Here is a 121,896-nt window from a genome sequence, read left to right as displayed (position 1 = left end):
TAGGGTAAGGGTTAGGAGTTAGATATGAATGGGAGTCATGGTAAGTCCCACCGGGGACTGTGTGTGTGTGTGTGTGTGTGTGTGTGGTGTGTGTGTGTGTGTGTGTGTGTGTGTGTGTGTGTGTGTTTAAGGTCTAATACTTGAGCTGAGCCAGGAGTCAGCTGTGAAGGGACGGCTTCGGCATCTCAGATGCAGTTTTACAGCAGCAGTTACAACAGTGGTGCAGATCAGCCTGTAAATTGTGTGTTAGGCCATAAATATTAATGAGTCTAAAGCAGTCAGAGAATGCTTGTCCTGAAGAGGAGTTCACTATGAACTAAGGATCGACACTGAAGCTGAAAACCTGTCAGGGATGTATGGAAAATGAACAAGAAGTGAGGTAGTTAAGAGGCAAGAAGAGTATCACTTAAATCACACTAGTCAGTGTTTTTTATTAACAATGGATCAAAGCACTATGTGCAGCATGAAAGATATGACTGGGGATTCAACAAGCCCACAGAAAACCATCGGTTAACTGTTAGTTCTGTGGACCTTTTAAGAATCTACCAGAATTTCCTCAATGCAACTTCTGGTCTTAACATTTACAACCACAAAAGGTTTGTGTTGTTGTAAAGAGCGGAGTGTGAAAATAGAATGACCGAATCAATAATATTGCAAATTTTTGTTCTAGGTTCTTTACCGATCGGGTTGGAGCACCTTATCAGCGACGATTATAACAGAGGGCAGGAAAACAAGATGCCGGTGCAAAACAATCATTTAATTACAGGAATAATTTCTTCATATGCCAATACACTAGTACACACTTCTAGATAGCGTCACCCAAACCAACAGCCAGCAAGGGGAATGTCCATTAAAACCAATAGTCTCTATGTTAAAATCCGTAGTTAAAATCCCGGGGGACCGGCGGCAACGTGCACAAGGTGAAGGAACTTCAGGGGGGACCGGGTGTAAGGTGCACGAGGTGCAGAAGCTTCAGCGTCCAGCAGTCTTCCTCTGGGCCTGGACTCTTCTTCTTGAAGGCCACCTGTGAAACACAAACCTACTGCCAGTACGGACGTCTCCTATCATCAACCCTCTCCTGGGGATATACACACCCCAGAACATTACGGTAAAACCCAAAGGGATACTCACACCCCAGGCAGAGCAAACCACCCTGCCGCTGCGAGTGTGCCGCGTTTTAACATTCTGGGTCTCTATCTGCTTCGCCTCGGCGTTCCCTCCCACCCTCCCACGCCGGTGGGAGGGACCGGCGTTCCCTCCCACCCCGGTCCCCAGCCTCGGGCCGTCTCTTCTTGTCCCCTCTTTTCCAACTGTCCTCCCGATCACTCTCCTCTCCCCACTGTCGTCCTCCACAGACTCTTTTAATAACTCTCTCCTTCCAGCCCGGAGCCTCTTTCTCCACCGTCCATTGGCTCCTGTAAGGAGGAAGGGCAGATGCAGCCTATTGCCCCATAAGAGGCGTTCACTAGCAGTGGGACATCAAAAAAGCAGAGATAAAACTCAAAACACCAATAATTAAAAACATGCAATACAACTTAAAACACCAATAATTGAAACCACACAAAAACATGCAGCACATGCAAAATTAATCTCCAAAACAACAATACAAACAGTCCCAACTGCCATGTGACATTGTCAGCAAAAAATGTCAGATAAATCTGTTGTACTCTTCCTGAACCAAACAGAAGCAGACAGAAAACATTAGCTGGTGGACATCAAAAAGAACTTAGTGGTTTAAGAGGCAGAAGTTGAAGAAGACCAAAAGAAGAATCAAAGGAAGAATAAACACTGGACTTAAAACAAAATGAACACCATGAATGTATACTGCTATCCCTGAGAATATTTTAATCTTGTGTTTTGAGCCTTTAAACTCTGTGACGTCACCCAAAGGTTTGCTGAACAGCGATTTTGAAGGTGTCCCATGATGGCACCCAACTGTTACTCAAAGCATCAACACCCTGAATCATGCAGAGCTTTAACCGTAATCCAATTTAACTGGGTTAAGTTATACATAAAGTCCCCCTCTGTACATTGTCATAAATAGGTAAATTAACTATAGAAACCAAAAACATTCTTTCTAGCAGGCTGTAAACATGCTTGCTTTGGCTGTGAAGTTGGACATTTTAACATGAAGGTCTATGGGGATTTACTCGCTTTAGAAGTCCACCTGAAGTGGTCATTTGATGAACTGCAGTTTATTGCATTTTTTTAAATTTCTAACTCAGCTACCCTGAACTGGCAGACAATGAAATCAGTGCAGCTTGAAGAGAGATTTAGGCATCGTAGATGAAGTAACATGAATGTTCTTCTACATTTATTCCTCTAAGTTATGAGCACCATTACCCTAAAGGTTGTACTAAGGTTGTTTCATAGTGAGGAGAATAGCACTGTACAAATACAACATTTTAGTAACTGTGATTTTCACAGAGGTAGGACAAGTATTCTAAACTGTTACTCAATTTTAATTACCATAATTTTAAAATATTTCTTTTTAAGCAAAAGTACAACAGCTTAAATTTTATTTAAGTAAAGTGTGTTAGTATATCAGTAGATTGGATGAAAAGTTTAAACTTAAAGCACTCATTAAACATCAAAAAGGGCTCTGCCAGTGTTCTAATTTTATATGTAAAACTATTGGACCGATGCATTAACATGTAAATTTAAAAGCTGAATGAGGTGATTTTTCATATTTTATATACTGTAAGGCAGCTTAAAAAATTATTGCGTTTTGTTTCATTCATTTTGTCATGATTGAGGTTTAAAGTCTGATATGCTGTAAAGTAACAGCTATCAAACAAATGTCTTCTTCTTTTCCTTTTGGCTTTTCCCTTCAGGGGTTGCCTCCATCTAACCCTGTCTGCTGCATCCTCTTCTCTCACACCAACTACCTTCATGTCCTCTTTAACCACATCCATAAACCTCCTCTTTGGTCTTCCTCTAGGCCTCCTGCCTGGCAGTGGGAAACTCAGCATCCTTCTACCAATATATTCACTCTCTCTCCTCTGGACATGTCCGAACCATCTCAGTCTGGCCTCTCTGACTTTATCTCCAAAGCCTCTAACATGTGCTGTCCCTCTGATGTACTCATTCTTGATCCTATCCATCCTGGTCACCAGGGCCGGCTCTCCCTGTACGCGAATTAAGCGGCTGCTTAGGGCCCCGCCGCCACGAGGGGGCCCCCGAATTGACTGTGTCACATGGTCTGACCCACAGACTGCCATCTAACATTACTTGCTTCGGACTAACCTGGCAACCACCCAACACGCGTTGTAAGTTCAGTGTCGCTGATTGGGCGGCAGCCGCAGCCCCAGACATATGTCTTGTAATTTACAACAGCTAAACCCGTTATTAGCATCCAGTAACGTGTTTTCCCGAGCCGTCTTTGAATGCACCATGAGCGCATGCTAACAGGTGTTCCACAGGAGACGTGCTGCTGAGCTGAGCAGTGCTGAACGTGCGTCTGGAGTAATGTTTAGCAAACCAACCAGAGCTAGCAAGAAGCAAAAAACTTTACACAGTTTTTTCCAAACAAACCGTGTAAGTTGTGACCTTGTTGGATGCAAACAATGTTAGACTTGTTAGCTAAATGATGACAAGGTAAAACGTGGCAATATATCAATATGTTAAGCTAGTTAACAATAATTAAAATGTGGTTGCCTCTGTTACATTACTAGCTAATTAGTTTATTCTTGGAATAAACCCAGTCCTCTTTCATTTCTGGGCAGAAGATGTGCTCACAATTGCTCTCCATGTATTTAAGTCTTTTGGTCCCAAAAGAGGAGAGTCAGGGAGGAGAAAAAAGAATAGGCTATCTATGGTATAAATTTACAACTGTTTTTTACTCCTTCTCTTTCTAATTCTATCTCAGAATTTTGATTTTCAGATTTTTTAATGATTATTTCCATTACAAAGAGCAGAGTCAGGCAGGAGATGGACCAGAGGCAGCGGCCAGCAGTAATGTGACCATGCAGGGTCTGCAGAGGTGAAAAAAACATATATAAGTGGCTGAGAAAAAAAAAATGTATCTATGGGTTAAAGTGATTTTGAGGTTAAATTCTACTGCAATTTTTACTCTTCCTAATGCTATTTCAGAATTTTACTTACCACATTTTTTATGTTTATTGCCATAACAGAAAGAGCAGAGTCAGGGAGGAGATGGATCAGAGACCAGCAGCAGGGACAAGGATGTAGGGTCTTTACAGGTAAGGAGAGATTATAACTTCCTGAAAATAAGATATCTATTGCAGGGAGAAACCAGGCAGTACCTTTGGCACCAGTTTGGCACCTTTGGCTACTCGTCCAGTAGATGTTCAAGGGACATTGTTGTCAACTCAACTAGAGTTTGGCCACTAAAACTTTAGATTTTATAGTTTAAAGTTTTATACTTTATAGTTTAAAGAACTAGCCTAGTTGGTCCCCTGGTATTGTACTGTGGCTGTTAGGGATTATGTGGTTCTTTAGCCACTAAGGACGGTGCAATTAAATGTAAGAGAATGATAAATCGCTCTGAAAAATCTGTCCCCCTCACTTCTGAGATGGTGGTTACGCCCATGCCTGTCTTTATTCCAATAAAACATAAATCATCATGGTAACATATCAATTTAAACTGGCTTATTAGAAAACTATACGGGAAAAATACAGGAAAGAAAAAATAAACCAGCAGTCAGTTGGTGACTCCATGCTTCGTGCGTACGTTAGGCTACTGTGACACCACGGCACTGTTTCAAACTTGATCGATTACACTGGTCTGGAGAAGCCACAGATGGAAAAGCAGTAGCACTAGAGATAGCATCATGGCTCCAAAAAGGAAGTTCAGGAGTGGGCTGAATATTTTCTGTCAATCATGTGCATGTGTGTTTTAACCCAATTACAAGCTGTGCACGTGATTTGGTAGTTGCCCTGTGCATGTTTTGGGGCCACAAAAAAAATCTTGCTTAGGGCCACCAAAGTCCTAGGGCCGGCCCTGCTGGTCACTCCCAAAGAGAACCTCAGTATCTTCATGTAACCCAATAATGTCTCGGCTAAGGAATAAATGACAACGCCACTCTGGAAAGGCCCAGAGACTGTAAAGAGTTACTAAAACTAAACCTACACAGGTAAGTTCCACAAAGAAAACAGAGACGTGGTTTATAATTCTATAGAGCAAAAAGGGCCATCCTTTTTGCTAAGTTAATTCAAACGATGTGGGTAGGAAAAAATAAACTTAAGGTCACTAGGCCTCCGTGATTCCACAATAATAAGAGGAATGGGAAGATGAACAGATCTAAAACATAAAATATGCAGAGGTGTCGCCAGTATTTAAAACAAGGGCAGCGTACAAAAACAAACCATGCAAAAGAACTACAGGTAAACCCACTAAAACAACGACAACCAAGAAATAAAAACCACACGGCCACCGATCAAATATTAGCGCTGATACCTCTGCATAAGAATATGTATATGAAACAAAGCTGAAATATACAGTAAACTAAGTTATATATAAAAAAGAACGCCTCCACTAAACTCACTGAGTAAAACCTAGCACCAATAAAACCACACCAAGAATAATTAAAACACCAGTGACCTGATAACATAAAAATGAAGCAGCAGCGGCAACCACAAAGACAGAAATATGTTAGTTCCATATTTTTATACACACTGGCTGCTGAGTATTTACAAATAATAAAAACAGCACCCACTAACAACACACCAACCCCTGGAGACGATCGGCTTCTGTGATCTGGCAAGCAATAGTCCAGTGCAACAAGAGATGGTTCTGGCGTCTATATCTGATGCCCATACTTAAGCAGAGCGTTTGTCTTTTCCCTGATTAGGAAACACACTGCAGGTGTGAGGCTGCTGGTAAGGCACCGGGAGGTGCCAACATGTGGAGATGGGCACAGCGACCCCCAGTGGTGGCGGACCCAACCCACTGGTTACATCCTACCCCCCCCCCCCCCCCATTTTCTATCGGTGGCCCACCGATACATTACACCCATGGCCTAATAAACACCAAATTGCTGCTAGAGGCCACTACCTGGGAGAGCACAGCCCCACCTGCCCCTCTCCGTAGTGAGGCTGGGAGATGGTTGATATTAGGGTGCCAGCCAGCTGTTGTCCTGGTGGTTGTCCTGAGGGGAGCGACTGTCATGTTGGGGCCCAAGGGCACAGGCCCAGCCGTCTTTGTCAGGGGAAGCGTCACTGGTACTGCACCTGTGGCGCTTGTCTGGGGGGGGGGGGGGGGGCTGATGGTGTGAAGGTGCTGTCATGACAACCAAAATGTCAGTGTCGTTTTCCTCTTCTATGTCACTTTCACCGCTGTCGACAGGAGGAAGGTCAGGGAGTACATGCTGCTGGGACAGAGGGGAAGGCACTGGTTTCAGCATAGTACGGTGCACATATTTCACATGGGTTGGCTCATGTAAAGGTGTTACCGCATAGACTACTCCACCAGATTTGGGTGCTTCTATTACTTTGTACACGTTAGGCCCATGGCTGGTCACACCACAGTTTTGTAAACCTTTCCTTTCATTTTAGCTGAAACTCTTCTATCACACATCACACCTGACACTTTTCTCCAGCCGTTCCAGCCTGCCTGTACACACTTCTTCACCTCTTTTCCACACTCTCCATTGCTCTGTACTGTTGACCCTAAGTACTTAAAATCCTCCACCTTCTTGATCTCTTCTCCCTGTAACCTCACTCTTCCACTTGGGTCCCTCTCATTCACACACAGATACTCCGTCTTACTGCGGCTAACCTTCATTCCTCTCCTTTCCAGGGCAAACCTCCACACCTCTAGCTTCTCCTCCAGCTGTTCCCTGCTCTCACTACAGATTACAATGTCATCTGCAAACATCATAGTCCATGGAGACTCCTGTCTAACCTCTTCTGTCATCCTGTCCATCACCATAGCAAACAAGAAGGGGCTCAGAACTGATCCCTGATGTAGTCCCACCTCCACCTGGAACTCCTCTGTCACACCTACAGCACACCTCACCACTGTCTTACAGTCCTCATACATGTCCTGCACCACTCTAACATACTTCTCTGCCACTCCAGACTTCCTCATACAAAACCACAGTTCCTCTCTGGGCACCCTGTCATAAGCTTTCTCCAGATCTACAAAGACACAGTGCAGCTCCTTCTGACTTTCTCTGTACTTCTCTATCAACATCCTCAAAGCAAATATTGCATCTGTTGTACTCTTTCTTGGCATGAAACCATACTGCTGCTCACAGATGTTCACCTCTGCCCTTAGTCTAGCTTCAACTACTCTTTCCCATAGCTTCATCGTGTGGCTCATCAGCTTTATTCCTCTGTAGTTGCCACAACTCTGCACATCTCCCTTGTTCTTAAAGATGGGCACCAGCACACTTCTCCTCCATTCCTCGGGCATCTTCTCACTATCTAAGATCCTGTTGAACAACCCAGTCAGAAACTCTACTGCTACCTCTCTGAGACACTTCCATGCCTCCACAGGTATATCATCAGGACCAAGTGCCTTTCCACTCTTCATCCTTACTAATCTTTGCTACTTCCTGGTCCACAGCACTCACCTCTTCTACTCTTCGTTCTCTCTCATTTTCCTCATTCATCAACTCTTCAAAGTACTCTTTCCATCTTCCCATCACACTATTGGCACCTGTCAACACACTTCCATCCTTATCCTTTATCACCCTAACCTGCTGCATGTCCTTCACATCTCTATCTCTCTGCCTTGCCACCCTATACAGGTCAGTCTCTCCCTCCTTACTGTCCAACCTAGAATACAAGTCATCGTAAGCCCCTTCTTTGGCCTTTGCTACCTCTACTTTCACCTTACGCTGCATCTCCCTGTACTCCTCTCTACTCTCTTGAGTCCTCTCAGTGTCCCACTTCTTCTTAGCTAAGCTCTTTCTCTGGATCCACTCCTGCACCTCCTCATTCCACCGCCAAGTCTCCTTATCTCCTTTCCTTCCAAATGGCACACCAAGTACTCTCCGACCTGTCTCCCTGATCACATTTGCTGTAGTTGTCCAGTCATCTGGAAGCACCTCCTGACCATCCAAAGCCTGTCTCAACTCTTTCCTGAAAGTCATACAACACTCTTCCTTTTTCAGCTTCCACCATTTGGTCCTCTGCTCTGCCTTTGCCCTCTTCATCTTCTTCACCACCAGGGTCATTCTACACACCACCATCCTATGCTGTCTGGCTACACTCTCACCTCCCACTACTCTGCAGTCACTGATCTCCTTCAGATTACACCGTCTACACAAGATGTAGTCTACCTGTGTGCTCCTATCTCCACTCTTATAGGTCACCCTATGTTCCTGCCTCTTCTGGAAGAAAGTATTCACTACAGTTATTTCCATCCTTTTTGCAAAGTCAACCACCATCTGTCCTTCTGCGTTCCTCTCCTGGATACCAAACCTGCCCATGACCTCCTCATCATCTTTGTTTCCTGCACCAACATGTCCATTGAAGTCTGCACCAATGACAACTCTCTCACTTCTAGGGATGCTCTGCATCACTTCATCAAGGTCCAACCAGAATTTCTGCTTCTCCTCCAGCTCACGTCCTACCTGTGGAGCATACCCACTAACAACATTGAACATCACACCTTCGATTTCTAGCTTCAGGCTCATCACTCGATCTGACAATCTTTTTACCTCCAGGACATTCCTAACAAACTCCTCCTTCAAGATAACAAGTTCTCCATTTCTCTTCCTATCTACACCATGATAGAACAACTTGAACCCTGCTCCTAAACTTCTACCTTTCCACCTGGTCTCCTGGACACACAGTATGTCCACCTTCCTCCTCTGCATTATGTCAACCAGCTCTCTACCTTTTCCTGTCATAGTTCTAACATTCAAAGTCCCTACTCTCAGTCCTAGACTCTTCGTGTTCCTCTTCTCTCTCTTCCTATGAACACACCTTCCTCCCCTCCTTCTTCGACCAACAGTAGTCCATTTTCCACCGGCACCCTGTAGGTCGACAGCACAGATGGCGGTCATTGTTAACCCGGGCCTCGACCGATCCGGTATGGAAGTCATACATTTGATTCGCATGTTTGATTTGGCCAAAGTTTTACGTCGGATGCCCTTCCTGCCACAACCCTCTGTATTTTTCCAGGCTTGGGACCGGCACAATAAGACACTGGCTTGTGTCCCCTTGCGGCTATATTAGCTACAAATGTAATGCAGTAAGAGTTGATTTGTAATTAAATACTTTCGTAAACTGGCTTTGTAAACCAACAAAGCCAGTTTACTGAAGTATTTAATTACAAATCAACTCGGCTACATTTCAGAGTGTTACATTGTACTTTTTACTGCAGCTATCAAACAAATGTAATGCAGTAAAAAGTACAATGTAACACTCTGAAATGTAGCCGAGTTGATTTGTAATTAAATACTTCAGTAAACTGGCTTTGTTGGTTTACACCACTGCTTTTTTTTAAACAACAAATCTACACCGAAACATTAAAAAAAATCACATTATCAACCCTCAGAATGCATAAATTAACCTCTTTTATCATCTCCACTGTTACTATCAGTGCTATTATAATCCAATTTTACTAATATAATCCAAATCAGAAGCCAGTTTGCACTACTTGGTGGAATAATAGACTTCATTGCTCAGCTGCGTGTGTTTTACTTGGTTTCCATGCAGTGACCTTTAATCAAAGAACCTTGTGGAAAACTTTATTTTTATATGAAAGTAAAGGGCATAACGTTCTGGTGATGCACATTTGGAGCCAAAAAATAGGTTTAAACCATAAATACTAATGACAGTTCATGCTGGATCCACGTCTCTTCATTCAATATCCCACTCACTTTATTTTGTTAGGCTTAAAAAAACGTAGTCAATTATAAATCATCCTTCAGGCTGACTGGAGACGGCAGATGCAGAAACTTGATTAATACTTTAAGTACTTTTCTTGCACATTCTCTGTGATTGTTCTGCTGCACCTTAAAGAAGATTAATAGTGGTACTTTTTAATGGTTATCCGTGTAGTTTTTTTTCTTCTCCATTCCAGAGCGGCTCTGGGATGATGGTAATGATGATGATCCAACCATTACAGCGGTTCATTAGTGAGGAGGAAGAGGTGAAGATGGAATGATGACGGTCACGTGTGGTGAAAACCCAGTCTGCAGGGGACGTTTGTTCTTCACAATCTTCTTTTAGGAGTTTTAAAGATACTAATAAACTCATGAGCAGCTTTACTTGACCACCTTAAGTTTTGGTTTTGGGCAGCTCTAATCCTGGTTCTGCATATTCAACATTCTTACACATTATTTTATCCAAATGAAAGTTTAAAACACAGCTGAAGAAGAAATAAACTAAAATCAACCAACAGCTAAACATCCCTACATAAAAGAAACGTAATTTACGGAATTATCAGATAAATTAAACTGATAGGGGATATTTTATCACAGTGCTGATGATCATTTGTGATTTTAAATATTCACAAGATGTACGTTTTCTTTGGAGATGGAAAAAAAAGTGTGTTCACCAGTAGAAAAGCATCCATAAACAGAGGATTACTTTGAAATGTAGTCAAGGAATGAATAGAAATGAAAATAATTAGCAATATAATCTATATGTAATGCATATTGATTTTGTAATACTACAAAAAATTTAATATTTTTAGATAACTTCAACATCAAATGGTGAACATATTGCACCGTATTCTGCTCAAACTAGGATGCAACCTTTACACATTTATATAATAAAATGCACTTTGCACACTTAGATCATATACAGATGGCTAAATCAAGTAACCTTTAAAAAACAGTTCTGGCACAAAGTACAGGTATGTTTTCTACAACAGCAAAATTTAAAGTCCCTCCCTGGTCTGTATATCAAAGTTTTACAATACCAGTCAAAAGTTTGGACACACCTTCTTATTTATTTATTTATTTATTTTATTAATATATTTAATCAGGGACCATGCAATTATCATGGGACACACAGAACCGATGCATTACATATAGAGTGTGTAGCATAGAGCTAATTTACAACTCCCGTCCCTGGTTGGGCTTTTAAGTAAAAGTGGCCATCTCATTCAGTGGTTGTTGTTTAGTTATTTTATACATTGTAGATTAATACTGAAGACAACAAAACTATAAAAAAAAAACACATATGGAGTTATGTTGTAATCCAAAAAGTGTTAATCTTCTGCATTAATCTACAATGTAGAAAATAATATAAACAAGAAAAGCATTCAGAGGCTGATCAGTAGTCGTATGATTTCTGATGGATAAGTCCTGATACAGTAAATCTGCAGTGGTGGATTTGTAGTGAGATCACAATCATGTGATCGTCAGCAGGCAGCTGACGTCGTGTTCACTTGTTGTCATGGTTACAGTGACGCTGTGCTGCTATCTCACAATGACACAGAAATCTTTAACAAATCCATGGATCCAGACTAAAAACTGCATCACTGCCAAAATCTAATCAGTTGATCCTTGTGTCATTTCTGACTTTCTCTGAAAGTGAATGGTCACATAACTCTGCTGTGTAATCAGTAAAAAGCACTGGATGAGAAGATGTGTCCAAACTTACAGTCCTTTCCTGCCTTAAAATGGCTTAGAAACTGATTCTAAAGAAAAATACTAATACAGAAAGCTCTGTTCTACAAGTTTGTTTCTTTTGTCTGTTACATATCACACCCTGAAAGTCTGAATCTGTGTTTTTGAGACGCTCAGCTGTGGTCCTGATGGATTATTTCACTCATAATGTATCTTCTAGTGGATAAAAAACACAATATGGACAATTTATCAAGGTCAAAACTTGATTTTCATCATAAGAAGTCTCTGAATATGAATACAATTATTTCCTTAACAGTGTAACCCTTAATCAGGTTGCACATTTTGCAACTCTAATCTGTGCTGAACATCTTTAAATTAGTAATCTGATTACATAATACGAATTAAATGCAACCCGTTACTGCTCAAACGTGTCTATAAGTACTGTATGTTTTTCATTAACAGCTATTTTAAGTCCAGAAGTATCTCACTGTGTGCCTTCTGTCCCTCCTATACAAAGATGCTGCTTCAGTTCCTTAAAGAGAGTTAAAATGTCATCAGTCAGCCAGTTAATCTGGTTTGCAGAGACAGAAGTAAGGAAATGGGAACATTACGGCATGAATACAATGCAGACAAGAAGCAGAATCTGTACAAAAGAAGGGACTAAAAGCTCACTTCAGCCTTTGTTCCTGCACTGCGAAACCTCTGAGAGACGACACTCGAGGACAGACTTTGTTTGCTGTGACTTTGAAATCCTTAGAATGTGATTAAATTCTCCCTCTAATCAAAAATGTGTTTCACTCAACTTGAGGATGACTGAGCTGCTTTTACATTTACCTGACGAGATCAATTTTAAAACAATTCTGTCACCAGAACTGCTACATGAAATCCTCCTCCACTATTGATAAATCCCACAACTCTGGTGACAAAACTGAAATGTCCTTATTTTTTAAAGAAAAGCAATTCTTTCTATGAAGATACCATTAAATTGATCAGAAATCCAGTCTAGACATTGTTAATGTGGTAAATGACTATTCTAGCTGGAAACGGCTGATTTTTAATGGAATATCTCCATAGGGGTACAGAGGAACATTTCCAGCAACCATCACTCCTGTGTTCTAATGCTACATTGTGTTAGCTAATGATGTTGAAAGACTCATTGATGATTAGAAAACCCTTGTGCTGTTATGTTAGCACATGGATAAAAGTGGGAGTTTTCATGGAAAACATGAACTTGTCTGGATGACCCAAACTGTTGAACAGTAGTGTGTGTGAATGTATGTAAATGTCTGCATGTATGGAAAAGACCTCTGAGCTTGCACTGTTATAAAGGAGATTGTTTAGACTAAAAACGTTGGGAAAAAGAGAAAACATTCTCTGCACTGAGAGCAAAAGAGTAGAGTTTTATTGGACTAACCCAAATAAAAGGCACATAAAACATTGCACATATGCTTACATAATTATTCTCAATGAATCTGAATGTCTAAAAAAATGTAGGAATGTTTTACCTTTTTACTAATCAGAAAGCCTAACCTTTGTTTATACAAAATTATAATTGCTAATGTTCTAATACAAAAAGATTTTTAAAAAAAGGCTATGTTTTTTTCTTGCATTTGTCTGTCATAACTGACATGTCCTCTGAACTAAATGTTTGTTAACATACACATTCATTTGCCTTCACATCTGACAAATATGTTGTAAATTGCAAACATCCATCCATCCATCCATTCTCTATACTACACTTTATCCTCACTAGGGTCACGGGGGTTGCTGGAGCCTATCCCAACTGATTCAGGCGAAGGCAGGAGACACCCTGGACAGGTCGCCAGTCTGTTGTAGGGCTACATATACAGACAAACAATCACACTTACAGACAATTTAGAATAATCAATTAACCTCAGCATGTTTTTGGAATGTGGGAAGAAGCCAAAGTGCCCGGAGAAAACCCACGCATGCACAGGGAGAACATGGAAACTCCATGCAGAAAGATCCCAGGCTCACCCCGGCATTTGAACTGGGAATCTTCTTGCTGCAAGGCGAAAGTGCTAACCACTGTGCAGTCCAAATTGCAAACAGAAGTAGTTAAAATATGTCAGTTTCCAGCTCCAGTTACTGTGTTCTGTGTATTTTAGTGCTGCTTGGTCACATGTATGTTCACATGTTCAAACTGCTGCAGAAGATCGTCACGTAACTGACTTGTGTCCTCAAACTGTGTTGAAGTGTGAGACAGGTGACAGAAAAGCTTCATGCAGTCATGAGTCGAGCTGCTGCTGCTGCTTCTGTCACCTGTCTATTTTCTGTTTTATAATTACTCAATGTGAAACATCCAGTATGCACACACACATGCACCCCCTCATAAACCCTACAAATCACTGCTCTTCTGTCTACACACCGACACGTGGTCGGCTTCTTGAGGTTGCAGAATCCCACACAGGATTAGCCGCCTTTTCCACCATTTGTAAGAAGCAGATGTCTCAGAACCGGAGCTGGATCTGGTCCAGTACTCACCACCGATACACTGGTCTCCTGTTAATCCACTGTGTATGTGCATGCATCTTAAAAAGTACCTCCACCATGACTGCAGCCACGAGCATCACAAGCAGAAGACTACATACTTGGCTGCTGTTTGTGTCCTCCGCCTTTATTTTACTGTAGAGGAACCTGGACGGTTTGTCTAGACTTGTGCTGAGTTTAATTAGTATTTTAATTACCCACTGTCTGGAAGGCTTTTTGTTTTTTGTTTTGTTCTGGGTTTAGCCACTAGGGAGCACTGTCCTCCAAACAAAGCTGAAAGTGAGGCAGCAGCTACCTGACCTGTTTAGTTTAATAAGTTGAAACAGTGCAGCCGGTTTGTGGAATCACTGAGCAGAATGTGGGCTGAAGGCAGAAATCGGTTACTAAAGTAGCATCTGAAACACACTGAAACATAAAGTTAATAATAGCAATATTAAAAACAAAACAAAACTGGAGCTACACTGTGCTTTACAGACATTAAAATTATATGAAAAGTTTTAGAAAGCAACAATAACACACAAAAAAAAGACCATAGAACTTAACATAAATGTTAAAAAAAAGCGCTAAAATAGCATCAGAAATAGGATAAAATGATACATAAATGCATGTCTGTGCAGGTGAGTTTACAAAATCTTTTTGAAAAGAGGCTTCTCTGACTGTAAGGGTTCAAACATACACATTTTTATTAAAGAATTAGGAAACAAAGTGTCAATAGTACATGTATTACTACACAGAAGGGTGACGAATTAAAGGAAAAAGCAATATAAAGTTGGGTCTCCATGTGCCACCAGAACAGCTTTAATGCTCCTTGGAATTAATTCTCCAAAAACTCTACTGGAGAGATGAACATCATCCTTTCAAATGATATCCCCTTATTAAAGGAACCAAACGTTCCACATGGTGCTTTTATCTGACCAGGATTCTTTCTTAAAACCTCTAAATGCACTGAAGATATATTATTGAGAAGCTGAAGTCTCTCTGTTTTTAAAAGAAGTTTCGTTCAACACTAATAATGTACAGAAATGTGAGATAACTGTCAGCATGTGTTTGTACAGTTTGGTTTCGTGTGTAAAGTCAGGTGACAAATTAAAGGAAAAATCAACATAAAGTGTCACCATGTGCAGCCAGAACAGCTTCAGTGCTTCTTGGGTCTGATTCTACAAGTTTCTGGAAGTCTACTGGAAGAATGAAAATCATTTTTTCTAAAAGAATGTCTAGCATGTCAGTAAAAATATCCTGTGTGTGATCAACTGGGCTGAGATCGGTGAAAGCCATAAGATATGATTCACAACATTTTTATCAAAGCATTCAGGGACCCTGTGGACGGTGTTCTATCTTATCTACAGCTGGTGCAAGACTTTTAGATGTTACCAAAGAAATAGAAAGAAAAATACCTGTACTGTACCTGGCTGAAGTTAGACATAGTAGTTTCATGTCTAATGTCGGCCATTTTGTGGCTCTTTTTTGTTTGCTTTGTCTCTCATTGTTGACATTTTGAAACTAAATTTCATTTTGTGTTCCACTTTGGTCATTTTGTGCTCTCTCTGGGTTTGTTTTTGTCTTACTGAGGCTGTTTTGTGTCTAAATTTGGTTATGTTGTGGCTCATTTTGTTGTTTTACATCTAATTTTGGTGTTTTTGTGCCTTTAAATTTGGTCATTTTGCAATTTATTTTGGAACTTTGAATCCCTTTCTGGTCAATTTACATGTTAATGTTGTCATTCTGAACCTCCTTGTGGGAGTTTCCCTCCTTTTTTGGTCTTTCTGCATCTAATTTTGGTGATTTTGTGCTCTTTTGGTTTGTTTTTTACGTTGTTGTCTCTGTTTTTTGCCCAAATTTGGTCATTTTGGTTGTCTTTTGCATCTAACTTTGGTCATTTTGCGTCTTGTTTCTTTTCGTTTTGAACTTCTACGTGGTCTTTTCCTTCCTCTTTTGGTCATTTCACCTCTAAATTTGGTCGTTTTGTAGCTCATCCCTACACTGATAATCAGTTTGATACAGAACTGACTTTAAAGTAATTTTATCTATGTCTGTGTAGATTCTCAGACATCAAACTCATTGTGATTGTAGGAGCTTCAGTTGAAAACTTCTTTCTCAGGCTTTTAAAGACGTTCATCCAGGAAACGTCTTTCAATTGAACTCCTGGGTTTTTTATTTGGGTATAAATGTATGCACGAGGCACCCGTATAGCTCATTGGGTTAAGCAGGCGACCGATGGACAAGGGCTGGTCTCTGACGCAGTGGGCTGGGTTCGATTCCTGCCTGCGGCCCCTTGCTGCATGTCTTCCCCCTACTCTTCTCCCCATTTCCTGTTACTCTTCACTATGACTATCACAATAAAAAGGCAAAAAAAATAAATGTATGCATGAGTTTTCACCTCGTTCCATTTCAGAACTTTTCTGCCTCTACTTGATCTAAAGCTGTCTTAGAGTTAGAGGTGGTCTAATGGAGGCTGAGTCTTTGCAGTAGCAGCTTTCCTCTTCCAGTCAAATGTCCCTCCATTGATATTTTCAAGAAAAAAACTTGCTTTCAGTGTCAGCTCAAAATTGTCCTAATATTTCAGAATTATTGTCATTTTAAAAATCGATCTTGGAAGTTGCTAACCTCTTTTTCCTCTTTTAGTTTTTTATAGTGTTTCTTTGTTTTACTAATTGATTTTACAAGTTTACTTGGTCTAGTATAATTTAATATTGTCCGTCTGCACAGATTTCTTTGCTGCCTGTCTGATAACTTACACAACACTTTGGTCAGCTCGGGTTGTTTTGAATATAATATGTAGATAAATTAGGGCTGCACAGTGTCGTAGTGGTTAGCACTTTCGCCTTGCAGCAAGAAGATCCCCGGTTCAAATCCCGGCCTGGGCCTGGGATCTTTCTGCATGGAGTTTGCATGTTCTCCCTGTGCATGCGTGGGTTTTCTCCGGGTACTCCGGCTTCCTCCCACAGTCCAAAAACATGCTGAGGTTAATTGGTTACTTTAAATTGCCCGTAGGTGTGAATGTGAGTGTGATTGTTTGTCTGTATATGTAGCCCTGCGACAGATTGACCTGTCCAGGGTGTCCCCTGCCTTCACCCAAGTCAGCTGGGATAGACTCCAGCCCCACCGCGACCCTAGTGAGGATAAAGCGGTGTATAGAGAATGGATTGATGATTTAAGGTACCATGATCCTAGAAGAGATTGTCACAGTGGACATGCTGCATCACAGGATAAATGTAAGCTTTGTGCTGATTCAAAATAATTCTTCTCTCTAAGGCAGACGTATCAAACATGTGGGCCGCGAGCCAAAATCAGCCAGCCAGAGGGTCCAATACAGCCCTTGGGACGACTTTGTAAAGAGTAAAAATTAAAATCAACTGCAAATTGTACACTCAACAAAAATCTAAACGCAATACTTTTGTTTTTGCTCCCATTTTTTATGAGATGAACTCAAAGATGTAAAACTTTTTCTACATACACAATATCACCATTTCTCTCAAATATTGTTCACAAATCTGTCTAAATCTTGATCTTGAGCATCTTGATATGGCACACCTGTGAGGTGGGATGGACATATCTCAGCAAAGGAGAAGTGCTCACTATCACAGATTTAGACAGATTTGTTGCTGCTAATTTCCCACCATGGTGGCCAGCTTTGGTGGAAATGGGTTGGAACACAAAATAATTAATTTCGGAATAAATATTGTCAATTACAGTGTTGAAACATGTTCTACAAGCTGGAAAAAAATGCAGCTTTTTAGCAGTTGTCACTGTCTCCCGCAATTTCATCACAATAAATAAGCTTAAAACATCGCAACTTTTATCACAATTTTTTAGAAAAGCTGCCGCGAATTCAGGCATTTTCGGCCACAACAATCACGAAAAACGCCCGCAAAATCCTGGAAGGACTGCATTTTGGTTCTCGCTTTTCTTGTTTTGTGTCTCATTTTTGTAATATTTTGTCATGTTTTTGTTGTTTTTGTCTGACTTTTGTTGTTTTGATCATAAAGTAAAATACTTTGTTCAGCTCCAGATATCTGTGACTAAATGTTTTGTTCCTTTGTAGAAACTCTGTGATCTGGAAGTTTTAGTGTGTAAACGATAAACTGAGGTTGTTCATGATGTTTTGTAAAAAAGATAATTCCTTAAATGGTAATATTTGTTTTACTTTTTGCACACACAAAAAAGGAAAAGGTTGGAGTTCTGGTTTTTTTTCATCACTTTTTATGCTCTGATTTTTCTGGTCCACTTGAGATCAAATTGAACTGTATGTGACCCCTGAACTGAAATGAGTTTGCTCTAAGGAGATGAGTGGACTCAAAATGCCGGCAAAATGGCTCCAACAACAGAACAGAGCCACCAGATCTCTTCACTGTAGAGGTCAAGAGTTCAGCTTTTTCTTTTAGTTTGTCCTTAGTATTGCAGCATGCAGACGCCTGAGATGATTCATGCTGCAAATTGGTGCAATATAACTAAAAATGAATCATAGTTGACCAGTACATTTGAGTGAATTTGCATTTCTGCAGTGTCACATCAGTGTCATAGCTGCTGATGACGTGATTCTGCCCGTCAGCGTCGTCCACGCTGAGAGGAAAAAGGGAAGAAAAGCATCAGTCCCACTCTAGTATCAGCGATCTACAGAAGCTGTAATTACACACTGCTGGAACACTGGCTGCTCGGTTAAAAACTGCTAGGGGAAGGATTGTGTTGTAGTGTCAGCAGAAGTAGAAACAGCTGCATCTAGTGGAGTAAATCCATTTCCTAGCTCCGAGGGAGTCCAGGACATGAGGTTTGGAGTGTCAGTACATGTGCTGTGAGCTTCTCTTGGCAGAACCAAACAGAACAAACTCCCCCTGACGACAAGAAAGTGGCTCATTTAAAGCGAGGAGTATAGATTTTTGGAAAGAAGGGGGAGGTGGTGCTGCTGTGTGAGTCCTTGATCAGAACACAGCAGCATTTCATCTCAACTCATTTATTATCACTGAAATGAGAAGTCCACATAACTGTTCAGTCTGTTAAAACAAATTCTCTGACCAACATGAACAAGATGATGAAGATAATGACCTGGATTCAGGAGAAAAGTGGGTTTGCACGCAACCAACAGTCCAATTAAAGTCTTATAAGGAGGTTTAGAGAGTAAAGGTAGAAATCTGGAAAAAATAAATAAATTAAAAGAATTTGAAAATATAGAACTTCAATTCCGAAGCTCCTCCAACCAGACAAGAATGTGCTTCAAATGCACAAATACAGTCAATTGTTGGCATCACCAGAGATTCAAACATCCTCTTTATAATCCATTACATATCTCACTGTTTTTGCTACTTATTCTATTTAAACAGCTCTGGATGAAAAAACCCTTGGATTGGTCGATATCTCGCTTCATGTGTTAGATTTTCTTTTAGTTGGAGGAGCAGAAGTCTAGTTTTCTCTCAGACCACTTTAACTATAACATGCAAATATAGACATTTATGCACAGTGATCCAAAAAATAAATAAAATCTATTGCTTACTCCAGCTTTAACATGAAATACAGAATAAAAACAATGATTATTCAAGACTTTTTTTTTTTTTTACTTTAACATGATATTAACAACCTGCCAACACTCAGGACTAAAAATTGGATATTGGTTTGCTTGCAAACACACTCAGGGGTGTAGTAGTACAGATTTTAATGTATGTATTCAGATTCAAAGAATTAGAACAGCCAGAGAGTAAAAATGTGACAAATATTTCACTTATTTTTGCAACAAACTTTGCTTTTGTGGTACAAAACATAAATGTCCACGTTTCAGAGCCTCAGAAAACCACATGCTTGTTATTTCTTAAAACTTCTTCAGTAATAAACATTGCAGCAATTTACAGCAATATCAAACTCCATGGGTGGATCCTATCGATAAAGCAGGACAGGGAGTGGAAATGGTTTCAGTCTCCTGGAGGTTTAGTTGCTCTCCTGTTGCACCGACGACTCGGCGACGTCTGGCTCATCAGAGGAACCGCCGCTCCCGAATCTGTTCTTTAAAGAACGTCCCAAAAACCGCCAGTACTCCTTCCGAATGGTGTCCTTCTCCTGTGCCAGAAGTTCACAAATCTTCACAAAAAAAACCCACACACAAGAAGGGTCAGAAAACAACCTCAAGGACACATTTTAATGACAAAATTTCCAATTTCTAATTCAAAGTTTGCACGAGCTCTTACTTCTAGAGCCTTTTTCAAAGTTTCCTTCCATTCATCTTCCTCCGCATTTTCCTTCTGGACACTGTTCTCCAAGGCGTCCTCGTAGCAATCGAACAGAAATGCTAGAAGGTAAGGCGAGCAGTGGGTCTCCTTTAGCTCCAGGACTCTCTCCAGCAGACCTGGTTGAGAAGACATGCCTCTGTCTTGCAGCATTCTTCAGGGAAAAAAAAAAGAAAGGAAAACAGAGAATGCTGTCAGAGAGCTTTTCTATTTTTAATAACTTCATCTTCACTTGCTCTCGCTCCTGTAACTCGCCGTGAAGTGTGGAAATCTGAATGGGGATGGCACACTGAAGAAACCTCTTTCACTCAGACTGGGAACAGAAAACTCAAACATTTCTTGCTCCTTATGGATTTCCTGGGGTTTAGATGTTCGCTTCTGTTATGTTTTACAGCTTACCCTTTCAAATAATTCCATGCGCTTTCATTGTGAGGAGCCTTCTTGATCTGGTTCAGACAATACCTTAGATAAAGAGAGGAAAATGCGTCAAATATATGCAGCTGGAACTTTACACAAAATAATGAAGTAGGAACAACATTTGGGGGCATCTATAGCAAAAAAAAAAAACAGAGAATTTCTCAGAGAGTTTCTGAAAGGTGAATTGCTTCTTTCAAAATGTAAAATAAAAATAATGTATATATTTGCAAGACAAAGCTGCTCTCAATATGCTTTTAATTTTGCCTCCAAATCACCCGGCTTTCCAGAAAAAGCACTTACTGAATCTCTCTCTCCATTATGGCTGCATCAGAGAATCCTGTCGTGTGAGAAATGACAAAGTGCCTCTGGTTCCACGCAGAGTTATTCCTCACATCTTCTTCCAAAAGATTCTCCACAAACTCCAGCTCGTCGTCCCACAGTTTGTACTCCTGGAGATGGATTGAGACGAATGTTGGCAACGGATTTGTTTACGTAACCACACGGTGCGTTTTGTCGTGGCCCTGCGATGCTCGAGACAAAAACTAACCACGGAAGGACTCGAACAACCAGATTAATAGGAGAAGCCTGGCAGAGCGGCTCGCTGTGGGCAGAAAACTGGATCTTATCCCTCAGTTTTGAAGCCAAACTCTGCTAACACCTACCTGGATGACCCACTGTCTGTGCTGCCAGGCGTGGTAGTTCTTCGCATCTTGGCTGAGGATGTCGGCGATGAACTCCAGCTCCTCCGAGGGGTCATTCAGCCACTCTACCACCATACGTCTGTGATGCCTGGAAGACCAGTTTGGAAACCCATCCTTATTTTTCAGTGTTTTCATTAAACTGAATGATGTTAGAGGCGTCGTGCTCCCCCCCCCCCCTCTTCTATATCTCTAGATGTGATGTGAAATGAATCGGCCAGCACTCACCAGACTTGATAGTTTTTGGGCTGCTCCTCAATGATGGCAGTAATGTACCTCATCTCCTCCCTCAGGTCCTTCGACAGACCTTGAAGAAGCACTCGCCTGTAGTGCCTGGACATTCCCAAAGCCAATGTCAGAGTACATTTACACAGAGGATACTCATTTCTAAACATAACCAACATAATGTGCTTTCTAAATTGTTATTCATCAACACATAATATCTAAATAACATGATATATTTACTATATGTAAAGTGAATACATTTAGTCTTTTTTAGTTTTAATTTGGATGATTATGTCTGACAGCTCATCATTATCAGAAAACTAGTACCCTAAAATATTAGAATATTTCCAAAAATCAGCCAGAAAAGAAGATTTAGAAAACAGAAAACTTCTGTTAAAAGGGTGTTTTCCTTGTTTTCCTTCCTGGTATATGGATTGTGTAAAGCGCCTTTAGACAATTTCACTGTAATTGGCGCTATACAAATAAAATTGAATTTAATTGAATTCTGAAAATAAGTTCATTAAAACACTCAGTTCTTGGGGTTGGGGTTCCTTTAGCAAAAATTACTGCATCATTGCAGTGTTGGACTGAATCAGGCTGTGGCACTGCTGAGGTGTTACTGAAGCCCAGGTCGCCTTGATAGTAACTTTCAGCTCGTCTGTATTTTTTCTCATCTTCCTCTTGACAAACCTCATATGGGGTGAAGGGTTTTTCCACAATATTCTTATATTTTAGCACCACTCTGCTGTGCAACAAATGCTTTAAGTGCAGATTATAAACTATGACTTTCTGCCAAGATCTTGAGTCATGACAGGGATAATTAACAAATAATTAAATAAGTTATGTTTGTTTTGTCACATGCATAAATGTGTGCAACAACCTCACTTTTGAGATGCTCATTAGAAGCCTCTGCCATCCGATGCTGCAGGTCTTTAATAAACTCAGAGGAAGGACAAACAGCTGGAAGCAACACGTTAAACTTCACCTCCTGTTAGTTTTTTATCCAGAATCACAGTACATTTATTATTGCCAAACCTCATTAATCTGACCTGTTCTGTCTTAATCTCTTATGGACGCTTCAGTTTGTAATATATGTGAAATAGTAGGCCAAAATTAATTAGAAATATGTTGAAATGTGGAGAAAGCCATCCACAAATCACTTTACACAACTGAGAGTACTGTCATTTGTTCTCACTGGTTATTATGACTGCACACAGTTCAGACTTGTGCCGAGCTGAAAGTGATAAAGAAATGTTATAGAACTGTCCTGATCTGATCCCTCTTGTGACTTTCATGGAAAACTGAGCACAGTGTTCATTCAGACATGAAGCCCACACATTCAGTTTCCATCAGATTAACAGAAAGGCGTGCACGTCTGAAAAGGGCTACAGAAAACATATCATATAATTTAACTGAAGAGGAGCAGTGTTTATGAGGCACAGCATGTTTCCTTAAAGTCATTCTCCAAAGCTCAAATTTGGAAATCACTCCTAAAACCTTTGATATCAAACAGAAAACCGTGTCTCATGTTGTGATGATGGTACAGCATCAAACACTAAATATTGATTTTTTATACAAAAAAGCCTCATGCTCACCAGACTGTGTAATTTGCTGCGTTTAGGTCGATGGCATCTGCTGTCAGAGCAAAAGCCCGTTCACTTTTTTCATCGTTCTTTAGGAGTGCACGGAAATAGTCATAAACATCTGAGACTGCAGGGAGAAAAACATGCAGGTTGGTTATAAACATTTAATGTCTCACAGATTTGTAAAAGAAACAAGTCTATCATTTCAAGCGCTGTTTATTGGATCTGCATGTGTTTGCTAGTCACTTTTAGCCTACTGCAATTCTCCATGTAACTCCCTTTTCTCACTAACAAACTTACACTTCTCAGAGTAGGCGATCTTGACTACAGGATTTGGTCCATCGTCCTGCGGGACTGCCTCCAGGTCAGCCCACTCCTTTCTGTCCCTGAAACACAAACACACGGGGGTGGGTTTCCTCACTGCAAACCCACAATACTGACTCAAAGTATCTAACCCCAGCTACTTTATCAAACACGATGTGAATTCACATGGAGATGATTTAACATTTGACTTTTAATGATGATTGTTTACTTGTCGGAGGTTGGAATAAACTTACAAAACTGAGCCGTTCAACTAGCACAACGCTACATAAACAAATACCGTTCATTTTCTCGGTTCAAAGAACACATACAGCGATTATATTATGAGTCATATTAAAGAAACTGCCTCTAAATAATAGTACTAGTAAAGAAATGAAGTAGTTGGTCTAGTGAGCTAGTGATGCTAAGCTAGCCACCCAAACATCCGGAGAAAGTGACAAATAAGCGCTACCTGTAAAACATATATCGAGTCGGATCAACGACATAATCATCCCCGAGGTGGTCTTCAGCCTCCACATCAAACTCCTGGTCTTCTTTAACTTGTAGAGGCTCATTCGAAGTCTCCTCCACGCCTGACATGGCTAACCTGCTAGCTTAATCGCGGCTGAGGAAAGAAGAAAACGTCGCTTCCGGGGAAGAGGAAAGATGCCTTCAGGTACCGTCGGAAATACCCACAACTGGTCCCTTTGTAAAAAGTTGTTAACCGATGCTGTGGCAAAGTAGGAGACTCGAAAAGAATCAGATTAGTGTTCCTCTGTTAAAATATCCAGGAATGTTCTCAGAGCTGTGGACAGCGTCTCTGATACACGAGTGGTCGGTCGTGCGGCGTTTATGGACCAGAATCCATTCAAACTGCTACCGTTAAAAGCACCGATGTGACTTTTACGTATTCGTAAACGTCACATCGGTGCCGTATGTGACATTTACGAATACGAAATTGGACGGCTATCATTTTACATTGTAAGGAGATTTGTGTGTAGACAGTAGTTATTAATGCACATGAGAGATTTAGACTGTCATATTTTGTTACATTTATTATTTAATCACCAACACATTATTTCTTATACACTATAAACTTGTCAGAATCTGCTTTGGTTTTTGCTATTGTTTTTTTATCAAGTCGCTCTGATGATACAAAGACTGGACCAGTCACATTGAAATAAAGTGTCTCAAAGTTCAGTCTCATTCATTGACATTTGTTTTCGATCTGTCAACACAACAGACCTTTAACTTTCTGTCTGCAGAGGTGCAACGGTGGAGCAAAGATATTTCTTCAAAACATGCAAAGTCCTTCTTCATTCATTGATTAAATCCTTATAGATAGATAACACATGCATCACGTGTAATATTTCATTTTCACTTACAAGATGTCAGAATAATGTGCAATTTATTACCCATGTGTAATATTTCCATTTCATCTGCCATTAGTTATATTACTTTACTATCTGAGCATCATTGCCAGTGCTGCTTTTTTCTATTTTAAGTAATGTCTTATTGTTTTTCTAATAGGAAACATATTTCTCGCATTGTGTAATTTAGTTTTCTTTCAGCAGTATCTGGCAAAAGCATTTCCTTTGGGACTAATAAAGCTTCATAATATCTGTTATGTTAAAAGCCTAGATTTTCCCTTGAGGAGGTCTTTAATATCCTCTTATTCACAGCGTAGACTTCATTTAGTCTAAATGACACACGGGGGCGTCTGGCGACTGGACATGGGTCATTTCTGATGTCAAATATTTCAATTCCTGCAATCTGGTGAATTTTTATGCACCAGTTCAGGCCTTTCTGCTCACATTTTTGGTGGCAATGTTCCTATTTAGGCTACGTAAAGGAAAAACCTAAATTCTAAATGGAATATCAGAATACTCATCTTTTGTTTGGGGCTGTAGCCTTATTAAATGTGAATTATACCCAAGAAAACCTGTACTTTAATGTTCTTATATTTTGTAGTGAATAAGTACAGCATAGGCTTTGGACTAGGTTTCTTACGAGTTGTTGGGGATCACTGAGCTTCAGCTGTACAAGCACAGACTTGCTTTCTGGCTTCCTCCTATGATAATATTAAGTTGTTTGGAGATATGCTAGCAGGCTCTATCAACTAAAAATAATAACTTCAACCACTAAAATACCAGCTGGATTCCAAATTTAGGTCTGCTTGCCCCTGCCTGCCTTTGAGTCTACTAGACTGTTAAACTCAGAACATCGGAGTCACTCACAATCTGCAAACACCAGTTCACATCCAACTGAAATAATTTCTTCGAAGCGAGGTCAAGCTGAACTTTATTTTCATCGACAACTCTGGACATTATAAAAATAAATACATGATTCACAGTCAGTGGATCGTAATACAAACTGTTATCAAAATTATGTATCAGCCAGAATGAAGAATTAAACACATGCATAATCACCATTCCATGAACTTATACATGTTCTGAATACTTGTCGCAATTATTTGCAAATAACAAAATCTGTTTTTCCAACAGAACCGGTTGAGAGAATATAAAATCACTGTTCGAATTAGACAGCTATGCAAGTTGAAGATGCTTCTTTCTGACAAGTTCTCAATAATGGCTTGACACAAAGAGTGTTCAGTGACCGTCCTCTTGATCCAATCCGTGCTTTTCAATGTAGCGCCTGGAAGGAAAAGAACCGATTAAATTTCACTTTAGCGTGTCGAGATATTGACACAAATACACACTTGCATACAATGAATGTGACAAACACTTGATTACAGACAGGACAAATCAGTACTTATCTGCTTCTGCATTTGTTGTAAATGCAGAACTATAATCTTCTCAGTATCTTGGACAGTATTTCAGCGCTCGATTTCAACGGTCGCCAGGTCGCCATTTGCGACTAAAAACGTCGCGAATGGCAACCTGGCGACCGTCGAAATCGAGCGCTCGATCGAGCTGAACCGCCTATCACGTTTTCTTCATGGAGGCAGCCACTCTGTATGATGTCATCAACCTGCCATGATTCCCGGCGCTCGTGGCGACCATCTAAATCGAGCGCTGGTATTTAAGTGAATGAAGTGTCTTATTGTCAAACTCTGTCCCTGTTCAACTAATCTGCTACATTTTAAAGGTATCTCCATTTGGAATATAAAAAAATAATTTAAAATTAAAACGTCCTAAAGCTGTAGTTTAACCAGTAGGGATTTAAGGTGTCATGTTCTGTTTCTGGTCTATTTACTAAACACCCTGAACACTGCATTGTAAAATGCCAAATGAAAGTAATGCTCACTGGGGGGATTTTTTTCCATTTAATATTTTTCTGACATTTAGCTAAAACTACAATGATACATTTTGGGCCACTTCAGGGCAACACAACAACTTATGAACACAACATTGATCTGGTATCACATCATAAAGTTGATATGACTAATGTGTTTGGAATCAGCTCCTTAATAAACACATCCAGCATTTGTCACGTCTGCCCTTTCGTTTTCCAAAGATCTGACATAAAAAAAGACTCTTCAGCTGCTAAATGCTACACTATGTTTATTAGTTATTTGCTAACGGTGTCTTTCTGCTTTTTGGTGCTCAGCAGGGAGCACAGAGTGAGTCCAGTCTTGATTATACTCTCTTGCGGATGCACACACGGACAGCCGAGAACACATTAGGATGCATAATTGTTGCTATTAAACTACTTTTGATACTACTGCTGCATTAATCACTCTGCAACACTCACTCTGTTTCTCCCTGTGTCCTTTCTCCGAGTGTCCCTGGTCCCTGAGCTGGATGCTTCAGATCTGTGCTTGCTATCCCACCAACTGGTCTAGCCTCCATCATGTCCACTGTGGGATGCTGCTGCTGACCTTCCTCCAGCCCACTGCTTCCAGCTGCCCATTTCCACCAGTCTACTCTGCATCACCCTCACTATACTTGATATGCTCATCTACACACTGTTTGAATTTTACTGCCAGCTATACATGTAGTGCATTTAATGCCAGAGCCTTACACCATAACAGTAAACTATGAATCAGTTTCAATGTTAGCTTGTACATTGTATGTGTCATCTAGCTTATCATTCAATGTTGTGTGTTGTTGTGTATTATATGTTCCTTGTTCCCCACCCCACCTTCTCCCATCCCTCCCCCTTTCCACCCCTCTACCTCTTCTGTCCCTCTCAAACCCACCCAGCCAGCAGGCATATGGGTCCCCCCACATAAAGAGTCGGGTTCTGCTCAAGGTTTATTTTTCCTGTTAAAAGGGTGTTTTCTTACCACTGTCGCCTTGGGGCTGCTCTGGGGGTCAGGCATATGCGTTCTGTAAAGCGTCTTGAGACAATTTGACTGTATTTGGCGCTATATAAATAAAACTGAATTGAACTGAACTGTATGTGCAGTAGGCTTTATCTACGTATCACACACATGGAAACTACTGCTGAGAACACACACTAATTGGCCTTGTAGCTGAGTCACTGCACAGACACTCATTTTGGGCTGCATGCGGACTCTTACAGACTCGCTGACACAAAATTCGTAGCATTGGCCTTAGTCTGAGCTTTTGTACCGACAACAGCTGCTACCTTTCACTGAACACTATGCTGGATGAGGCAGGTGAAAGTGGATCAAAACAGAAAAATGCAGGCCATAAACCAAAATATTAAACCTATAGAACATAAAACACTAGTTTGCCACTAAAATAAACACCTTTCACATTACACATAAGCAGAATATAAAAGAGAAACAACCACTGGATCTGAAAGGTGAAGTCGAAGCAAAGTATTTAAAACTTGCATCTTTAACAGCCAGCAGGGGGCGACTGCTCTGGTCGCAAAAAAAATGTGTGTAGAAAATGAACCTAACTCTCACTTGACCTCTTACTTCATTAAACACTTTCCTAGTAGTTTAAGGTCTCCGTTACTAGCTTCAAATCTCCTTTATTACAGCTGTATGTTCATTTTGTGAATTATGGTTTCATTTATAGTAAAACAGATTATAAAGCGGTGTATGTTTTAGAGCAGGGCTACATTGTATTTGACACAGGAGAGCACTGCGGCCTTGAACTCTCAGTCAGATGTAATCTTTCTGCTTCACGTCTGGTTTAAAAAAAAACAAGCTGTAGTCCACGATCCAATGGATGACACTCAATGACTTGACTGTGGCTATGTTTGTCTTTTATATACAGACTGTAATTAAACATAGTAATCTGATCCATTGTTGATACAAAGTCATGGATTAATGTAGCTTCAAAGTCACTCCCGATATCAGGGTGACCTACAATGTAGACAGATATCTGATAAACTTGGATGGTCGCTACCCAGAATATTTGCAGATACTACTGGTTGACAAAGAGATGTCTGTTTTTCAAATTTTCGCTCAATCATTTCTTCTCTGACTGCTGTTTGAGAGACAGTCTGGATTTCAGAACATTTCTGTCGGGTATACATTTGAAAAGACATTTTCTTTAAGGTTAAGACTTTCACAGGGTGCAGCTTTAACACCATGCTGAATCAGAACTGAGCAACAGACACAATCACAGAAATGTACACTGCTCAAAAAATTAAAGTAACACTTTTTAATCTAAGTACTGCATCAAATCAGTGAAACATGTGGGATACTGATCTGGTCAAGTAAGTAACTGAGGGGCTTTTGAGTCAGTTCCAGCTGCTTTGGTGTTCATGAAATTAACAACAGATGCACTAGAGGGGTAACAATGAGACAACCTGCAAGACAGGAATGAGTTTACAGGTGAAGGCCACTGACATTTTTTTCCTTCCTAATATTGTCTGACTGTTTTTCACTAGTTTTGCATTTGGCTAGGGTCAGAGTCACTTTTGGTAGCATGAGGCGATACCTGGACCCTACAGAGGTTCCACAGACAGTTCAACTCCTCCAGGATGGCACATCAATGCGTGCCATTGCCAGAAGTTTTGCTGTGTCTCCCAGCACATTCTCAACAGCATGGAGGAGATTCCAGGAGACAGGCAGTTAGTCTGGGAGAGCTTGACAGGGCTGCAGAAGGTCCTCAACCCATCAGCAGGACGGCTATCTGCTCCTTTGTGAAAGGAGGAACAGGATGAGCACTGCAAAAGCTCTACAAAATGAGCTCCAGCAGACCACTGGCATGAATGTCTCTGATCAAACAATCAGAAAGAGATGGAATGAGAGTGGTCTGAGGGCCCAGCATCCTCTAGTGCCCGCTGTGCTCGCTGAATGGCACCATGGAGCTCGGCTGGCAACACAGGAATTTGCAAGTCCACCACTGGTGCCCTGTGCTTTTCACAGATGAGAGCAGGTTCACCCTGAGCACATGTGACAGACATGAAAGGGTCTGGAGAAGCCGTGGAGAACGTTATGCTGCCTGTAACATTGTTCAGCATGACCGGTTTGGTGGTGGGCCAGTGATGGTGTGGGGAGGCATATCCATGGAGGGACGCACAGACCTCTACAGGCTGGACAATGGCACTCTGACTGCCATTAGGTATCAGGATGAAATCCTTTGACCCATTGTCAGACCCTACATTGGTGCAGTGGTCCTGGATTCCTTCTGGTGCACGACAATGCCCGGCCTTATGTGGTAAGAGAACTCATGCAGTTCCTGGAGGATGAAGGAACTGATACCATTAGCTGGCCCCCATGCTCACCTGACCTGAATCCAACAGAACACCTTTGGAACATTATGCTTTGTTCCATCTGACACCATCAGGTTGCTCCTCAGACTGTCCAGGAGCTCAGCGATGCCCTGGTCCAGTTCTGGGAGGAGATACCCCAGGACACCATCTGTCGTCTCATTCAGAGCTTGTTCCGACATTGTCAGGCTGCATACAAGCACATGGAGGCCATACAAACTACTGAATACCATTTTGAGTTGTTGCCAAGGAATTTCAGCAAGATGGACTAGCCTGCCACATCAGTTTTTCACTTTGATTTTGGGGTGTCTTGAATTTAGCCCTCCTGGGGGGTTGATAATTTTCATTCTCATCAAACAATGTGGCACTTTTCATTCCTAACACATTATCCAGTCCATATCAATGCTAATATCCAGTTTGTTTTTATCCCGTATTGAAATATGATGTGTTTTCAAAGTGTTCCTTTAATTTTTTTGAGCAGTGTATTTAAACGAAGTCTCAAGTGAACTGTAGGACGTTGTCTTATTGATATGAACAGAACAGACGTACAGTATTATACATTTATCCATAAGGACTTGATTAAAACAGTTAGTGAACAAATGAAGAATGTAATTCCACCATATGTGGCAGATCGGTCTGTGTTGCATCAGTAAAAATAGTCTTGCTCCCCTTACAAAGAAAACAATAATCACCATCAGGTGACAGTTCTAATAGCGAGAGGATCTCACCTTCGTGCAAAATTATACAGCGCTTCCTTTCTTTCTTGGAGAGACAAATGTCTGTCAGCTGGTGATTTCCCAAAAGTTTTGGCAGCAGGCTGTGAATTAAAAAGAAAAATGAATAATCAATTTCGCAAATAACAAAAAAGATGGATTGCATTCAAACAGGCAATGATGGGCTAAAAGAGAAAGAACCCTCAGAGATAAAGTGAATCAAGCTGATTATCTTGTGACTGTCAATCTGTCTTTCTAAGCAACTTCAACTTCTCTAGAAAAACTTTTGGAAACCTGAACTTCATAATGGATCTTAAGATACAAGTTCCCTCATTAGATAGACCCTCCAGAAAAATGCGGGCAAAAATCCTTGATTATGCGAATAAATATGCGGGGGTTTTATGCCATTTTATGCGGGGAAATTGCGGAAAGTTGCAAAGTATGCAAATAGTTGTGAAATATGCAAAAATATGCACGATTCACCTGCCGTCTGGCCGCGGAGGGATGCGTCCTCTAATCAGACACTGGGACTGCTGCGGGGTTACTGGACTGACAGCCTGTGCTTTGGGAGGGGGAGAAGCTCACAGCAGCACCTGCTGCTCGTTGAAAACAGTACCTGCAGAATGATCCGAGTTTTCCTGTCAGTCTCCAAAACGGCAGAAAAAGTCGCTAGATTTGTGGCTAGTCGCTTTTGACAAAAAAGTCGCTAGGACGCTTTGGAAAGTCGCTAGATTTAGCGAGAAAGTCACTAAGTTGGCAACACTGGCGCCGCGCTCCGCATCAGCTCATGCTTCTAGTGTGTGTGTGTGTGTGTGTGTGTGTGTGTGTGTGTGTGTGTGTGTGTGTGTGTGAATGCGCGAACTGATGACGTCAGGCCGGGCATCACATAAAAACTCACAACTCCATTTATACGGGTTATAGTTCTCTCATTTCATGCGGAAATGGTGAAATCAAGCGGGACCGCATATTTCTCTTTTTTTTGTGGAAATGTGAGATTCTTGCGGCAATTACGCGCTGTTTTGCGGGGATTATGCGGCCTTTTGGGAAATAATTGATCCCTGCATAATCAGCGGCATTTTGGTGATTAATGCGGGAATTCATGCGATCGCATAATCGCATTTTTCTGGAGGGTCTAATTAGAGGGCTCAGACACAGCTACATTTAAAACCATCAAACCTTTATGGTAGGAGCAGATCCAGAAGAATAGGAGCTGATCTTAGAAGCCCCAAATGTCGACATCCCAGATGCTTCCATTGGAGCTTCCTCCTTGTTCTCCAGCAGATTGGTTATGGTGGTGTCAACACAATTGGTTTTTGCTGTACACAATCAAGAAAAGGATGTTACAAACTGACAAAAATGATAGAACAGACTAGATACTAATGTATGACATGGTTCAAACTGTGTCCTACCTAAATCCTTTGCAATGACATTCAGAGGGACATGAGGCAGCACGTCCTTCACCTGTTGGGCCATCTTCGCAATCCTGTGATCATCTGTGCCCAAACTCTGGACCATGAATCCCAGCCCAATAGAGCCAGGTGTGACATCTATTACAAAAAAGACAGCTGACATCCTCCAAAAATACAAGAAGCTGAATCTTTCACATGTACAGAACCAGACTTGTTGTTTAATTAGGTGATTTACTTACTTGTAGATGTCTGTGGAACAGTATGCCTTTTCCTTTTGATGTGCTCGGTTTTATCAGCTTTAGTGATCTTGGTGGAGACCAAGCCAAGCTCACCAGCCAGTAGCTGAAAGAGAACAGAAAAGATACACTTTATAAGGAGAAAGTGGAGGCAGTATTTATCTAGAAAATCCGCAGTGTAATAATGTTGTGTGCTTAGGGAACAGGAGTCCTTGGAGTATATTAAAGAGAAATCTGGATATACTGTGGGTCATCTGGTCAGGGGGTTGCAGAAACTGCATTACTCTGTAACTTTTCCACACATTTATTTTTACAGGCAGACATTAGTTTTACCTCCTGGACTTTGTTGGCAAACTCCTGTGTGGACTCGCCATCTTGTCTGGACACTGGTGGCAGCCAACTGGGATGAAAACGAAAAAAAAAAGCAATAAGTAAGAAGTAATTATGGCAACAGAAATTCTGAAATCAACAGGAGACCATTTCAAAAGCTGAATTTAGAACTCGGAGCATGACAAAAATTACTCACAAAAGTGATTTAATTTTAACCATTCGAAGCACAGGCTGATTAATCAGCATGACTGGCTTCAGTAGATGAGCCTGGGGTTGTTACTTGTACCGAGGCCAAGTGTTTTCATCAGCTTTTGTTTTTCTTTTTGTACTCAGTAGATCTAATTTGCATAATTCATATCCCCACAGAACCAGTTCAGTTTACAAAAAAAAGAAAAAATGTGGCAGCAGAATTCAACTTTGAAAATCAACAGTGATAGAGATAATGACACAAATTACTTAGTACCTTACATGATACACTGTACATGGAGCAAAAAATGTCCATAAGAGCTCCATCAGCCAGCTGGACTCTGGCGTGCTCTGCGGACAGATAAAACACAACAAAGTCAATGATATTGTTACATGAAAGCTGTGTTTATCTCAATTATACAACTGAACTGAAGCCAATACAGTAGATCCAGTGGTGTCCTGGTGACCCAAACTCCATACAAATATACTCATTTATTAGAAACATGCAGCATTAGCCACTGCAGCCCACAAGACAGAATTATTCTTAGTACTGAGATGGGTGGATTAGATTAAAGCAACCCACACTAATCGGCTTCCTGCTACTTGCAGGAATTTTTTCTCATTTTGTAATGATTTGTCACTGCTGGACATGGAATATAAAATGCATAACACGCTGTTATAGAAGTACAGTGCCATTGTTACAATACCGCCAAACACAAAAATCTCTCACAACTTACTTGTTACATAACAATAAAACACACAAAAACAAATAAGCAGTAGATTCTTTCAGCATAATATATTATTAATACTATGAGAATGGTATCTATTAGGCTTGGGCGGTACCCAAATTTTGATACCATCAAACTTCCTTCACATTTTACCGGGGTATACCGTATTACCGTGACTATTACTGTTACTGGCTTGTGCCTTCACGTTCGGAAATTGAATACTCGCAGCAGTGAGTGGGTGATTGATTCGGAGATGCGTCCTTAGGTTAGAGGCGTTTCCATCTCTCGCGATCACCTTTTGATTGCAGAATTTACAAATTGCTTCATCAGTATTTACCGACTCTCCTTTCTCGTTTGTCTGGAACCCGAAATACTCCCAAACTGCAGAAGTTGTGTTCTTTTTTGTCACCAAGTCACTCCGTGCAGGATCTGCCATCTTCCCCCCTCTCTCTCTCTTCCGCGCTGTCACGTGACGACGTCACGTTCATAAACTTTATGGAAAGTCTCCAAAAGTAGGCTAAATCATAACTGTTTAAGTGCTACTGGACAGAGAATCAATTTTAGGCATGAAATGACTTATTTAATATTTAATCCTTATGTTAACCTTTCCTGCTAAGCTCCCGACCGGTCAGGAGCGGGGGGAGGACAGTTCTCCATGGCCGAAGTTACTGCTGTTACTTCAGGGTTAACCCCCTTCACTTCCTCAGCAGTCGTAGAAGGCAAAGACACAGGAGCCCGGTCTTATTGAAGAATACTGCAGCCTTTATTGTAAATTAACAGCGGCTGAAACATACAGTCGCGCTAACCCAGCAGCTACACACCTCTTCTCTCTTACTCCCCGAATCGACTGCCGTCTTCCTCGCTCGCGCTGCATTCAGGGTCGCTCGGACATCTCACTCTCCCCCTCTCAAACACACGCTGCTCTCTCTCCCTTTTTTCATGATGGTATTGGAACTGATACCGCTGCTATTTTTAAACACCGGCGGTATACGGTATTACCGTAATACCGCCCAAGCCTAGTATCTATCGCATCTCAAAATGCAAGTTGAAGAAACATTACCAGAGAAATCAATGGTCTGGTCACCCGTAAAGCCACAGGTTGAATGGATTCAGTCAGTGAGAAAGGCCAGGAACTGAAAGCGGAAAAATATATATATTTAGTACGTTATTGGTTAGTTTGTGTTATTTTATTTCCATTATTATATCTTGAAGATAATACAGAGACACATGGGGAAAACAGCCAGTGAGCTGGTGAAGTGTTTTGCAGATGGCACAAAGGAGGTGCAGCCGAATCCAGTATCTGTTGGTGTCCAGTGAAAAACGAATGTGAACTGAATTTCAGATCTCTCCAAACAAAAGCTTGGCGATATTCTCAGTCCTATTACAAGCTGCACATACCAGTATTTTTTAAAATTGTCCACGTATCTTTAAATGAAGAAAACATAAATTTGGTTCTGAGTTACTCAAATTAACGATAGAAATGAATCAATTTTGCAGCTGTTTTCACTTCCCTACACTAATTTCCCTCCAGCTCTAGAGGGAAATTAGCAGGGAGAATCAACCGCCAAAGTAATTCATCTCTATCTCCGAGTTCCATGAAAGACGGATGATAATTTGTGGCTGGCTTCTTTAAATCACTCTTTATTTTTTCACGCAAAGACTTGGGTGAGAGGCCAAAAGTGTGCCATTGTGTAAATACTGATAAATCCCAGACAGTTGCTGCTCTGCTGCATGACTATTATTCTTTACTTGATTACTGTGAGTGAATGTGTACAAAACATCAGAGATAACAGAACCAGAGAAGGATTTCTGGCAGAGTGACTGTTAGTAGTCAACTCTTATTTGCCGTGTGGATTTCAATTCAAAGTTTCTGACAGACAATGCCCTCTCACAATAAATAACTGAGCTGTCTTCAGTGAGATGACGTAAACATTCATTCTAACACTGAGCTGTTATATCATCCAACATAACTGTTTGCACGAACCTGAACTTGAGCAGACCGGCACGGCCATTTGTGGTGTCCTCTTCAGGAAATAGGAGCAAAGGTGGGGTGCCTTCAGTGGAGCAGTACCTCTGAAGAGACTCTCCTATCGCTCCCTGGCCAGCCGCTGAATGGATTTCCATGAAGCCTCTGGCCCAACACACAAAGCCCGTCGAGCCTTCTAACTGGGGCTAGGTGGTACAAAGAGGCAGAGGAACTTCACCAAACACTACATTCATTGTAGTTAACAGTAAAATACAAAAATAGTACGGGTAACAGGTAGGGCTGGACCCGAATATCCGAATAGTCGTTCGCTACGGTACTACTCCCCACCCCCACCCCCCCGCCACTAGCGCACCTCCGCCGCCGCGCAGCGCCACAATGCCCCCCGGCCCCGGCCCCACCCCCCCCCCCAGAACATACGGAACATAATGTACTTTCATCTCTGCCGTTTCACTCGGGCAGAATTCACAAGAAATAGTGAGATGAAGGTGATCTACAAAAAGAAAGAGTGTTTCACTTATGATCACAAAAACAAAACTAAAAATCTCAGCTTAGGGACAACCTAAAATCAATACTGGAATTTACACAGGTTAAATGTAAACACTGTGCAGTTTTCTGAGTTCAACATCCACAGTTATGTCAGTCCAGACTCGTAGGGTGCAAAGAGCATGCTGCAATTTATGGTGAAGCAATGCCCAAGCGTTTACAGAGGCTGGTTTAAAGAGGAGAGCTGTAAAAAATTAAGCACTTACAGTACTGCAGGGGGCCAGGAGGTTGACTATGTTGTGGTCAAATTCTGTCACATGATTGCATATGTACAGCTTGGTGTTTCTGTCTCTGGAGCGAGGGTTGTTCTGTCTCACGTGCATTCCCAGCACTGAGCACATAACCCTAACAATAAATCTAAAAGCAAACAAAGAAAAGCATCTGTAAACAGGATATAATCATTAACTACAAGGAAGTCACTGAAAAGCACAACATTGTGAGTATGTATGACTTATGCTAATGTGCAATACGTCATTCTCAGAAACAGTTTGCAGGTGTGAGGTCCACAGGGGTTAATTCCTGCTGTTCTTATCATCAACATCCAGGTCATTCACATGCATTACTCAGTTATATGTTAAAGTTCTTCAATCATGCAGTCATCAATTTTATTCAACATGGAAATTACTACGAGCAGTGTTTTATTACATTGTACTGACCACCCATTTAACTTAATGGCATTTAATGGGGAGGCTGAATTGAATGCAGTGATTTAAACTGTGACATCTATGCTGCAGTCATTTTAATGGAATACGCACCATGCATTATATAGTGTTTCTTACCATTAACTGCCACTGTTTCCTTATATTTTTATCCTTATATAATTGGTGTTGCTCTCTCTGATTATTAGTAATGAGACATATGATTACTATTGCTGTTACTGCTGCCACAACTACAAATGTTACTGTTAGGTAAAATGTATTAGTAGAATAGTGACACTTTAAAGTACCTACCTTCTAACAAAACTTTCTGGAAGTGCACAGCTGACCAGAAACACATGGACGCCAATAAAAATCCGTATCAACATCAAACAAATGCCTACTGGAAAGTAAATCAGCAACAGCAGGAGAACAGCTGCATCTTTGGGAAACCTGCACAAAGAACAAATGGCACCTGTAAACAGCAGAGTAAATTGTGAATCTACAGAATAACTAAACTGAAAAATTACCCACGACAAGCAGTTTACTACTGATGTATCAGTAGGGTATAAATAAAAAAGAAATTATAGTATATGCAAAACCAGGTTTGAAATTAACTACAAATAGTGTCACCAGTACACTGTCTCCACTGAGAGCATGAGAGCCTGCTTTCCCTAGTATGTATCACTACTTATTATTAAACCAATACAAAGGAATCTGCAGCGCTCTATTTTGTGTGCTGATATAAAAAGACACTTAAATTAGCAAACAAATCATTACCAGTGTATTTTGTACTTTTTAAAACTTGTACCATATGTCGATTGCATTTATTTTATTTTTTACTTGATAAATTTCTAAGGTATCACTAAATTAAACTACATCAGACTGTGGTCAATCTTTCGTTCTGCATCCATATCATACTACCCGAAATTAACAGTTAAACCATTAACTGCTTTGAGAATGAATAAAATTTATAGGATATTTAATTGGTTGGGGAAAAATTTAAAATATACAGCCGGTTAGTGTTTCTTGGGACATTTTTATTAAATAATGTGAAATAGTGTTCCCTCTAAATATGAGCTGCAAAGCAATTTGTCAGGCCATGTGATGTTCTCAAAGTACACTATCTAATCGCTTTCAAAGCATTTTTGATATCAATAGCAGGGTTGTCGAGCTGTTTTATTTGTCTTTGTCTTAAAAAAATATAGTCAAATAAATAAGACTAGCTTTTGATGACTAGGAAGACACAGCATTGATTATTTTGTTCCTGTTTCAACTTACATGGGCCCTATAACTATTTGTAAAGTGCTGAACACGGGTTTTGACATTTTGCATGTCTCCGATCATGTAAAATAATATCTGCTGTCTGCATCATTATTGGACCAGCCTTGTTGTGAGTTCCAGTCTCTTGTTTCACCACAGCTTTCATTTTCTACATGTTGTTACACGTGTCACTACTTGATTGACTTGGCAGTTGCAGGAGAACATCTTCGGCGCTCATTATTAGTCCTATTTTATCTTAAACCTGACACCATTAACAGTACGGCTGCTGCTACGGGCCTTATGTCCTACCTGTATAAGATGTAAGGTGGGCTGTTTATTGAATGCATGATAAAGATAACGTTTTAATAACCGAAACAAATAGTTAAGTTTTTCACGTCGCTTTCACAAATGTTATTTCACACCACTATGCCGGATAAAGGAGACTATATATTTAAGAAAACTTAAGTCTTAGTAGTGAGAGGACGCAACTGCAATTGTACGAGGTCAAACGCAAAAAATCAACTCATATTAGGTAGCTGAAGCATTCAACATTACAGCTTGAACTACGAAGTGTACGACATTAGCAATGCACAATAAATACCAACAGTAAAATGTTTACGTGAACGTCGCCATCACAATGCTAGCTTGTAGTTAGTTTTACACAATATTGGGTTTATCGTCGTTTAAAAGCTCTGCAACACACATGATAGCTAACGAATCATAAATGTTACTAAAATGTCACGACATTTCTTTAACATAAGGCCATTACTCCAGTTGTGGCTAATTAGCGTTAGCTTACGGTTAACTTGGCAGCTTACGTTAGCTAGCCGTTAGCTGACTTACCGACGAAAGTCAAACATGTCCTCAATCCCCCGAGTCTCCATGTCTGCCAGTCGAACCTCGGTTTGGCAGAGGCTAATGCTAAGAATACAACCTGATCCCTAAATATAAATTAGTCATAACGTTCACGACGGCACTTATGTCATACGGCGGGGCAAACTGGCAGTTAGCTTTACTGTTCCTCCTTCGAGCTAGCGAGGTTGTACTAAAACACGTTCAGACCGCTTGTACCAGCGAATGTTAGCTTAGCTCAACAGATGTTTGTGCCCGCAGTGCTAACGGTGCTAACGGCTGAGCTCACCACAAGCAGCGACAATACCATTTCCGGTTATAACCCTCTACAATAAATGTCATGTCTCACCTACAGAAAAGTGACTTAAAACCGTGGCTAAATGAGGAAAAATGCACAGATTATATGTCTAAGCTCTTATTATAGCCTCTATCATATAATAATACTTTCACGTATTTTGTAGCTGAATAAAATAATCTATGTACCTATCTAAGGACGAGGTCTCATATTTTGAAAATACATGTTTCCTCAGAAGAAAAGCAGTGACAGTATTTTGTCTCCCTCTAGTGTTTCATTTGATATATTTCAATTTACACGTCAGTTTACTTAGAATAGTGGGATATATTATTTAGAGAAATAATTGAGCTAATAAAAAAATGCTCAGTGTGAGTCTTGAATAAAGTTTTTGGTAGTTGGTAATGGGGAAATAAGAAAAATGAAGAAAAATAACATGTGAATCGTACTAATAGAAGGAATAAGCAGCAATGTCATGCTGGTAAAAGACTAAGTAAAGTTGCAAGAAAAAACAGATGGTGCCAGTACAATAAAAAATAAATAAAAAGTCTAAATACTCGATAGCAATAATAATAATTAGAATATTAAGCATATAGAAGGGAAGTTATTTGTAGTTTCCACAACAAATTTCGTGAACAAATGATAATACTAACCATACAGCACCTTTTTAAAGCAAGAATTTACAAAATGCTTTGACAGGCAAATTAAAAGCAAGATACTGATAAGGTAAAACAAACAAAAAAAACATACAGAAACTCCAAATAAAGCTTGGCAAAATAAAGATGAGATTAGGATTAAGTTAAAACAAGAAGACAAAAGACGCAAAATCACGAAAGATGCCAATATCAAGAAATAAATAAATTAAAAAATGGCATCACATCAAGTCAAGTCGATAAAAATGGATTTTAAGAAGTGATTTTAAGTGAAGACAGAGATTCTGTGAGTCATGATAGCAAAAGCACAGTCACCTCTGTAGGACTACTAGAGTAGCTGCATAATTTGCTACCCGTCAAGTGTGGAATCAGCTTGAAAAAGAAGAATTACACATACAGGACACTTCATGGCGGACACACTACAACATAATCCTTTCAACTTTTTAGCCACAGAGGTTATTGAAGACTGTTATTCTTCAGAGATGATTCTCAGGGTGTGCCCCAGTAGCTCAACTGGTTGAGCGGGCAACCCATAAACAGGGGCTAGTCCCCAAGGCAGAGACCATGGGTTTGCTGCATGTCCTTCATCCACTCTTCTCCCTATGTTTCCTGTCTCACTCTACTTTCCTCTATAAGAAAGACTAAAAATGCCCAAAAGAAAGAACTTTAAAAAAGGTGATTACTAGGAGATTTGTCCAACACATCAACAACAGATGCAGTAAAACACTGTCCATAGCTCTAATAAAAGGCAAGACAGCTATTCTCATGAACTGGAAATCAAGGAACACAACATCCAGCTCTGGATACACCTATTTATTGATCACATATCATCGATCCATCCATCATCTATACATCTATATTCCTCATAAGGGTCACGGGGGGCTGCAGTCTATCCCAGCTGACTTACAGTGTAGTCAGGGGACACCCTGGACAGGTCACCAGTCTATCACAGGGCTACATATAGAGACAAACAATCACACTCACAATCACACCTATGGACAATTTAGAGATACCAATTAACCCCAGCATGTTTTTGGACTGTGGGAGGAAGTCAGAGTTCATAGAGAAAACCTACACAGGCACAGAGAGAACAAGGAAACTCCATGCAGAAAGATCACGGGCCTGAGATCTGTGTGAATGTGAGTGTCATTGTTTGTCTCTGTATGTGGCCCTGTGATAGACTGGCAACCTATCCAGACTTCAGGCTGTCTCCTGCCTTTGCCCTGAGTCAGCTGGGATAGACTCCAGCTCCCTGTGACCCTAATGAGGATTAAGCAGTGTGTTAATAATGGATGGATGGATGGATCTTCATCCATTAAAGAACAAACTGCTGACTCTGAAACAATCTGTAATTCACTGATTTATAGCCTAAGTTCTTTACTTTATATAGGGTACTCTGTAAAGTAAGAAGCTCCCTCATCTTATTTGCTCTCCTGACTATTAGATGTAGACCATTTTAATTTCAGGTTTTGGATGATAGTGACCTTCCTAATCTTTATATAGCATTGTCATTATTTTACTGGTCTGAGGAAATCAAAAGAAGTGGTTATGAATTAAGATGATTTAATATTCTGACAAAATCTGCCTCTGTGGTTGTTTTTAAGAATATATATTGACAAACTTTTGTTTACTGTTAACAAGATAGTCATGTGGAGGGTCATCTATTAGTTTGACCAAAAAATAAAACTTTCTCTGTAATATGTGAAAATATACTAACAGGACTTTAGAGGGAAGATGCACCTCATGGACATCAATGATTTTCATACCAGTAGCTTTGCTCGTGTTTCATTTCTGATAAATTATATACACTATCATCTTATACAGTACCACAAAAGCTAACAAGCAGTAAAAATGCACAGGTATCTGACTGAAAAGCTAACAAGCTGACTTTTTAGGCCAATGACATCATGCTATATTAGCATCCTGAAGCACTAGCTAACTAATTAGCTAACTTTAGGTTAAAGTAATACAAAATGTTATATTAGCTTATTCTATCACTAGCTAGCTACCTAATTAGTTAACTTTAGGGCAAGCTAATAACTTTATGGTAACGTAGATCACTGTAGCACTAGCCAACTGACTGACTTTAGACTAAGCTAATTACTTTATGCTTTATTAGCATGCTTTATTAGCACTGGCTAAGCAGCTAATTAGCCGCCATTAGGTTAAGTTAGTAATGTTATGCTATATTAGCTTACTGTAGCACCAGATAACTGATTATGTAGTTGACTTTAGGTTAAGCTAATTACTTTATGCTATTGTAGCTTGCTGTAGCATTTAACTAGCTCGCTCAAATTCTTTGTTACTATTGGCTAAATTGAAATAATGAAATAATAATAAATTTTTCTTACCATCAGCAATTAGAATATTTAATTCTAAAGTAAACAGATGAGACCCAAGACAATTGAATTTCGCTTTGGGGATAAATAAAGTCATTGTATTGTACTGAATTGCATTGTATTGTATTATATTGTATTGTAACATTCATGTTGCAGTTAGGAGTCAGACGAACGTTACAATTGAGAATATAGTTAATCTTAAACATAAATATGTTTGTATTGCTCAAAGTGACTTGAGTGCTTCTTCCCCAGGTGGATTTCACAATTAGTTATATAATATAAAAGTTGTAGTCTAGTATGATTCATTACCTTCCAAAAAAAGAAAAAAGAAAAAGAAAAACAGACATTGTCAGACATGTTCTGAGGGAGGGGTCAACTCAGATGTACCAGATTTGTCTGTGTGCTGTGTTTATAATGGCTATAAATGTAATATATAAAGTTAAACATACAGATATAATTACAAGGAGGTTCTGTTGCATCATATTTATAAACAGTGAGGTGACTTGTCATAAGAGATGTATAATGTGACTTTTTAATACATGAATAATGAAGTGTGTTGTGTTTTTGAACACGCCCCCACCGTTAATACCAACTGTCTCCTCCTCCCTCAGCCTCAGATTTGTTTGGCAACAAGGTTGTGCCTATTGTACCACCGCTGCTGTTGACCTGCTATCGATTTTTCTCCCACCAAAACAAACATTTCTCCGTTTTAACGGATCGCAGACCGGGCATCGGTCTCTCTTCTGTCTGACAGCACACAGGAGCCGACATGGAGCTGGTATTCCTCTGGCTGGCTCTGGCCGCGGTGCTGGGCTCGGTGCTCGGACTCGGCGAGGACCTCGACCGGCCTCTGTTCGGGCCTCCCGGCTCTCCGATCCGGCTGCAGGAATCAGATCCGGGCTTGAAGAAGGCGCTGCTTTACGCAGAGGAGCGCTACAACCGGGGCTCCAACGCCATGCACCTCCGCAGAGTCAGCCGGTTCATCTCCGCAACTAAGCAGGTACAGACAGTACAGAGTACATTAGCTTAGCCCGTCAGGTTTGGTCATTCACAGCATGTCGTCATCTCACATCGACATATTATACCGCTGTGATAGTGGAATATTTGTTATTTAACGGTATACTACAGTGACAAAACAGTTGTTTGAGCTCAGTTCTTTAACGGGAGCCAATTAAAGCCGCGTCAAGCTAGGAAGAGTTAGCTTAAAAACACACACGGGAAAGGTAAAGACTAACAACAAAATAAAAGTATTAAGTTGATGCAGCGCGAGTTTTCACGTTTATACAATAAAAAAAAGGAATGAATTCAGTTAAATCTTAATAATAAACCGTAACTTAGTGGTTTGTTTTGATTTTAGATTTTTCTGAAAAGCGTCACAAAATAAAGTCACACGCAGTAGACCTCTGTCAGCATGTTTTATTTTTAAATTCTGACCGGAAATCATGTCATTGAGTTTAAAGTGCTTAACACTTAAACAGTTATTTATCAGCGCATCCATCAGAGTAATCAGGCCTGTTAACAGTGGAGTGTCCATGCAGCTAAAGGAGGATCCAGAAACCACCATAATAAATATACATTTACAATAGGATCAGTCTGAATACAAGACCATTCAGACCTCAGTAGGGTAAACCGAAGTTATGCACACCATCATCTCATACAGTAACATAATATTACAATAACACATTATCTGTCTAAAGGCCTAACTAGCTGTTTATGCAAAGCTAATATTGTAGTGCAATATTAACTTGCTGTAGCACCAAGTAGTGTGATGCCAATTAAATATCAGTTTTATTAAAACTACTTTAATGTTATCATCTAATTATGATTTGTCCTGGGTCCACTGTTTCAAAGTGAACTAATTAAAGGGTTAGTGAAATAAATAAATATTATCTGTCAGTGTATCTAACATTTATCTTGGGAAAGTTGCCCCTTTTAAGATTTCATATATGTACCAAAGTCTTAGTCTGTTATAAGTTAATTAAAATGAAAAAAATGTTTAATTAAACATACTTCTCATGTCTTTTCTTGTGTGTGTGTTTATAGTAAAAGAAAATAGACTTTGTTCTTAAGGAACGCGCAGTGCTTTGGTTTATCCAAATCACATCTGAGGAAATAGGGCAAAATATCTTCTTGTAAATGAAAAGTTTCCATTCTAAATGTGTGTTTATCTGTCTTCCAGCTGGTGAAGGGTATTCGCTACACAGTAACAGTGGAACTGAGCAACACTCAGTGTAAGAAATCCGCCATGCTCAGGACATGTGACTTCTATCCTGAGTCACAGAAACTTAAGGTACTGTGTGTGTGTGTGTGTGTGTGTGTGTGTGTGTGTGTGTGTGTGTGTGTGTGTGTGTGTGTGTGTGTGTGACATAAAGAGATTAAGCCACGGAGAGAAAATAGCTTGTTGACATGGTTGTAGAATTTCACTAAGAAGTGGAAATCAGCTTGTGTGTGCATCTAACTGCATTGATTTAATGTTGCAGCAAAGTATTTGTGTTTGCTCAGCCGAGGTGTCAGCAGGCATCTGATCTTGTGACTTGAATTTGACTTGGAGTAACCCTCAGCGCACTCATGCCTCATGCCCACATGCATTCATGAGCACATAAGGGTTAACACATAAACCTATATTTCTGTTTCTTTGTTGAATAAAAGTCAAAGAACCAAACATATGCTGTAAATGCAGCTGTTTACAAGAAACAGAAATGTCTAGCTCTGTTTGATGAGTGGTCCACTCATGATTTTGCATACTTTAAGAATATATAAACTGCTCAAAAAAATTAAAGGAACACTTTGACAACACATCATATTTCAATACGGGAAAAACAAACTGGATATTTTCATTGATATGGACTGGATAATGTGTTAGGAATGAGAAGATGCCACATTGTTTGATGGAAATGAAAATTATCAACCCCTCAGGAGGGCTAAATTGAAGACACCCCAAAATCAAAGTGAAAAACTGATGTGGCAGGCTAGTCCATCTTGCTGAAATTCCTTGGCAGCAACTCAAAATGGTATTCAGTAGTTTGTATGGCCTCCATGTGCTTGTATGCATGACTGACGATGTCGGAACAAGCTCTGAATGAGACGACAGATGGTGTCCTGAGGTATCTCCTGCCAGAGCTGGACCAGGGCATCACTGAGCTCCTGGACAGTCTGAGGAGCAACCTGATGGTGTCAGATGGAACATAACATAATGTTCCAAAGGTTTTCTATTGGATTCAGGTCAGGTGAGCATGGGGGCCAGCTAATGGTATCAGTTCCTTCATCCTCCAGGAACTGCATGAGTTCTCTTACCACATAAGGCCGGGCATTGTCGTGCACCAGAAGGAATCCAGGACCACTGCACCAATGTAGGGTCTGACAATGGGTAAAAGGATTTCATCCTGATACCTAATGGCAGTCAGAGTGCCATTGTCCAGCCTGTAGAGGTCTGTGCATCCCTCCATGGATATGCCTCCCCACACCATCACTGACTCACCACCAAACCGGTCATGCTGAACAATGTTACAGGCAGCATAACGTTCTCCATGGCTTCTCCAGACCCTTTCATGTCTGTCACATGTGCTCAGGGTGAACCTGCTCTCATCTGTTAAAAGCACAGGGCACCATTGGTGGACCTGCCAATTCCTGTGTTCTATGGCAAATGTCAACCGAGCTCATCGGTGCCGGTCAGCGAGCACAGGGCCCACTAGAGAACGCTGGGCCCTCAGACCACTCTCATTCCATCTCTTTCTGATTGTTTGATCAGAGACATTCACACCAGTGGTCTGCTGGAGCTCATTTTGTAGAGCTTTTGCAGTGCTCATCCTGTTCCTCCTTGCACAAAGGAGCAGATAGCTGTCCTGCTGATGGGTTGAGGACCTTCTGCAGCCCTGTCCAGCTCTCTTAGAGTAACTGCCTGTCTCCTGGAATCTCCTCCATGCTGTTGAGAATGTGCTGGGAGACACAGCAAACCTTCTGACAATGGCACGCATTGATGTGCCATCCTGGAGGAGTTGGACTGTCTGTGGAACCTCTGTAGGGTCCAGGTATCGCCTCATGCTACCAGAAGTGACACTTACCCTAGCCAAATGCAAAACTAGTGAAAAACAGTCAGACAATATTAGGAAGGAAAAAAATGTCAGTGGCCTTCACCTGTAAACTCATTCCTGTCTTGCAGGTTGTCTCATTGTTACCCCTCTAGTGCATCTGTTGTTAATTTCATGAACACCAAAGCAGCTGAAACTGACTAAAAACCTCCTCTGTTACTTACTTGACCAGATCAGTATTCCACGTGTTTGACTAACTTAATGTAGTACTTAGATTTTACATTTTTTTGAGCAGTGTATATTGCATATGACTTGAATTTCTGTTAATGCTGTCCTCTGTTTTAATTTTTGGTTGTTTCAGACTGAAGTATGCGTGTTTGAAGTTTGGGACATTCCCTGGCAGGGCACCTCAACCCTGCTCAAACAGAAGTGCCAGCCTAAAGGTCAGTCAGCAGCTTGGAAGCAGTCAAACAGATTGATCATTCAGCATGTGAGATTCGTGGCTTCAGGTTACAACAGTTCTGGGGGCAAAACAGAGCTGAACTACACTGCTGCAGCTCACAAGGAAAGGTGGTTTTCCTTTGCAATGGTATTTTACCTCAGGAGGTCTTGGTTCACTAGAATTATGCTGATCTGCTAGTTTTAGTGTTATTGCAGCAGAATGACACCAGCCGAATTAAACTGGTTAAACTGAAGAAGCACGTATACAAATTCATCTTTAAAGTGTAACTTCAGGTGCAGCTCTAAGCTAACTCCACCCACTGCATTTTTTTTTAAAAATGCTGATAAGTAGGCCATGTGCTTAGAAGAGAGAAAGAGTAGCTGAGTGACATTCCTAGACTGGAGAAATATAGAGAACAACAAACTGTTGACCACAGGGGATGGTTTCCCTTTAGAATCCCCTTAAAGTGACATTAGTGGACGACCACAGTGGTCCAGAGTTGTATTAATCCGTTAGCTTCAGCCCAGATCCACAGGTCTTGGAGCCGAGGCAATGCAAGTGCAAGAGAGGATGGTGGCAGTCAGTGAGTGGAAATATTAGTTTAAAGAAGGGTAGAATGAGAGTGTAAAGGAAAAGAACATAGCTCTTTGGTGCTTCTACTGGCTTTAAAAGCACAGATCTGTCCCACGGCATCAACATTCAAGAATACTAAGAAGACGGTTAGCAAAAACTCATAAACTTCTATGAATGATGAGCAGACTTTGTTTAAAAGATGGACATATCTATAGTTTGGAAGCCTCGAGTTTGGATTTTTGACCTTACTATTGGTCTTTTTTTAAGTAAGGCCTTTATTATGCATAGGACAATGGAGAGAGAGTCAGGAAATATGGGTAAATGAGTGAGGGAATGACATGCAGCAAATGGCTATGGGCTTGATTCAAACCGTCGGGGACTATAGCCCCTGTTTATGGGTCACCGCTTTGCTGGCTGAGCTGTCAGCGTACCCACTATATCAGTCATTTGAAACCAGACATGATCAATGAAGGGGGGATCTGACAGAGAACGGTTAGAAGCCTCACACATATCCATGGTAGTAACTTGTCAATCACAAGGTAGCTGTGTGCAAAAGCAAACTCTGCTTTGTCGTTTGTTTTACTCTAAATTGAGCCAAAATATACTTAATGCATATCATTCTGTACAAAAGGAAACTTGAAACTAACTATGGAACCCATAAACTCTGTTTAACAAATCAACAAATCAAGTGAGAAGTGGGTCATTTTCTCTTAGACTTCTATACAATTAGACATCTTTTTGCAAGCAGTGGATTCGGCTGTTGCTGGAAAAAAAATACAGGTTTAAATAAATTAAAATGGCTACGTCCTGCTTTGTTAAACACTCTAAAGCCCCAAACAGTTAAGTGTATCAGCCTTGCAAGGTTCAGAATAAATTTAAACAGTAGATCATCTATAGAGTCATTTTAAATCCATGAAATGCAGATTTTTTTTTTAATGGTAGAAATGTTAAAGTTACTACCAGCATTTCATTTATTTAGAGCTCATAAACCAGATGCCAGTTTGCAGTATCATTACTGAACAAACTAACCAGTTAGTGCAGTTTGATAAATTTGACCTTCATATTATGTAACACTAATGTTTACAAATGTGGTTAATAAGTTGTGCTGATCAGACAGATGAATGAGGGTAAAATAGTGACAAGTCCATGTCTAAATGTAAACAGAACAAAATCTATGCAACAACATGACGTATGTAAGACTCACTGTTGTCCCAGTTTGTGACTGAGACTTAAAAGATGATGAACCATGTCAAAAAGTGTTCTTCAGTCTTTACATAGCATTTATTTGACTTAAAAATAGTCAACCATGTAGTCAGTGACATTTTAAACACATGAAGCACACATAGAGATGTTAGCTGCATTAACACTTACATGTTTTTCTGCCTGTTCCTGTCATCAGCTGAACTTGAGGTAGAAGAAACCAACAAGGTGGAGGATCCATCCACCAGTCAGCCCCTGGAGGTAAAAATAATCATCTTCAGATCAATAATAGGACTGACAACAAAATACTCATTACAAGTTCTGTCTTGTTATCCGCTGATGCAATCAATTTGTTGTGTAATCTGATTTTTTCAATCTGAACTTAAGGTTGATGATAAGGTTATTGATTCTGTGTGTTTGTCTGTTTTTATCTGTTAGGAGTCTGTGGAGCTGCTGGGCCAGTTTAAAGAGTTCATGGTTAGATATAATAAAGACTACAGCAGCCAGGAGGGTGAGTATTCATACCTTGTACATACCAGACAGTGGGGCAGTAGTGTGTCGCATTCCTGTCGACACACTCAGTACTTTCTGTACCCATAGCCCGTTGTGTATGAAAACACAAACGTACTCTCAATAACCTCCATAGAACCAAAACCTTTGGAATCACTGGGCATGTCTTGTTTATTAGTTGTTTATAATATAAGATATGAATAAATATTACCACATAAACGGGACTACAGTTTTAGAAATCCAAATAATAAGATCAACAGGTAAACCAGGATGAATGGCAAACTGTAACACAAATACAAAGGAAAGGCTGTACTTGTTTTATTTTATGTCTTAGGTCTTCAGTAATTTACATGTCAAACAGTCAATACAGATCAGATTCTCCGTTTTGTAGAAATATATAGGGACAGTGTTTTGCCTTTGTTGAAGAGCAGATAAAAACTGCTGGGTTGCTTAAACCTGCAGTGCAGACATAGATTGAACATTTGTGTCCCTCTTCTGGCTTCGAGAGTAATTACACAAACACTGTCAACGTTATCAATCTCTTTATTAATGCTGTAATTATTCCACTGAATGCCAAGTTTCTTTGTTATCTAGAGCATCAGAAGCTTGTCTTGGAGTCTTTTTAGTTTCTTCCTCATAGACTCCTCTATGCTCCTAGTTGATGTAGCTGCAGTTGCTTCTGCTGGCAAATCAAGCACTGCTGGTTAATGTAAAACGCATCGCTCCTGACATACCAGTGTAGTAATGATCTAAAACTCGGTAACACTGCAAACTACAGAGAGATTTAGATTTCATGCATAAATGTGAGGCACAGTGTGACAGAATCCGAATCTAAATTTCAAGAACCAAATTTGTATTTGAAGAACCAAATCTGAGTTTGAGGGACTAAATTTAGTAGTGAAAACTGGATGTGGACAGTTGAATTTTCAGAAAGGATCAAATTTAGTTTCAGAGAAACAGAAGTCTATTCCAAACTATTACATTTGGTTCTAAGTTTATAGGAATACACTTTGAGTTTAACAACTACACTTTCAAATGAAATGGTTTACATTCTAATTTTAATTTCAATTGGTTAAGTTGAGCAATATATAAACACACTAATGATATATGTACACTACCGTTCAAAAGTTTGGGGTCTAACAGGCAATTTCATGTATTCCATGAAAACTCTCACTTTTATTCATGTGCTAACATAACTGCATAAGGGTTTTCTAATCATCAATGAGCCTTTCAACACCATTAGTTAACACAATGTAGCATTAGAACACAGGAGTGATGGTTGCTGGAAATGTTCCTCTGTAGCCCTATGGAGATATTCCATTAAAAATTAGCCGTTTCCATCTAGAATAGTCATTTACCACATTAACAATGTCTAGACTGGATTTCTGATTAATTTAATGTTTTTCTTCATTAAAAAAATGTTTTTCTTTCAAAAATAAGGACATTTCTAAGTGACCCCAAATTTTTTAATGGTAGCGTAAATATTGAGCAAATTCAAATATAAATCATTAAATTCAGTTTCTGGTGGCTACATTTCTGCCCATAGATTTACTCAGCATTGTGTTTGCTAAGGGCCTGAATGTAATTTCATTTGTATTATCTACTTGTACTTTATACTTAAAAGTTCCACACTCCAGTTTTAAGATTAGAAAATATTCAGGAGTGATGCTGACTTTCTAGCTTGACAAATACTGTGGGTGGATTTGCTGAATATAAGATTAAAATGAATTTATTATGGAGGAGAACTGGGGTGTCCAACGCATTCTAAAATACATTTAAAAAAGGATGTTAAGGGAATGAAAGGTTGTTATACTTTCAAAATCAGCCCAGATGAAAGCACCTACTCACTGACTGTAATGTGCAAGTGTCACTTAAAATGTAAAATTAATGTACAAGGCAGTAAAACAGAGTTTCATTAAGTGTCAGATGATTCTTTAATTGTGCGTCTTTGACTTTGCAGAGGCCGACCGTCGTTTGCGCATCTTCCACCAGAACCTGAAAACTGCTGAGAAGCTCCAGTCTTTGGATCAAGGTTCAGCTGAATATGGAGTCACCAAGTTCAGCGACCTAACTGGTGCGTGACTGCTTGTGCATTTATTTCCACAGTTTCCAAAGAGGAAATGCTCCTTCTGCTTTTCATGTGTTGCTTCAGCTTTGCTTCAGAAACATCTTCTTAAGTGACATGAAGATCTGTCTGCTCTCATTCTGCTTTTCTACAGAGGAGGAGTTTCGCTCGACTTACCTGAACCCGCTGCTGAGTCAGTGGACTCTCCATCGACCAATGAAACCAGCCACTCCGCCCCAAGGCCCTGCCCCTGACAGCTGGGATTGGCGTGATCACGGAGCTGTCGGTCCTGTTAAGAACCAGGTGCAAAAACAGTTAATTATGAGACAGTGACCGTAAATAAGGTTTTAATAAAGACTGAATAATGCCGTGGTGCTGACTGGGTCGTGTCTCACAGGGCATGTGTGGATCATGCTGGGCTTTTTCTGTCATCGGCAACATTGAAGGCCAGTGGTTCCTGAAGAATGGAACACTGCTGTCACTTTCTGAACAAGGTAACACACATCTGCAGACCTGAACAAACACAGATGACAGTTATTCAGTAACTTTCTCATGTGCCTAAAGAAAGAACATCATGGTTTGATTGGTGGGTTGCTTTGTTCCTCACAGAGCTGGTGGACTGTGATGGGCTGGACCAGGCGTGCAGAGGAGGCCTGCCATCAAACGCTTATGAAGCCATTGAGAAGCTGGGTAAGAAACCGATGTGCTCAACCAACCATTTTCAAACATCTGGTTTCTGTTTTGGCTATTTTTGATGACAGGGAAAAGGATTCCACAGGCCTGAGATTTAAGGAAAGGGATTTCTGAAAATCAAAACGAAAGCTGAGCACAAACATGACATCATTTGATGTTTGTCTCTGGTGTGTGGTTAAGGTGGTGTGGAGACTGAAACTGATTACTCTTACACCGGGCACAAGCAGAAGTGTGACTTCACCACGAGGAAGGTAGTCGCCTACATCAACAGCTCTGTGGAGCTGTCCAAAGATGAGAAGGGTGAGTGGGAGGAAGAAATAGAGACATGACGAAGAAAAAGGAGAGAAATATGTCAGCAGAAGCTCACATATTCACAGCAAGAATGAGTACATGTGAGAGTGGTTAGACACTAATCAGAGTTCATATGCAAAAACAGTGATGTAAACACAGGGATGTGTCTTAGCATGCAGCAGTGTGTTGCAGTGTGAAAAAAAGGCTGATAAATGATTCATTTAGATTTTTTCCTCCTCAGACATTGCTGCTTGGTTGGCTGAGAATGGACCGATCTCTGTTGCTCTGAATGCTTTTGCTATGCAGGTACGTTTGTCAGTGCAATGCGTCTGCAAATCTAATGCATCCTATGCTTATAATAATATTAATAATAATAATAATAATAATGCATTTTATTTGTAATGCACTTTTCATTTAGGCGAAATCTCAAAGTGCCACATTTAAGATGACAATCATGAAATAAAAACAGAGCAGTCAGATAAAATAACAATAAAAAATAGAAACATTCTGGGGCATGTTTGGTTAAAACTTTGTTAAAAAGAAAAGTCTTTAGGCCTTTTTTAAAAGCATCCACTGTCTGTGGAGCTCTCAGGTACTCGGGGGGAGTTCCAGATTTGAGGACATAAAGAATCGGAAGTTTGTAAATCAAACTGCAAGATGAAGTTAATTGCTAACTAAGTATATTTACTCAAGCACTGTACTTATGTACATTTCTGAGGTTCTTTTGCCTTACTTGAGTATTTGCATTTTATGTTACTTTACACTTTTACTCAGCTACATTTCAGAGGGAAATATTGTAGTTTCTACTCCACTACATTTATCTGACAGCTGTAGTTACTGTTAAGATGAAGATTTCACACAATGGATCATAATACATATAAAAATAAGCTTTAGAATAAAGTTAATTGTTAAAGGTTGAACCAGTAGTTTGTACCATATGTGGCCTCTAGTCAAGTTGGATTTCAGATATGTATGAGTTGTAAACAGTCCCACCAAATAGTGATTTTTTTTCTCACATGGTTTCATCGCAATGATCTAATTTCTCACCAAAAACCAGAGATTAAGAACAAGGTCCAAAAAATGAAAACAGATTGGTGTATCAGATTTTTTTTCTTCTTTCCTCTAATAATAATAATGATGTGACGAGCTGCTGGCACACCGATGCTTCACTGTTAGTAATCTAATGTTATAATAAGTCATAGGGACCAAACCAGGAAATTTACTGTAATAAAGCCACATTTTTGTGCTGGTAGTTGTAGGATTTTTACCTGTAATGGAGTATTTTACATTGCTCTATTGGTATGTTTACTTAAGTAAAGAATCTTAAAAATGTTCCCACCACTGATGCTGATAACGGTTTGACTGGTATATTCCTTTCTATACGTTTGTTTTTTTCTTGTTATTCTATAGATTTGGCATGATTTACTATTTAGTCTCTTGTTAAGCACTTTGTAATTCTTTACAAAAGTGCTATATTATTATTACAAATAATAAAAATACTATTAATAATATTACAACTATAATACATATTAATGACTACTGCTATAATAATGTTAGAATTAAATACCGTCACCTCCAAGTAAACTAGACATAAAGAGATTCAAGATGCTTCTGATTTTCACTAGAACTGAAGGATCAGCAGCACCCAATCACATTTATCTCACTGTAGTTATCTGTTGAATTCCTGTAGTTCTACAGAAAGGGTGTGTCTCACCCTCTGAAGATCTTCTGCAACCCCTGGATGATCGACCACGCTGTGCTGATGGTGGGATATGGAGAACGTAAGTATTTAAATCCTGTTGTCATCCTCACTCCTTAGTAATGACAATGGAAAGAATTGGAAGTTTGTAAATCAGGCGGCAGGATGAAGTTAAGTGACACGTATGGACGTTTTTGTGTTTTCAGGTAAAGGTATCCCCTTCTGGGCCATCAAAAACAGCTGGGGGGAGGATTATGGAGAGCAGGTAAAGAAGGCTCCAGCACCTACTGGCAAAGATTTTACTTAAAATACATCAAGTAAAACTCCCATACTGATATTTAAGTTAAAGTTGTCGCTTAAAGTTTGCACAGCAGTGTACAGTACTGTTGAAAAGTTTGGGGTCATTTAGAAATGTCTTTATTTTTGAAAGAAAAGCAGTTTTTTCATTGAAGATAAATGAATCAGACATACAGTATAGACATTGTTAATGTGGAAAATGACTATTCTAGCTGGAAACGGCTGATTTTTAATGGAATATCTCCATAGGGGTACAGAGGAACATTTCCAGCAACCATCACTCCTGTGTTCTAATGCTACATTGTGTTAACTAATGGTGTTGAAAGGCTAACTGATGATTAGAAAAACCTTGTGCAGTTATGTTAGCCCATGAATAACAGTGTGAGTTGTCATGGAAAACATGAAATTGCCTGTTAGACTCTAAACTTTCAAATGGTAGTGTACATCATTATTGTGAAAAAATTAATGATAATGATGATGATATGAGTTAGAAAGATGAGACTAAAGCCTAAAGGTGTTGCTCTGTCAAGTTGCAAGATGCTGCACAAAATTAACAACAGTTTTGTACAGCAATGTGTAATGTGAAATAAAAGTTTGTGCTTTTTACAACCTGTTTCTCTCTCATACAGGGTTACTACTACCTGTACAGGGGATCCAATGCATGTGGCATCAACAAGATGTGCTCATCTGCTGTAGTCAACTAAACCACCAACACCACATTGAGCTCACAAACGTCGTCATGCTACATAAACTACAACTACCAGCCGACATCACTGCTGCACCTCTCAGACTGCATGAAGATCATCATCAGAAGCACAAGCAGCCCGACTGATGTTTCCTTTCCATTAAACCAACCAAGTATTTCAGCTACTACCCTCACACCTCATGTCAGTTTTACCAAACCATACCAGCTCAGTGAAGCTAGCTCTGATGAGAAACCTTATTGTAATTTTAAACTAGATTTTAAGTGTGCAGTTCATTCTGTTATTCCTGCTGTGTTTTAGCATCATCTCTACTCCCAGTAACTGATCTGTGCTTGAAGTCTGGCTGGTTCTAGTTAGACTTCTCCTCAGTTTTCTTGGATGTTTTGTTAACAGTGTTCGTGATAATGTTATGTACTTGAAAGGATTTTTTCAAAGATAGAGTTTTGACTTTATTGTGATTCGCAATAAAAACTGCAGTGCAATTCTACTAACTGCTGTGAGACAGTGAAGAATGAGTGAAGGTTGAATAAAAAAGTGTGAAATCCCATTGTTTGTCTGTTTCTTATGTACATTGGAACAATAAATCAGTTGATTAATAAATAAAAACAATGGTCTAATTGACTTTCAGCCTGGCCATTTATCAGATATGATATTCAGCATTTTTCTGATTATTGGTATTGCTTTTTTTTTTTTTTTTTTAAAAACAAAAACAAAAACAAACTGACACTGGGTTTAAAAAAAAAAGAATGCTCTGCTTTTCCTATTATGCAGTCACCTCTCTCTGTAATCTCAAACAATGTTCCACCAACAATGTCTATTAAAACCAAAGGATAAATGCTTAAAAGTTTGTTTTCAATTAAGATTTTGAAAGATAAAACATATAAATAAAAGCATTTCAACCAACTTTAGGCCCATATCAGTCCTAAGAAACATCAACACCTAATACTAATGCAACATTTATTGTGTATAAAATGACTTCAGTCATCAGCTACAATCAACTTCAAATGTCTAAATACCATATCGATCTATATGAAAGTGAAGGTAACAAGATTTTTTTTTTACACATTTTGAAGTATCGTGAAGAAAAACACGAGTTGTGGCACACTTGACTCTCAATAGAGGAACATAATTAAATGCTACTGAAATCTTAAGCCACACTGTTCATGGAAGGGAGTAATGATCAAGGAGGGAAGAAGAATTACAACCAAAAAAAAAAGCTAAAAAATTTTGGTTTTCATATTTAAGGTGGGTTTGAAAAGGAAAAGGTTAAAGAGCCAGAAGTCACCTTCCTGCTTTCCAGTCTGACTGCACGATGCAAAGGGAAATGTTTCACAATTGAAATTACTGTAAGAATGTGGTGAAAACTGACACTTTTAGAGACGTTTTTAGGAACAAAACATATCCTATCATCAGTTTCAGAAACTGTAATACCAGCTATGTTATGTCCTGACTTGAATGCATTTGTGGCTGTTTCTACGTGGAGTTAACTGAAAGACATTTAGGACAGACTGGCCAAACATAGATATGATATTTGCCCTGAGAATTAGGACTGTCCTTTAGCCAAACATTACGTGGAAGATTCAGCCCAAAGAGTTTCAGGTATTGAAGCTTTGATTAGATGTCAGAGGTAGTGGTAAAATCAAGGTAATAAAGGTGAGGTAATAAAGTGAGAGAGGATGAGAAATCTTACATGAAAGTGAGACATTGCACATGTAATTAAAATTTTGCATCTGAAATGTAAAAAAAACACATGATAAACCTTTTTATGATCACACATTTTAATATTTGCCTTCTTATAGTCATTACCCGGGTCACTTATTAGGGTTATTGTTTTTTTGTTTTCTGTCCTCTTGAGTTGACTTTTCCCCCCTTTCACGTGTCACTTAACTGCATTCATTAAGATACTATATATTGATACTACATCTGCATATGTGGTATTATCCTAATGACTAATCTAAATGTGTGCTTTCTATTGTAGGTTTTATTCTCCTTTATCTTCACCATCCTTGACTAGGAGCAGCCTGTCAGGCCTTGGATCAGTAAACAATGTGTTGTACTGCTTGTGTGATGCCTCTAGAGGGCAGAGACAGAAAATAAGATGTGTTGCACACCTGTGGTGATCGTAGCTATTCTATACAATTCTAGCCGTTATTTGTTTGTGTGTTTGTTAATGTCTCTGCCCACCTAAAATAAAGGCCTTTTGTTTTTCAAACCCACCTTGAGTGCCTCAAACCTGGAGTTTTTATACCATTTTTTAAAATGTAATTCTTCTGCCCTCCTTAGTGATCTTGAATGTTGCTCAGATTGAGCAAGAACTACATTTCCCACAATGCAAAGGGCCAGTCACGGAAGTACTAGACATGCTGGCAGAAGATTTTAGATTTATTAATATTTTATACATACTTTATACTATTATAAGCCATAAATTCTGAAGTTAAAAAGTTAAACTCTAATGCAGTGTGCTGTATCCGAAATGTTACGCAATCACTACACGGCCTTTTAGCCAATAAATGAAATATAAATTTACATTAGCCCTTATTTTGAAAACGAGTCCCTCTGCCACCGGAAGTGTTATGTTAACCTTTGATCCGAGTGATTTCAGAAAACACGAACGCATGTACATCTGCTTTCAGTGACAGAAACTATTTCAGCGTGTGTTTTTCCACCGTGACTTCTCGTTGCTGGTCAGACACATATTCTGCTTCAGAAACACGAACAGTTACTCTCCTCTTTCTTTCAAGGTAGTAATAAAAACTGCTAACGTGGTTAAACTAGCATAGCTAATGTTAGCTTATTCGGTTAACTTATTAGTTATGTTAATGTTAACTTCAGAATGTAGTTAGATGATGATGTTTGAAGATAAGTCAGCAGTGAGGAAATGTGAAGTAATAGGTGTCATTAAAATTACTAACACAGCCATAAGTTTTGTTAAAAGTCACTAACTGCTAACTAACTCAGGTGAGTTTAGCTAGATGTAAAGTTAAGCTAACTTATTGACTCTTACTGGGTGATTTAACTCTTAAGTGTATCTTTAACTCACTACATCAAACCTTTACATGAAATGCAGTTTACAGACACTTTGACCCACCTCTGTCCTCTTTCTCAGCTGGCAGAGGAAGCTGCACTCCATCGTTTATAATGTCTCAGGCCACCAAACGCAAACACGTTGTTAAGGAGGTTCTTGGAGATTTTGTCACACCCACAGAAAACCAGCAGATTGTGAAGGTAAACTTTGTGTGAACTCTCGGGTCAAACCTCTGACCGTTTTCATTTCAGGAATTTTCTTCCTAATTATCACTGAAGGAATCTGACTGGTCTGAGGATATCCGTAGAAGTGGTTTTGAGACTAGGGTGACATGTCCTGATTGCTTTTAATTAAGTGAAAAAAAAATGTCCTGGTTTTCATTGTTTTTCATTGGACCACTAAATTGACCTAAAACTAAAGATATAGATGTTTTTGTTAATTAGTTTTTGTAAGTTTGTGAGAGCTATTTTTGTTAAAGTTGGATTGCTAATATAGCAGAATTTTTTTCTTAATACAGAAGAGACAGTATTTTTAATCATTATTTCATTTGTTATTTTTGAAACTTGTCATAATAAAACAGTTACCTCTGAGAAGCCTGTCTGAATTTGTGTCTTTGGTTATAGATTAATAGAGCAGTGTTCTAGCCATACAGAGGAGGCATACTTTAAATGTACTGAAATTATAAGATGTCTTTGAGTAAGCTTTGAGTATCTCATTGTTGAGTATCCTGGTTTTTGATAATCAAAATATGGTCACTCTCAGAAAGATGATGTAATATCCAGAAAAAAATAAACATGCTTTCCTAAATTAAAATATCTATATATAAACTTTTCTTTACTGTTAACATGAGAACTATGTGGAGGATTATCCCATAATTTGAAAAAAGGGACTTCTTCCTGTAATGTGTAAAAACTTAAGGTTTAATCTCCCTGAAGGAATAAAGATCACAGAATCACTGACTTATTTTAAATCACTTCTTAAACACAGTTTTATAGACTTGCTTTTATGAGATATACTTTTGTTGTTTGATAAGCTTTTATTGTGTTTATTATTTTAATTGTAATTATTAGGATTGTATTTTTGCATCCTTTGTCTTGTCGTTTAAATTTTGTCCTAATTTCCCCTTTATTTGTCCTTAGTGTCTGGCTTGTCCTGTGTTTGCTTTCTCTAATTATGTTGTGAACCTTTGTTTATGAGAGTGCTTTGTAAATGAAATTATTTTTTTAAACAATCTGACATAAAACACATATTTCAGTAAACCACAAGACATTTCTCTAACTCCACCTTCATTCTTTATCTTTGCTTTTTATCAGGTTACTGGTAGTCGTGGCAACAACCTCCATGAAACTGTCACAGCTCAGGGCGACACATTCCTGGTGAGCATGCCCACCAAGTTCCGCAAGAACATCTGGATCAAAAGAGGTACCTGATGGAGTCTGATTTATATTTAAGATTTCAGTATATTCCAGTGACACAAACTGAAAGGTGGCTGATGACATTCCACTTCAGCTCTCGTGGCATGTTTTTGGGTTTGTTGGGTTTTCATGCTTGTTTTATTAGCATCCTAACTTTAGTTTAATGTTTATTATACTCAAGTAAAGTTGTATTATATACGGTTGATGCTACAGGTACGGACCCGTACCATCTGTACTAGAGGTACGGACCCGTTAAGGTCACTGAAGAGCTGGCGCCGGTTAACTACTATTTGCTGCACATTACAGGCAGTTTATATGAATGACTTTGACAGCGAACATTGTATAATTTAACCAAAAATACACCGTTTCCTCTCACACTTTAGACATTGCAGTTTTTACGCTTTTAGACGCCGTGTCTAAATTGTTTGAAGTCCAGTTCCTATTAATTAGTTTACCGCGTTCAGTGGTGGAAGCGGCTGACGAACTCCATTGCAAATGTTCCCATTTAATTTCGGACGCTAATTTACAAGATAAAGTTAAGGATGTCGAATATGAAACAAACACTCGTGAATGGTGAGGAGCAGCTCTTTAATTAGGCATGAATTAAAAAAAAACACAAACTCGATTTACTGTGATATTGTGAGATTTGTTTGTGGTTATGTAACTTAGCCATTCAACAGAGTCCGCTAACATTAAAGTGACTGACGTGCAGTGTCTGTGTTGACAGATGTAGAAAATACGTCAGGGTTTTGTTTAGGTTGTTAATATGTAATAGTCTGTCGCTACTTTTGAAGGTAAAAAAATACTTGTAGTTTGCTGGCTGTTAGTTCCGCCATTTGTTTTGTTTGCTGTTTGTGCTTTATTAGAACAGGGTCACGTGAATAAAAAGTTTTGCTATTTTTAATAGTAGTGCTGATTTCAACCCCCAAATCGCTGTCCGTGAAAAAGTCAGATAATGATATTTATAAGACATTATGCATGATAGAAAAGAGAACAGCAGATGACTGATATGACAGGCTCAGCACGCAGATTCACCTCGAATCACGGAAGCACCTTCATCACTCGGATTACCAAGCCGGCTCATTAATATTTATGTACGTCGGATTACCAGCCAATCACAAAGCGCGTTCATCAGCTGGCTCATTAATATTCATGTACGTCTCATTAATATTTATGGTAAGGGAAAGTGCCGTATCCGTAGGCCACAGGCTACGGGTACGGGTCCGTATCTGTCGACACTACCATTATATACAGTGCCTTGTGAAAGTATTCGGCCCCCTTGAACTTTTCAACCTTTCGCCACATTTCAGGCTTCAAACATAAAGATATAAAATTCTAATTTTTTGTCAAGAATCAACAACAATTGGGACACAATCGTGAAGTGGAACAAAATTTATTGGATATTTTAAACTTTTTTAACAAATAAAAACCTGAAAAGTGGGGCGTGCAATATTATTCGGCCCCCTTGCATTAATACTTTGTAGCGCCACTTTTTGCTGCAATTACAGCTGCAAGTCGCTTGGGGTATGTCTCTGTCAGTTTTGCACATCGAGAGACTGAAATTCTTGCCCATTCTTCCTTGCAAAACAGCTCGAGCTCAGTGAGGTTGGATGGAGAGCGTTTGTGAACAGCTGTCTTCAGCTCTGCCCACAGATTCTCGATTGGATTCAGGTCTGGACTTTGACTTGGCCATTCTAACACCTGGATACGTTTATTTGTGAACCATTCCATTGTAGATTTGGCTTTATGTTTTGGATCATTGTCCTGTTGGAAGATAAATCTCCGTCCCAGTCTCAGGTCTTTTGCAGACTCCAACAGGTTTTCTTCCGGAATGGTCCTGTATCTGGCTCCATTCATCTTCCCATCAATTTTAACCATCTTCCCTGTCCCTGCTGAAGAAAAGCAGGCCCAAACCATGAGGCTGCCACCACCATGTTTGACAGTGGGGATGGTGTGTTCAGGGTGATGAGCTGTGTTGCTTTTACGCCAAACATATCGTTTTGCATTGTGGCCAAAAAGTTCCATTTTGGTTTCATCTGACCAGAGCACCTTCTTCCACATGTTTGGTGTGTCTCCCAGGTGGCTTGTGGCAAACTTTAAATGAGACTTTTTATGGATATCTTTGAGAAATGGCTTTCTTCTTGCCACTCTTCCATAAAGGCCAGATTTGTGCAGTATACGACTGATTGTTGTCCTATGGACAGACTCTCCCACCTCAGCTGTAGATCTCTGCAGTTCATCCAGAGTGATCATGGGCCTCTTGGCTGCATCTCTGATCAGTCTTCTCCTTGTTCGAGGTGAAAGTTTAGAGGGACGGCCGGGTCTTGGTAGATTTGCAGTGGTCTGATACTCCTTCCATTTCAATATGATTGCTTGAGATGTTTAAAGCTTGGGAAATCTTTATGTATCCAAATACGGCTATAAACTTCTCCACAACAGTATCTCGGACCTGCCTGGTGTGTTCCTTGTTTTCTTGATGTTCTCTGCACTTTAAACAGAACCCTGAGACTATCACAGAGCAGGTGCATTTATACAGAGACTTGATTACACACAGGTGGATTCTATTTATCATCATCAGTCATTTAGGACAACGTTGGATCATTCAGAGATCCTCACTGAACTTCTGGAGTGAGTTTGCTGCACTGAAAGTAAAGGGGCCGAATAATATTGCACACCCCACTTTTCAGGTTTTTATTTGTTAAAAAAGTATAAAATATCCAATATATTTCATTCCACTTCACGATTGTGTCCCAATTGTTGTTGATTCTTGACAAAAAATTAAAATTTTATATCTTTATGTTTGAAGCCTGAAATGTGGCGAAAGGTTGAAAAGTTCAAGGGGGCCGAATACTTTCACAAGGCACTGTACATCTATATTGTATGGTTTTCATCTTAGTTATGCAGGTAAATTTCTCCAGCTCTTCTTCAATCTTATTTCTAAAGGACACTAAAAAAAATATGGGGCAGCTGTAATATGATGCTCTTATATTCAGCAGATTAAGAGAAAATCATGCGGTCTTCTTTGGCAGAGATGATGTTGCTAAGCCTTGTTGCTCCTGTTTTAGCATTGCAGCTTGAATAAGATGTTTTGCCATGAGTGATGCCAACTACAACAAAAGAACGTAGTATCTCAGGTAGTCAGAATGCAACCGATCAGTGTTAAAACCATCTTATCAATATTAAACACCCAACTATTTATATTTAATGTCAAATATGGTCAAAAAATCTTCACAGAATTCTGGAAATTTGAATCTGACAATGTTTAGAATTATGATATGGGAAATGTGAAGGAACCCTGGAGAATAGATTTTAATAAACTAATATAGGAAGCCAGAGCAAGCCATTAATGTGATTTATACTGGCCAGTACTCACTCAGACCTCTCTTTGTTACAACCACCTTTACATTCTGGTTGACATTTTTGTTCCTTCTTGTGCTTCTCAGGCGACTATGTGATTGTAGATCCTATAGAGGAAGGAGAGAAGGTGAAGGCAGAGATCAGCGTTATTCTCTACAAAGATCACATTCAATACTTGCAGAAGCAGCAGCTCTGGTAGGTCGAAACACAAAGAAACGCACTGTCAAAAAAATCCTAGTCAGCCTCATTTTGTCCAGTGTAATTGAGTGTGTTGTGTTTTTTCTGTCCAGGCCGGAGGGCTTCATGGAGGACCAGTCAGCACAGGACAAGTCAAACAAACAGCAGGAGAAGGAGGAAGAGACGGAGGAGAAAGACGAGGAGGAGGAGGAGGAGGAGGTCAGCGACTCCGAAGACGACGAGAGCGACCTGTTTGTAAATACCAACCGCTGTAACTACGAATACAGCGAGAGCGAGGAGGAGGACAGTGAGGATGAGGACGAGGAGAAAAGGACAGAGAATAGTTCATAGCTGCAGCACTGAGCATGAGAACGGACAATTTAGATTTATGAAGATCATTGTGCTCTGCTCATCACGGACTGACACGACGGTGATTTGAAAAGGTCCTCATGCAGCAGCTTCCTCTGCAGCTCCACGGCTAGTTGGAGGCGTTCAGTGGCCGAGCTCGCTTAATGGACTCAATAATTCCTGCTTGTAAGATTTAATCTGGAATGTGAAAATGAAGCTGAAATTTGACAACAATCCACACTGAATACATTCCTTCTGTCTTCAGTTTTCATGGTGACAACTTCTCACAATTGTGTCCTCATTTACCAGAACACTGTACAACCAGGATGCACAGAACATTTATTTATCCTCCATAGGACAAAACAAATACATTTAAAAACTCCAAAAAACTGCATTTTAGCTGTGTTTATCATAGCAGGCAGAAGCAGTCATTCACTGCTTCATTCTTTCACTGAATCATTCTGATTGTGTTGATTTTCAAATGAAGGCTTTGATGATTTAAAACATCCTGTCGTAAAGTTCCAGTCTCAGCTGACTTTCTATTAGTTATTTTGTCACCACGGCTGCTGTTCTATTGACATTTCCTAACAAGTTTCAGATTTAGGTTTGATTAAAGTTTTGGAACAAGTTAATTGTTTGAGTCATCACTTTTAATTTAAAGGTGTAGCAGGCAGAGAGCAAAAGCAAAGATGGTCAAGTGATTTATAGTCTGGGAGCCCAGATCGCCCACCATGCAGCCCCCCTACGACAAAATGCCACTGGATGTTTTTTTAACCTTTATTATGTCCTGAATGAGACTGAGCGGTAAAAATGAGATCACTCATTCTCTGTACTTTTACATTTTACTTTACCCAGACATGCGACATTTTCCACGTATTTTTTAGTTCTTTTTTACCTGAAATTTGATGTAGTTGTTGTAGCCATTTCACTCATGGCAATCACAACATGTAAAACATCATATAAAAGATTAGATCTCTAGTTTACGAATATAATCATATTTTTCTTGTATTTTCATTACAATAGAAATGACATGATGGAATGACAGCATGTCTCAGTTAACTTATTCACGGAAATTTTTAATATTAGCAACTCAAACTTTATTATATATATATATATATATATATATATATATATATGTATATATTTCTGTCAACCTTTTTATTGATATGTAGTATATTCCTGATAGAATGTATTCTGTATTCCATATCTGCTCTATAATGTCATGCATTGCAATGTTTGGTTGCTTACAAGTAATGACTTAGTGCATTATCTTTGGATTGATTTTTGATCACTTTTCATTCCGTTTGTTGTTACTTTAATCCATGTTCTGACTTAGTTAAGGATGTTTCAAAGGCTTTTTAGTAAAGGATGAGGATCCATCCAGCAGATTTCACTCATTTTCAGATTTCACCCCATGATTGTATACAGCAACATAAAAAATCTTAGTTTGAGCATTAACATTTTTTGACCTTATCAAATTTTTGGTAAGTTATATTTCAACTTTAAATTTCTGTTTCTGTATCATATTTCCGAAAGCCAGAAAACAGAGCCAGGAGGAAGCAGATACGTCTAGCTTCCTTTCAGACCTCTTGAATTCCAACATGCTGAGAGGTTTGTGTGGAATTTTTGCCCAAATGACACCAAAATGCTGTCGACCTTCAGCAGCTTCAGTATCCTCTTTTCCATGCCTCCCACACAGAGTTTTGCAGATTTAATACAAGAATTGGTATGAAAACAAACATATTTTCCTTATTACAACATTGATTCCCAAGAGATTAACTCACAAGCTCTCACATTCATGCAGAATATTCCTACTGTCAGTGGAACCAGTTCTACAAGAACCTTTTTCTGACGTTTCTCATGTGATGAGAAACTAGGTAGTTAGATGACATGATTTAAAAGACAAGACATTAATCAAGTTCTGTATGTTTAGGAGGATAATAATTCTGTGAACTAACTTAGTAATTAAAATAATGTTTCAGCTTAAATGATTTTGTATAAGCATGGATACTTAATTAAATATACACACTATCAGGAGTTTGGACACACCTTATTGGGTGGTTTTTATCTAATTATTTTCTACATTGCAGATTAATACTGAAGACATCAAAACTATAAAAGAATGCATATGGAATTATGTTGTAAACAAAAAGCGTTAATCTACAATGTAGAAAATAATACAAGTAAATAAAAAGCATTGAATGAGAAGGTGTGTCCAAACTTTTGACTGATAGTATAATTAGAAATATATTACTAATATTTGCTAAATTGTTGTATTTTTAATAATTAACAATAATAAAACTGCCAAATAGAACAAATATGATGAAGATGGGTTTTAATCTTACATAATAACAGGTGATGTAGTTTAATACTGTGAATAAAACACTGAACTTAAATCTGAACTTAAAATGCATGAAGTTGACAAACTAGAGGTTGGTGTCATCAGTTAAGCTGTCTTGTCAAATTAATAGACATCAAGGAAATTGGTAGAGTTTTTTTGGCATCTGCTAACTGGAAAACCCTACCTTGTTACGTGTACAAACAAACTCTACCTTTGGTACATGACTTTACACTGCATCTGTTCTCACATTTAGATAAAGGCTGGTTGTTTTGATTATGTGGAAAAACAGCAGGTTTTGCACAACAGAATACAAAGAATAAAGTAGATTTTACCTCAGTTTCTAGAAAACTTAAAAAGATAAAAATAAATAAAAAATAAAATAAAAGGTGTTGCACTTTCTAGTAACACCACCATCTCTTTTTCCTCTGCAAGGAAATAGTTCCATCACAGCTTAAATTTCTCAAATATGAGAACATCAGTTAAAGGGCTAATCTCCGGACAAGGTACGTTTTATCCGTTTGATTCCCGGCTATAAAACACACAAGCAAAAACAAAAAATCAAGCCGTTTTTTCGTTTTTTCGTTTTGAGCAAAAAACAAAAAAACAGGAAACGGTTCGTTTTTTCGTTTTTTCGTTTTGAACAAAAAAACAAAAAAAAAACAGGAAACGGTTTGTTTTTTCGTTTTTTCGTTTTCACCCCCAAAATGAAAATACGACTCCATATTTCGTTTCATTGGTGGGCGGGGCTTCGGAGCCTGCCAGTGCACAATAAAGCTCCTGCCCATCACAATAAAGCTCTTGCGCTGGCATTCATAGACAGACTGACTTTCATTGTATTGCCTGCCCCCACTGCACTTCCCCTAACTCTAAATCAAAGCAAGTCGTGTACACAGTAATGACAGTCATAACCAGTGGTGTAGTCTAGTTTTTTCTACTGGGTATACTCCAACCTCATAAACCAAAGCCAGGTCAGGTCAACGCTGCTCGGGGTATTGTGCAGCGAGAAATACGGCCGCCGTCTTGGTCCGGTCAGCCGCTCCACTCAGCGCTGTTTGACAGCGCATTTAATCCATCTTAACTTTGAAAATTAAAATGATTTTCACGCGTTTTTTATTTTTATGTTTTTGCTACAAACGTCATACATGTAGCTGTGATGTAGTCTACGTGATACGCAGGTATACACCCCACCACTAGAAAATTTTCCAAATTTCTGTATACCCACTTAAAAATGCGCAAAGATACGTATACCCAGGGGTGTAAACACGCAGGTATACGCCTTATACCCACTAGAAAAGGTCCCGAATTTCCATATAACCACTTAAAAATGCGCAAACACATGTATTAGTATGTTTTTTTGACATAACGTTCACTTTTCTCTGTGTCAGGAAGCGGTGAAGCTGTATGGGACGGGGGAAGGTGTCTGGCTGAGAACAGGGCTCACTAAAGGCCGACCGCGGTCCGGATCCGGACCCAGACGCCGTCTATACGGGTGTAAATTTGACAGGTCGCTTCTATTTTACCGGTGCAGGGTGCAGCTTTCCAGTGTTTATCATTGGTCTATCGGCTCAGAAACGTACAGACCAATTATGTACGAGTTCAGGCATTCCACGTGACGCTACTCAGCCAATGACGTCGCTGAATCGCATCGCAGCTCTGCCTTCAAAAAGCAGCTGAGAGATGAGGGACAGAGAGGACAGTAATGATGGAAGTTCGGCTCTTTTCAGAGAGCTTTTGGCACTGCTTCCAAAGAAAAGCCGGTTCTTTCGGCTCCCAAACGGCTCCTAATTTATTATTCTTTGTAGCCTCATGTTTTTTCCTAACCTGGCAAATATGAATCGTTTGTGTTTTGACAAACTCTTTTTCATTCAGTGTTTTTATGAGAATCCTTATAATTGACTCATTTTGTACATTTGCTCTGTTACAAAAACAGGTATTCTTGCTTTTGTTTATTATTTCAACCAAACTTTTTTGCACAAAAAATAAATGAACAAAACTCTGCACATGAACCCACAGAACCAGAACAGAAACAGAACCAGACTCAGTGTTCAAACAGTATAAATGTCCTCAGAGCAGGCTGACATTCAGAAAAATCAGATGGCTGAGCTTGGATGGGCTGATACATTTCTTCTTTCAGTGAATATCTGCCGTGTTTTTGAGAAGATTCTCTCAGATGGAAGAAGTTGTCTCTCCTCCATCACCTTCACCAGGTGGGGCAGACTGAGGCCTTGTCCTGCTCCAGCTCAGTGGGTCATCTGCTGGTTGGATGAGGGCTTCCTCTAGATATGATCCTCCATTACCACATCAGCTGTAGGATTTCTCCTGAATCATCTCCTGTAGCTCTTCCATCAAAGAGCCTCCACACAGCAGAAGTTTGAGGTTCCTCGTCCACTTGGTCCTCTAATGGTGGAGGTGTCAGACTGCTGCTCTTATTCTCTGAAGTTTCTCATCAACAGCTCTGTTGTCACTGAAGGCAAGCTTCTTTAATCTAGGATCCAGTAACATGTTTTCTGCTAGGACAGTGTTAAACTCCATACTCCATTAAATACGTTAGGAGTCAGCTCTTCAGATTCACTACAAAGCATCGACTCTGAGAGTCGTATCTTTTGTGCCTTAAACATTTCTAGAGGACAGACTGTGGTCACATGCTGACCATGTTTGGCTCAGCAAACAGCTGTAAGGCAGCTTTCTCAACTATGAACATAATCAAAATATGTTTTGAGAACGGCTCAAACAAGCAGCAGCTCAGCTCTCCCATTAAGCTGCAGAGATATTAGGGGAGTGATATGAGACAGACGAAAATGTAAAAGTGTTCAAATGTTTACATTTATGAGATTTATGTATTGTTAAAGATGTATAGAAGTTGATTCAGGTTGTTCAGTCATGCTTTTTAAGTTCTGCACTTTATTTTAAGATATACAGTTACATATAAATTATTTATTAATAAATGTCAAAATGTTTTTGAACCGTACTGAATTTATTTGACGGTCAGTTTTTGATTACAGGCAGACTCTAATAAAACTACCAGGTTACATCAGCATATATCACAGTAACTCAAGTTAGACATTATGATGTTCTGGACCTTTGCTGACTGGACCTTTCTGAATTTTAGCTGAATACCCCTGGCTTAGAAGAAGAGGGACATGAGTCTAGAACATCTAATGACCCAACATCAGTCAGTGGAGAAAAAATAAGAAAAAGAAAGCAAAGGTAAATGAAACTATTTCAGTGTTTTAATAAGCCTGTTGCTTGTCCTGTGAATACTGCCACTTTAGGGAACACTACAGCTGGAGCTAAGGTTAACATTTAGGAAAGGGAGCCTGATGAAGAGGAAACATCAGCTCTACCTGATGGAGAGGAAACACCAGGTCTACCTGATGAAGAGGAAACATCAGCTCTACCTGATGGCAGGAGGAGCTGCTGACGCTATAATGTCTATAAGTATCTAATTGGTAGTTTGAAATAAAGGAGCTGCTGCTGCTGCGTGTGTGCGTGTGTGTGTGTGTGTGTGTGTGCGCGCGCGCGCGCACATATATGAGAACCTGACCTGGCTTTGGTTTATGAGGTTGGAGTATACCCAGTAGAAAAAACTAGACTACACCACTGGTTATGACTGTCATTACTGTGTACACGACTTGCTTTGATTTAGAGTTAGGGGAAGTGCAGTGGGGGCAGGCAATACAATGAAAGTCAGTCTGTCTATGAATGCCAGCGCAAGAGCTTTATTGTGATGGGCAGGAGCTTTATTGTGCACTGGCAGGCTCCGAAGCCCCGCCCACCAATGAAACGGAATATTGAGTCGTATTTTCATTTTGGGGGTGAAAACGAAAAAACGAAAAAACGAACCGTTTCCTGTTGTTTTTGTTTTTTTGTTCAAAACGAAAAAACGAAAAAACGAACCGTTTCCTGTTTTTTTGTTTTTTGCTCAAAACGAAAAAACGGCTTGTTTTTTTGTTTCTGCTTGTGTGTTTTACAGCCGGGAATCAAACGGATAAAACGTACCTTGTCCGTACCTTGTCCGATTTTCAAAACGTTCACCAGCAAAAAGGTAACAAAATTCAATTTGAAATGTCAAATTCGAAAATGCAAAAGCATTAGCAGAAATGCTTTTGCATTTCAAAGTCATTGCTGCACTATTTGACTCAAAAATGAAATGAAAAAGCAATATTCCAAAATGCAATTTCATTTTCTTCTTCAACACTGCTCATTCTGTGACTAAATGAAAAAGCAAAAGCAAACTCAGAAATGCTTTTGCATTTTCGTGTTCCCCCGCAAAAAGTGTCTCATAATTCAAATGCAAATGCATTCTCAAGTGGCGCAGGAAAGTGACGTCACGGACCCCCCCTCGTTCTGGCCCCTTCTGCATTTTACGGCATTTTAAACAATGCCGACTCATTGCGCTGCATTTAATTGCACACTACGTCGAACGTTGGAGACAAGGAAACTTGGAATAACTTTCCATAGGTAAGAAATTTTTTTGGTTCTTTTTTCATTGTTAAATCTTGTTCAGAGTCTATGAGAGCTAACCAGTTAGCCGCTAGCAAAACACGAACGCAAGCTAACAGCTGGACAACCAAACACCAGACGATTATTAGTAGCTGTAGTATAGCTGTACAAGCAGTAGTAGTAGTAATACTAAAAGTACACGCAGCAGTAATAGTAATACCAAAAGTTCAAGCAGCAGTAGTAGTATAAATAGCTGTTAGAGTCGTAGAAGTGTCAGCATTTGTAATAGTATTACAAGTTGTAGTAGCAGTGACAGTATCAGCAGCAGGAGTTGCTGTATTACTACTGCTACTAGTAGTCGCATTACTATTAATACCACCAATACTACCAATAGTAGTTATAAAGCCTAACTCATATATATCCAGATTAGCATCTATGTTCTTCCTCCAAACCCATTTTATGATTGGGATTTCAGGCAATTCTTTAGGACTGCTCTCACATAATTGAAATGTTACTAAACAATGTTATACTGATAAAATTAAATAACTTTGGTCTCCAGAATATTGGCTACTTCTGTTCTTTGTCCTTAATTTAGTAGCATGATTTATTTTTAGATATGCTGTTGTGTACAGACATATACTTTTTTTGTCTATTGTTTTTACTCCATGTAGGTTTCCCAAAGACTTTCGGCTGAGGAGAAAGTAGGAAGCAGCTTTGAGGAGAGTGGGGTTTCCTGCAAGTGATGAGTCGGTGCTCTGCAGCAAACATTTTAAACCTGATCAGTGTGGGGTGTGAAGTGTTACTTACTCAGGGAAACACACAACAATGTACCTGTGTATGGTAAATGTAAATAAACTCTATCCTAGGGCTGGGCAAAAAATCGATTTAATCGATTTATCGAATTTTCTGCTAAAAAAGATTTTTATTTTGCAAACTCGAGTTTTTCCCCCGCAATTTTCCGTCCGCCCATTCCTCGTGGGCTTCCGTAGCGCGGTGTGAGACCCCTTCCCCACGTAGCACAAAAACAAGATGGCAGCATGTAGCAGAGAACTCATTCAAAAGAAAGGCACAGCTAACTCAATCATTTGGAACTGGTTCGGTTTTGATGCTTCAGACGAACAACAGACAAAGCCTCGCTGCAAAGTATGTTTAAAGGCCGTTGCTATCGGAAGTAGCAGTACAACAAATCTGTTCCAGCACCTGAAGAATAAACACTCCGCAGAATGGGAGAAGTGTACCAGGCTCCGGCACGATGACAGCAGCTCCAGCACCCCTGCTAAAAGGCAAACAACACTCCCCGAGAGCATTACAAACTGTGTGCCGTATGATAAGAATGGGGCGCGTTGGAAAGCGATTACAGAGGCCATCACGTCTTACATTGCCACGGACATGCTGCCAATTTACTCTGTCGAAAAGCGAGGCTTTAATCACCTGTTGAAAGTGTTAGATGCAAAGTACGTTGTACCCAGTCGCAAGTATTTCGCCGATGTGGCGCTGCCTCACTTGTACAATACCACTCGGCAAAAGATCCGCAACAAGCTGGAGGAGGTGGCGTTTTATTCTGCCACCACGGACATGTGGTCCAGTCGGACAATGCAGCCGTACATGAGTCTCACAGCGCATTATATCAACGACAGCTGGACCATGCGCAGCATCTGCCTCCAGACAGCATATTTCCCCGATGACCACACCGGTGAAATAATTGCCCACGGATTAAAAGATGCTCTCAGTTCCTGGGGCCTTTCTGAAGAACGACTCACATGTATGACAACTGACAGCGGCACCAACATCATTAAAGCTCTGAAGGAGAACAACTGGCCCAGCCTTCAGTGCTTTGGGCACAAACTGCACAACGCTATAGGTAAGAGCTGGTGTAAGAATAAATAAGTGCACATACTTACACATTTTAAAGTATTGTTTGCTTAATATTTTAACAGTCAGAACATGGTATACAGTACAGGTCAAAAGTTTGGACCCACCTTCTCATTTAATGCGTGTGTGTGTTTTTAATCTTATTTTCTGCAACATAGATTAATACTGAAGACATCCAAACTATGAAGAAGCAAACCGTATAATGGAGTGATGCAGTAAACAAAAAGTGTTTAACAAGCCAGAAAATTATGAACATTTAATCCTCCTTAAAGTTCCACCTTTTATTTTGATAACAGCTTTATATATTTTTGGCATTTTCTCAATCAGATTCATGAGGCGAGTCTGTTGGAAAGCCATCCAGGTGGTATTATAAATCTGATTCAAAGAATGGCAAAAGGTGCGCAAAGCTGTAATCATGGCTAAATGTGGCTTTTTTAGGAAATCTAGCATATAAAACTGTTTACATAACACTTTTTTTGTTTACAACAAAATTCCACGTGTTTTTTTATAGTTCTGATGTTTTCAGTTTGAATCCACAATGTAGAAAGTAATCAAATAATTAAAGAAAGAACAAAAAAAGAATAAGTGTGTCCAAACTTTTGACCTGTAGTGTACATTTCAACTGATTAACACATACACGTCAGGCGAATAAAATAGTGATAAAAACAGACATTTTGTCAGAACACATTTACATAAGCACTACTTACACTTTAGGCTTGGAGATTAAAAATAATGTACTAAACTACTGTTCACATTTATTACAGAGAACGGCGTGAAGGACCCAAGGATTGATCGGGCCATCGGGGTTTGCAAAAAAGCTGTATCAGCCTTCTCTTACAGCTGGAAAAAAAGGCGAGACATGACTGAGGTGCAGGCTGAGCTTGGTCTACCCCAGCATCTTTTGATCTCAGAATCCCCAACACGTTGGGGGTCTCGTCAAAAGATGATTGAGCGCTTTCTCGAGCAAGAGAAGGCAATAACTCGTGTCCTGGGTGCGGACAAGAAAACGCGTCATCTTGTTCCTACATGGCAAGATTTGGAAGTATTAGAAGCCACCAACAAAGCCGTGAAACCTCTCCAGGACTTCACAGATGCACTGTCAGGGGAATCATATGTCAGTGTGTCATGCATCAAACCAGTCCTGCATTTGTTCAAAACAAAGCTCCTCCTGCCAGAAGAGGAGGATTTGGAGCTAACAAAAACAATCAAAACCAACATCATGCGTTACTTCGAACACAAATACTGTGATCGGGAGAAAGAGGAACTTTTGGACATGGCCACACTTACAGACCCGAGGTTCCGTACAACCTACACTGATGCAGGCAACTTGGAAGCTGTCAAAAAAAGAGCTGTCTCTGAGATTTCTGCTCTCTGCACCTCTACCACAGAGGAAGCTGGCCCCACTGATGTTCAAGAGAACACCCCACCGAAAAAGAAAATGACTCTGGGTGCCTTCTTTAAAAACAGTGCACCGTCTACCCCACACCCAGAATCAGAGAAAAGAAAAATAGAGACTGAGCTCGCAACATATTTGCTTATTCCAGACATAGAGCCAGACACAGATCCACTTGAATGGTGGAAGCAGCATCAGCCCAACTTTCCGAGTCTAAGCTTACTGGCTAAGAAATATCTGTCTATTCCAGCCACGAGTGCCCCCTCAGAGAGGGTATTTAGTGTGGGTGGGGGGATAGTTACCTGCAACCGGGCCTGCCTCAAGCCAGAGGTTGTGGACAGACTCATCTTTCTTGCAAAAAATGCTTAGAATGAGCATACATGTAACAGTGTGCAAGACATCTAACAAGCACATATTTTGTTGTTAAAGATAAGTTTGTTTACACTTGTTCACCCTTGTTCATCTAAGTAGACTACAGTATATGTCTACCAAAGGTTTGTAAACATGTTTCATGTTGTATTTGCACTATGCTGAGATGTATTTAGATACTCATTTTTGTTTAGTTATCTGATTTCTTAATCAGAAAATTTAAGCTGCTGTGAAGCTGTTGTTGCACTTTAAAAACTTGAACCTGGGTTAAAGCTTGAAATTGTTGAATTACAGAGCCTCATTAACTTGTTCATTAAATTGTTTACATGCGTTTTTTTATTCTGAGGACAATTACAGCAATAAAGTTACTTTTGACAGTATAGCTGATGTCTGCAGTAATTTTTAAGTGCATTGAAAGAAAAAATCGAAAATCGAATCGAAACTCGAATTTTTCTTTAAAAAATCGGAGATTTTTTTTTTTTAGGCCAAATCGCCCAGCCCTACTCTATCCTGTTCTAGTGTAGCTCCTTGTTATATATATATATAAAATCTAAAAAAAAGAGATTCTCTGTACCCAGAGGGGAAATAGAGGGCTGGAAGTTTTAAGTTTTGAAACAATGAATAATATGTTCAAAATTAACTGGTTATGTCGCCTCATAAGAGAAAATGTTAAAATGTGGAATGCAATACCAAATTATTTATTCAAAAAATTAGGAGGAATTCATTTTTTACTTGAATGTAATTATAAAATTGACAAAATACCAATTCAATTATCAAACTTCCATAAACAGGCGTTGCTCTCCTGGGGGCTGATCGACAAACGCGGCATCTCGCCATCCAGCTGCTACATATGGAACAACCAACATATACAGCACAGAAACAAAACAATATTTTACAAATCTTGGTTTGATCAGGGAGTATTATGGGTCTATCAGTTAATCGATGAACAAGGACAAATCTTACCGTACAACCAATTTATTAACAAATACCATCTCACAAATAGAATACACTACAATTTCCAACGCAATACCAATAGAAATTCTGCAGCTCCTGAAAGGTTCCCAATTCCACCCTCTTACTCAGAAAAATGATGCCAAATTATTCATCCATAACATAGACATAACAACCAAAGTCTGCTCAAATAAATTTATCAGGAATCTCATTCAACCTTCAAATCGACCGGCAGCCAACTCTTACTGGAGTTCACTGTATGGGGAAATAAACTGGAGAGAAACATGGCTGGTTGGAGAGAAGCTGTTCATTCACAATAAGGTCAAAGAAATATCATACAAAATCTGTCACAATGTATATCCGGCAAAAAAAAACCTGGAGAGGTTTAAATTAAATATAGACTACAACTGCGACTTTTGCCAAACAGAACCAGACACCATCATTCACCTCTTTTATCAATGCTCATACAGTAAAAACCTCTGGAATCATATACAAAACCTAATCCATAACAAAACCGGACACAGGATCAGCCTCCAGGAAAGCCACATCCTCTTTCAGTTTGAAAATCCCTCCATACCATACAGCCTTTCCCTTTTGTTGCAGACTATCATCATGCTGGGCAAATTTCATATTCACAAAACGAAATGGGCAAAGAAAAACCAAATGGAAAATACTTTGAAAATGAACTCAAACAGTACTTTAATAAACAAGTCTGAAATTTTTAAGGCTTTGTTGTTTGATGATGATGTTATTGTATTAAGAACATGACATCCCTGCCCCAAACCACATTTACACATGTACAAACGTTTTACAGCTAAAACCGATGAAAGAGGACAGTTTTGCAGAGCTTCTTTCTCGTGCTCCCTTTCTGCAGGTCAAGGTACAGGTAAGTTTGGCAAACACAACCAATGACAACAAGCTGGAATGATGTGCTTCTTCAATGTGCTCCCCAAGCAGAAAAACATCCTCCGTTCCAATCTCCTCCCGGACGATGTGTGTGACTGTTGACACCTTTGGAGCTTGTTTTGTTGATGCCTGGCGAATCACCCTCTCTGCAACTCTCAATAATAAAAATAATTATATTTATATAGCGGTTTGTGCTAAAAGACAGTTTACAGTACAGAGAAAATAACAAAGAACAAAGCAACTTTAACATGCAAAGATAAAAAAATAATACAAGATTATAAAATCAAACCTACACTGTGCCTTGTGATGGAATCAGTAGGCCGCCATTGTTTTTCAGAGCTAGAAGGTGGGAGCTTTCGTTAAATGATGGTACAGCATCTCTGACCAAGCTTGAACGGCACACAACACATCACCTTCAAAATCAAAACGGAAAAAGAGGTCAAGAGGTTTTCTTCCTTCAAATTTCTTACAACCTTTCTTCAACAAAACTCCTATTTTGATGCATATCTGTTGATAATGAACCAAAACTGCTTAAACTGTGAATAACCTTGTTTGCAAACTATTCTACAGTCAGATGTTCAGTTGTCTGTATTTTTAAGTAAGTGGGTGGGTATGACTCTATGACACTATGTGACTTCCTTCTCAGGGGAAAGTCTTTGGGAAACCTACATGGAGTAAAAACAATAGACAAAAAAAGTATATGTCTGTACACAACAGCATATCTAAAAATAAATCATGCTACTAAATTAAGGACAAAGAACAGAAGTAGCCAATATTCTGGAGACCAAAGTTATTTAATTTTATCAGTATAACATTGTTTAGTAACATTTCAATTATGTGAGAGCAGTCCTAAAGAATTGCCTGAAATCCCAATCATAAAATGGGTTTGGAGGAAGAACATAGATGCTAATCTGGATATATATGAGTTAGGCTTTATAACTACTATTGGTAGTATTGGTGGTATTAATAGTAATGCGACTACTAGTAGCAGTAGTAATACAGCAACTCCTGCTGCTGATACTGTCACTGCTACTACAACTTGTAATACTATTACAAATGCTGACACTTCTACGACTCTAACAGCTATTTATACTACTACTGCTGCTTGAACTTTTGGTATTACTATTACTGCTGCGTGTACTTTTAGTATTACTACTACTACTGCTTGTACAGCTATACTACAGCTACTAATAATCGTCTGGTGTTTGGTTGTCCAGCTGTTAGCTTGCGTTCGTGTTTTGCTAGCGGCTAACTGGTTAGCTCTCATAGACTCTGAACAAGATTTAACAATGAAAAAAGAACCAAAAAAATTTCTTACCTATGGAAAGTTATTCCAAGTTTCCTTGTCTCCAACGTTCGACGTAGTGTGCAATTAAATGCAGCGCAATGAGCCAACCCTTTAAGGTTTGGGCAATTTCCGCCCGAAATTTCTACTGAGATTTACAGAAAGTAAATTGAATGCTGTTCTTGAACTGTTTGGAGTACATGCATGGTTGGGGTCTCATTTGAAAGCTGACAACCTGAATTTTCACCCAGTGCAGTCAGAATTACTCTAGGTGCTACTGGCACAGAGTATTTCATGTTGGCACACACTGAATTAGGATGAATTTTTTTCTCGCCTACATTTTTTCCCTAATAAAACACCTGAAAATCAGTGTGGCAGCACTGTAAGAGCTTGAAAACACAATATTGCAAAAGCCTGGGGTCTTACATAGTTCAGGTCAAAATTTCAGAGCAATACTACAAGAAATGAGTGTTTCACACATGTATTTGTACTGATATGCTCCGCCCCTGTCAATGTTGGATACACTCTTTATACACTGTGCACACTCTCTACAGAATGGTATAAATTTATTTTCACTTCATTTTCCACTTCATTTTCATTCCAAAAACTCATAAAGAACTCAAAAAATCACTTCAGATAGGCTTCAGTGTCGATCACACACACAGATTGAGAGGAATACAGAGAAACAGCAGGTGGAGCCCGGAGCTCACGAATGAAATATCATATAAAGCCGCTGGCAGAGGCGGGATTTATATTCAAGCCATTCAGCAAGCTCATTGGCTACCAGGCCTGTCAATCTAACGTTTCCTCCGGCGTGATTTGCTGAGAAACAAGTCAATCAAGTGATGTAATCGATATCTGTCAGACTCGGCCATGGTTGGCTACATCGCCGAAGTAGGCGGAAACGAGTCACCTGATTGGTTGAAGTCCGGTTTGAAGCGGTCGAGAAGCCTCCAGTATCCATTTTGAATCACGAACAAAGAAAATAGGACCGTGTATGATAAAGTTAGAATAGAAAGATGCAGTGAATATGAAACGCACAGTGCCACCACGCGCCGCGTGCACGCGCACGGAGCCGATCGTTTTCTGGATTTTTTACCTATTTCGAGACATGTTTTGGCCAAAGTATTATACTGGATTGTTTCCTCTGGATGGCTAAGCTTGGGTTCTGGCCGGTTTTTGTGGATTATCTTCTTTTATGACCAGAAACGAGCGTCCAAACTGCGTCGACAGGTGAGCTGTGCACGTTTACATGACTTGTTGTTTGTTGGATAAATGTGTTTATATTACCCGCTGTGGTAATCACATCTGAAAGTGGTTTATACCGGCGGATTCATGAGAATCTCAGCTTTCTATGTGTGTATAGTGTTTGTATAATCGTGTTTGCAGTGTCCTTCTATTTTTAAAAAAGCGTATACCGATAAAAAAACGGCCCGCCCGCGGGCCGCCGTACTTTAATGCCGTAAAATGCAGAAGGGGCCAGAACGAGGGGGGGTCCGTGACGTCACTTTCCTGCGCCACTTGAGAATGCATTTGCATTTGAATTATGAGACACTTTTTGCGGGGGAACACGAAAATGCAAAAGCATTTCTGAGTTTGCTTTTGCTTTTTCATTTAGTCACAGAATGAGCAGTGTTGAAGAAGAAAATGAAATTGCATTTTGGAATATTGCTTTTTCATTTCATTTTTGAGTCAAATAGTGCAGCAATGACTTTGAAATGCAAAAGCATTTCTGCTAATGCTTTTGCATTTTCGAATTTGACATTTCAAATTGAATTTTGTTACCTTTTTGCTGGTGAACGTTTTGAAAATTAAATGTCAAATGTGATTTGCTTTTGCTTTTTCATTTAGTCACAGAATGAGCAGTGCTGAAGAAGAAAATGAAATTGCATTTTGGAATATTGCTTTTTCATTTTAGTTTTGAGTCAAATAGTGCAGCCATGACTTTGAAATGCAAAAGCATTTCTGCTAATGCTTTTGCATTTTCGAATTTTACATTTCAAATTGAATTTTGCTACCTTTTTGCTGGTGAATGTTTTGAAAATGAAAAAGCATTTCTGAGTTTGCTTTTGCTTTTTCATTTAGTCACAGAACGAGCAGTGTTGAAGAAGAGAATGAAATTGCATTTTGGAATATTGCTTTTTCATTTTAGTTTTGAGTCAAAAAGTGCAGCCATGACTTTGAAATGCAAAAGCATTTCTGCTAATGCTTTTGAATTTGAGTTTTGAGTCACATTCACTTCCATACTGTTGGCTTATTTATCGGTGGAGCATCAGAACCTTTTCCACAAACAGTTTTTCTGCCAGTTGGCTTGTTTTAACCAATTTTCTACCTTCAGCTGATTCTGCCAGCAGACACTGAAAGGACTCTGATAGTTTGTAAGTGTTTATTAACCACGCCTGACGTACGTCAGCGGGGTTACTGCATTCGCTTCGGTATCTGGCTGGGTAAGTATGTATGTGTGTATGTATATGTGTATGTCCGGTCAGATATCTCTGCAAGTGCTGAAGTCAGGATAATCAAACTTGGCACTGAAGATCAGTCTAAGGTCCCCTGCTCAGTTGTGGAGTTAGAGGTCAGCAGATCAAGTAGGAAGGGATATACGTCGGATGATCAAAATTGATACAGAGTATCATGCATGGGCGTGGTTCTGCCATCTACTGAGGGCTTGTCTAGTTTTCTTATCAGTGCCGCTTTTAATTCACTTTATATCCATTATATAACCACTATTTCAACAGAGCAAAGAAACAGGACAATTAAATGTGGTCTGTTAAATATTAGATCTCTCTCGTCTAAATCTCTGCTAGTAAATGAGTTGATAACTGATCACCAGATTGATTTGTTCTGTTTGACTGAAACCTGGTTGCGGCAGGAAGAATTTGTTAGCCTAAATGAATTTTTCAATTCAATTCAATTCAATTTTATTTATATAGCGTCAATTACAGTCAAATCGTCTCAAGACGCTTTACAGAACCCATATGCCTGACCCCCAGAGCAAGCCCAAAGGCGACAGTGGCAAGGAAAAACACCCTTTTAACAGGGAAGAAACCTCGAGCAGAACCGGCCTCTATATAGGGGGGACCCATCTGCCTGCTGGCCGGGCGGGTTGAGAGGGACAGAGGAGGGCAAGGGGGAGGGATGGGAGGAGAGGGAGGGGTGGGAAAGCAAGGAAAACACAACACACATTTGGATACATGCATGACAGGATATGTGACACAGACAAAGTATGAGCTAACATTGAAAACTGACTCATAGTTTACTCTTACGATGTACGGCTCTGACATTAAATATACTACATATATAGCTAGCTGTAAAATTCAAACAGTATGTAAGTTAGCATAACAAGTATAGTGAAGGCGAAGCAGAGTTGACTGGTGGAAAAAGGGAGCTGGAAGCGGGGGGAACAGAGTGAATGTACTGCAATAACGGTATACATATTAAATGTAAAGGTAGATAGAGAAGGGCTCAGTGCGTCAAGAAAAGTCCCCCAGCAGCCTAGGCCTATAGCAGCATGACTAGGGGCAGAACGAAGGGACGTCCAAGAGGGAGTCAGCTGTGCAAATGAAGACACAAGCCGAACCCCTGTGGGTCACCCAGTCAGCCCTAACTATAAGATTTGTCAAAAAGGAACGTCTTAAGCCTGGTCTTAAAAATAGAGAGGGTATCTGCCTCCCGAACCCAAACTGGGAGCAGGTTCCACAGGAGAGGCGCCTGATAACTGAAGGCTCTGCCTCCCATTCTACTTTAAGAAATTCTAAGAACAACAAGTAAGCCTGCAGTTTGAGAGCGAAGAGTTCTACTAGGATAATATGGTACTATCAGATCTTTAAGATATAATGGAGATTGGTTATTAAGAGCTTTATATGTCAGAAGAAGGATTTTAAATTCTATTCTGGATTTAACAGGAAGCCAGTGAAGAGAAGCAAGTATAGGGGAAATGTGATCTCTTTTGCTAACTCCTGTCAGTACTCTCGCAGCAGCGTTTTGGATCAACTGTAGATGTTTGAGAGAGCTATTTGGACAACCCGATAATAAGGAATTGCAATAGTCAATCCTGGAAGTAACAAAATCATGAACTAATTTTTCTGCATCACTCTGAGACAGAATGTTCCTGATTTTTGCAATATTACGCAGGTGAAAAAAGGAAGTCCTACAGACTTGCTTTATGTGTGAGTTAAAGGACATGTCCTGGTCAAAAATAACTCCAAGATTCCTCACGGTAGTACTGGAGGCCAATGTGATGCCATCCAGAATAACTATTTGCTTTGAAAGCGAGTTTCTAAGATGTTTGGGGCCAAATACAATGACTTCAGTTTTGTCTGAATTTACCAGTAGGAAGTTAAAAGTCATCCAGGTTTTAATGTCCTTAAGACAATCTTGCAGTCTAGCTGGCTGATCAGTTTCATCTGGCTTCATAGATAAATACGATTGTGTGTCATCTGCATAACAGTGGAAGTTAATACAATGCTTCCTAATAATATTGCCTAAAGGAAGCATGTATAATGTGAAAAGTATCGGTCCTAAGACAGAACCCTGAGGAACTCCATGATTAACTTTAGTATGCTCAGAAGAGTTATTGTTGACATGCACAAACTGGAACCTATCTGATAAGTAGGATTTAAACCAGTCCAGTGCTGTCCCTTTAATGCCAATTGAATGTTCTAGACGCTATAATAAAATTTTGTGGTCGATTGTGTCAAACGCTGCACTAAGATCGAACAAAACAAGTATAGAGACTAGTCCATTATCTGATGCTATGAGAAGGTCATTAGTAACTTTCACCAGAGCTGTTTCTGTGCTATGATGCACTCTGAAGCCTGACTGAAACACTTCAAACAAATTATTCCTTTGTAAGTGTTCACATAATTGATTTGCAACTGTTCTTTCCAGAATTTTAGAGAGAAATGGTAGGTTGGATATTGGTCTATAGTTAGCTAACACATCTGGATCTAAAGTGGGGTTTTTAAGCAAAGGTTTGATGACAGCAACCTTAAAAGCCTGTGGTACATAGCCTGTTACTAGAGAGAGATTAATCAGATCTAACATTGAAGAATTAATTAAAGGTAAAATCTCCTTGAAGAGTCTAGTTGGGATAGGATCTAAAAGACATGTTGATGGTTTGGATGTAGAAACTGTTGAAATTAGTTCAGAGAGACATATAGGAGTGAAGAATTCTAAATATTCATCAGGTCTAACAGCCAATTCAAAAGCATCTGTGACATTTGTAGGTAGGGCCAGATTAATTTTATCTCTAATCAGAACTATTTTATGTGTAAAGAAGCTCATGAAGTCGTTACTGGTTAAAGCGAAAGGAATACAAGGTTCAACAGAGCTCTGACTCTTTGTCAGCCTGGCTACAGTGCTAAAGAGAAACCGAGGGTTGTTCTTGTTCTCATCTATTAAAGATGAATAATAAGTTGTCCTGGCATTACGGAGAGCTTTTTTATAGATTACTAGACTATTTTTCCAAGCCACATACACTTCCTCTGAATTAGTGGAATACCACTTTCTTTCCAGCTTTCGGGATGCCTGCTTTAAAATCCGCAGCTGGGAATTATACCAAGGAGCAAGTCTTCTCTGAGATATAACTTTCTTTTTTACAGGTGCAACACTATCAAGAGTTGTACGCAGTGAGGCTGAAGCATTATTAACATAATAATACACTTCTGTGGGGGTAAAATTATAATATTTGCCTTCTGATTTATCAGTAAATGTTGCTGAAGTAAACAGTGAGGGTATTATTTCCTTAAATTTAGATACTGAATTGTCAGACAAAGACCTACTGTAATGATATTTGTTCTCAGCTGCTAAACAATCCTTTATTAGGGTCCGAGCACCGAGGGTGCGAAGGACAGGCGGTGCAATTGCACCGACTGTCCAAGGCATCAGCGGTGCCTAGGACCCTATTGAAGACCTAGGGTTTATTAGGGTCCGAGCACCAAGGGTGCGAAGGACAGGCGGTGCAAGGGCACCGACTGTCCAAGGCACCAGCGGAGCCAAGGACCCTATTGAAACCCTAGGGTTTATTGGCGGTGCAAGGGCACCGACTGTCCAAGGCACCAGCGGTGCCGAGGACCCTATTGAAACCCTAAGGTTTATTATTATTATTATTATTATTATTATTATTATTAATATTATTAGGGTCCGAGCACCGAGGGTGCGAAGGACAGGCGGTGCCAGGGCACCGACTGTCCAAGGCACCAGCGGTGCCAAAGACCCTATTGAAACCCTAGGGTTTATTATTAGGGTCCGAGCACCGAGGGTGCGAAGGACAGGCGGTGCCAGGGCACCGACTGTCCAAGGCACCAGCGGTGCCAAGGACCCTATTGAAACCCTAGGGTTTATTATTATTAGGGTCCGAGCACCGAGGGTGCGAAGGACAGGCGGTGCCAGGGCACCGACTGTCCAAGGCACCAGCGGTGCCAAGGACCCTATTGAAACCCTAGGGTTTATTATTATTATTAGGGTCCGAGCAACGAGGGTGCCGAGGACAGGCGGTGCAAGGGCACCGACTGTCCAAGGCACCAGCGGTGCCAAGGACCCTATTGAAACCCTAGGGTTTATTATTAGGGTCCGAGCACCGAGGGTGCCGAGGACAGGCGGTGCCAGGGCACCGACTGTCCAAGGCACCAGCGGTGCCAAGGACCCTATTGAAACCCTAGGGTTTATTATTATTATTATTTTTTTTTTTCTCCCGTAAAGTAAATTGGCTTTTTGGCGGCCTTATCATACTCGAAAACGCGTGAAATTTGGCATGCACATCAGGACTGGCGAAAAATTTGATATTTTATGGGAGTTGCGCATGTGCGTGGCAAAATGGCTCTATAGCGCCACCTGCAAAGTTGAAAAAGTAGTCATTAGGCCAACTGCCACAATGTTTCATGTACAGCTACAATATTTGGTGGGCATATGCAGAACATCAGGACACACCAAAAAGTCAATTACAGCCACGCCCTAAACCCAACAGGAAGTCGGCCATCTTCAATTTGCTGTAAATTTTTCAAACTTAATCGCTCCTCGGGAAATGAATTGCCTTTTTGGCGGCCTTATCATATTCCAAAACGCGTGAAATTTGGCGTGCACATCAGGACTGGCGAAAAATTTGATATTTTATGGGAGTTGCGCATGTGTGTGGCAAAATGGCTCTATAGCGCCACCTGCAAAATTGAAAAGTGGTCATTAGGCTAACTTCCACAATGTTTCATTTACAGCTACAATATTTGGTGGGCATATGCACCACATCAGGACACACCAAAAAGTCAATGACAGCCACGCCCTAAACCCAACAGGAAGTCGGCCATCTTGAATTTGCTGTAAATTTGTCAAAATTAATTTCTCCCTGCAAATGAATTGCCTTTTTGGGGGCCTTATCATGAACCAAAGCGCGTGAAATTTGGCGTGCACATCAGGACTGGCGAAAAATTTGATATTTTATGGCAGTTGCGCATATGTGTGGAAAAATGGCTCTATAGCGCCACCTGCAAAATTGAAAAAGTGGTCATTAGGCCAACTTCCACAATGTTTTATTTACAGCTACAATATTTGGTGGGCATATGCACCACATCAGGACACACCAAAAAGTCAATCACAGCCACACCCTAAACCCAACAGGAAGTCGGCCATCTTGAATTTGCTGTACATTTGTCAAAATTTATAGCTCCTAGTGGATAAGTCTGAGAGAACTGAAATTTGGCCAGTACATGCACCAGACCTTTCTGATGAAAAGTTATCAAAAACTCAACCAGAAGCCAAAAGGTGTGGCCATGGCAGAGCCTCAAACAACTGATCCTTCGCCATGAAACAGGAATTGGTGTCTAATTCTTCTCAACATGCTCCAATCTGCCTGAAACTTTACATGTATGATGACAGTCCTGTCCTGATGTCATCCACATAGGGATATTCATTGACAGTCATAGCGCCACCTTGTGGTTTCAGGAAATAGACACCTTTTACACTTTCATGCCCTATTGTTACCCGGTTGATCATATTCACTTCAAATGCGGTGACAACAGGCTGAACACATTGATGATGCATCCCAGTGAAAATGGTGACTTGTCATCAAAGGGCGTGTCTGTGGTGGCCAAACCAATTTCGATGTTTCGCCATGAAAATGTAAGGATTCATATCTCAGCTGAACAACATCCTATCTGCCTCAGACTTCACATGCTGGATACCAGGTCCAGTCTGAACACATCCACACTCATAAATTTTGAAAAAGTCATAGCACCACCTGTTGGTAATAGTAAGTTTAAGGCCTTATATTTTCAGGTACAATGGCCCCAAACTTGGTGATATCATGCTGGAAATTGGTCAGTCGAGTCTTCACCTCTTGACAATCCCACACTGTGAAGGGTGTGACATTTTATGCAACGCTGTTGCCGTAGCAACCAAATATCGCCATGAAAAACAAAGCCCTTTCTGACAGGTTAGGAATACTCCAATGCTCACAAAAATTACCACACACATCACCATTGACCCAAGGAACAACACTGTATGCATCTCGGCACTGCACATGCTATAGCGCCCCCTACAGTATTTTTAACAAACAGCCCCCCCAGCACGTTTCACCTACATCCATGAAATTTGGGAGGCTTATAGAGCACATCAGGACGCACAAAAAAGCCTCTTGGAGCCATGCCCTAAATCCAACAGGAAGTCGGCCATCTTGGATTGATTGTGAGATTTTTGATGATTTTTCTCTTTTTTGAGAGTGAATACCTCCTAGGGGATAATTCCAGGAGACCTGAAATTTTGTCAGTCCACACAGCAGGACTTGGTGATGAAAAGTTATCAAAAGTTCAACCAGAAGCCAAATGGTGTGTCCATGGCGACCATCACAGTTTTGATGCTTCGCCATGAAACAACAGCTGCTTTATAACTATCCTCTGAATGCACCAATCTGCCTCAAACTTTACATGTGTAATCACACTGCAATCCTGATCAATTCCATAGGCTAACATACCCTTTCAGTCATGGCGCCACCTGTTGGAGGGACAGGAAATGCTTTATAAGTAGCCTGTACGTTTTCCAATCAGCCTTAAACTTTACATGACTGATCAGAGTCCAACCCTGATCACATCCACTGCTTGAAATACATTCTCAGTCGCAGCGCCACCTGGTGGATAGACAGGAAATGCTCTATAACTGCTCTGAACATGCTACAGTCTGGCTGAAATTTTACATGTATGATTGGACTCTGGTCCAGATGCGATTCAGAGGCTGACATACACTCTCAGTCACAGCGCCACCTGGTGGACGTGCGTGGATTCACCGACCAGCGTGGATGCGAGGACCCGTCCATCGCTGCTTGCAGCTTTAATTTTTATTAAATTTTTGTGGTTATTTCTTTTGTATATTTTTGATTTGTTTAATTTATTGAATTTTGGTGGTCGGGGGACAGACACAGTCTCAATAAAGTTAACTGAATTACTGGAGGGTGACAGCTGTGAGGAAACTGCAGAGAGGTGTGTAAGACTACAGCTCTGCATCCTGGTCTTAACTCTGGGTTGTCATGCTTTAGGAGTACTAATAAAATCAGCCATATTCCGAGAAATGAGAGCTGCACCAGCCAAAGTGGGATAGATGCTGTCTCTCCCAATCAGACCAGGTTTTCCCCAAAAAGAGCGCCAATTATCTATAAAGCCCACGTCGTTTGATGGACACCACATAGACAACCAGCGGCGAAACGACGACATGCGGCGAAACATGTCATCGCTGGTCAGATCAGGCAAGGGTCCAGAGAAAACTACGGAGTCCAACATGGTTTTGGCGAAAGTACACACCGATACCACGCTAATTTTGGTGACCTCCGATTGGCGTAACCGGGTGTCGTTACCGCCAACGTGAATAACAATCTTACTATATTTACGATTATCTTTAGCCAGCAGTTTCAAATTTGCTTCTATGTCGCCCGCTCTGGCCCCTGGGAGGCATTTAACTATGGTCGCTGGTGTCGCTAGCTTCACGTTTCTGACTATGGAGCTGCCAATGATCAGAGTTGGTTTCTCAGCGGGTGTGTCGCTGAGCGGGGAAAAACGATTAGAAACATGAAGCGGTTTGTGGTGAGCTGGGACAGCAGGCTTGAGTTTAGGACTGTTTTTCCTACGAACTGTCACCCATCCACCCGGCTGTTCGGGAGCTGCTAAAGGACGGCTAACAGATGCTACACTAGCTAAGCTATTGTGGTCCGCACCGGCTAAGGGGGCCTGGCTAGCTGCTAGCGGGTTATTTTCCATGGTGCGGAGCCGCGATTCCAATTCGGAGAGCCTCGCCTCCAGAACTACAAAAAGGCTGCACTTATTGCACATATCGTTATCACTAAAGGAGGCAGAGGAATAACTAAACATGTGGCACACTGAGCAGGAGAGGGAGAGAGAGGGAGAGGAAGAGGCAGAAGCCATGCCAACAACACGACACAGTGCTGAAACAGGAAATGACACAATACGCTCACCGTAACGTCAGACGTCGCCTGCAGAATCCCAGAAAATTTAATGGGGGAATCAACTCCCCCTAGTCATATTAACTGTCATATTCCTCGAATCACAGGCCGAGGAGGAGGAGTAGCAGCAATCTACCATTCTCGTTTAAAATTGAACCAGAGACCTAAACCTGATTACAGCTCATTTGAAACTCTCACTCTTAGTCTCTCTCATCCAAATTTGAAAGCTCAGAAACCAGTTTTATTTGTTGTTATATATCGTCCTCCTGCTCCTTATTCTGAGTTTTTATCTCAATTCTCAGACTTTTTATCTGAATTAGTGCTCAGTTCAGACAAAGTTATTATTGCGGGTGACTTTAACATTCATGTTGGCATAGACAGCTACAGCCTTACAACAGCTTTTAATTCAATATTAGACTCAATTGGGTTTTCTCAACATGTAAATAAACCAACTCATAGTTTTAATCACACTCTTGACCTTGTCCTGACTTATGGCACAGAAATTGAAGAGTTAACAGTATTTCCCCAGAACCCTCTTCTTTCTGACCATTTTATGATAACATTTCAATTTAAAATAAAGGACTGTATAGCAGCTAAGAAAAAATATCATTACAGTAGATGTTTATCTGACAATTCAGTATCTAAATTTAAGGAAATAATACCCTCTCTGTTTACTTCAGCAACATTTACTGATAAATCAGAAGACAAATACTATAATTTTACCCCCACAGAAGTAGATTATTATGTTAATAATGCTTCAGCCTCACTGCGTACAACTCTTGATAGTGTTGCACCTGTAAAAAAGAAAGTTATATCTCAGAGAAGACTTGCTCCTTGGTACAATTCCCAGCTGCGGACTTTAAAGCAGGCATCCCGAAAGCTGGAAAGAAAGTGGTATTCCACGAATTCAGAGGTAGTGTATGTGGCTTGGAAAAATAGTCTAGTAATCTATATTAAAAAAAAACTCTTCGTAATGCCAGGACAAAATACTATTCATCTTTAATAGAGGAGAACAAGAACAACCCTAGGTTTCTCTTTAGCACTGTAGCCAGGCTGACAAAGAGTCAGAGCTCTGTTGAACCTTGTATTCCTTTACCTCTAACCAGTAACGACTTCATGAGCTTCTTTACACATAAAATAGTTCTGATTAGAGATAAAATTAATCTGGCCCGTCCTACAAATGTCACAGATGCTTTTGAATTGGCTGTTAGACTTGATGAATCTTTAGAATTCTTCAATCCTATATGTCTCTCTGAACTAATTTCAACAGTTTCTATATCCAAACCATCAACATGTCTTTTAGATCCTATCCCAACTAGACTCTTCAAGGAGATTTTACCTTTAATTAATTCTTCAATGTTAGATCTGATTAATCTCTCTCTAGTAACAGGCTATGTACCACAGGCTTTTAAGGTTGCTGTCATCAAACCTTTGCTTAAAAACCCCATTTTAGATCCAGATGTGTTAGCTAACTATAGACCAATATCTAACCTACCATTTTTCTCTAAAATTCTGGAAAGAACAGTTGCAAATCAATTATGTGAACACTTACAAAGGAATAATTTGTTTGAAGTGTTTCAGTCAGGCTTCAGAGTGCATCATAGCACAGAAACAGCTCTGGTGAAAGTTACTAATGATCAGATAATGGACTAGTCTCTATACTTGTTTTGTTCGATCTTAGTGCAGCGTTTGACACAATCGACCACAAAATTTTATTATAGCGTCTAGAACATTCAATTGGCATTAAAGGGACAGCACTGGACTGGTTTAAATCCTACTTATCAGATAGGTTCCAGTTTGTGCATGTCAACAGTGATTCTTCTGAGCATACTAAAGTTAATCATGGAGTTCCTCAGGGTTCTGTCTTAGGACCGATACTTTTCACATTATACATGCTTCCTTTAGGCAATATTATTAGGAAGCACTGTATTAACTTCCACTGTTATGCAGATGACACACAATTGTATTTATCTATGAAGCCAGATGAAACTGACCAGCTAGCTAGACTGCAAGATTGTCTTAAGGACATTAAAACCTGGAAGACTTTTAACTTCCTACTGCTAAATTCAGACAAAACTGAAGTCATTGTATTTGGTCCCAAACATCTTAGAAACTCGCTTTCAAAGCAAATAGTTATTCTGGATGGCATCACATTGGCCTCCAGTACTACTGTCAGGAATCTTGGAGTTATTTTTGACCAGGACATGTCCTTTAACTCACACATAAAGCAAGTCTGTAGGACTTCCTTTTTTCACCTGCGTAATATTTTAAAAATCAGGAACATCCTGTCTCAGAGTGATGCAGAAAAACTAGTTCATGCTTTTGTTACTTCCAGGCTTGACTATTGCAATTCCTTATTATCAGGTTGTCCAAATAGCTCTCTCAAACATCTACAGTTGATCCAAAACACTGCTGCGAGAGTACTGACAGGAGTTAGCAAAAGAGATCACATTTCCCCTATACTTGCTTCTCTTCACTGGCTTCCTGTTAAATCCAGAATAGAATTTAAAATCCTTCTTCTGACATATAAAGCTCTTAATAACCAATCTCCATCATATCTTAAAGATCTGATAGTACCATATTATCCTAGTAGAACTCTTCGCTCTCAAACTGCAGGCTTACTTGTTGTTCCTAGAATTTCTAAAAGTAGAATGGGAGGCAGAGCCTTCAGTTATCAGGCGCCTCTCCTGTGGAACCTGCTCCCAGTTTGGGTTCGGGAGGCAGATACCCTCTCTATTTTTAAGACCAGGCTTAAGACGTTCCTTTTTGACAAATCTTATAGTTAGGGCTGACTGGGTGACCCACAGGGGTTCGGCTTGTGTCTTCATTTGCACAGCTGACTCCCTCTTGGACGTCCCTTCGTTCTGCCCCTAGTCATGCTGCTATAGGCCTATAGGCTGCTGGGGGACTTCTCTTGATGCACTGAGCCCTTCTCTATCTACCTTTACATTTAATATGTATACCGTTATTGCATTACATTCACTCGGTTTCCCCCTGTGTTATTTCTCCGAGTGTCCCTGGTCCCAGAGCTGGATGCTTCAGATCTGCGGTCGATGTTCCACCAACTGGTCTAGTCTCCACCATGTCCACTGTGGGATGCTGCTGCTGACCTTCCTCCAGCCCTCCGCTTCCAGCTCCCCTTTTCCACCAGTCAACTCTGCATCACCCTCACTATACTTATGCTAATCTACATACTGTTTGAATTTTACAGCTAGCTATATATGTAGTATATTTAATGTCAGAGCCGTACATCATAAGAGTAAACTATGAGTCATTTTTCAATGTTAGCTTACACTTTGTGTCACATATCTTGTCATACATGTATCCAAATGTGTGTTGTACTTTCCTTGCTTTCCCACCCCTCCCTCTCCTCCCATCCTTCCCCCTTGCCCTCCTCTGTCCCTCGCAACCCGCCTGGCCAACAGGCAGATGGGTCCCCCCTATATAGAGCCGGGTTCTGCTCGAGGTTTCTTCCCTGTTAAAAGGGTGTTTTTCCTTGCCACTGTCGCCTTTGGGCTTGTTCTGGGGGTCAGGCATATGGGTTCTGTAAAGCGTCTTGAAACAATTTGACTGTAATTGACGCTATATAAATAAAATTGAATTGAATTGAATTATATGCAACTGTAGTGTCAGATATAATGTGTGCCATACACTCCAGATGCTAGTGGAGTTTATTTCAGTGTGTGTTGACCAGAGAAGAAAGTTTGCATCCGGTAAATATTAGTTTTAATGTTAGCGATGCTAACCGAGCTAGCTGCTCAGTCATGGGTCTTTAAAATAACCGCCGTCTCGTTACAGAGTAAAAGTAGCAGTTCCTCCTTAAGGTCAGAGATTGCAGCATCTGAGGGCCTCTTCAAAAGAAGACGTAGTTGATGAAGGCATTCTGGAGCAGAAAGACCACGACCAAGCAGCCTGGAGATCTTAGGCAGCGTCTCCCTCAGGTGGGTGTCAGCGGTGTTCACGTTTAGGTCTGTGGTAATCCTGTCAAAAAACAAAACAGAAAAAAGTCTCGATTATAAATCAACATGTAACCAAAGCACTGTATGTATATCGCCATAGTGTAGGATGTAGTTCATAAAATGTCAAAGTATAGTATACTTTTCAAGAATGACAGTATGGCCTGTAGTTCAAAGTATAGCATGTCGGCAAAAAAACCAAAACAAACCATAGATTATTATGTGGTTCAAAAAGCGCAAAATGAAAGGATGTTGCCTAAAATTGTCATGTATGATATGTGGTTCAAAAAATGTCAGAGTGCAGTATATTGTCAAAATGGTATGTTATTCAAGGAAACATCAGAGTATAATATGTGGTCTAAAAAATGTCATAGAATAATAGTTCATTGCACAAGTAAAAGTATAGTAATTTTTAAAACTGTTCAAATTCTTATATGTTGCTAAAAAAACAACAAAATAAACTAAAACAAAAAAAGTCATAGTAATATGCCAGTTAAAAAAGCCTATAGTATAGCATGTCAATCTAAAAACATCAGAGTTTAGGCTTTGGTTCACAAAACGTTGTTCTGTCCCGGCTGTCTGAAGTAGGTGAGGAGCAACACAAAAACAGTCCAAACGCTGGTTTCCAGAGGGTTAGACGAGTATTTATTTGAAAGACTAGGTTTACAACAACACAACAAGTGAGGGGGTTTAAAGCAAAAGGGTGTTAGTAAAATAAAAATAAACAAACAGAACTAAAAGTGAACTTCACGTTGACATTGATGGGCATTCCAACCAGGAACATAGTAAAAGATCATCAAGACGGAAAAAAACCCCTCTTCCTGTTCACCTGTGGTGTGTTTCCAAAAACACACCACAGTAGCACCCTGAACTAAAACTACCAATGGGTTCCTGTTTTCCTTTCTGAACAATTCAAAGGTCCCTCTCTATCTCTCCACACATCCACCAACAACTGGAACACATCTCCAAAGTTCTACTGATGCTCAGCTTCCCCTCAGAAGAAGTGCCGCCAGATGAAGGAGCCTTTTGAGAGGCAGCTGGCATCGTGATTGGACTGTACTTTGGTCTGATCCAATCCAGCTTCAGCTCCAGAGACGGCAGGCGGGACGAGTCAATGGAGGCCGGGTGGATGAAGGCATACAGCTGAGAACAATCCAGAAAACAGCAGAGGAGGAGAGCAGCAGCCCAGGGCCAGAACAAACAGAGTAACATGGTATGTCTCTGAGAAAACATCATAGTATAGGCTTTGGTATGAAAAACGCCATCAAATACATCATATATTGTACAAATAATCAGTCAAAGGAAAGAGATATACATTGTAGAATTGTAGTAATTGTGGGCTGACTGATTTACTGATTATCAGTAATTTAGTTTTTACTGATTTACGGTAATATATACATTTAAAAATGGCGCTACTTTGGCTCTGAACCTTTATCTACCTGTGGTCACTCTGTCCTCTGGAATTGTTTGATTGGTTACACGACTGAATAAAAACTCCTTCAACTTAACATCTGGAAACAAAACAAAAACGTATCAACAAAGTTTTCTGTTAGTTTGTGTTCTTCTAAGTTTAACTCCAAGATTTTAAATACTTTCATTTACCGCAAATAAATATGTCTCACGAATTATCATTATCAGCCTTAAAAACCCACAAAACACCCCTGTACTGTTGCACCCAATGTGACCCCGTGTCCTATATTGAGATTCACAGCCAGCTAAACTCTTTCTTGCATCGCTTCCTCCAAGGAACAGGCACGTGTTGCATTTGGACAGGATTTAATGCAAAAAAAGTGTGAAACTGAAATGATACAAAATATAGAAAAATGCTCAGTACACAAATTATAATATGTACATGTAAAACAAACATTTTCTTGCACGCACAAGGTGCATCAAAGGGTTAACTAGTGGTCACAAAGCATGAATTAGACCGGACTTTACGATATGACATACATAGCATATCAAAACGTCTCAAACTAATATTAATAATGTCTAACAAACATACACAACTTACTCATATTGCCACTTGAAGGGATAGAAAGGAGCAGATGACGTTGCAACGCGAGAGACATAACATGCTTGCTTGCCTTGTGCGAAATCAACACTTCCTTTTACATTTCTTCTAGGTTGATGCAAGAGGTACGGACCCGTACCCGTAGCATCTGTACTAGAGGTACGGACCGTTAAGGTCACTGAAGAGCTGGCGCCGGTTAACTACTATTTGCTGCACATTACAGGCAGTTTATATGAATGACTTTGACGGCGAACATTGTATAATTTAACCAAAAATACACCGTCTCCTCTCACACTTTAGACAATGTAGTTTTTACGCTTTTAGACGCTGTGTCTAAATTGTTTGAAGTCCAGTTCCTATTAATTAGTTTACCGCGTTCAGTGGTGGAAGCGGCTGACGAACTCCATTGCAAATGTTCCCATTTAATTTCGGACGCTAATTTACAAGATAAAATTAAGGATGTCGAATATGAAACAAACACTCGTGAATGGTGAGGAGCAGCTCTTTAATTCGGCATGAATTTAAAAAACCCACAAACTCGATTTACTGTGATATTGTGAGATTTGTTTGTGGTCATGTAAATTAGCCATTCAACAGAGTCCGATAACATTAAAGTGACTGTGACAGCGTCTGTGCTGACAGATGTAGAAAATACGTCAGGGTTTTGTTTAGGTTGTTAATATGTAATAGTCTGTCGCTACTTTGAAGGTAAAAAAATACTTGTAGTTTTCTGGCTGTTAGTTCCGCCATTTGTTTTGTTTGCTGTTCGTGCTTTATTAGAACAGGGTCACGTGAATAAAAAGTTTTGCTATTTTTAATAGTAGTGCTGATTTCAACCCCCAAATGTCCATGAAAAAGACTGACATGACAGGCTCTGCACGCAGATTCACCTCGAATCAGGAAGCGCCTTCATCAGCGTAGCCGGCTCATTAATATTTATGTCCGTCGGATTACCAGCCAATCACGAAGCGCGTTCATCAGCCGGCTCATTAATATTTATGTACGGCTCATTAATATTTATGATAAGGGAAAGTGCCGTATCCGTAGGCCACAGCCTACGGGTCCGTATCTGTAGACACTACCTTTCTTCTATCTACCACTAGGCTCGACATAACGAACTGTGTAAACTTGCACCCCCTACAGGCCTGGAGAAACAACAACACAAAAACAGCTCCAATACACTCCCTGCCTGGCATTATTTCAAGAATGCCACTATAACTTGTATAAACTTCAATAAATTAATCTCTCAAAGAAGGATACAGTCTGAAATAGGTCTACGGAAGATCTTAGTAGTCTTGTCATGTGCAACCTTCACTTCCACCTTCCTAACAACTCCATCTCTGCTTGGAAAGGTCTTCAAGATGACTCCCATAGGCCATTCATATCTTTTCAGTTGCTTGTCCTTTAGAAGAATGATATCTCCTTCCTTCAAGTTTGGTTTGCTGTGCTGCCATTTCTGACGACTCTGGAGCATGTTCAGGTATTCTTTCTGCCATCTAGCCCAGAATGTGTCGGCAAGGGCTTGAACTCTCTTCCACTGATGTTTATACATGTCAGCCTTGGTGTGATCCCCAGGTGGAATTGGAATTGGATCGAACTTCTGGTTGAGTGAAGTCGATGGGGTGAGGATTGAGGGAGCCTCTGGATCTGAGGAAACAGGTACTAAGGGCCTAGCATTGACAATCGCTGTGACCTCAGCCATTAATGTTGTCAGAACCTCGTGAGTCAGCGTAGGGTTTCCTGCTTGTAGGAGCATTGAGTCTAGGATGCGTTGTGAGATGCCTATCATACACTCCCAGGTGCCGCCCATGTGAGATGAGTGAGGGGCGTTGAACACCCAAGAACACCTCTGTTTGTGTAGGTAGTCATCCACACTTGTCTCACCAGGCTTTGGAGGATCCAGCTTTAATTCCTTGGAGGCACCAATGAAATTGGTGCCGCAGTCTGACCTCAGCTGTTTAGCGAGTCCTCTGATTGCAAAAAATCTACGAAGAGCATTAATGAAACTGGAGGAACTCAGAGTTTCAATCACCTCAATATGAATGGCCCTTGTAGACATGCAAGTGAACAAGACTGCCCATCTCTTACTGTTGGCTTGACCACCTTTAGTGCAGCGCGTTGTAACCCCCCATAGTCCAAATACGTCTAGGCCAACATAAGAAAATGGGGGATCAATCTGTAAGCGTTCGGCAGGCAGGTCTGCCATAATTTGCTGCTCTGTTCTGCCCCGAAGCTTTCTGCAGGTCACACACTTATGGATTACGCTACTGATGGATCTCTTAGCACCAATTATCCATAAGTCACTTGCTCTCACAGCTCCCTCCGTGAAGTGTCTTCCTTGGTGCTGGACAGCTTCATGGTAATGTCGAATGAGCAGTGTAGCAATATGATGCTTTCCTGGTATCAGAAGAGGGTTGGCTTCATGACTTGGCAAGTTGGACTCTACAAGTCGTCCTCCTACTCGCAGTAGGTTTTTGTCATCAATCATAGGATTAAGTTTGTGGAGAGAACTGTTACGTGATATGTCTTGTTTTGTCATGACACATTTGATTTCCTCTGCATAGACTTTGTGCTGAACACACCTGATAGTTATGTTCTCTGCTTGAGATAAAGCTTCATCTGTGAGACATGCTTTACAGAGGTGCCAGCCTCTACAACCGCCACCATTTATGGACTTGAAACTGTGAGAGATGTGACGGAGGTAGGCCACTGTTTTGACAAGGGAAGTCCATTTTGAGAACCGTTCAAAGCATGATGAACCTAAGGCACCTGGAGTGGTCACAAGCACAGTCACATTCTGACGGATTTCAACATCTGACTCTGGATCAATGAGTTCAAATGGGCCCTTTCCTGTGGAGAGGCTCTTGTGATTGAGAAGAAATGCTGGGCCGTACAACCATGAAGTGCTAGCAAGTTTCTCCGCTGCTACAGACCGAGAGCCATGATCAGCAGGATTGTGCTCTGACTGGACATATCTCCATTGGCCTGGTAGAGAAGACTGCTTGATTCTCTGTATACTATTGTTCACATATACATGTAATCTTCTGTTCTGATTGTTTATGTATCCTAACACCACCTCACTGTCAGTGTAAAATGTTGTCCTGTCAGCCTTCATTTTCAACTCTTCTGTGAGGAGCTCTGCCATCTCCACAGCGAGCACTGCAGCACAGAGCTCTAATCAAGGTATGGTGAGCTCTGCCACAGGAGCCAGTTTGGCCTTACCCATGACGAACCCAACTTCTTTGCGCCCATCTTCCTGTGTGGCCTCAGGTAGGCTACCGCAGCGATGGCTTTCACTGAAGCATCTGAAAACATACAAAGTTCAATGAAGGTGGCTTGTGAGATGGAGAATGTGACGTAGGTACATGGTATGATGTTGATAGTCAGTGTTGGTTGTGGCCTCTCCGGAAGTCGATGATGATTTCTTTGGTTTTGCTGACGTTCAGCTGAAGGTTGTTGTTCCCACACCATGTGTACAGGAGTGTAACCTCCTCCCTGTAATGTGTCTCATCGCCCTTGGTGATGAGACACACCAGAGTTGTGACGTCAGCAAACTTGACCAAGTGACTGGAGCTGTGGATTGGCGTGCAGTCGTGTGTCAGCAGGGTGAAGAGCAATGGACTGAGCACTCAGCCTTGTGGGGCCCCTGTACTCAGGGTGATGCTGCTGGAGGTGTTATTACCAACTCGCACTGCTTGTGGCCTCTGGCTGAGGAAGTCCAGGATCCAGTTGCAGAGTGAGGTGATGAGTCCCAGTTTGTCCAGTTTGCAGATGAGTTGCTGTGGTATTATGGTGTTGAATGCTGAGCTGAAGTCTATGAACAGCATTCTCACATATGAGTCCTTATTGTCCAGGTGGGTGAGGGCTGGGTGGAGAGCAGAGCAGATTGCATCCTCTGTGGATCTTTTGGGTCTGTATGCAAACTGGAAGGGGTCCAGTGCGGGGGTGGGGGGTAGGGATTTGATGTGTGGCATGACTAGTCGTTCAAAGCACTTCATAATGATTGGTGTCAGTGCTACAGGGCGATAGTCAATAAAGCAGGATGGGGATGATTTCTTTGGTACAGGTATGATGGTGGCGGTCTTGAAGCATGATGGAACAATGGCTTGCTCCAGGGAAGTATTGAAGATGTCTGTGACGACATCCTTCAGCTCCTCTGCACAGTCTTTCAGCACACTGCCAGGGCCTGCTGCTTTCCGAGTGTCGATGGTGGAGAGTGCCTTCTTCACACTGGCTGGAGACAGGCACAGAATCTGGTCATTTGGAGGGGTGGGGTTTTCTGTGGGTGGGTGTTGTTTTGTGCTTCAAAGCGTACAAAGAAGGTTCTTGCTATAGGTTCTGAAGCTCAGAAAGTCTGAGATGTTTGTTCAAAATAAGCTCATTCTCAAGTCTTATCTGAACCGTCCCTTTTTCTTTGAACTTTCCCTAAACTTGGGAGTTAATGACAGAGCAGCACATCCAGACTCAGTCTCATTTATGTAGATTAAACTACAGTTTCATTCATTGATGTTAAAGTGCAGTTTTTCAGATGCTTGTTGCACATGCTCCCAACCAAACCAGTCCAGGTGGAAGAAGATGTGAAGAGGATGCATCCAGAGGATGAATATCACACATTTACGTTGGAAATAAATGTCCTTTAATTAGACAATGTCATGCAAAAGTTGGATTTCCCTTTCATGATGTTCAAATCTTTGTTGAGTGTTTTGTTACCTCCGCCAGGAGGTTATGTAATCACCGGATGTTTGTTTGTCTGTCCGTCTGTGTGTGTGTCTGTCTGTTTGTCTGTTAACAGCATAACTCAAAAAGTCATGGACGGATTTTCACCAAATTTTTACAGGGTGTCCGGAAGAGCACGAAGTACTGCAGGTGGGATGGTGGCTTTCTCTCTTTGTTGCACTTTTTACAAAGGATCACATCTGTCTTATTGACATATTTCCTTGTGACAATGCCAGTGCGCTCCCTTTCCAGTTTCCTCTTCCTGTATTGCTGAGTGGTATAAGGAACTGGAGTTGATGGTGGAAAAGCTGGAGGTTGGAAAATCGCCTATGAGGTTCCAGGTGCAGTCATCATCTGTGAGGGTCCAGACACTGTAGGATGCTGCAGAGATGGTACAATGAAGGGGAGAGTGGTGGAAGGTGCCGGTGCAATCATAGGAAGTGCCTGCTGTAGTGGAGGAGCCTGGGAGATGGCCTGAGGCTGGAATCTCCCCTTGAGCTGAGCCTCCCCAGCCGTGTTTGGAGGCAGAATGAAGAGGTGAGGCTGAGCTGAACTGCCAGGATACAGAGCTGGGCTTTTCTGCATCACTGCAGGAAGCCTCTCAGGTCCTGCCATGGGTGCGTCTGGAGCTTTGATACCCTGTTTTAAAATTGCTTGCTCCTGTGACTCCTGTGTGCTTTTTACTGTGACCGGGAACGCCTGCTGAACCTGGGACAACATATAATAACCAACATTAACACACTTTTACTTCAGCAATTGTATACAAAAGGACTGATTATATGCTATTTGATCACAACTATGATGGAGCTGCATGACACAGTAATGGTCAAACAGCTATTGAATATACCCTCTCATGCATTATTTCTTTTGTAAAATGGCTCTTTTATTAAGATTGACATTACATTTGCACAGCCAGCTGTCGTGTATGAAAACTGATTTGTGCTGGAATGCAGTGCTGACTGACAGCACATAAAACTAAAATATCATGTAAAGCATGTGCAGATATACAGAAAGAATACTAATTCACTCACCATTGTGTGATGGTCACAGCATTCACTTCTGGAAGCTGTAATGTGGTCTCATTCATCACCTTTGCATTGGTGATGATGCACTCACGGATATGTTTATAAGTGCGTGCCACCATTGTGAACCGCGACAGCCTCACTCCTTCGCAGCGAACTGTATTTGCACAGAGCCTTGTGAAGATGGCCTCCACCACTCTGTTGCAGTCAGGCCACTGTGCAGGACTGTGAGCCTCGAAGAAACACCTCCATGACAGAATACATATTATGTATATAAGATTGTCTTCAATGTGATTCTCATTCTGTGAACCTTTTATAAACTTTATTTAACTTTATTAGTTTAATGAAAATAGAAATATTTTAGCCAGTCTGTTATTTGTAAAAAGTTTTTGGACAATTATGAACCTGTGTTAGCTTAATTAAACATACCTTTTGGTGCTCTCTACACCTGGTGACACAATCTTTTTGGTGGCCTTGAATCGTCCTTGCTTGAGGGTGTCTTTGTGACGTGGTGAGTAGATGGTCTTCTTTTTGTCATACTCTCCCAACGCCTGCCACAGAGTGATGATCTGAGCACACTCCTCCCGAGACAAAGCAAGACGGTGGTCTCTGAGGCCAACCAAATAATCTGCCAGGTCCTGTACAGCTCCATAACCCCCTATGTCAGTGATCATCAACTGGCGGCCCGCGGGCCGAATACGGCCCGCCGAACCGTCCAATCCAGCCCGCGACTGGATTCCAAAATTGTGAGGATCAAAGAGAAAATATCATGTGGTCCACACTATTAAAGCAGTCAGTCCAGTCATTATTAAAGGATCTGTTTTCCACATCAACTTTTCGTTTCGTGGCCTTAGAGAGTGCCATTTTACCCGTGTTAAGAGGCCCTTTCCTGTCACTTCTGCGGTGCTTCTTTTTCAAGTGCTCTGTGAATAAAGTTGACTTGAGTTGACTCTGTCACTCCTAGTGGTTGACTGTGGTACAGGTGATAGGAGCACTGACTCATAAAGGCTAAAAATGCCTTCAGTTTTGTAATGAAATGGAAAAAATATAAAAAATAAACATCAAATAATAATGTTATGCCAAAATTCGATTTTTATTTAATTTTTGTTTGAGGGTCCGGCCCCCAAAGTGACTGTCCGGTAAAATTCTGGCCCTCTGGCAAATATAGTTGGTGACCCCTGCCCTATGTTGTCAGGTCCAACATCGTCCTAAAATAAGAGATAATTTTGGAACTTTTAATTGTGGTCATGAATACTATTTATGCTATTAGAGCACAACCAGCATAACACTGATGTTGTTTACATGTAAATGTATATTTAAAAAGGAAAGTGGTACCTACATCATGTGAAGTGGACTCGGTTTCTGCTGTTAACTGGTCCACAGGAGCTACATGGAAAAATAATATAATTTAGACTCAAATCTATATTTATTGTCATTGTGGCAAATATACATTTAGAGTTAATGTGGTTTTCTTATATTTTACAATACCAAGACTTCATGAATACTAGAAAGAAACTCACAGCTACACACTCCAGAAGAATATGCAGACAGGGATGACAGTTACAGTGGATGTCACCAGTGATGGAGGGACCACAGACAGGGATGAAACAGAGCTGGTGACAGTGGATGTCACCAGTGATGGAGGGACCACAGACAAGGAAGACATGCAGCTGGTTACAGTGGATGTCACCAGTGATGGAGGGACCACAAGCAGGGATGAAACAGAGCTGGTGACAGTGGATGTCACCAGTGATGGAGGGACCACAGACAAGGAAGACATGCAGCTGGTTACAGTGGATGTCACCAGTGATGGAGGGACCACAGACAGGGAAGACAAGCAGCTGGTTACAGTGGATGTCACCAGTGATGGAGGGACCACAGACAGGGAAGACAAGCAGCTAGTTGATGGAGATGAAAATGAGGTAGTCATTGATGCTCTGGACACCAGTGTTTTTGAGGAGAGAGCAGGTGTGAAGTATGTTTCAACAGTGGGGAGTGTGATGTCCTGAATCTCCTCAAGTTCACTGTAGCCCTCATCTACCTGCATCTCCACATCATTGGTCTCCGACTCTTTAATGGCCATCTTATAGTACTGCAAAACTCGGCCAGTTTGGTCATAAAGATAATCCACTCCAATAAGCTCCCCTTAAGAACATGAAAACATTGACAAACAATTAGATAATATCCCAAGTCATATATGTAATAGCTCAGTGGTTGCATGTTACTTGTAAAATAAATGGAATTGTCACAAAAACATCAATATAATAATATACCTATGTATTGCCTTGGCCCTTCATACAGAACAATCTTTCTGCCAAGGACATCCTCTGCTAAGGCGTTGGCAGCATAGCGGAGTAGGTGGTCATAGCTGTGCGGCTGCTACTCATCTGCTGTTGCTGCCAGAGCCCGGTCCTCATTCCACCTCGCGAGTCCATCCTGCAGATAAGCCTGGAAAAGGTGTCACTGGCTAGTGTGCCTGTAAGACCATACAAACATTTTTTAATAACAAACTAACAGCCATTCTGCGCTCAAAATATATTGAAATCTAATCATAATAATAACTTTTTTTCATGAAACTGCTAAAATGTGTAACTAATAGAATGAGAACAGAGATTTGCATATTCACCTGGGATGAATCGGTTCAGGTGTAAGTGAAATGACTCCAGGGAAGTGGAACCTCTGGCACAGCGGAAAGTTGGCAAACGGTGTCCTCCTTTCATGCTGCTTCCCATCTGTGTATACAGCTGTATACCTGGAGGATCCTGGATGCAGGCGATGTGCTTAATCTGGGACTTTCAGATCTCTCTCATCCGGGCAGAGTCAATCAACAGGACACCGAGAGTGTCACGGCCGGCGTCTCCATCAAAGGCCTGGATAAGGCTCTCAATCAGAGCTTGGGTCTCATTTGTGCCATGGGTGGTTCTCCTGCAATGCAGGGCTAGCTCATTTTGGCTAAAAGAACGTAGCACATCTGCCTCAGATGCTGGTTTCAAGGCAGCCTCCAGCTCTGCTCGCTTTGCCTCCTTCAGTGCCGTCAGGTCATCTTGGTCTCACATGAAAATGCAGTGACTGAGGCGTCTCATGAAGGTGGAATACAACTGGTGAGAGTCAGTTGCACAACCTACAGCTAACCTCTGCATAAAGTGCCATATGTCCAAGCGGATGGTCATTTGCTGCCACTCTGCAAACATCCTCCTCATAGGAGAGTTGTCACAACAGTCCCTGTTGACATACAGCACTTCAGGTGGTGCCAGCCCAGCCTCTCTATAGCGCTTCATGGGGCCTGCAGTCATCCGCTCAAGACCAAAAACCTTCACTGGCTGTGAGCATAGTCATGATGACCTGTCCGTACTCATTTCCAACGTCGGTTGCCCGGGCAGCAGTACCATAGCTGCGTCCAGCAAGTTTCCGTGCCACCTTTTTAGTAGAATCCATTTTCAGGATTCGACCAAATCGTGATGTAATGCTGGCCTTGATTTCATCAAGTCTTTGGAGGACATCCTGAGCATAGACCTGCATCAACCATCGGTGTTTGGGGACAGGAAGCATTGCAGGTGGTGGATTGACCATCACAGGCAGTATCAGACCAGAGGTGACAGCACTGGAAATCCCCTTGCATTCTGTCAAGTACTGGACAGTCTTCTGCAGCCAGACCTCAGCATGACGCTCCTTTAACTTCCTCTGGATCTGGCTGCTGCTGTTTCCTAGTCCTCGCTGACGCATCAAACTCACTACCTCAAAGTCACAAACAAGTTTTGAAATCAGAATGCAAGGGAACTGCACTCTGTGACCAATATCAAGCTGGGACACGATGCCGTGGCTCCAGCTGATGACCTTGCATTTGCAAGACAGATACTCCTACGCTATAAAGTACATTGTCCCTATTTTGACAACCTGTCTGATCTTCTGATGCAGGCCAGCTGAGGTCAGACGACCACTGCAGTTTGAATGAGGACATGTCAGTTGCACCTGCCACAGCTTGCGTGGCATCCAGAACAGCAGGGGGTGGCCAAAGTAGTTCTCCAGTGGTGGAAGATTACTTGTCCTCAGTGGCACCTGTGGTGGATACCACCAAAGCCTGTTAACTCCGGGTGCCCCTGTGCTGTCCACCTGAACAGCGCTTTGGAAATCCACTTCTGGTCCACTTCAGGTGTGTATCCAGCCAGCTGGAAGACAGATCTGCTGTGCTGGAGGAAACAAAAACAAAGAAATAAAGACATAAATAAACAAATCCACACTGACTTCACATCCCTTCACTTAACTGCATTGTGTCTGGAAAGCAGACGTGTTAAACTTAAAAATAAAATAAAATAAATAAACAAATGAAAACTTAAAAAAGAAAAAAAATGATAAATGAACATCACCAGTAGCACTCAGATACTCAGAATATTTTACAGTAATAACATTGTCTTGTATGGTTTAAATCAATGTGAACATACGTGCCAACTGTGCCTCCTCAAACTTCATTGCCTCTGTGAACAATGTCATCCAGCTTAGTGGACACAGAGGGTTGAGTGGATGAGCACGAGTGTTCTGGAGCCTCAGTGGTGTACTGCCGTGCGCGTGCCTGGGTCAAAAGCTAAAAAACAACAAAAAGCAGGACAAACATAGATGAGTACTGAACAACAGTAAATACTAAACATAGAAAATGTATAATATAAATACATGCTTGCTTACAAGGTTTGGCTTTGACAGGGGAAACCAGCCTTTTAATAGCTTTGGACAAACTTTGCTGGTTTGGCAGCTTTCCGACCAACAAGGAGCAGAGAGAGGAGGTGGCAACGTTCTGGGTGGAAGTGGCAACATGCTGGGTGGTGGTGGGCTGGGTGGTGGGGGTGGCAGCAGGCTGGGCGGTGGCAGTGGGCTGGGAGGTGGCAGTGGGCTGAGAGGTGGTGGCAGCGTGCTGCCGTGTTTTTCCAGCATACCGCTCTTCCTTCATGGCAATAGCAATTCTGCCAGAAGGAAACAACTCAATGTACTCCCTAAAACATGCCTTGTTCTGGGCATGCTCTCGGGAGTCTTTGCTGCCTCCTGTGGGGTCCCTCTTCATAGCTGCCACCAGGTAAGCAGCATACCCCAGCGCATTTTCAGCCACCCACCTAAATGACAGGCCACGAAACACACCAAACTGAATTTCAAAGAAACCCAGGAGGTGTACTCGATTTTGTGTGTCTCCGTGGGGCTGGACCAATGCTTTTTTGGCCCTCTCCAGCACTGCTTCTGGGGATAAGGGGCGCTGCCATGGCTTGTCTCAGTTTTGCGCTTTAACTTTGGCTGCTTCAGGTGAGTCTGAGAGGTTGAGACTGCCGTCAGCTCGCCTCCGGAAGCCAGGTTCCATCTAGGTTTTAAAAAAATAAAATATAAGGAAACTGAAAAAACTGTAAATATCACAGCAAGGAAAGATGATATTGACAAGATATTTGGTAACACATTGCTTAAGGCAGCTGTGTACATTATCTTACTCCCCGTTTTATTCAGTCAAGAATCATCTCTTAAGCTTTGTCTTACAGTATATTATGCTCAGTCTATGTATGCTACTATAACATTCCCATCAATCTGCAGAGTAACTGCCAACACTAACTAAAGCTACTAAGTCAATGTAGCTGAGGAAAAAAAGGTTTTCCCTCTACAGCGTACACAACACTGATATCGCAAAGTGCAATAAATACGTGCCTAATTTGTACTTTCCACTAATCTGATATCTTATTTGCTCACTCACTACTTCGTAATAAACTCAGTAACCGTAGCGTTATTGGGCAGTCACCAATGTCACATCGGCCACAAGCTGTTCGTTCCAAACACGTGAAGGTTAAATAGACTGTACATCAGCAACAATGTGACAAACCGTGCATTATCCAAGATGCCTTACAAAAAAAATCCAAAGTTTATACGGCGACGACGAGACCTGACATGTAACAGGATGAAGTAAACCTAGCGTTATAAAGCCGTCGGTAACGTCACATCGGTCACCAAAAATGTCGGGTTAAATTGACTTTACAGCAACACCACTGTGACAAACGTTCATATTAGCACTGTGACAAACGTTCATATTAGCACGGAGTGTCCAAAACGACAAAAGAAAATCCAAAGTTTATACGGCGACGCCGGGACCTGACAGGTAACAGGACGAAGTAAACCTAGCGTTATAAAGCCGTCGGTAACGTCACACCGGCCACCAAAAATATCAGGTTAAATTGACTTTACAGCAACACCACTGTGACAAACGTTCATATTCGCACTGAGTATCCAAAACGATAAAAATGAAAATCCAAAGTTTATACGGCGACGACGGGACCTGACAGCTAACGTGGTTGTCTAATAACGCTACCTAACCATTGCGGTCGAACTCGATTTCATTCAAAACACGTACCTGCACACATTACATCGCTAGCTCTTTTAATTCTGTAGTTTAATATTACCTTTTTAAAACAACAACAAATAAACTTGTTTTTATGCGTTTGGCAACTTATTTAGCTAAAACTCGCAGAGACACAAGCGTCCTTACCTTCGAAAAACCGCTGTCAAATGAGGCAATAGGTGAGCGCCCCCCAGCGGTGCTATCTATTGGTCAATTCTTGGTAGTACCCGCGGCGAATCTTGGTAGCGATGCGAGCGCTGATTGGCCAGGGTCTTCAATTCTTGGTAGATTCTTGGTAGCAGGCGGCAAGGCGATTGGCCGTCGCTACCAAGAATGAGCTCGATCCTCGGGCGGCAGGGAGCGCCACTCACTCAGATACTAATTCTTAATTTTTTTGTGCATTTATCATCTATCTTTTTCCATTTTAGAGTTTTTCTTTTATTTTCAACTTGAGTCTCGTCTCGACTGTTTTTCTCAGGAGGTTGGACTTCAGCCTTTGTGCTGGAGGGTTGAACCCTCAGTTCCAAGACTTCCCAAAGCCTCCAGACCTCCCGAGTCCTCAGGACCTGAGCTTTCAGACAGTCTGAGGGCAGAAATTTTTTAAGTCCCACAATAGATCTCTGTCCGTTTGAACCTTTCAACGCTCTGAGGACTGAAAACCTAAAAGTTCTTGAGTAGATCTCTGCTAGTTTGAACTTTCTGGTTAACAGAAGCCTTAAAGCTTGTGACCATGAGTCTTGATTTCACATTTAGGCCATCTATCTAAGTTCTTCTTTGATGTTCACCTGTGGGGTTTTAAGAAATCCTGAACAAACTTTGATTCTCTTCACTGAACAGTAAAGTTTGTGGAGATCAGAAGGTAACATTAGTTTGATGGATGCCTGCAACTACTAGTAGACTTTATCTGGAAAACAGTTTTCTGAAATGAGTTCTTAGTAAATCAGTCCACAGTCAAACCAAGAACATAGAAAGAGGAACTGTTTGAAGAAACAACTTGATGTTTTCATTTCACACTAGAAAACACTTTAAGACCTTTATCTGTTTTTGGTCTTTTTGATTGTTTAATTGTCTCTTCTGTTTAATTTGATCTTCTAGAGTCTAACTGGTGTCTGTTCAAATGTTTTGCCTTAAGTTTGATTCTTCTTAAATGTTTAGTTTTGCTCTTTTCTCACCTTTTATTCTTTTCTAATGTCTGATTTGACTTTAAAATGTTTTGTCTTTTTAATGTTTTTTTTTTCAAATGTTTTATTGGCTTGTTTGAAAAATTTCCTTTTCCTTAATTTTCTTTTTAAATGCTTCATTGTATTTTCTGTTTAATTAGGGGCTCGGGCTTCGACACGAGCCACTCTCCTCTCCATTGCAAAGCAATGGGAGGAGAGTGGCTCGTGGCGAAGCCACGAGCCACTATTGTTCTCCTGCTGCGTTTATTAGGGGCTCGGGGCTGCAGCATGCAGCCCGAGCCACTATTGTTCTCCTGCTGCGTTTATTAGGGGCTCGGGCTTCGGCACGAGCCACTCTCCTCTCCATTGCAAAGCAATGGGAGGAGAGTGGCTCGTGGCGAAGCCACGAGCCACTATTGTTCTCCTGCTGCGTTTATTATTAGGGGCTCGGGGCTGCAGCATGCAGCCCGAGCCACTATTGTTCTCCTGCTGCGTTTATTATTAGGGGCTCGGGCTTCGACACGAGCCACTCTCCTCTCCATTGCAAAGCAATGGGAGGAGAGTGGCTCGTGGCGAAGCCACGAGCCACTATTGTTCTCCTGTGGCGTTTATTCTCTTTTATTCCTAACGTTTCCGCCGTTTTTCGATTCGCTTCTCCTCCTAGGGCTTTGAGAAAATCAAAGCAAATTATATATCAAAACGTGCGGCTTCATCGGGAATAGTGTGCTATGACTTTTCTAAGACATTCGTCATTTTTTCGCAGAATTATTCGCAAAAAACTGCGAAAAAAGTCCCATAGAAAATGAATGGGGAGCGAAAAAAATCGGCTCAAAAAATCCACTATTTTCAAAACGCCACTCCTTCGCCATACGTTCACCTAGAAACTTCATTTAACCATCAAAACGCAGTGATTTTTCTTGTCTCCGCAGGAATGTAGTTTATGTCAGGCTGAGATTTACAGTTTTTGATCAGTGAGTCCTCAAAAAAGTGAAAATTCTCAAAATCTGCTCTGGTTAGAGTGCGGCATGTCAGTTGGTAGAGTGGAGGAGAGGTGAAAAATCCGCCTGAAAATTTGCCGATCGCATCGCCCTCACGACCAAACGATAAATGTCAGGGGAATGAAATTTGGTCAGATTGTAGACAAATTTCCTGGGGTTCAAATGAATCCAAGTTTGAAGACCTAGCTCTTTCTGAAGTGAAATGGCAGGCAGCAGTTTAGACCAAAGTCGCACCGTTCTCTCCATAGGAACCAATGTAAACTGAATCATCTGGCTCATGGAGGGACAGTGTTTTTTAAATCGCTGTAACTCGGTCATTTCTCACAATATTTGGAAAATAATTACATTTCTGGTTAGCCACAGCCTTCCTCTCGCTCACGGTCATTTTACTTTTCAGCTAGCACTAACGGTTAGCCCACAGTTAGCGCCAGAACGAGACGTTGCGCGCTGCTGCTGAGAAGCACTTTTCTGCTGTCTGTGGCAGGCACCGTTGCTATGGGGGCCCATAGCAACCGCCCTTACACACGCGCAGGCATGGTCGCACGCACACACACAGACTTATTGGAGTGCCACACCCACCTTCACACCCAATACCTCCACAGGAGCTGCATTTCTGCCTGAAAATCAGTTAAACCTCTCAGCTTCACACAGCCTTTAGAGCAGGGGTGTCAAACTCAGTTCCAACACACCTGATTCAAATGATCAGGCTCGTTATCAGGCTTCTGCTGCGCTTGATGATGAGGTGATTATTTGAATCAGGTGTGTTGGAAGAGGGAAACATCTAAAACATAGAGGATAGTGGACCTCCAGGAACTGAGTTTGACACCCCTGCTTTAGAGTAACTCCAATCCAAATTTTGACCAGGTGAGATCTTCCTGTCTCTGCCTTTCAAAATAAAAGCACAGCACAATTTCAAAATAAAAGCCTGCAACGGACTGGAAACGCCAGTTAAACTTCTCAGCTTCACAGAGCCTTTACAGTAACTCCAATCCAAATGTTGACCAGGTGAGATCTTCCTGTCTCTTCCTTTCAAAATAAAAGCACAGCACAATTTCAAAATAAAAGCCTGCAACAGACCAAAAAATGCCAGTTAAACCTCTCAGCTTCACACAGCCTTTAGAGTAACTCCAATCCAAATTTTGACCAGGTGAGATCTTCAGGTCTCTGCCTTTCAAAATTACTTTACAGCACAATTTGCCAGTTAAACCTCTCAGCTTCACACAGCCTTTTGAGTAACTCCAATCCAAATTTTGACCAGGTGAGATCTTCTTGTCTCTGCCTTTCAAAATAAAAGCACAGCACAATTTCAAAATAAAAGCCTGCGACAGACTGGAAACACCAGTTAAACCTCTCAGCTTCACACAGCCTTTAGAGTAACTCCAATCCAAATTTTGACCAGGTCTGGTCTTCCTGTCTCTTCCTCTCAAAATAAAAGCACAGCACAATTTGCCAGTTTCACCTCTCAGCTTCACACAGCCTTTACAGTAACTTCAATCCAAATTTTGACCAGGTGAGATCGTCTTGCCTCTCCTGCGCTGCTCGAGACATGCACCCATCCCGAGCCCCTCCCACGATTTCCGTGAGCGGGAATTGTCTAGTATTTTCTTCAACTTCCGCCGTTTTTCGATTCGTAACTCGTCCTAGGCCTTTGAGAAAACCAAAATAAATTATATATCAAAACGTGCGGCTTCATCGGGAATAGTGTGCTATGACTTTTCTAAGAAATTCGTCATTTTTTCGCAGAATTATTCGCAAAAAACAGCGCAAAAAATCCCATAGAAATGAATGGGGACCGAAAAAAAATCGGCTTGAAAAATCCACTGTTTTCCAAACGCCACTGCCTCGCCATACGTTCACCTAGAAACTTCATTTAACCATCAAAACGTAGTGATTTTTCTTGTCTTCACAGGAATGTATTTTATGTCTGGCTGAGATTTACAGTTTTTGATCAGTGAGTCCTCAAAAAAGTGAAAATTCTCAAAATCTGCTCTGGTTAGAGTGCGGCATGTCAGTTGGTAGAGTGGAGGAGAGGAGAAAAATCCGCCTGAAAATTTCACGAACGAATCGCCCTCACGACCACACCATAAGAGATAGGACAATGAAATTTGGTCAGATTGTAAACAAATTTCCTGGGATTCAAATGAATCCAAGTTTGAAGACCTAGCTCTTTCTGAAGTGAAATGGCAGGCAGCAGTTTAGACCAAAGTCGCACCGTTCTCTCCATAAGAACCAATGTAAACTGAATCATCTGCCTCATGGAGGGACAGTGTTTTTTAAATCGCTGTAACTCGGTCATTTCTCACAATATCTGGAAAATAATTACATTTATGGAAAGCCACAGCCCTCCTCTCGCTCACGGTCATGTCGGTTTTCAGCTAGCATTCACGGTTAGCCCACAATTAGCGCCAGAACGAGACGTTGCGCGCTGCTGCTGAGAAGCACTTTTCTGCTGTCTGTGGCAGGCACCGTTGCTATGGGGGCCCATAGCAACCGCCCTTACACACGCGCAGGCATGCTCCCACGCACACACACAGACTCATTGGAGTGCCACACCCACCTTCACAGCCAATACCTCCACAGGAGCTGCATTTCAGCCTGAAAATCAGTTCAACCTCCCAGCTTCACACAGCCTTTAGAGCAGGGGTGTCAAACTCAGTTCCAACACACCTGATTCAAATGATCGGGCTCGTTATCAGGCTTCTGCTGATTATTTGAATCAGGTGTGTTGGAAGAAGGAAAGATCTAGAACATAGAGGATAGTTGACCTCCAGGAACTGAGTTTGACACCCCTGCTTTACAGTAACTCCAATCCAAATGTTGACCAGGAGAGATCTTCCTGTCATTGCCTTTCAAAATAAAAGCACAGCACAATTTCAAAATAAAAGCCTGCGTCGGACTGGAAACGCCAGTTAAACCCCTCAGCTTCACACAGCCTTTACAGTAACTCCAATCCAAATGTTGACCAGGTGAGATCTTCCTGTCTGTGCCTTTCAAAATAAAAGCACAGCAAAATTTCAAAATAAAAGGCTGTGAAAGACTGGAAACGCCAGTTCAACCTCTCAGCTTCACACAGCCTTTAGAGTAACTCCAATCCAAATTTTGACCAGGTCTGATCTTCTTGTCTCTTCCTCTCAAAATAAAAGCACAGCACAATTTGCCTGTTAGAATTCTCAGCTTCACACAGCCTTTACAGTAACTCCAATCCAAATTTTGACCAGGTGAGATCTTCTTGCCTCTCGTGCGCTGCTCCGGACATGCACCCATCCCGAGCCCCTCCCACGATTTCCGCACCAGCGGGAATTGTCTAGTTAGGGGCTCGGGCTTCGACACGAGCCACTCTCCTCTCCATTGCAAAGCAATGGGAGGAGAGTGGCTCGTGGCGAAGCCACGAGCCACTATTGTTCTCCTGCTGCGTTTATCTTTTATTCTTCACGTTTCCGCCGTTTTTCGGTCGCTAACTAGTCCTAGGGCTTTGAGAAAACCAAAACAAATTATATATCAAAACGTGCGGCTTCATCGGGAATAGTGTGCTATGACTTTTCTAAGACATTCGTCATTTTTTCGCAGAATTATTCGCAAAAAACTGCGAAAAAAGTCCCATAGAAAATGAATGGGGAGTGAAAAAAATCGCCAGAAAAAATCCACTTTTTTCCCAACGCCACTGCTTCGCCATACGTTCACCTAGAAACTTCATTTAACCATCAAAACGTAGTGATTTTTCTTGTCTCCGCAGGAATGTATTTTCTGTCAGGCTGAGATTTACAGTTTTTGATCAGTGAGTCCTCAAAAAAGTGAAAATTTTCAAAATCTGCTCTGTTTAGAGTGCGGCATGTCAGTTGGTAGAGTGGAGGAGAGGTGAAAAATTCGCCTGAAAATTTCACGATCGCATCGCCCTCACGACCAAACGATAGGAGTTAGGAAAATGAAATTTGGTCAGATTGTAAACAATTTTCCTGGGATTCAAATGAATCCAAGTTTGAAGACCTAGCTCTTTCTGAAGTGAAATGGCAGGCAGCAGTTTAGACCAAAGTCGCACCGTTCTCTCCATAAGAACCAATGTAAACTGAATCATCTGCCTCATGGAGGGACAGTGTTTTTTAAATCGCTGTAACTCGGTCATTTCTCAGAATATTTGGAAAATAATTACATTTATGGAAAGCCACAGCCTTCCTCTCGCTCACGGTCATTTTAGTTTTCAGCTACCATTAACGGTTAGCCCACAGTTAACGCCAGAACGAGACGTTGCACGCTGCTGCTGAGAAGCACTTTTCTGCTGTCTGTGGCAGGCACCGTTGCTATGGGGCCCATAGCAACCGCCCTTACACACGCGCAGGCATGGTCGCACGCACACACACAGACTCATTGGAATGCCACACCCACCTCCACACCCAATACCTCCACAGGAGCTGCATTTCAGCCTGAAAATCAGTTCAACCTCTCAGCTTCACACAGCCTTGAGAGCAGGGGTGTCAAACTCAGTTCCAACACACCTGATTCAAATGATCAGGCTCGTTATCAGGCTTCTGCTGAGCTTGATGATGAGGTGATCATTTGAATCAGGTGTGTTGGAAAAGGGAAACATCTAGAACATAGAGGATAGTGGACCTCCAGGAACTGAGTTTGACACACCTGCTTTAGAGTAACTCCAATCCAAATGTTGACCAGGTGAGATCGTCCTGTCTTTGCCTTTCAAAATAAAAGCACAGCACAATTTCAAAATAAAAGCCTGCGACGGACTGGAAACGCCAGTTAAACCTCTCAGCTTCACACAGCCTTTAGAGCAGGGGTGTCAAACTCAGTTCCAACACACCTGATTCAAATGATCAGGCTCGTTATCAGGCTTCTGCTGAGCTTAATGATAGCTAATCATTTGAATCAGGTGTGTTGTAAGAAGGAAACATCTGGAACACAGAGGATAGTGGACCTCCAGGAACTGAGTTTCACACCCCTGCTTTACAGTAACTCCAATCCAAGGTCAGATCTTCCGGTCGTTGCCTTTCAAAATAAAAGCACAGCACGATTTCAAAATAAAAGCCTGCGACAGACTGGAAACGCCAGTTAAACCTCTCAGCTTCACACAGCCTTTACAGTAACTCCAATCCAAATTTTGACCAGGTGTGATCTTCCTGTCACTGCCTTTCAAAATAAGAGCACAGCACAATTTCAAAATAAAAGCCTGCGACAGACCGGAAAACGCCAGTTAAACCTCTCAGATTCACACAGCCTTTACTCCAATCTAAATTTTGACCAGGTGAGATCTTCCTGTCTTTGCCTTTCAAAGTAAAAGCACAGCACAATTTCAAAATAAAAGCTTGCGACAGACTGGAAAACGCCAGTTAAACCTCTCAGCTTCACACAGCCTTTAGAATAAATACGCCTTTCCAGACATGCACACATCCCGAGCCCCTCCCACGATTTCCGCGAGCGGGAATTGTCTAGTCTTTTATTCACGTTTCCGCCGTTTTTCGGTCGCTAACTAGTCCTAGGGCTTTGAGAAAACCAAAACAAATTATATATCAAAACGTGCGGCTTCATCGGGAATAGTGTGCTATGACTTTTCTAAGACATTCGTCATTTTTTCGCAGAATTATTCGCAAAAAACTGCGAAAAAAGTCCCATAGAAAATGAATGGGGAGTGAAAAAATCGCCAGAAAAAATCCACTTTTTTCCAAACGCCACTGCTTCGTCATACGTTCACCTAGAAACTTCATTTAACCATCAAAACGCAGGGATTTTTCTTGTCTCCGCAGGAATGTATTTTATGTCAGGCTGAGATTTATAGTTTTTCGTCAGTGAGTCCTCAAAAAAGTGAAAATTCTCAAAATCTGCTCTGGTTAGAGTGCGGCATGTCAGTTGGTAGAGTGGAGGAGAGGAGAAAAATCCGCCTGAAAATTTCACGATCGCATCGCCCTCACGACCAAACGATAAATGTTAGGAGAATGAAATTTGGTCAGATTGTAGACAATTTTCCTGGGATTCAAATGAATCCAAGTTTGAAGACCTAGCTCTTTCTGAAGTGAAATGGCAGGCAGCAGTTTAGACCAAAGTCGCACCGTTTTCTCCATAGGAACCAATGTAAACTGAATCATCTGGCTCATGGAGGGACAGTGTTTTTTAAATCGCTGTAACTCGGTCATTTCTCACAATATTTGGAAAATAATTACATTTATGGAAAGCCACAGCCTTCCTCTCGCTCACGGTCATTTCGGTTTTCAGCTAGCATTCACGGTTAGCCCACAGATAGCGCCAGAACGAGACGTTGCACGCTGCTGCTGAGAAGCACTTTTCTGCTGTCTGTGGCAGGCACCGTTGCTATGGGGCCCATAGCAACCGCCCTTACACACGCGCAGGCATGCTCGCACGCACACACACAGACTCATTGGTGTGCCACACCCACCTTCACACCCAATACCTCCACAGGAGCTGCATTTCAGCCTGAAAATCACTGAAACCTCTCAGCTTCACACAGCCTTGAGAGCAGGGGTGTCAAACTCAGTTCCAACACACCTGATTCAAATGATCAGGCTCGTTATCAGGCTTCTGCTGAGCTTAATGATGAGCTGATTATTTGAATCAGGTGTGTTGGAAGAGGGAAACATCTAAAACATAGAGGATAGTGGACCTCGAGGAACTGAGTTTGACACCCCTGCTTTAGAGTAACTCCAATCCAAATGTTGACCAGGTGAGATCTTCATGTCTTTCCCTTTCAAAATAAAAGCACAGCACAATTTCAAAATAAAAGCCTGTGATGGGCCTGAAAACACCAGTTAAACCTCTCAGCTTCACACAGCCTTTACAATAACTCCAATCCAAATTTTGACCAGGTGAGATCTCCCTGTCTCTGCCTTTCAAAATAAAAGCACAGCACAATTTCTAAATAAAAGCCTGCGATGGGCCTGAAAACACCAGTTAAACCTCTCAGCTTCACACAGCCTTTACTCCAATCCAAAGTTTAACCAGGTCTGATCTTCCTGTCTCTGCCTTTCAAAATAAAAGCACAGCACAATTTCTAAATAAAAGCCTGCAACAGACCAAAAAATGCCAGTTAAACCTCTCAGCTTCACACAGCCTTTACAGTAACTCCAATCCAAATTTTGACCAGGTGAGATCTTCTTGTCTCTGCCTTTCAAAATAAAAGCACAGCACAATTTCAAAATAAAAGCCTATGACGGACCAAAAAATAACCCTCTCCTGCCCAGCTCCGGACATGCACACATCCCGAGCCCCTCCCACGATTTCCGCGAGCGGGAATTGTCTAGTCTTTTATTATATTTTCTTCACGTTTCCGCCATTTTTCGGTCGCTAACTCGTCCCAGGGCTTTGAGAAAACCAAGGCAAATTATATATCAAAACGTGCGGCTTCATCGGGAATAGTGTGCTATGACTTTTCTAAGACATTCGTCATTTTTTCGCAGAATTATTCGCAAAAAACTGAGAAAAAATTCCCATAGAAATGAATGGGGACGGAAAAAAAAATCCACTGTTTTCCAAACGCCACTCCTTCGCCATACCTTCACCTAGAAACTTCATTTAACGATGAAAACGCAGTGATTTGTCTTGTCTTCGCAGGAATGTATTTTATGTCAGGCTGAGATTTATAGTTTTTGATCAGTGAGTCCTCAAAAAAGTGAAAATTCTCAAAATCTGCTCTGGTTAGAGTGCGGCATGTCAGTTGGTAGAGTGGAGGAGAGGTGAAAAATCTGCCTGAAAATTTCACGATCGCATCGCCCTCACGACCAAACGATAAGAGATAGGAGAATGAAATTTGGTCAGATTGTAAACAATTTTCCTGGGATTCAAATGAATCCAAGTTTTACGGCCTAGCTCTTTCTGAAGTGAAATGGCAGGCAGCAGTTTAGACCAAAGTCGCACCCTTCTCTCCATAAGAACCAATGTAAACTGAATCATCTGGCTCATGGAGGGACAGTGTTTTTTAAATCGCTGTAACTCGGTCATTTCTCACAATATTTGGAAAATAATCATATGTATGGATAGCCACAGCCTTCCTCTCGCTCACGGTCATTTTTGTTTTCAGATATCATTAACGGTTCGTCCACAATTTGTGCCAGAACGGGACATTGTGCGCTGCTGCTGAGAAGCACTTTTCTGCTGTCTGTGTCAGGCACCGTTGCTATGCGGGTCCATAGCAACCGCCCTTACACACGCACGAGCGGGACTCAGGCATAGTCTCACGCACACACACAGACTCATTGGTTTGCCATACCTATTTTTACACATAATACCTCCACAGGAGCTGCATGTCAGCCTGAAAATCAGTTAAACCTCTCAGCTTCACACAGCCTTTAGAGCAGGGGTGTCAAACTCAGTTCCTGGAGGGCCACTATCCTACATGTTTTCGATGTTTCCCTCTTCCAACACACCTGATTCAAATGATCAGGCTCGTTATTAGGCTTCTGCTGAGCTTAATGATAAGCTCATCATTTGAATCAGGTGTGTTGGAAGAGGGAAACATCCAAAACATAGAGGATAGTGGCCCTCCAGGAACTGAGTTTGACACCCCTGCTTTAGAGTAAATCCAATCCAAATTTTGACCAGGTGAGATCTTCCTGTCTCTGCCTTTCAAAATAAAAGCACAGCAGAATTTGCCAGTTAAACCTCTCAGCTTCACACAGCCTTTATAGTAACTCCAATCCACATTTTGACCAGGTGAGAGCTTCCTGTCTCTAGCTTTCAAAATAAAAGCACAGCACAATTTCAAAATAAAAGCCTGCAACGGACTGGAAAACGCCAGTTAAACCTCTCAACTTCACACAGCCTTTAGTTACTCCAATCCAAATTTTGACCAGGTGAGATCTTCCTGTCTCTGCCTTTCAAAATAAAAGCACAGCACAATTTGACAGTTAAACCTCTCAGCTTCACACAGCCTTTTGAGTAACTCCAATCCAAATTTTGACCAGGTGAGATCTTCCCTTCTTACAGTCAATAAGATCAGCACAGTGAAGCTGATGCACCTGCTGTACCTCTTTCCCTTCCTCCTGTAATTTCAAATGTCCATTTTTTGTCAGTTTGTAAAGGATGCTGCTGATGCAAGCCGCAAGAGTTTCACAAGTTCATGGTGACAATAAGCGAAATTTGGAAAAAGAAAACACTTAATATGTCTTCAAATATCATCTATTATAATATGCATCTCTGTCTCTGTTCAACTGTGGGGATTTTTTTTTATTAAAGTCTAGATCTTGGTCTCTGATCTGCAATGCCGATGTACGATTTATGATATTAGTGTAACTGTTTATTATTGTGTGTCAGGCTTATGACCGGTGGTTCAACCTTTCTAATAACATCAAACAAAGGACAAACATGACAAATACTATGGTGTGCTTCCTAGTGAGACCATTCAGTGGGCCTTAAACCAAGGCTTCCTGCTAGGGTTATTGGTGACAACACTGTCCTTTGAAGAAGGTCTTAATTACACATACATGTAAAGTCGCCATATTATATCACTCATTGTGTTGTTGTCACATATTCTTACATCTGTGTCTTCATCATCTGTTCTTTTCCACTTCAGTCAGAAAACAGGTGAAAGACGGACAGAAATCATGTCCTTTCCCTTCTTAGTGAAATGGGCAAACCTTCTCCCATGCCTGAAGAAACAAAAAATAAACTACGAAAAATAGTCATAACGCTGAAACGGCCAGCTAGGGATGCAATATAACAATATTTTTATCTAACAAAGAAATCTAATCTCCTTTGTTAGATCTCTTTGATCTAACAAAGGTTAAATCAATCATACCCTTCCAGGATTAGGTTTTCCATAATAACAGAACACCACCATCTCCACAGAACTGCCGTGTCGTCCTTATAGGAAGAGCACATTCCACAAATCCACAATGATTAACTTCATGTACATGTATGTTGCTCTTACTTTAAATATCCACACTAGTTTGTCAAACTTACAGGAACTGTAATGATCAAATTATCGGTTCAACTTACAACAGTGAAGTCAAATGGAGCACCAACAATTAGGTACCAGGCGTACTGTGTCAGAAACATTAAACAGGTTAAGATACTGAAAATATGTTCAGCTAATTGGAAAGTTCCATGTTTGAAAGCTTACCATTATCATAAAAATGCCACAGTCGTTTGCATGTGTCTGTCTCGGAAGCCCCTACACCACGATAGTAGAACAAATATCAAAATGTATCTAATACAATTTATTTTAAAAAGCATGGTATCATGATATTGCTTTGATGGGCCAAGTCAGTTTATATGGGGGTGTATATTAATACTAAAAAAGTTTTGAGCAAAATAGTTACAATATTCACTGCAGGTCACCCTCTCTTTGGGACACAGCAACAGAGGACACTTGATTCCCATGAATGCAGTTGTATCTTCTGATGAAGTAATGCAATCTTGAAGACTGTTACCTCTATGTCTTTGCCTGTTTGTCAAATAAATTAATATTAATTGATCAAAAATAATTGTAAAATACAATAAAATAAGTAAATAAAATATTTTAAATGAATACAGAAATAAATCAAAAATACTTGTAGTTAAAAATAATAGTATAATTAAGCTTAAAATAAGTAAATGAAAACAATGATAAACAAAATATAGTTCAGGCAAACATTAAGTGAAAAATTCAAAAATAATTAAAAAATAAAAATGCAAAATTTCATGTTCTTCATTAGAAATGTCATTAAAATGACATAAAAATAACAATAATGCAAAACAAAATGAAAATTATTTCAAAACTTATAAAAACAACAAAATATTCATGATAAAATAAAAAGAATTAAATAAAAATCTGAAACACAAACATGTAAAACTGCAAAGAAAAATAAATCTAATGAATAAAACTGAAATATAAATGCTAAATATTAATTTCCATCATAAATACAATAACAAAATACATAAATAAATAAAATATATTAAAATGATAAAACAAATCCAAAATGCATATAACAGAAATGAAATAAAATAAAGCTGAAAATACAATAAGTTTTATAAAAAATCACAATAGACAAAATAAAAGTAAGAAACAGTTAAAAAAACACAATAGTGCAAAATAAAAATACTAATTACTTTTATAATTAAAAATAACTACAATAAAATATTCACAATAAAATCAAAAATAATAAAATTTAAAAAATCCAAAAGTCAAATATTAAATCACAAAATAAAATGAAAAATGTAAAGAATAAAATTAAAGCAAAAAATAGAAATGCTAAATATTAATTAAATATTTTTAAAAATTTAATTAAATTAACCATTAAATAAAACAACAAAAAATGGTAAACTACATAACATGTATCAAAATAGGAACATAAATCAATAAAAATATGTTTAATTAAAATAATAATAAAGTAAATCTGAAAACAAAAGGTGAAGTTAAATGTGTTAGATCAGCCCCCAGGAGAGCAACGCCTGTTTATGGAAGTTTGATAATTGAATCGGTATTTTTGTCAATTTTATGATTACATTTAAGTAAAACATGAATTCCTCCTAATTTTTTGAATACATAATTTGGTATTGCATTCCAGATTTTAACATTTTCTCTTATGAGGCGACATAACCAATTAATTTTGAACATATTATTCATATTATTAATAGATAGAGATAGATAGATCGATACTTTATTAATCTCCAAAGAGAAATTCACAGTTCCAGCAGCATGAAAGGTAAGAAAAAAAACATTGCAAGAAACAAATAAGACTATAAAATACAAAGTTATCATCCCTGGGTGGGTTTGGACCACCAACCTTTTGATTAATAGCTGAATGCATTAACCAATTGCACCACAGAGACCACATATAAGCTTGTACATGTTATTAGTCATTAGTTAATTTCATTCTCTTCCGTTCACATATGGTTGTAATACTCTCTTTCTATGACTCTTTGGCTGTGTCCGAAATGGCATACTAACATACTACATACTACATACTCAATGAGTATATACTGTATACTATGTACTATAAGTATGATTAGAATGCCAACCGTTCACACTGTCGTATACTACTACGTTTCCCATAATGCATTTCAAACCTCCGACGACAAAAACCGGAAGTACGGCTATCTACTGACACACACACACTGCAGACAGAACCTTCTGGAAAAAACGCCTCTCCCAACGGGCGCCCGGCAACAGCCTAGCAACACCAATCAGCGGTGGCATCGAGGCCCCGGTGCACGTTCATTGGCACTTCTTTCAAATAAAGCCGCTGGCCGCTGGCCGCCAACGCCCTTTCTTCGGTTCCATTCAGAGGTAAGGCTGCGTACTTTTTCTCCTCCCTGCTAGCTTTAGCATAGGCCGATTCTGCACTATATCCTATTAAATATTATGCTCCAAATGAATCTAAATGCTAAGGGTAACAGTAGAAATGCATACTGAATGCTCTTTTGCCTCATAGTGCGGTTTAACCGGAGCTTTTGTGCATTTTCCCAGTCGGTGCTGGTGAGGGAGTGTGAATAAACTCTGCTAGCTTTCGCTGACTGTAGACCTGTTTGTGTTATACTGTTCGGTTTGTGGTAACAGTAGAAATGCATACTGAATGCTCTTTTGCCTCATAGTGCGGTTAAACCGGAGCTTTTGTGCATTTTCCCAGTCGGTGCTGGTGAGGGAGTGTGAATAAACTCTGCTAGCTTTAGCTGACGGTAGACCTGTTTGTGCTATGCTGTTCAGTTTGTGCTCTAAATGAATGGGAATGCTGAAGGTACCAGCAGAAAATGTATACTTGATACTGATGTGAGGAAACAATTTTTAAAGGAGATTTAGGATAACTTTGCACCTCTTTGTATTTGCTTTGGTCATGTTCAAGTTGCTGTAAGAGCTTGAGGACATTTTAATTAATGTCAATGTCCAACGGTTGTCTTTGTAAAATGTTGCTGCAACGGATAAAATAGCCTTTTCTGCCTCATAATGTTTGTTTGGAAATAGCGTGGTTAAACCGGAGCTTTTATGCATTTTTCCAGTCTCTCGGTGAGGAGTGTGAAGCGCCTTTCTCCCTCAACTTCTAGCTTTGTTTGTTCACTTGAGTTGCACAGTTCAGTTTTGTGCTCTAAATGAATAGGGATGCTGACGGTCAGAGCAGAAAAATGTAAACTTGACGCTGATGTGTAGAAATGATGATTAAAGAAGATGTAGTAGTATTTGCTTTGGTCATGTTCAAGTTGCTATTTGTGCTTTGGGACGTTTTAATTTGCATCTATGTAGAACGGTTGTCTTAGTAAAATGGTGCTGTGATATTTCTTCTACCTCTTTGTGTTTTCTGTAAAATAGTGTGGTTAAACAGGAGCTTTGCTATAACTGTTTTAGTCTTGCAAAATGGTGCTGTGTGCACTTTCACAGGAATTTTGATGTTTAAATTAATTAAGGTGCCAGTGCTTTGTTCCATCATGTTACAATCAGTTCTATAAGTCATTTAGGACATTATGATGAGTATAATGTCGTTTATTTAAGGCATGTTGCATGATTAAATGTTTCAGTGCAGCATTGTCTGATTTTTTTATTTATTTATTTATTTATTTTTTTACCCTTGTTGTGTTTTAAAATCGTTGTTTCAGTTTCTGAGTCAGCAGTGACAGTAGATTTTTTTCTCTGATTAAAAAAATACATTGCGAGGACATTTGATGTGTTGTGTGTACATGTTTTTCTGCTCATATTGGTGATAACTGTTTTATAGCAGTGGTTTCAGACAAGTCACAGTGTTTGTGTTTTTTCTTTTAAGATTTTCACTATGCTGTAAGTGTCTTAGTCTTGTAAAATGTACTTTATACTGCTAACTTATCTTCAGCTGGTGCGGTCACCATGGTGACCAACTGCCAGGCTCACACAGGGGTGTCACTAGGTTTTAAGGACAGGGGAGGCTTAGCCCCATGAGAAATTGCTTTTACACTTTTTGGACCAATTTAGATTTTTTCAGAGATACTTGACTGTATAAATGTTTTAGGCCACGGTGGCCTTGACTTTTGCTCACAACACAATAATTCAGGGCTGCCAACTTGTGATCAGACCTCAGAGTGAGATTTGGTTTATGTGAGATGCTGATGGGGGGTGTGGGGCCCTCCCCAGAAAATTTTGAAAATTATTGATCCTATTTCCTGCATTCTGGTGTATTTTAATAGCATTTTGTTAAAATCTTATTATAGAGATGACATTAAGGGATAATAAAAACATTGAGATTTAAAAAAACTGAAAAAAACAGAGCAACAGCAGGCAATATTGAAAATGTTTCTTCATGTAAAATATAGATGAAGGTTCTGTGGCTGGATGTGCATAGCACATTTCAGTATTTTCCGTAAATATATGCATATTGAAATAACTCCATCAACCACTTTTAACATTTGTCTTTATAGGATTCTAATGCACTCAGCTGCTTCAAGTTGACCACATCAGCCAACTAAAGATTGAAAAGTGCTTAAGCAAAAACAAACATCTTTATAACTTAAGTTATCTATTCACTGAACAGAATTACAATCAGACACTAAACTCTGTCCCACAGGAGCAGGGTTACATGGACTAAAATCAGGACCAAACCAGGTCTGACTGGACCTCACAGGAGCAGGGTATCATGGACTAAACCCAGGACTAAATGAATGAATAACTTATTAACTCGGCCCAAAAATCAATAACAGAGTCTGCAAATTCAGAATAAATGGCACAACTGTATACAGGAACAGGAAGAGAACAGG

At 40.5% G+C, this 121,896-nt stretch overlaps 6 protein-coding genes across 7 annotated transcripts in view; 4 read left to right on the top strand and 2 right to left on the bottom strand.

Annotated features, from left to right (window-relative positions):
• Positions 1-18,938: 18,938 nt before the first annotated feature.
• fnta (farnesyltransferase, CAAX box, alpha) lies at positions 18,939-24,833 on the bottom strand. Its single transcript, XM_022218703.2, has 9 exons — positions 23,911-24,833; positions 23,439-23,524; positions 23,151-23,265; positions 21,559-21,663; positions 21,295-21,421; positions 20,933-21,081; positions 20,615-20,677; positions 20,177-20,369; positions 18,939-20,069 (listed from the first exon to the last, which is right to left on the bottom strand). Exons 1-9 carry the CDS (start codon positions 24,036-24,038, stop codon positions 19,920-19,922), a joined length of 1,116 nt encoding a protein of 371 aa, XP_022074395.1. The 5' UTR covers positions 24,039-24,833; the 3' UTR covers positions 18,939-19,919.
• An 889-nt stretch (positions 24,834-25,722) lies between these two features.
• aup1 (AUP1 lipid droplet regulating VLDL assembly factor) lies at positions 25,723-39,226 on the bottom strand. 2 transcript variants are annotated; one of them, XM_051954189.1, is made up of 13 exons: positions 38,912-39,226; positions 37,121-37,258; positions 36,377-36,527; positions 35,625-35,812; positions 34,701-34,773; positions 33,190-33,263; positions 32,730-32,796; positions 32,400-32,502; positions 32,161-32,298; positions 31,928-32,067; positions 30,767-30,855; positions 30,054-30,227; positions 25,723-26,093 (listed from the first exon to the last, which is right to left on the bottom strand). In XM_051954189.1, exons 1-13 carry the CDS (start codon positions 38,950-38,952, stop codon positions 26,048-26,050), a joined length of 1,422 nt encoding a protein of 473 aa, XP_051810149.1. In that variant the 5' UTR covers positions 38,953-39,226; the 3' UTR covers positions 25,723-26,047. The 2 variants fall into 2 exon arrangements, with proteins under 2 accessions (XP_051810149.1, XP_022074394.1); XM_022218702.2 differs by lacking the exon at positions 30,054-30,227 and having other exon boundaries at positions 38,912-39,222.
• Positions 39,227-42,802: 3,576 nt separating this feature from the next.
• ctsf (cathepsin F) lies at positions 42,803-55,253 on the top strand. The gene is made up of 14 exons (XM_022218701.2): positions 42,803-43,204; positions 44,384-44,494; positions 46,594-46,675; positions 48,647-48,708; positions 48,886-48,958; positions 50,918-51,031; positions 51,177-51,325; positions 51,420-51,516; positions 51,632-51,712; positions 51,896-52,015; positions 52,248-52,312; positions 53,697-53,787; positions 53,912-53,970; positions 54,632-55,253. Exons 1-14 carry the CDS (start codon positions 42,974-42,976, stop codon positions 54,704-54,706), a joined length of 1,410 nt encoding a protein of 469 aa, XP_022074393.1. The 5' UTR covers positions 42,803-42,973; the 3' UTR covers positions 54,707-55,253.
• A 2,026-nt stretch (positions 55,254-57,279) lies between these two features.
• On the top strand, positions 57,280-63,660 carry eif1ad (eukaryotic translation initiation factor 1A domain containing). Its single transcript, XM_022218704.2, has 5 exons — positions 57,280-57,447; positions 57,813-57,931; positions 59,045-59,153; positions 62,590-62,698; positions 62,794-63,660. The coding sequence occupies exons 2-5, from the start codon at positions 57,845-57,847 to the stop codon at positions 63,029-63,031; spliced, it is 543 nt and encodes a 180-aa protein (XP_022074396.1). The 5' UTR covers positions 57,280-57,447; positions 57,813-57,844; the 3' UTR covers positions 63,032-63,660.
• Positions 63,661-70,805: 7,145 nt separating this feature from the next.
• On the top strand, positions 70,806-73,826 carry LOC110967660 (E3 SUMO-protein ligase ZBED1-like). The gene is made up of 2 exons (XM_022217343.2): positions 70,806-71,673; positions 72,449-73,826. Exons 1-2 carry the CDS (start codon positions 70,842-70,844, stop codon positions 73,444-73,446), a joined length of 1,830 nt encoding a protein of 609 aa, XP_022073035.2. The 5' UTR covers positions 70,806-70,841; the 3' UTR covers positions 73,447-73,826.
• Positions 73,827-119,034: 45,208 nt separating this feature from the next.
• Positions 119,035-121,896, top strand: part of LOC127535651 (uncharacterized) — a 35,008-nt gene continuing 32,146 nt past the window's right edge. The window contains exon 1 of the mRNA XM_051954034.1: positions 119,035-119,470. The gene's annotated coding sequence lies outside the window, so the exon portion shown is untranslated. The remainder of the gene's footprint in view (positions 119,471-121,896) is intronic.

Source organism: Acanthochromis polyacanthus, chromosome 10 (genome assembly GCF_021347895.1).
Source record: "Acanthochromis polyacanthus isolate Apoly-LR-REF ecotype Palm Island chromosome 10, KAUST_Apoly_ChrSc, whole genome shotgun sequence".
NCBI lineage: Eukaryota > Metazoa > Chordata > Actinopteri > Pomacentridae > Acanthochromis > Acanthochromis polyacanthus.
The sequence above is the reverse complement of the archived record's forward strand: the minus strand, read 5'-3'. Positions and strand labels throughout refer to the sequence as shown.

Coding starts and splice junctions, on each gene's coding strand:
- fnta (XM_022218703.2), bottom strand. CDS start 24,038: ATGTCAGGCGTGGAGGAGACTTCGAATGAGCCTCTACAAGTTAAAGAA. Junction 23,525..23,910: donor ACTCGATATATGTTTTACAG/GTAGCGCTTATT, acceptor TTTGTGTTTCAG/GGACAGAAAGGAGTGGGCTG. Junction 21,422..21,558: donor CCCAAAAACTATCAAGTCTG/GTGAGTGCTGGC, acceptor CTGGTCTTCCAG/GCATCACAGACGTATGGTGG.
- LOC110967660 (XM_022217343.2), top strand. CDS start 70,842: ATGGCAGCATGTAGCAGAGAACTCATTCAAAAGAAAGGCACAGCTAAC. Junction 71,674..72,448: donor CAAACTGCACAACGCTATAG/GTAAGAGCTGGT, acceptor CATTTATTACAG/AGAACGGCGTGAAGGACCCA.
- ctsf (XM_022218701.2), top strand. CDS start 42,974: ATGGAGCTGGTATTCCTCTGGCTGGCTCTGGCCGCGGTGCTGGGCTCG. Junction 53,788..53,911: donor GATGGTGGGATATGGAGAAC/GTAAGTATTTAA, acceptor TTGTGTTTTCAG/GTAAAGGTATCCCCTTCTGG. Junction 53,971..54,631: donor GGGAGGATTATGGAGAGCAG/GTAAAGAAGGCT, acceptor TCTCTCATACAG/GGTTACTACTACCTGTACAG.
- aup1 (XM_051954189.1), bottom strand. CDS start 38,952: ATGGAGACTCGGGGGATTGAGGACATGTTTGACTTTCGTCG. Junction 37,259..38,911: donor GACATGTTTGACTTTCGTCG/GTAAGTCAGCTA, acceptor TTCTTTGTGCAG/GTTTCCCAAAGATGCAGCTG. Junction 32,068..32,160: donor TGTCATTGCAAAGGATTTAG/GTAGGACACAGT, acceptor GATTGTGTACAG/CAAAAACCAATTGTGTTGAC.
- eif1ad (XM_022218704.2), top strand. CDS start 57,845: ATGTCTCAGGCCACCAAACGCAAACACGTTGTTAAGGAGGTTCTTGGA. Junction 59,154..62,589: donor GAACATCTGGATCAAAAGAG/GTACCTGATGGA, acceptor TGTGCTTCTCAG/GCGACTATGTGATTGTAGAT. Junction 62,699..62,793: donor TTGCAGAAGCAGCAGCTCTG/GTAGGTCGAAAC, acceptor TTTTCTGTCCAG/GCCGGAGGGCTTCATGGAGG.